The following is a 144,179-nucleotide window of genomic DNA, read 5'->3' as shown; positions in this document are numbered from 1 at the left end:
TTTCTATAAACGAATATTTGTTCCAATTTGTCCTTTTGAATTACAACTCTGTCTTCATATTTTGATCTTTCCTGCTTTTAAAACACCACACAAACATATTCGTCTACTAATGTCATTTCACGCCATCCCTCCACTGACATCTCGGAACAAACCACTTAGTCAACAAGCTCGACTCCTTCCTCCTAAGTCTTCCAAGCTCAAACTTCGCAACATTTTCGTAACGCTACTATTTTGTCGTAAATCACCCAGAAAAAATCAAGCTTCTTTTCTTCGGATTTTCCCACTTCTAGAATCAGGTAATCCTGGTAACGGTCCCATACATTGGAGCTGGCGTCTTACTAGAAATGTACTGTACGAGTATATATTACTTTACACCCTTACTAACTAAACCAACTAACCTCATGGCACTACAGCCATTGAAGGACCTTGGCCTACCAAGCGACCACTGCTCAGCCCGAAGTCCTGCAGATTACGAGGTGTCGTGTGGTCAGCACGACGATTCTTCTTTTCCGTTATTCTTCGCTTTCTAGACCGGGGTCGCTATTTCACCGTCAGATAGGCTCCTCAATTCTAATCACGTAGGCTGAGTGGATCTCGAACCCGCCCTCAGATCCAGGTAAAAATCCCTGACCTGGACGGGAATCGAACCCGACGCCTCCCGGTAAGAGGTAGGCATGCTACTCGTACACCACGGGGCCATCCCTTTACATCCTTACTATAACCCCTAAATACGCCCATAATCATGTGCATAGATCTGTACCCTTTATTTACAACCCCGATTATGTTGTTACGCCAATGAAGATCTTTCCATATACTAACACACTGGTACTTATGATCCCCATAAGGAACTTTCACCCCCATCAACGCAGTAATTAAACCTGAGAGGACTTTGCGTTTTTTTGAAACTCACAACCTGAATTTTAATTCCATTTACCATCGTAACATTGCCTGCTAGCAATTAGTGCATTGAAAGGTTCTATCTCTATTTTTACGAAGCACGCATATGGACCTCAACAAATATTTTTACTTTCTTCCATTCTTTCATTCTTTTTTTTTTCTCTTTCATAGTTTGACCATTCAATTTCTATAAAGAATAGGTTAATTCCTAACGACGACCGGGCGAGTTGGCCGTGCGGTTAGGGGCTCGCGGCTGTGAGCTTACATCCGGGAGATAGTGGGTTCGAACCCCACTGTCGACAGCCCTGAAGATGGTTTTCCGTGGTTTCCCATTTTCACACCAGGCAAATGTTGGGGATGTACCTTAATTAAGGCCATGGCCACTTCCTTCCCAATCCTAGGCCCTTCCTATCCCATCGTCACCATAAGAGCTATCTGTGTCGGTGCGACGTAAAGCAAATAGCAAGAAAAAAATAATTCCTAACGAAAATTTGTATAATACTCTTTGTGTCTATGACAGGCTGCAAATGCTGTGGAAGAATTAAAAAAATACATATGTCATACGATAAATAACATAAATATGTAAAAATCCTGACTTGTATAGTAGCACGTGTCATGGATGCCTTCAACAAAACTGTACTTTGTACGTCTGGATTATCGTTCCAGTAAGAGAACTACATGCAAGCACTCATTAGTGTAGAAGAGGTTTCGTAATTGAGCACACACGTAAATACTCTCTCGTTTATCGATGTTGTTCTTGGTAACGAAGCTCGCTTGCGAATACAGGGAGCAAGTGTACGTTGCGTTTAAATGAACGCTACGTTACGCTTGATTTACTCCCTTCGGTGTAGCTGTAATGTACTCCGAGACCATTCTTGCTAGCAGTACACATTTCGGTTACGGAATATACCTCTCCAATTGTTCACCGTTGGATTGTCAGCATTAGATGAGTTTTCTTTGTTTTTATACTTCCCTATGATCAGTCATTGGTAATAAACAGAATGATAGTTTCTCTATCAAAGTCTCTAGAACCAGTTACTTCGATGTTTGACCACTTGAAACAAGGCGTCATCATCATGATCATATAAAGTCTCTAAATCAAGAGAGTGAATCTGATGAGAAATAGTAGTTCTTGATGCAACTTGCGCGTAAAATGGGCCTTATTTCATGGGTAAAACTATTTAACCCTAAATGCACAGCATTGCACAAGTTATTTGGAAAAGAGAATATGCATGCTTGTTATATCTGCTTTATAATTTTACATGTGTCCATTTACTTCTGCCTTGCAGACGAACTCGCTAGGGGTCGCTAGTATATTAAAAATGACAATATTTTATTTTATGACTTTTCTTTGTTAATAAGCTGGAGTGAAGTGTAAATTTTCAACTGTTAAGATAAAACAAATAAAACGTTATTTTACTTCAGAGAATCCGTGAGAATCCCTAAGATTGAAGTGTGGCAGAAGCTGCAGTAATCGTACCATTTTGCATATCGATGCGTAAAACATTCAAAACTCTTAACAGTTTGACTGATCCAAATAAGCAAAAATATATTAATTTTGACATATAATTTTGTTAATATTTTTCTGGTAACAATCTAATATTTTTGGAATCAAAACCATTATATTTTAAATAAATAATAAATTGCGCATTTGAGAGTTAAGCACGAAGCGTTTGGCGAGTGCTTAAATTAGTCGAGTGCAAAGAAAATCACGCTGCACAAGTTGCATACATAATTTTATTTCTAAAGGAAAAATATAAAATCTTTGAAAAGAATCTTATTTAAAAATATTAAGGTTATGTACAACATACTCGTATTAGAGCTGTGAGACTTCTCCGTCCTGATGTTTATATTGCACCCATAAACGAATGTGCGCAATTAATGCATGAATTAAATGTTTGATAATTCACATATTGGAATACAGCAGTAGGCTGGGGAAAGCTGGCAGTCTCACAAAGCAACATTCTGGCGCCGTTCAGACTGCAAGAAGATCCAAAGAACACGTCTTAAGGCACGGACAGCATATAGCTGGCCTAAGTGCTACATCCAATAATGTTTATGATGCCGACAAGAGGTGGAAACTTTCTACTCGGTTCTCACGGGAAATCAGCGCGTTGGAACTTGACCTACTTAGAAGTGCGAGAGAGAAACCAATAATACCCGTCAACCCTTGGCAGAAAATGGAAGCATCCATGCTGCGAAGAGCGCGAACGTCTCAGCCAATCACAAAATTGCAAATTTAAATGTTTTGTCATAGCGGGAATCTACAGCCAGTATTTCGCAATTTGGAGCCCGGAGTAGTTGTGGAAAATGGTGTCCTGACTTCCTAACAATATTTGAGGATTTATCAGTGCAAATGTGTGATTAATTAGTGGTTAATTAAGAAATTTTTAACTTTACATGGAAGGGTGGTATCGCCCAGGAAGTGAACCATCATGGCGGGAAGACGCCCTCCTCTGGAAGAAAATAAAGCCAGTGACGCGCGCCGTCGTATGAATTACCCTGTGATCGTTTCCCACAGCGCAATATAACACGTAAATCGGACCAAAATTAGGAATGTTTTGAACATATTTCCTAGAGCTTTAACCTACAAACGTATGATAAATCGGTCCCAAGTGCAAGATTACTACGCCACATCCGTTCCACAGAACTATTTTCGAAGTGGGGGGAGGACTGTTTACAAAACCAACGAGCAGTGTGGTGAATCTTCAGTGTCTAATTCAGTCTTGTAAGGAGTCAGTTGAGTTTCTAATCCAGTCCTGTACGGAGTTAGTTTAGTCAGTTGTGTGAATTCTGAGTCTTGTAGGAACGCGATCAGAGACACTTGTGGGCATCCGAATGAGCAATGTATTTACTTGTGAGAGTAATATTTCAGGAGAAATGAACACTGTGACAAACTTTTATTTAATTTGAATTTATGCAGAGATAATCAGGCAATAGCTACATTTTCAACACTTGCCTTACATAAACTTACACAAACAAACCGAGAGGGACAATGGATCACGTCATAACACGTAACTGCATAAAATTTTCCCTAATCCACGTGTAGTATGGATATTTGTTGAAAGGTCATATCTTGGAGGACGATTAGTATAAAAATTCTCCACACATCATTGGGAGCATTACATTTAACTTGTTTTCATCATTTTCAAAGAACTATTGTGGCAAGTGAGATATTACGGGAGCAGAATTAGTTAAAGCAGTTACAGGGAGGAGAATGACTTTGTGCTAAGACCTCGAGTCCAATGTTATGTTCCGAAGAGGTGAATAGCCAGTAAGCCTTTAAACAAACAAACTGAGAGGGGTGTGAGAGGCACAGCAGGAGGCCAGGCAGGTAGCGGAAAGCAGACTTTCGACTTCACGTCAGGTGTTTAATGCAGTGTTATTGTATAATCTTCATTGAAGTGCTAGAAAATGCGAGTGTTTATGTAAATGTGGACGTGTGCTACGCCATCATAAAAATGTATCAAGTATGTGCGTGTGATATTTCGGATTACCACATCAGCTTCAAGATGGAATACTAATTCATCATGACAGAGCCCGGAGGTCCAATTAATTGAAGGAACAAGAATCCACCTGATCGATACTTTCACTTTTATTTAGCCTTAGGCTATTTCAATAGACATTAGATTAAAAGTTCAGAACATGTTTCGAATGCGTTGCAAGCCACACCTCTCCACTCAACAGGAGATAAGAGACGTGAAAACACCGGATGCCTTCTCAAGGAAACTTTTTACTAATAGCTCAACAGAAATACTTCACATAGTGCATACAAGTTCTTCAGTAATCAACGAACTCATGGAAAATTCACAAGACTCATAGTGAACTGCATTTTAGTCCATCAGTGTTTTTAACATTAAGATTTTTAATAATAAGTCTTAGTTTAACTAACAAACGCCTTCAATGCATCCCCCCTCTTCCCCCCCCCCATCCATTCACACACGCACTACTAACACTTGTTTTTAAGGTTTTAAGAAAATTGTGAGACTGTTTTTAGCTAATTTTTACTTTTGCCAAATGCAAGCAGCTGATGATGAATGCAACGCATTCGAAACATGTTCTGAACTTTTAATCTAATGTCTATTGAAATAGCCTAAGGCTAAATAAAAGTGAAAGTATCGATCAGGTGGATTCTTGTTCCTTCAATTAATTGGATCTTATAGTCGATACGGATATGAAGTGGATAGTATGTAACACGAACGCCAACCAGGCAGGAAATATTGCGAACACCTACTTAAAGTTAAAGGTAAAAATAGCGAAAGTCAGCAAAGACATAGTTTTTCTTAAAGAATGCCTTAAAAATGACCTAATACCTAAATTTCTAAAAGGAACTCAAAAGAAAAAATTGCATTCAGAATACCACTCAGCAACCCAAAAAATGGTCAATCGAACCTGGTTAAAGAGGGAAATTAAATTCATGTATAAAAAGAAACAATTTCTTAATCACGAACTATACACCACTCATCTCAAAGCGGCAACCACCCTTTTACCGTTAGAATGGAATTCTTTCCTCATATTTAGCAGAAATAAAATAGAAAAGTTAATGGATAAGAAACAGGTTACTTTAAATAATAAGTTAGATAATCTAAAAGAAGATCGTTCGAAGAAGGGGAACGAGTTAAAGTTTAAATCAGCAACTAGACAAATCACACACCCACCTGCTGTCGAAAATTTATCAAAAACTGTTTTTACAGAACAGGAATTGCAAATTTTGAGTAAAGGCCCGAAATATAATTGGCAGGCTACTAATAGAAGTAAGGAGTTAACCCTTACCTTAGCAGAAACCGAAGCAGCCATTCAGACCCTTCCATTTGAAATACAGAACGATTTGAGATATGAGGCTAAGAGAAAAATTCCGTCCCTCATAAACGGTTTTAAGAATAACATCCATAACACTCGAGCAAATAACGAATTACAACGGAAAATCAAGCAAAGCGACGTAGTCGTAACCAAGGCAGATAAGGGAGAATCAATAGTTATTCTGAACAAATCCGATTACATTGAGAAAACCGAAACCTTTTTTAATAACAACAAGTTTAAAATAGTGAGTAAAGATCCCACCCTAAAGATTCAGAGAAACTTGAAAAGTATACTCAAACAAAATACCTTTCTTCTTAGTGAGCAGGAATCACAAAAGCTGATTAATATGAACCCAGGACTCCCTACTGCAAGAGCTTTGCCCAAATTGCATAAAAAAGACATACCTATTAGACCGATAATCAACTTTCGTAAGAGCCCTACATACAAAACATCGCAATACATTCATAGATTTTTAACACAAAATTACGTCTACTACGCCAACACAGCCGTAAAAAATTCTAGCGATTTCTGCAAGAGAATTAAGGACTTCAAACTCAAATCCTCTCACACAGTATGTTCCTTCGATATAAAAGATATGTACACCAATATCCCCATAGAGAAGGCTATTAAAATCATAAAAACCAACCTATTAGAACACAAAAAGGTAAGCATACCCGAAATAGAAGAATTTATGGTTATCCTTGAATTCGTCCTTAGTCAGAACTATTTTATGTTTAACGGTAAGATTTATCGGCAGGATGGCCTCCCCATGGGCGCTCCAGCCTCGGGCATACTAGCAAACATTTACTTGGATTACTTGGAACATTCCTACATTATAGACCATATCCAAGGACTTGATTTATGGGTACGCTACGTTGATGATACGTACGCCATAATTGACAAGGATCATAATGACAGTTCTAGCATTTTACACATGTTGAACACCTTAGACCCCAATATACAGTTTACGGTCGAAGAAGAAGAAAATGGTTCGATTAATTTTTTAGACGTGACCACAACTAAAAAAGACAACGAATTTCACTTTAGTATTTATAGAAAACCTACATTCACCCCAACAACCATTCATAGTAACTCCCTACACCCCGATTCACACAAAAAATCAGCGTATCACAGTTTTATCAACAGAGCTTTTGAAATCCCGTTAAACAACAAAGAGAGAAATAAAGAATTAGCCTTCATTCGACAGCAGGCCCTTATTAATGGTTTTAACTTAAAAACCATTAACGGATTAATTGCCAAACGCAAGCATAAACTACAAACAAACTTAACAAAACAATCAGAGCAAACAAAAAAGTACGTAAGGTTCACCTTTAACAATCCCAACATTTATGCAATTACCAATTTATTCAAGAAGCATGACATAAAAATAGCGTTCTCGACGACTAATAATACAAGACAAAAATTTTTCAACCACAATATGGTCAATCAAAATAGCGAGGAGCGGTTCCAGGATTCAGGTGTTTATAAACTGACATGCAATCAGTGCAAGGCCACATACATAGGGCAATCTGGACGTAACTTCACAATAAGGTACTTAGAACACGTCAACGCGGAGAAACATAAAAGATTCTCAGCAATGGGAGTACACATGAGTGAAACAGGCCATAGATTCACAGACATTAAAGAAGACCTAGTAATTCTCAATACGCTAAACAAGGGAAGGTTAATGAACAGTCTGGAAAATATTCATATCCTTCTAGACAAGTCATTTAATAAGGACAAGAATTTGAATGAAGTAAACGAACAGAGGAACCCCTTATTTGAATGCATACTGAGATACATTGAGTTATTACGAAGGAAGCAAACACGCCCAGCGCATACTTCAAGCAATCACAAGGCCGATACGTCACAAGCAGTAACCTCCTCCCCGCCCGATATAGCAAATGACGACGCGTCCGCATTTCCCCTCCCTCCTAACCAGGCTAACTCACGAACTACAGCACACAGTTAGAATACAAGGCTGAAGGCAGCCGGATTAAACCCACTCCCGCAGCACGGGAAGTTAAACTAACACGCAAGACAAGGGTAAGTTCATACTTTTATACTTTCCTACATTTAAAGACTTATTATCCGTTACGTCTTTCAAACTCCAACTAACAGCCGCATTTTTCCTGCCAGTTACAGATCGTGATACAGACGATCCAACTGTTTTCATACAAACTACAAATTAGCAAACTTCATATTCGAAACAAGCCACACCTCTCCACTCAACAGGAGATAAGAGACGTGAAAACACCGGATGCCTTCTCAAGGAAACTTTTTACTAATAGCTCAACAGAAATACTTCACATAGTGCATACAAGTTCTTCAGTAATCAACGAACTCATGGAAAATTCACAAGACTCATAGTGAACTGCATTTTAGTCCATCAGTGTTTTTAACATTAAGATTTTTAATAATAAGTCTTAGTTTAACTAACAAACGCCTTCAATGCACCCCCCCCTCTTCCCCCCCCCCCATCCATTCACACACGCACTACTAACACTTGTTTTTAAGGTTTTAAGAAAATTGTGAGACTGTTTTTAGCTAACTTTTACTTTTGCCAAATGCAAGCAGCTGATGATGAATGCAACGCATTCGAAACATGTTCTGAACTTTTAATCTAATGTCTATTGAAATAGCCTAAGGCTAAATAAAAGTGAAAGTATCGATCAGGTGGATTCTTGTTCCTTCAATTAATTGGATCTTATAGTCGATACGGATATGAAGTGGATAGTATGTAACAGAGCCCGGAGGGTGATCCAACCTGCCTCCAGCACTAAGGTAATGAGCAACAAAATGTATAAATAAATATGTAGGACTATGAACCAATCGATGATCAAATGTAGCTTAGACTGTTAGATAGGATTGTAAATAATTCACGTAATAATAATATAATAATATAATAATAATAATAATAATACTAATAATAATAATATACGTGGGAGAAAGTGTTATTTGCGTACTTTCTCTAAGTAAATGTGTTTTGCATATTATTTCTGGATCATTTTGAAGTAAGTCATTTTGACAGATTAGAATCCGATTTTACTAGAGTTTTAAATAAATGTAGTGAGATTTGTAATAATAATAATAATAATTATGTTATTGTAACGGTGGTTATGAGCGATATTTTTGTTGACGTTGATTTTGTAGATGCCGCCTTGTTGATTTTAAATGTTTACCTTTGCTACTAGCGCATTCAGTTTATCTCATGTTATATAATCATTATTCAGATGACCGTTTCCGGTAGCTCTCATACCTTGTATTTTCGCGACGATTTGGTTGACACGCGAGTGTTTATTTCGGTGTGTAAATGCGGTTACACATTTCAATAGCCGTGGTTTTTTTTTGAGAGGCAATCTCGTCATTTTAGTAAAATAGGAAGCCATTGATAAGTCAGCTCTGATATTTTATAATATGTGAAGCGGAGGATGATCAAAAGATCGAGCAAAGTGAATAATAATGTCCCTGATGATCTGCGTTGAAAATGGAAATGTGATATTTGGACCATGTCATGAACAGTGTCGTAAGAAATGGAGATGTGAACGACAGATATTTCGCCCGCCTGATACGAGCGAGGCCGTATTATGAGTTACTACGTCGAGAATAATGATGAATAAATAGAATTGAGAGATGAATAATTTAACCGAGAGTGTTAAATATGTGACGACATGTGTTATGATTGTAGGCGGAAAGCCTGTATTGTTTCAAATAGTTTCCAGGGAAAATAGATGCTCGAAAAATATGCGAGTTAGTGCACGAGGTAACGTGTGAACAGAGCGACGAATCAATGTGTGTTTTGACAGTCATGTAGAATAATGGATGACATGTAATACCAGTAATTATTGTCCGTAAAGATTGAATAGTGTCATGGCCAGATATTTGTCGTCTGAGGTTAGAAGATTGCCATCAAATTCACATATTTTTGTTACTTGAGGCTGGGTAAATTTTATTATACTCTGATATTTGCGCATTTTATTTTAAACTTTCAGCAGACAGCGTTTTTTTTTTGGGATCTAGATTTTTGTTATTATATCCGTTCTTTGTGTATATTTTATCACCGTATTATTTTAGAATCTGATCATACGTGAATTGTTTGTATTCATTGATGTAAATAAGTAGGTGTAGTCAGGTTATTTTTGATTTCAGTATTTTTGGAGCAGTGTTTCTCCATTGACATGTTCATTTATGTAAATAAGATTTCATGTGTTAGGGTAAGAGATCATCGATTAGTTCATAGTCAAAACCATAGTAGTGGTATGCTCATACCAGACAGTCAGTAACCACCAAGCCTTAGAAATCCACTACATTTCAGTTAGGAAAATGAAGCGATCTTTAATAAGCAGTTGTATCATAAGTGCCGCAAATGAATTATAAATGAGATGGGATCTGCCTCCATCTAGTGGTGGTACCACAAGTATGAATTCGTAAATGGGAAATACAGGCAGCGGCAAATTAAGTAAAATTAATAATGTAAAAGGATCGCTTTCATTTAAGATGTAAACATGAGGCACTTGGCCTAATTAATTTTAATATTTTAAAAGGTCCAGGCCATCACAGTCATGCAAGTGAGGTTTAACTAATTAAATGAGTGATTGTAGCACTCAGGTTCATGTTTCAATAATTTTTCTTGTTTTCAGCCACGAGTAGTTTTTTTTAAATGTGGCAATGGTTATGTGGCAGATGAAGTACAATGTTCATGGTTGTTTTTTCTTTCCTTTTCTTTTATTGTTACACATGGTTAGTGCATTCCATGATTATTTTAGAGTTGGGTGTTTCCCAACTGAATTTGAATATGGGTTAAATATTTGATAAACACCTCTGAGTCAGTGTCAATTTGATGACTTAACCAATGAATTAATTAACTACGCAAGTTTATTTTGAAAGACATTTTCCAATGTATTACAAATCAGTTATTCAAATGAGGTGGTATTTCTGACCAGTGTTTTGAATTTGTTCACGTCATCGTCATGGAGACAGTGGTTCGACGTCTGCTAGGATAATTTAAATTTGATCGACCTTCAGTCAAAATTTTATTAGGCAGATAATTGAGTTATTGCAATGCAGATCTTTTAATTGTTTGAATTTTAATTTCATTTCATTTTGTTTTATTTTTCACCAGTTTACTTTCACTTATTTTTACACTTTGCACTTTGTTCAATAAATCAGTTTATTTAAATTTTAATTCAGTCTTTGGGTACCGTCATTTATAGTTTAGTTTACCCCATCTTTCATTTCCTCACCCCCCCCCCGATCGACGTGTGGCCCATCAACCCGTGGGATATTTGGGACGCACCACACCTGAGGAAAAAGAGTCTACATGCAGCGGTAGGTATTTTACATGTCATTATTTACAGGAGCAGCCGGCGCAGATATCAAGAATGACCACCGCACTTGGGTGCCTTTACAAGGGCACAATATTAAGTACTCTGTAGATATTATGAATCATAATTGCGAGTCTCTTGAAACACCTTGAGAAGGCTATGATATATAGTAAGCCATGAATTGTCTAGTCAAACATAAATATTTTGATGTACTACACCAAAATGTTACTTTTTATTCAATACATAGGGCTCTTAAAAGTAACTTATTACCGGGCAAGTTGGCCGTGCGGTTAGAGGCGCGCGGCTGTGAGCTTGCATCCGGGAGATAGTGGATTCGAATCCCACTGTCGGCAGCCCTGAAGATGGTTTTCCGTTGTTTCCCATTTTCACACCAGTCAAATGCTGGGGCTGTACCTTAATTAAGGGCACGGCCGCTTCCTTCCAACTCCTAGGTCTTTCCTATTCCATCGTTGCCGTAAGACCTATCTGTGTCGGTGCGACGTAAAGCATTTAGCAAAAAATAATAACTTATACGTAGTAGAATCATTAAGTTCGTGGACTGGCTGTCTACTGTCGCTGTAGCGCATTACAGCGGAGAGTTTGCACCACCAGAGGATATTGCCGTGGCGGTTCTTCGCTAGTCCCAGCAAGAAGCAGTTGCGTGAATATAGTATAAACAGAACTACGGTGTCTGTTGTGAAGGGTAGTTGAATGTCGGCGCTGGAACTTGAGAATTTAGTACAGTACCGGTCAAAAGTTTAGCACCACATAAATAAATCAGGAAATGTCAACTAGAACCTTTAATTGTGCCACTAGACCTCTGTAATTTTCTTTCTGAGCTATCACATCTAATAGGATACACGTTGCCTGATTTCATTGAATTCGTCCAAATACTGTGGAAGTTATTAATTTTTAACTCTTGGAAGGTCACACCAAAATATAAAAATTTTTGGTAATATAATGTACTGTATACCCTAATTGGTTGCAAGTATCACCACCAAGATTTTTTTTTGTAGACTTAGCAATAGGTCTGGACCATTTGAGTATAAATATAAAAATTTCGAAAATATGCGGCACCGGTTTTTTTGTGTTTTATTTTCTTCGAACCAGGGCCAAAATGGTTGATTTTTCTTTGCCTTTGTCACGTATGGCCCAAGGTCTCAGGACGAGCTATCCGCGTCAAACTTATCTGGCCTGATAGTTTTATTTGCACTCTGCCGATGGCACTCAAGAACACATTCCTGATGACGATAGCTCACACTGAGACCTACGACAAGAACAAGAAAAAAAATTGACCATTTTAACGCTGGTTTGAAAAACAAATAATCGCACAAAAATCGGTGCCGCAATTTTTTCGGAATTTTTATATTTATACTATAATGACCCCAACTATTGCTAAGTCTATTAAAAAAATCTTGGTGATGATACTCGAAACCAATTAGAATATATAGCACATAATATTTCCAAAAATGTTGACTTTCTGATGTGACCTTCCGACAGTTAAAAATGTATAACTTATACAATACCTGGCGCAAATCACTGAAATCAGGCGACGTATATCATATTAGATGCGAGAGCTCAGGAAAAAGATACAGAGGTTTGGTAGTAAAATTTTAGGCTCTAGATAAAACATCATGATTTTTTAAAGTGGTCCTAAACTTTTGACCGGTACTGTAGTTTGAACAACAGGCAAATTTCAAGTGTTGCCAAAAATTAGAGAAATCCGCTAGCGAAACGTTTAAGATGAACAAGCCGAAATCGTCCGGATCACTACGATGCGAAAAAATAAACCAAAGGACAGGTCAAAGGATTATGTGATCCTTGAACTGTTAGCACCAGTCCACGAACGTAATGATTGTAGACGTTCATAGCTCAACACTGTATTGCCTACATTTTAAGCGCCAGTCACAAGAAGTTATTGACTGTAGTACGTCAGTGCACGCCGTGTTGCTTACACTATAGGCGCTAGCCCACGACGGGGACTGGTGTAGTGTGAGGGGACTGCTTTCCTCGGATCGGCGAAAAATATGTCAGTCACTTTGGCAATAACGATGTATGGACACTAAAGATTTCGTCATTTGATCTCACCGGCAAAGGCAAAATATTATTTTGTACAACATAAAGTATGTCCGCCTCTGTGGTGTAGTGGTTAGTGTGATTAGCTGCCACCCCTGGAGGCCCGGGTTCGATTTCCGGCTCTACCACGAAATTTGAAAAGTGGTACGAGGGTTGGAACGGGGTCCACTCAGCCTCGGGAGGTCAACTGAATAGAGGGGGTTTGATTCCCACGTCAGCCATCCTCAAAGTGGTTTTCCGTGGTTTCCCACTTCTCCTCCAGGCAAATGCCGGGATGGTACATAACTTAAGGCCACGGTCGCTTCCTTCCCTCTTCCTTGTCTATCCCTTACAAACACCCCATCCTCCAACAAGCCCCCTGTTCAGCATAGCAGGTGAGACCGCCTGGTCGAGGTACTGGTCATCTTCCCCAGTTGTATCCCCGACCAAGAGTCTGAAGCTTCAGGACACTGCCCTTGAGGCGGTAGAGGTGAGATCCCTCGCTGATTCCTAGGGAAAAACCGACCTGGAGGGTAACCAGATTAAGAAGAAGAAGATAAACGTAATTGTTGTTGTTAAATTTACATTAGTACCGGTACTTCTATATATACAGTATAAAAGCAAGTCGTGCTGGAGCGATGTGTATATAAATGTTTAAAAATGATAAAAGACGTGAATTAATGAGGCACTTCCAGAAATCTCAGAAATTTGAAACTTGGTACGGGAGAAACTGATGACCCCAGGATCCCTAGAAAAATCGGAAATTCTCAAAATTCCCTGAAGGGGGCACGCTGGGGGGCTCAAATTTTGGGCTCAGCATAAGAATACAGTCGTATAGTATATCCAGAACGATAACCTATAGGTTTCGTGGGCATAAAAATTTTCGTGAATTTCCTCATTTTTATCCCCCATCCTGTAACGGTTCAAATCCCGTTACAAGATAATATGTATATTATTATTATTATTATTATTATTATTATTATTATTATTATTATTATTATTATTATTATTATGTCCGTATTATTATTATTTTATCTATGAGATTACTATTATTTTGTTATAATTATTATTTATAATTGAGTGTATGCATATATACGTATATGTAGATTAACATTAAATACCTGTACAGTGAGAGTTTCGATGTATCAGATGTTGGATGTGACGTTGTTATATTGTGCTATACTGGCGATTCTGCCAAGTCATCGCTACGTCATGGCTACGTCATCGTATTTATTTAGCAATGCGCTCAGAGAGTCGGCCGCCCCAGGGGATTTCACCATAACATGCAACAGTTTGAGGCGTTGTGGGAGTACGTCATTGTTATTTCTGGAGATTGCGTAGGTGTGCCATGCACGTCTATATAAGGTAGATGCATATAGTAGCGTCAGTCATTACTTAAACGGAAGCAGTACAGTGAAGAAGTCTACTAGATCAAGAGGCCTTAGTTGGTCAGTCAACGAGTGTGAACGAGAGATGGTGAAGACTCAGTGAGCCATTAATTATTGGTCATTGAGAGAGTGAGACCAAAGGTTGGTCGGTCACTTAGGTGAAGACACGGACGCAAGGCTTACCATGGAGTCAGAGAGGGCAACCCTGGACCTGCCATGAAGTGATACCATATTGACTTACAAAGAAGTCAGATGATATGGAGAAGAAGCAGTCACAAGGATGTATCACCACGTTAGGCGTGACACATCTACAGTAAACACCAGATCAAAGGTATACGTCGTAATTACACTCAAAGTGTTGAAGGTACAGTCAAGTGAATCAGTGAGGGAAATATTTCGTATAAATTGTTAAATGTCCGGTCAAGAAGAATTCAACTTCATGCCTAGTTTCTTTCAGTTCCAATGTCATAATTTCATATTCTCATCTGTTTTATCGCAACAAGGCTCATTATTTTTTGATATATTATTTAAAGAATATATATTGTTCTATCAAACGAATTCATAGTTTTATTTCATTGACAGTAAAATATCTTAACCTCAAAATTAATGGGGAAACCGAACGCCAATCTCCTTTTCCCAGAACTTATATGGTATGTTGTCAAAAGTAAGCTTATTACCCCACACCCTAGAGATAGTCAAGAGTCTCATTCTATTATTGCTGCACTGAGTGGTAGCTGGCGCCCTTCAAATAACGTATGTGTAAGTAAGCAGGTAACAAGTAAGTGTGAGTACAAGGTCCGACGTGTGTGTATTTTATTTAATGAATGTTAATTATCATAATTTCCATATTAAATTCAGATTTATATGTTTCAAAAGATAGTCAGCGAGTCAGGAAAGTCTCACATCCCCCCAAATCAAGATGGCGGCACAAACTGCCAGACGAGGTAGACAATTCAAATCTGGTGAAATTATAGCTTTTGGTTCCTAACCGACGGGAAAATTCCAAGATGTTCAAATTTTTCACTTTTTACCCCCAAAGATATCGAAATATGGAGGCAATTTTAATGACTGTGCAGACATTCCTTTTGAGCTATCTTTTTGCTAAACGGTAAGTCGTATCTCAAAACGGATGGCACAGAGTCTCTTCATTTCGGAGTGATCTACAACTTTGGTCCTGTGACATTTTGTCGTATCTCTCTCCCTTATACGTTAAATTTGGCCGTATTTCTGGATTGTTCGTAAATTTGGTGATTTTTACAAGTATATTTCATTGTTTGACACACTTATAAGAACGATAGGATCATCACGTTGGGTGCGCACATTGGCACGATTAAGGGACATATGTGGACCAAATTTCATGATTCTAGCTTATACATAAGTAGGCAAAACGTAATGTAAATTGTTAAAAATGTACCCAAATTTCACCCTATTCACAATTTGAACTTAATTTACCCCCTTAATATGGGAGATACGAGGATATGTTTTAGAAACAAATATGTTGGGCGATAAATGAGGCGCATGATGGCGCAAACCGTTTCTTAATATCATAAACCATTTAGGAGATATGAATCTCGAAGTGGAAGTCTGCACTTTTCAACGTGCTCATGCTTATCCGTCATCTGTATATATACAAGCAAGTCGGGCTGGAGCGATGTATATATAAATATTTAAAAATGAAAAAAGACGTGAATTAATGAGGCACTTCCAGAAATCTCAGAAATTTGAAACTTGGTACGGGAGAAGCTGATGACCCCAAGATATGGCCAAAAGTGCGTCTTATCGTACAATCCGTTTTTCGATTTGATGTACCGTTTAGCAGCAGTTATTCTGTAAATGATGGTTAGCATCCTTATACTTCCGTATGACGACTATATTCTTTCATTGACGTCGATTTGTAGCAATCTAGAAAGGGTTTGTCTGCCATTGGTATTAAATACATTGCAAATCGATATTGACTGTCAGAAGGAGGGCTTCTGCTATTGTTTTCAGTCCTCCCCACATCGACTTTGACAGGCAATAAGAATGGGGTCGTCCTCCATCTCTTGTGCGCTATTTTAATGCATAATTCCCTTCTCGATTCGACTAGCAGAACTCTAGGGAGCGTGTCTTCCATTATAAACAAATTGACCCATCGAAAATGTGACTGACGATAGGCATAGTGGCCTGCTATTACAATGGAATCTCACCAACTCGGTGTGACTGGCAGGAAGTTGACTGGCATTAGATCATGCGTCTGCAGTTGTAAAGATAAGAACGCAACTCACTTTTGCCTGGCAGTAAGGAAGGTCCTTGCAAATATAATAAAAGTTCCTCAACTGTAGTCTATCTGAAAGTAGGAATTGAGCTCTTCCATTGTAATGAAACCTTCCCAAATCGATTTTGGCCGCGCACTAGGCAATGGGTTCTGCCGTTAAATGAAAATTACTTTCTTCGTTGTGAATTGCAGTAAACAAGTGGACTTGCCGTTATCATCGCAATTCCGCAAATAACACTTTCATTGGAAACAACGTCTGTGGATTTCACAATACTGATTCTCGGATAAAACCAAGACAAACCCTATTTATAAATCGTATTCGCTTAATGTGCACTAATTTACTTCGATATCCGTATACATAGTAGAGTACCGTAGCGAAGCACGGGTACATTTGCTAGTATTTTATATTGCTTTGAATTCGTTCGCTACATATTTCATATTGTCTTCTTCTTCTTCTTCATCTGTTTACCCTCCAGGGTTAGTTTTTCCCTCGGACTCAGGGATCCCACCTCTACCGCCTCAAGGGCAGTGTCCTGGAGCTTCAGACTCTGGGGAGGATGACCAGTACCTCGCCCAGGCGGCCTCACCTACTATGCTGAACAGGGATCTTGAGGGAGGATGGGAAAATTGGAAGGGATAGACAAGGAAGAGGGAAGGAAGCGGCCGTGGCCTTATGGTAGGTACCATCCTGGCATTGTCCTGGAGGAGAAGTGGGAAACCACGGAAAACCACTTCCAAGATGGCTGAGGTGGGAATAGAACCCACCTCTACTCAGTTGACCTCCCGAGGCTGAGTGGATCCCGTTCCAGCCCTCGTACCAATTTTCAAATTTCGTAGCAGAGCCTGGAATCGAACCCGGACCTCCAAGGGTGGCAGCAAATCACACTAACCACTACACCACAGAGGCGGACTATTACGTTTATACTCGATTTATACAGTGAGTATTTTATCAAACACCATATCAAATGTATACTGTGTTGTCACTGTATTTAATTTCACTGACTCTTAATATGAACATATGCTCATTACGACCAATTAAATAAACAAAGAATGAATGTAATAATAGTCACAAATAGTAGTAATAAGAATTGTTATAAAATGAATGTAGGAAAGCAATTCATGGTACAAAAATTTAATTCTCTCTCTCTCTCAGTTCCTGGTAATCCAGAAATAGAGGCAGGGAGTTTCCTGAATTAAACTATTATAGGCATTATATGAAGAGTTTACTGGCACGAAGAAACAGCTGCAGATAAATATCATAGTCCTGCAATATGATTCTGCTCTTTGGACACAACTTGCCAAGGGCCGCAGATGCAAATATCACTGGACAAATTACGCAGCTACGGAACTTTGAAAGTTTGACTTCCATTCCATGTCTCTTAAACTAAACTTTCGTGTACACAGAAGCTTCCTTTGTTGGTCTCCACTTCTGATGAAGTCCAAGGGCTAGCTGACTTTCTGGAGGCTCATGCAGTTACGGAAGCTATTGACAACAAGACATGGTAAGTAATGTTCAGAGAAAAACTTTTAGATCATTCAGTTCTGTCTAACAAGAGAACTATTCCACGTGCTTCTCGACTATTTCAATAAGAATATTAAAAGTTTTGATGAAAATATAATGTGTAGAACGACAATGTAACGTCTTAAACATAAAAATGAAAAATATAAAATTTAATTCTCTTAATTAACTCACTTGTTTTAGAGGAATGTTCAGTTAACACAAGTATAATCTATCAAAATATTAAACTCGAACGTCATTGTTTTATTAATACTGTAGATTGATTGATTGATTGATTGATTGATTGATTGATTGATTGATTGATTGATTGATTGATTGATTGATTGATTGATTGATTGATTGATTGATTGATTGATTGATTGATTGATTGATTGATTGATTGATTGATTGATTGATTGATTGATTGATTGATTGATTGATTGATTGATTGAGGTCGGATGGATTTCTCTTACGCCCTAGTAATTACTAAGTTAATGAACAGGTGAACTGCCCTTCGCAGGAAATGCTGAAAACAGCGATTTCGATGCATCCAACGCTTGCTGTCGCTTATCTGCGCGTGTTCAGCTCCCGCGTCTCCCCACTGTGTCATTACGTGTGAGTGAGTGAGAGGGGCAGACGTGCTTAGTGTCCAGTTGAATACAACACAAAATGGTGTTCACGATAAGACAGCGCGTGTTCATTGTCGAGTGTTATGCGAAACACGATTCGTGGAAAACCTCTAGGGAACTGTTTGCGCAAGAAGTTAAGACTGGAAGTGTTCGGTCAGAACCTCCAGCAAAGTCTGCAATGCGAAACTTAGTGGCAAAATGGTGCGAAATTGGCTCTGTAGGGAATAGAAACCGTAAATATCCGAAAAGAGTTCGAATACTAGAAGTCTATTGCTCGAGTGAAGGAAAGCCTGCAACGAAGTCCAACGAAATCTCAATGCCGTTTATCTGTGATAGAGATCGCCCTGACGAAATATTATAGAAAATCTGTATCCTTACAAATTTACTGTTGCGCATGCGTTAAAGCGTCCAGACGAACCTTCGCCTGTTGAGCCTGCGTAGACATGTCACAGCAGGCGATTGGTGCATCGAAATCACGGTTCCCGGCATTTCCTTTGATTGGCGCTCTCCTGTTCATTAACATGGGACAATTTCGTCCCAGTTTTATTTTTTCTCATCGTATTTTATTTTAATAGACATTAATAATTATTATATTCATAATAATAATATTAATAATAAAATTAATAATATTAATTCGGATGTTAAAAGGCTTACCACTTATGCTAAAAACAAGCACTTAATCCTAAATCCTCATAAAACACAAAGTATAATCATAGGAAACTGTAAATCATTGCATGTAATAAGCAATCTCAATCCTTCTCCAGTTATAATCAATGACATTGCTGTACCGTACCTTAAAAATGTAGCTAATCTTGGAATCAACACCAATGAAAATCTGACCTGGAATGAACATGTAACAAATGTATGTAGAAAGGTTCATGCAGCTCTGTATACCCTGAAACGTCACAAGAATTCTTTTCCTCAAAAACTGAAATTAAAATTAATCCAAGCACTATTATTCTCAATGTTAGACTACTGTGATACGGTACTAGTCAATCTCAATGCTGAACAAGCTTTGAGACTTCAGCGAGCACAAAACCCATGCATACGATATGCCTTCCAACTGCGACATGACGCTCATGTTACACCATATTTCAAAACATTGGGATGGCTACGCATAAATGAACGAAGGAATTTTCACCTAATGACACTTGTTTACCAAGTGCTCTCGACGAACACTCGTACTTCTCTCTCTTCTAATTTTAGTTTCCTTTCCTCATTCCATGAAATTAGTACCCGTTCTGGTTCCCTACTTGAAATTCCACTAAGTCGAACGAATTCCTACAATCATTCCTTTTTAGTTACTGCATCGAGACTCTGGAATACACTCCCAAAGGACATTCGGCACCTTACCTCCTCTCATAAATTCAAATCTGCCTGCCGAAAGTTTTTCCTGGGAACATAAAACTGAGTTGTGTGAGTCATTGTGTGTATGTTGTGTGAATGGGTTTTCTTAATTTATTAGTATTAGTATTAGTATTAGTATTAGTAATGTCACACTAATGACCGTATTGATATGTAGGCCTAACTTAGAATTACCTGTCCGTAGTATTATTTCTTTTTAGAATTTCTATTTCAAATCCCGGTCACTCCATGTGAGATTTGTGCTGGACAAAGCGGAAGCGGGACAGGTTTTTCTCCGGGTACTCCGGTTTTCCCTGTCATCTTTCATTCCAGCAACACTCTCCATTCTCATTTCATAGCATCTATCAGTCATTAATAAATCACTCTGCGAGTGGCGACCCCATATATCCTATATACGATTCAGTTCATTACATCCCTGACCCGGTCAATGACTGGAAAACAGGTTGTAGGTTTTCATTTTCAGAATTTCGATGTCTTACTTTCATGTTTACATTTTTAAACTTTATTGTTTATAGGCTCCATGGCTAAATGGTTAGCGTGCTGGCCTTTGGTCACAGGGGTCCCGGGTTCGATTCCCGGCGGGGTCTGGAATTTTAACCATAATTTATTAATTTCACTGGCACGAGGACTGGGTATATGTGTCGTCTCCATCATCATTTCATCCTCATCACGACGCGAAGGTCGCCTACGGGTGTCAAATCAAAGGAGCTGCACCTGGCGAGCCGAACATGTCCTCGGACACTCTCGGCACTAAAAGCCATACACCATTTCTTTTTTTTTTCTTTTTACTGGTTAAGTGTAAGAGAGGGCCGTGAGCCATAATTTCGCCATAAATGTAAGTCAGATATAAATAAATAAATAAATAAATAAATAAACTTTTATTTGTCCTGATAGTGCTAAAAATGGACAAGTAAATAAACGAAATATATAATATTAGACTTATTCTTAACAGGCGAAAGTTATACTTAACAATGGTTTATGGAAATTAAAACCACAGCACGGTATGTTGCTTGCAGTTAGCGCATGAGTGGCATTTTCACGTCTCAGTTGTATCTCTTCATAGAATATAATTAATGACATAAAGGGTTTTAACGTAGACTTACGTTTCTCGACAACGGCTACATGGAAATAAAAAGTTTAAGACACTATTGGTGTTTGGGCTGAACGCGTATATCGCCGAGAGTATTCAAGTTACGAATATGTTTAATGTCTCAATTGACAGATAAAACACCGAGCTCGATAGCTGCAGTCGCTTAAGTGCGGCCAGTATCCAGTATTCTGGAGATAGTAGGTCGGAACCCCACTGTCGGCACCCCTGAAGATGGTTTTCCGTGTGGTTTCCCATTTTCACGCCAGGCAAATGCTGGGGCTGTACCTTAATTAAGGCCACGGCCGCTTCCTTCCCAGTCCTAGCCCTTTCCTGTCCCATCGTCGCCGTAAGACATATCTGTGTCGGTGCGACGTAAAGCCAATAGCAAAAAATAAAAAAATAAAAAAATAAAAGATAAGGCACAAAAATTTGAAAGTCTAAAACGTAGTTTTCATAGAATAGCGTTTCAAAATAAGGCAAAATTTGTGCTAAATATGTGACGACAAACGCATACTCTGTTATACTCGCGCGCTCGGTTGTAGGTTAGCAGTATAGGGAAAGCCGTTATAATAGTGACAGCCTACCGCCATTTTTCTTCTAATATCAAAAGCCATCTCTTTTCAGATTCGATTCAGGTAATTTATAGCTGTTAGATTATTCAGTCTGCCGAAACTGAGTTTGAGTAATACATTTATAAAGTACCTTAATAAATAAAACATATGATAACAGTATTATCACCGAACATAATTTAAGTTGTTCCTTTTTATTATTTACTAGCTAAACCCGGCCACGCTTGGCTGTGGCTCAATCTACAGTATATACAGTACATAAAATAACTTGTCCTGACTGACTGAGTGATTCATCATTACCGAGCCAAAACTATTCTTACCGCCTACCAACTGAACAAGTTCTGGGTGTCTTAAGATGTGTCCCATCATACTATCTCGTAAAATTTAGCCAAATCGATCTCCTCTCACCAATTCGATTCAGAATCTCTTCATTCATGATTCGATCTGTCCATCTCACCTTCAGCATTCATCTGTAACACCACATTTCAAAGCCTTCTATTCTCTTGCTTTCTGAGCTAGTTATCGTCCATGTCTCACTTCCATACAATGCCACGCTACAGGCGAAAGTCTTCAGAAACATCTTTCTAATTTCTATATCAATGTTCGAAGTGAGGATATTTCTCTCCTTAAGAAAGACCTTCCTTGCCTGTGCTAGTTTGCATTTTATGCCCTCGTTACTTCTGCCATGGTAAGTTATTTTACTACTCAAGTGACAATATTCATCTACTTCCTTTAAGACTTCATTTCCTAATTTAATATTTCCTACATTACCTAATCTAATATTTGAATTTGCTTTCTTCTCTTCCCAGAATCTCTTCATCCTCTCACTGTGTTTTATCTTCCGTTCTTCCGTTCTATATCAATGTTCGAAGTGAGGTAATCCCCATAGAAATAATTAATTGATTGGCTTATTGATTTATTTATTTATTTATTTATTTATTTATTTATTTATTTATTTATTTATTTATTTATTTACTTATTTATTTATTCATTCATTCTTGCGTTCCGGCCTTCTAGGGACCACGTTACAATTTCAATTGTTCCTCCTTAGTTGTTCTTTCCTTTTCTTCCAGTATTCTTTCATTGTTTCACTGTGTTTCGTTTTGCTGTCTTCAGTCCATTTGTAAGACTTTCTTCCTAAAAATCTTTCTTTCCAATAATTCTTCTTCTCGTACGTTGTTCCTTTCCAGGTCTTTCTTGACTTCTTGAATCCAGGTGGTAGTTGATTTCTTTTCCCAAAGGTACTTGAAGATTCGTTTAGTTAGTCTATTGTCATCCATTCTGTAAATGTGTCCAAGAAATAGCAATCTCCTTTTTCTTATTGTTTCGGATATGTTTTCTACGTTCTGGTAAATTTCATGGTTACTTTTCTTAATTTATAAAACTCTGCAATTCTTAGGGAACCTAATATTTTCCTTATAATTCTTTTTTTCTAATATTTCTAATTTATCAAGCTTGTAGTTCAGTGCTAGATATTCGCTAGCATAAAGGCATTCTGGTTTCACTACTGTGTTGTAGTGCTTTATTTATTTATTTATTTATTTATTTATTTATTTATTCATTTATTTATTTATTTATTTATTTATTTATTTATTTATTTATTTATTTATTTATTTATTTATTGTTCTTATCTTGAGTTTGTCATCAAAATGATATTTTTTCACCACCGTTCTGAAGCTAGGCCTGTACCATGTAATTTAAATTTACAACTTGCCTTACGTTGCACGAACACAGATAGCTCTTTCATTTATGAGACGAAATTCATTACTAGATTTCGGATTTATACTTTGTATAAATCATCAGTACCAGGTGTATGCATAAGTATTTTCCGGTTTCACTAAGAGATGGCGCCAGCGAACAATACGCAGCGTATGAATTTGACACATACGTCAGTTTGTTCGTCTTGTAACCTGACAAACCCCGGTCAGATATTATTATTATTATTATTATTATTATTATTATTATTATTATTATTATTATTATTATTATTATTATTATTATTATTATTATTATTATCGTCATTATTATTATTATTATTATTATTATTATTATTATTATTATTATTTATTCATGTGTATATTTCAATTATGTGTGTATTTAGCCGTCGCGGCTTAGTAACTCTTTTTGGAACTCTCGTTATTATGGATACTCTCTATATTTTATTTGGGACTAGTGTGTTTCGATCACTCAGTTTATCTCCCGGTTGTGTACGTGACGAGTCTCCGAGCGGGGGTTTACGTGTTGACGGAGCTGAGGTGGAAAATTCCAGGAACTGGGCTATTTTAAGATGCTGTTGTGTTGGCTTGGGCTAGTGTGGTGCAAGCACGCGTCAGTAGTTGGAAGTTGCAGCTTGCAGTGTGCAGATGTGATACTGGTGGTAATCTGAGAGGTGTTTTGTACGAGTTGTGGGAAGATGTCCCATGCCATGTTGGGAGTTCGAGATCTGCTGTTGAAGAAACCAGGGAGAAAGATGCTGGAGTGTAACAACATTCTATGGTTATGAATGTTAGCCGTATATAATTCTACGGAGAGTCTACGTAAGGTAACGTGTTGGGCCTTTTCAAACTATACCAACGCCATCAGCAAAGTGGAGTCCATTCTTGAAAAATGAGTCATGACTGCGTGTGAATATTTTGCGTTGCGGAATAAACTGAGTACCAGTTATTGAGAGAGAGTTATTTCATAAATTAAGACATTTATTATTTATGTTACGGAGTTTTCCGTGGTAGGTAGAGGTGAAAGAAGGTGCGGGTGTGAATAGGTCTCCAGCTACGAAAGCAAAATTAATTTAAAATTTAACAAGGTTATATTTTCTTTTCAAAAACAAAGAAATAACAAGCATGGCAGGTACAAAGTAGCAAATCAAAAAGGGTAGTTACAATATTTACAGGAATTGGGCTTCGCGCCCTGATTTTACACTGCTTGGGCAATCAGCTCAGTTTTACCCCAAACACGAGTTTTAACAGAGGGGCAGAAAACCCCATTCATTCTAGGAGCCCTTGCTCCAAATTACACAGAAAAGCCTCCACGAGGCATACAACACTCAATTTTCAAAAGAGCCACTCGCTCTCAAAATTTAAGCCTCTCCCAGGCCACACCAAACTCCACCTTCAAGTTGTCCTCACTGGACATAGACACAGGGGTAAAATACGCAACCTACTGAGGTCTATTAAATGAAAAGGGGCAATTACATGACCTCTAAAATAACAATTTGAGAGGAGGCGATCTTGCACTCCTAATACACTTGTTTTTAAAACCTAATCTGGCTCTAGGCCACTAATGCCAGGGCTAATCCCATACTACAGAGGTGACTTTAGAAAGAAACAATTTGTTTTACGTTAACGAAGAATAGGTTGAGAAAAATAAGTTCACCTCAAAACAATGAGAGTGGGAGCTCGAGAGGGTTAGCACTCTCTATCCCAATATGCAGCTTAAAAGAGAATAGAAGAAAAGATCGTTACATTTTAGGAAAAGGTTACATGGTGGAACGCTTCGCACCCGCCCCGAGAGTTAAACTGCTGAGCTAGCAAAGAAAGAATTAATTAATCGGCCATTACCTTATTGATGACCGCTGCCGAGGAAAGAGGCGCTTCCCGCCTCCTGCTATGTACTTTATACACTGAAAGATGGAACAGAAGTGGCCCGGAGACCCTAAAATCAGCAGTTTAAATACTCTCGCGGAAGGTTCTAGGCGTTTTAGGGAAGAGAACACCCGCCCACAATCACTTTATTGGCTAGGGTACAGAAACATATCCAAGTTGGGGGAAGATACATCGGATTGGTCGGAAATTACTCAAAGAAATTCGGGATTGGATAAATCTAAAACAAGGGGAAAAAGAGGGGTATACAGCCAACTTAAACAATAACAGAAAGAAATTTAACAAGAAACAAACATTTGAAATAAGAACTTCTCCAAAAAAAATAGTTCTTTCACTCCGCACTAGGGTGCACTATTGTTGATCTTCAGTAGTGTCCTCTAGAAGAGAAAGTTCACACTTCTTACTACAAGCAAAACAAAAATACGTCGAAAATGACACAGTTCAAAAACTCCAAAATTTACTGGTAGAGACATCTTCTGAGAAATTAGAGAATTAATAGCGTAGATACAGTTCAGACTTCCTCCAGCAGAGGAGTTTCAACTGGCGCAAATTTTAAATTAGCGGAGTGGAGGTGTACCGCCCGGTACAGACCTCCCCCCCCCCAAAAAGTTCCTCCCGGGGTGACACATGAAATTGTTTGAAAACAAGGTCCAAGTTTTGATGTAGATATGGAGACTAATTGCCAAAAAAAAATGTATAAGATTTTCTTAATTTGGTTTGATTCAGTTTCAAAATTTTGTTGTTGCAGGTGAAGTATAGTCTTTAAGTTTGTAGAAGTAGAATTCTGAAGATAAACTTTTAATACTTAAAAGTGATGAAAAATTTTGCAATGTCCACCAAATATTGCTGTTGAATTCCCAAGTGTAGTCATTGCTTATAGTAACTGTTCATGTAGTTGATGTTAATGAAGTTGGATGGCCAGACCGGCCGTTGCAGCTTGCGTCCAAAGGAGGCCGCTCGGACCCCTCAAGTACCCTGAGATACCGCTCGCCCGCACTATGAGGGGAGCAGAGGTGTTGAAGCACGCCGCGCCCGCGGTGAACATATACAGGCTGCGGGCATGTAGCAGGTCGTGCGCCGGACATCAGCCTAGGCCGGGAGGAGAGCTCCGGCTCGCCGTGCACATGTCGTCCTCGCTGGGGCCGAGGGGGCCCGTCCTCGAACCCAGCCGCGGCACAGCGCCGCGCGGCTGCGGGGGCACTGAAACATTTAAGCTAGGCGGCAGAATTGTTGGACAATTATCATTTCTTTGAGGGCACAGGCTTGTAGAGAGATTGAGGGGCCAGCGGCGTGCAGATATCCATGGCATTTCATCTAAGCCAGCCACTGTGTGTAGTGGAGCAGGAGACGGGAGCGTGGTAATGGCCGTGGCAAGGACAGGATGGCAGTTTAACAAATCGGGGGAGGTTTCACAGAAATGCTTACATATAAAATAAAATAGAAGGAGCAGAATGCCTTAAGAGTGGAACTCAAAAAAAATATAACCTTCATATTCCTATCAAATTATATGAAGCAAGTTGACACAAAATTTACACCGGTTTCACCTGGGACAGGTGAAGCCTAAATATCCTCTCGGTGGCTGGGTTGCTTACTAACAATGTAACCGGCGTAAGAAAATCGAGAATGATGCATGGCCCATGAAATCTGGGGGCAAGCTTGCCCGCGGGAACAAAATTCTTGACCATAACTTGGTCACCTACCTTCAAAGGGGTGGGTCTCCGTCCACGATCATGCCTTTCCCTAACCTTTTCATGAGATACCTTAAGATTGGCTTTAGCCTTCTTCCAAAGATCTTTGATATTATCCGGATCTATTGTCTCGGGTAGAATGTCACTCAGAGACCAGAGGTTAGAGAGCGGCGTGTTGGGAACAAACTTGAACATCAAGGAAGCTGGAGTGAACTTATGAGATTCATGAACCGCCGAATTCAAAGCAAAAGCTAACCAATGCAGGGACGTGTCCCACCTAGAATGATCTTCATGATGATAGGCAATAAGTGCGGACCTGAGATTACGATTAACCCGTTCATCCAGAGATGGCTGAGGGTAATAAGCCGAAGTAGTTACATGAGAGATGGATAAGTCAAAACAGAATTTACGAAATAAATTAGATGTAAAAGCCTTAGCATTATCAGATACAATATATTGGCACGGACCAAAAGAAGCAAAAATAGAATTTAAGCAAGTAATGGTAGACTGAGCGGTAGCCAGCTTAGTCGGAAATAACCAAGAAAATCTGGTAAAACCATCTACACACACAAGGATGAACTTGTTGGCATTACCCTTTGACTGGGGGAAGGGTCCTACATAATCAATATACAGGCGTTCCATGGGGCGCGACGCTTGCTGAGAAGACAAGAGGCCTACCTTGGTGGACATGGTCGGTTTACTAAGCAAACAGGATTTACAAGCCTTTACTAGTTCACGGATTTCACCGTCCATACCTGTCCAGATGAACATTTCACGAATCTTCTCACGTGTTTTAAAGATTCCCAGATGCCCTCCTAATGGGGTCTCATGATAATACTTGAAGATCATAGGTACAAGAACAGCTGGAACGACAACTTTCATCATCTTATCATGCCTCGAGGGGCAACATAGAACACCATTCCTCAGAACATAAGGGACAACATGTTCCCCAGAAGAAAGGGTTTCCATTATCGGAGCCAGCGTCGGATCTTCACGTTGGTATTTCTCGATATCCCTAAAGAGCATGGGAGCATCTGTTAGGATGGCATTAACCTTAGATAGTATGGACTCGGAAGGTGATGAACTGTCGACCGGTTCGTGGGTCTCGACGTCGTTAGAAAACATACGGCTGAGTCCATCAGCAACAACATTTTCGGTACCTCTGATATGCCTGACATCGAATTGGAAGGCAGAAATACGGATGGCCCAACGGGCTATACGACCAGTACGACGCGGCCTACCTAAGACCCAGCTTAAGGCTTGATTATCTGTCTCCAGGTCGAATTTGACATGTTCCAGATAGAGACGGAACTTCTCTAAGGCGAATAAGACTGCCAAACCTTCGAGCTCATATATGGAGTACTTGGCTTCTTGAGCCGACAAGGTCCTAGATGCATAGGCGATGGGTCGCCTCCCTAGTTCAGTCTCTTGAAGAAGGACTGAAGCTACCGCCGACGACGACGCGTCGGTTTGTACGATGAATTTCTTCGAGAAATCAGGCATAGCAAGAACAGGGGCATTACAGAGAGCTAATTTAAGGTCTTCAAAAGCGGCTTGTTGAGAAGGTCCCCACTCGAATTTGATGCCTTTCCTACGAAGAAGGTTTAAGGGCGCCGCTCTATTAGCGAAGTTAGGAATAAACTTCCTGAAGAAATTCACCATACCAATGAACCTGGCGATACCTTTAATGTCCTTGGGAGGTTTAAAATCACGGATGGCCTGTGTTCTAGAATGATCGACTGCTACACCATCAGGTGACACAATATGCCCTAGGAAAGACATAGAGGGCTTAGCAAAGGCAACCTTGGACAACTTGACAGTTAACCCAGCCTTACGAAGGCGATCGAGAACTTCTCGCAGATGATCTAGATGTCCTTCAAAAGTCTCTGAAAATACGACGACATCGTCCAAGTAGTGATATAAGTACTCAAATTTGATGTCGGAGAAGACCCTATCTAGTAGCCTAGTGAGTACAGCTGCTCCCGTGGGGAGCCCGAAAGGCACGCGGTTGTATTCGTATAAATTCCAGTCCGTGGCAAACGCTGTAAGATGTTTAGACTCTTCGGCAAGGGGAATTTGATTATAGGCCTGATTCAAGTCCAAGATAGTAAAGAACTTGGCCTTACGAAACCATGAAAAACAAGAATGAAGGTCGGGAAGGGGCACAGATTGTAACACCACCTTCCGATTGAGAGCCCTGTAATCAATGACAGGCCTGAAGCCTCCTTGGGGTTTCGGGACTAAAAAAATAGGCGAAGAATACGCTGACTTAGAGGGCCTAATAATACCGTCCTTCAACATCTGATCGATGATTTCTTTTAGAGCCTTCATTTTAGGTGGAGATAGCCTATACGGTGGAAAACGGACAGGAATCGAATCCGTGACCTCAATTTTGTATTCGATCAGGTCAGTAACACCAAGAGTATCAGAGAACACCTCGGGAAACGACTGACACAATTTGCGAATACTATCAGCTTGCTCCTCAGGTAGATGTCTAAGGTCTAACAACATCTCATCCTGGGTAGGCGAAATAGAAGAACATGATGCAGAATTACACTTTAATAGAGGGATATTACAATTAGAGGCAAATTTGAAAGTGCAAGACCTACTCTGAAGATCGAGCACAAGACCAGTGTGAGAAATAAAGTCCGCTCCCAATATAATGGGGCAAGACAAATGCTTGGCCACAAACAATTTAACTTTCCATGTGAATTGAAAAATACGAATTTTGACATATAAGGAACCGAGAATTTCTAATGGAGAGGAATTAGCCGAAATGTATTGGATCGCCGACAAACAATAGTTAGGAAGCTTACAAACAGATTTCAATTTTGAATACCAATCCGCCGAAATAATAGAACAAACACTACCTGAATCTAAGAGAGCTGTTATAGGCTCGTTATTTAACTCAATTTTGAGAAAGGGGACCGGTGCGGGGGAATCCGCCGCAATCCTAAGACACTCTTTGGGACCTTCAAAAGATGAATTTGAAAATTGCTCGTTCCCTGAATTTACAACCTGTTTACCAGGGGCTGAGTCTCGGGAAGATGGATTAGTCGACTCAGCCGAAGCCACTAGTCACTTTTTATTATTGGCATAGGTGGAATTTGCACCAGAAGTTGAGCAGGAGGGGGTGCTATTCGAATTGGGACAATTCTTGGCAATATGTGAGAAAGCCCCACATTTAAAACAGCCTTGTGATGACCCGGCTCCATTCCTTGTCCCACTTGACTTGATCAGTGGACACTTGTTGCGCAGATGGTCAGGCGACCCGCAAGCATAACATTTACGGGGATTGACTGGTCGGCGAGGTGGAGGCCGAGTATTACTAAAGGAAGGCGGGGGTTCTTTCGCGACACGCAAAGAATCGGCGTATCTAACTCCTTCCGCTGAGACGGCCAATGCTTCAAGTTCAGAGAAAGTTTGCGGGCACGCCGCGAAACACAAATATGACCTATAGGGAGGTGAAATTCCCTCTACAATGGCCTGTACAATCTGATCTTCAGGAAAATGAAGGGCAAACACCCTAGTATAAAACTTAATGTCCTGTATGAAATCAGCCAAGTTTTCATCCAAGCGCTGTACACGATAATAGTACTTCTGAATCAGAGATGACCTCGCGCGGGCGGGAATAAAATTTGCAAGCAGGTGTGCATGAAAATCTTCAATAGATGACTGTTCGGCTATGGCTCTTACTATTTTGTCAGAGAGAATACCAATTGCATAAGGATAGATAATTTGCAAAATTTGACATGGAGAAAGAGAAAACACAAGGACATGATCCTGAAATTCAACTAGAAATCTTAAAAATGAAATTACGTCACTGGTGGTATTAACGGAAAACTTAGAGATACCTCTGAGCAACATTGCCAATGGATGAGGCAAGCTGCTAAACCCTGGTGACATAGTCGGTAAAGGTTTCAATGGCAAGGAAGTCAATTCAGAACGGATGTTACTCAACGATGCACGGCGTTCAGACTCGTTGTCCAATGGGGCAGAGATAGTTTGAGCAGCGATGGTTTTCCTATTGACTTCTCCCTTAGGAGGCTCTTCCTCGCTCCCAGCATTCATCGTGGCGGGTTGATCAGTTTTGGGAGGAACTTCCCCAGTTAACAATTGAGTGACCTTGCTAGATAATTCAGAAATGTTTTCCAGGAGCGTACTGGCTTCCTTCCTCTGAACGTCATTCAGTTTTAGAGACAACAGATCGTTAACCCTATTCGAAAAATGATATAGCCTAGCTTGCACACGCTTAATTTGATTAGGAGAAGGATCATTTTCATCAAAAAAACTAACTACAGAAGCTAGCCCAGTAATATTCTCCGTGATCGTGGAAAGAGAGTCGTCAATTTCTTTCTCTCCCAAATTGGGGATGGAAATGGGCAGATCTAGGGATTCTCTAAGCTTGTTTGTGTCTACTGCAACCGTACCTCCAGATTGTACATTTCTAATAGTTAATTCATAGATTAACTCCTCTTTGCGCAAATAGTTAAGATGGAGAACATCGCGAGGGCCAGGCATGGTGACAGAACAATTTAACAAAAAAACCAAAAAAAAAATTCCAGCAACTGAGAACATTTTTAGAGTTCGGAACAAAACAATGTTTAGCCGTCAAAAGGGGCTAAATTGAGACCCATTCAACCACGCTCTGCTACCACTTGTTACGGAGTTTTCCGTGGTAGGTAGAGGTGAAAGGAGGTGCGGGTGTGAATAGGTCTCCAGCTACGAAAGCAAAATTAATTTAAAATTTAACAAGGTTATATTTTCTTTTCAAAAACAAAGAAATAACAAGCATGGCAGGTACAAAGTAGCAAATCAAAAAGGGTAGTTACAATATTTACAGGAATTGGGCTTCGCGCCCTGATTTTACACTGCTTGGGCAATCAGCTCAGTTTTACCCCAAACACGAGTTTTAACAGAGGGGCAGAAAACCCCATTCATACCTAGGAGCCCTTGCTCCAAATTACACAGAAAAGCCTCCACGAGGCATACAACACTCAATTTTCAAAAGAGCCACTCGCTCTCAAAATTTAAGCCTCTCCCAGGCCACACCAAACTCCACCTTCAAGTTGTCCTCACTGGACATAGACACAGGGGTACAATACCCAACCTACTGAGGTCTATTAAATGAAAAGGGGCAATTACATGACCTCTAAAATAACAATTTGAGAGGAGGCGATCTTGCACTCCTAATACACTTGTTTTTAAAACCTAATCTGGCTCTAGGCCACTAATGCCAGGGCTAATCCCATACTACAGAGGTGACTTTAGAAAGAAACAATTTGTTTTACGTTAACGAAGAATAGGTTGAGAAAAATAAGTTCACCTCAAAACAATGAGAGTGGGAGCTCGAGAGGGTTAGCACTCTCTATCCCAATATGCAGCTTAAAAGAGAATAGAAGAAAAGATCGTTACATTTTAGGAAAAGGTTACATGGTGGAACGCTTCGCACCCGCCCCGAGAGTTAAACTGCTGAGCTAGCAAAGAAAGAATTAATTAATCGGCCATTACCTTATTGATGACCGCTGCCGAGGAAAGAGGCGCTTCCCGCCTCCTGCTATGTACTTTATACACTGAAAGATGGAACAGAAGTGGCCCGGAGACCCTAAAATCAGCAGTTTAAATACTCTCGCGGAAGGTTCTAGGCGTTTTAGGGAAGAGAACACCCGCCCACAATCACTTTATTGGCTAGGGTACAGAAACATATCCAAGTTGGGGGAAGATATATCGGATTGGTCGGAAATTACTCAAAGAAATTCGGGATTGGATAAATCTAAAACAAGGGGAAAAAGAGGGGTATACAGCCAACTTAAACAATAACAGAAAGAAATTTAACAAGAAACAAACTTTTGAAATAAGAACTTCTCCAAAAAAAATAGTTCTTTCACTCCGCACTAGGGTGCACTATTGTTGATCTTCAGTAGTGTCCTCTAGAAGAGAAAGTTCACACTTCTTACTACAAGCAAAACAAAAATACGTCGAAAATGACACAGTTCAAAAACTCCAAAATTTACAGGTAGAGACATCTTCTGAGAAAGTAGAGAATTAATAGCGTAGATAAAGTTCAGACTTCCTCCAGCAGAGGAGTTTCAACTGGCGCAAATTTTAAATTAGCGGAGTGGAGGTGTACCGCCCGGTACAATTTATATCAATATTCTCTTTATTTTGTTATATATGTTCAAGGGCGTATCACGACGAGCTCTGCTCGGATTTCTAGGTAAATACAGGTTTAATTGACTAAGTAAATTGTATGAGATTAATATATATTCTGTTTAATTTCTATGGGTGGGGGAAATTACCAGATGGACTCCTTTTCCAATATTAATTTTTTAGGTATCAAGTGATTCAGATCTCCTTGTCACAAGGCAACGACCCTGAAGATGAGTTTCAACAGCCGGCAAAGTTTAAGAATTATTTATTTGTATATTTATGGCTCCCAAATTCCATTAGTCATTATTATTTATATTTATATTTAACAGAGAGATTTCAATGTCGCTAGCAACGTGGGGCAAGACTGATCTGAGTCACGATAGGGTATGCACACAGAAATGGTATAGTTGCTCTCAGATTTCATGATATGTACAGTTGTTGTGGAGATTTCTTGTTCGCTGTGGAGTGTATAATATGTCTTGTGGAAATTTTGCGTATGTGGGAAACGCAAGGTGATGAGTTGGACGAGAGAAAATATTAATCTGTTAAAATTAAGAAATAGGTGTGTGGAAAGGAAAGTGCATATTAATTGTAGTACAGGGGGAGCAAACTATACCGTTGACATGATTAATTCAGAGAGTGAAGCCACAATGGGCGATAATAATTTAAATGTTGTGTTAGATTCGATGGTAACCGGGGACAATGCTTCATCATCTCTATCAGAGCAGAGTAGCGATAATAGTGACCAGCAGCTAGACCAATTAGTTCATATTTTGAGTGAATTTACTAATAAACTTGAAAGTAAACTTAGAGAGCGGAATGATGAGTTAACACAGAAACTTGAGAGTAAACTTGAGGATAATAATCAGAAAATGGAAATTAATGTTGCTAAAATTGAAAAACAAGTTCAGGAAATTAGTGATAGGATGGATAATCAAGTAAAGAGGTTAAGTGAGAAAGTCGATTCAGGTATTATGGAGATGAGGAAGGAATTAAACTATCAATGTGTAGAAATTAATGGTAAATTGTCTGAGCATGATAGGCAAATTGAAGAAATTAGGGGTATATCTGAATCAAATAAAAGTGAATTTAACCGAGTAATTTGTAACGTTGCTAATAATCTTGAAGCTAAACTTGTTGAAAATAATTCTAAATGTCAGGATAAAATTTTAGATAACTTTAACAGTATTCACAATGTGATAAGTAAACAAGGTGTAATTGAACATCAGGTCAGAGAGAACGCTAGACATATTGATGTATGGAAGGCAGATGTATTACAGAGGGTTGACGAAAAGATTCAATCAGTCAGGTCCTCAGGTGATGTTCAGAGTTCTAGCATACAAAGGCATATTATTAAGGAAATTGAGCTGCCTAAGTTTAATGGTAAGCAGTTTAACCCTCTGGAATTTCTCAAGGTAGTGGAGAAACGTTTTACTAGGAGCTTGGAAGAAGGTGTGTTAGAGTGGGACTTGGTAGATGATATGTTAGCAAGTGCGTTTACGGGTGAAGCTAGGAGTTGGTATGATGTTTATAGAGGTCATATTAAGGGTTTAAGGGGATTCAGGGAGTTGTTTATGGATAAGTTTTGGGATGAGGAGATTCAGGGTAGGGAAAGAGATAGGATTATGGCTGGGAAGTATAAGGGTAATGAGGGTATTTCTCGTACGGAGTATTTTCTTGTGCACGTGGCTATTAGTCAGAACTTAGAAGAGAGTTTGCCAGAGCAGGATATTGTTAGGAGGATGGCTAGACATTTTAATGAAGATATTCAGTTGGCCATGTGCATCCAGCAGGTTAAGACCATTAAGGGAATGGAAGGGCTGTTGCAACGTTTCGATTCTTTGGGTAGGCAGGTAGGACATAGGAGTGTGGGGGAAAATAATCACAGGAGAGGAGTAGCATTTGAAAGTAATCGTAGGAATGGGAATGACTATAGCAGAAGGGATCAGGGTAATGGGAATAGGCAGGAAGAAACCAGGATTAATTTCAGGAATCAAGATAGTAGGAATTTTAATTCTAGTAATCAGTCTAGGGATTTGAATGATAGGGGGAGAAGGGATGAGAGAGGTAATAATAGTGGTAATCAGCAGAATCAGAATTTAAACTCCAACGGGATATCCTAAATAGGTCCGTTAGGAGATCCCCACTTGATGTGCAAATCCATGTTATCAGGGAGGCTTTTGAGATTGATGTTGGTAAGGATTTGTTGTGTGACCAGGATAGTGCTAAGGAAGGTGGTTCGTCTGAATTATTGATCAACCCAGCTATGGAGGCTACCATATGGGGTGTGAAGGAGAAATTGCTTGTAGACTCGGGGAGTCATAAGTCTTGTGTAAATTTTAAATTTTGTGAGGAAGCTCGTCGCAGAGGTGAGATTATTGAGGAGATTCCTGTGAGGAACACATTTATTATCACAGCAGCTGGTGCTAAGAGTAATCGTATTCGTAGTCAGGTTAGTGTTCCTATTGAGGTTGGTGGTCAGACCATGTTGCAATGTTGTCTTGTTGTGCCTAATCTGGTATATTCCGTTATACTGGAGAATGACTGGCTATCTGAAACCAAGTGTGTGATTGACTATGATACTGCTGTTTTGAAATTTCTTGTTGGTGAAGAACGTAAACCGATTAAGCTTAATTATCAGGTGGATAGGAGTAGTTTTGTGCTTCATTGTAGTCATATTCAGGTTATTGAGGAAATTGTTGAAGATGAAGTATTGCTGCGAGTGCCTCACCCATCTAAAGCTGAGGATAAGACCATGTCTAAGTTTTTTCAATTGTTTAAGGGTCCTTTTATTGTTGCGAGAAGGATAGGGAGGTGTGCATATTCCTTAATTGATGCTAATAGGAAATGTATTGGAACTTATAATGTGTTCAGTTTGAGGAGATACCATCGGGATCCCTAATGTTGTATATTGTATATTTGATGGGTAGTTTGAGGAGCTGTCCTTGGGCCATCAGCCACCTGATATGTGTTGTTTTGCCAACATTTGCATCTGTTGGAAAACAAAGGGGGAGTATTGTAACCTGACAAACCCCGGTCAGATATTATTATTATTATTATTATTATTATTATTATTATTATTATTATTATTATTATTATTGTCATTATTATTATTATTATTATTATTTATTCATGTGTATATTTCAATTATGTGTGTATTTAGCCGTCGCGGCTTAGTAACTCTTTTTGGAACTCTCGTTATTATGGATACTCTCTATATTTTATTTGGGACTAGTGTGTTTCGATCACTCAGTTTATCTCCCGGTTGTGTACGTGACGAGTCTCCGAGCGGGGGTTTACGTGTTGACGGAGCTGAGGTGGAAAATTCCAGGAACTGGGCTATTTTAAGATGCTGTTGTGTTGGCTTGGGCTCGTGTGGTGCAAGCACGCGTCAGTAGTTGGAAGTTGCAGCTTGCAGTGTGCAGATGTGATACTGGTGGTAATCTGAGAGGTGTTTTGTACGAGTTGTGGGAAGATGTCCCATGCCATGTTGGGAGTTCGAGATCTGCTGTTGAAGGAACCAGGGAGAAAGATGCTGGAGTGTAACAACATTCTATGGTTATGAATGTTAGCCATATATAATTCTACGGAGAGTCTACGTAAGGTAACGTGTTGGGCCTTTTCAAACTATACCAACGCCATCAGCAAAGTGGAGTCCATTCTTGAAAAATGAGTCATGACTGCGTGTGAATATTTTGCGTTGCGGAATAAACTGAGTACCAGTTATTGAGAGAGAGTTATTTCATAAATTAAGACATTTATTATTTATATCAATATTCTCTTTATTTTGTTATATATGTTCAAGGGTGTATCACGACGAGCTCTGCTCGGATTTCTAGGTAAATACAGGTTTAATTGACTAAGTAAATTGTATGAGATTAATATATATTCTGTTTAATTTCTATGGGTGGGGGAAATTACCAGATGGACTCCTTTTCCAATATTAATTTTTTAGGTATCAAGTGATTCAGATCTCCTTGTCACAAGGCAACGACCCTGAAGATGAGTTTCAACAGCCGGCAAAGTTTAAGAATTATTTATTTGTATATTTATGGCTCCCAAATTCCATTAGTCATTATTATTTATATTTATATTTAATAGAGAGATTTCAGTCTGACATTAATCTACCAACACACACAAGATGAGTCCGCCAAACACTAGTGTCTGTGTTGTATCGTCCAGTGATCATGTCGACGTTTGTACCTGAAAAAAGAACATTTGCGGCATGCATTGTTTTTCTTATTTAATCAAAGGAAGAAAGGCTGTAGAAAGTCATCGTTTGCTGTTAGAAACATATGATGAACACACCCCATCGGTTAGAACATAAGAGACATGGTTTTGACAATTTAAACGTGATGCTTTGTGTCTGGTGGAACCAGAGCGGTATTGTGTATCATCAACTCTTGAAGCCGGGCGAAACGTTAATGCACAACGCTATCACCAACAAATTACTAATTTAAATCACGCATTGATCGAAAGAAGACCAGAATGGGCCAGAAGGCATGGCAAAGTGATTTTGTAACACGACAATGCGCCGTCTCACACAGCAAAACCAGTGAAAGACACCTTGAAATCGCTTGGATGGGACATCCTCCCACACTTGTCGTACTGCCGCGACCTGGCGCCATCTATCACTCTTCTTCGCATCAATGGGACACACGCTCGCAAAGCAGCACTTCAGCAAGTTGGAAAATGGCTTGATGAATTGTTTGCTGCAAAAGACAACCAATTTTTCTGGCATGGTATTCATAACTTACCTGAAAGACGGGCGAAGAGTGTAGAAGCCGACGGCTAATATTTTCAATAAACACAAAATGAATTTCCCTTGAAGATTACATGTTTCCTTTACCACAAAAACCGACACAAACTTATGCATACACATGGTATAAGCATGCAACTACGCTGCAAACAGTGGTGATATATGCATTTAAGTATGCACTTATTTTCGCGCTATTACACACTCGTACGTATGAAATGCAAACGAAGCATTCCTTTACTAGACTCACGCGATTCAGCCACACCAATACATAAAATGATGATCATGAATAAACAATTGAATTCAAAACAATCACACTCTACTTACAACTGCCGCTGTTCCTCTAGTACAAACAATCCGTGCATTGTTTTCGAGACGTATCAATCTATCAGCGTTCACTGATGAAACATATTCAGCCGTCTCGTAGATAAGATGCAGTGTGTTAATCAACACAGATGATAAATCACAATTTGTAAGGCTGTAAGAAAACTGAGTAAAAAACACAAACGTGAAAAAAAACACTTAAATAAACATTCCTCTTTCATTTACACTACACACTGCTTAGCAGTACACTACAACAATCTTCTCCAAATTTGTTGGTATAAATCTGCCCCATTTATCTGTTAAAATTAGCTTCACTGCGGAGAATGATCTCTCTAGATCCACGGATGTGACAAGATAATACTTAAATTCGGGGGTGCACGCTGTGTTCTTGTCTTGAATTTTTTTCCTTGAAATCTTCCCAGACATGTAACATTCATTCAAAGCAAGGCCACTCATTCTGCAAGCGTTCACGGCATTAATTGCATTTTCTTGAAGACTGCTTATAAAACAGGTTAAAATGTGTATAGTAAAAATCGAAACTGCACAATAAATCAGAAATGTGAAATTTATGCACTAATTTCAAATATGTGCGTATATATGCACTATAAAACTTAATAATTCATCCAATTTCACCGTCAAACGAACTTCCTTGTTGGTTATGGAGGTCTACATATCGGAAACAAAACATACATTTTCATATACACTGAGCAAATGTCATGGGATAGCGGAGCACTGATGCGCAGGTGTGTTGTCTGCGCACCACACTCCCCCTGTGCCAGCAGCAGTTGTATAGGAAACCTTCTGAGTAGTGGCTGTGCATGTGACAGGTGTAACATGGAACGTCGTCGTGAGCTGACACCGTTCGAACGGGGTATGGTGGTCGGTGCCCGACGAATGGGAAGTGCGAATTCGGAAGTGGTGCGGGAATTCAGCTTCACACGATCAACCGTGTCCAGGGTGTGTCGTGAATGGTTGAATGCGGGTGTCACCGTCCACAAGAGACGAGCGATTGGCCGTCCACCCACCCTCGATGACCGTGACCGGCGACATCTGAGACGGATTGTCAATAGTGACAGACGGGCAACCGTGCAACAAATCACGGCTCAATTCAACACAGGCCGTGCTAGACACGTCTCCCAGTGGACAATCCGTAGGAACATGGGTTATATGGGGTATGAGAGCCGGCGCCGCACACGGGTGCCACTGTTACCCAACGTCATCGGGCACAACGACGCGTATTTGTCGCCAGTCAACAGGGATGGACACTGGAACAATGGCGTAACGTGATATGGTCGGACGAATCATGATTTTAAAAGCACCATGCCGATGGGAGGCACCTTGTATGGCGCAGACGACATGAAGCGATGGATCCCGCCTGCCTCGAAGGTGTGGTCCGGGGCGCTGGCGTCTCTGTTATGGTCTGGGGTGCATTTTCCTGGTATGGAATGGGCCCCCTAGTTGCTCTGGAAGAGACTTTGAATGGTACGCGGTATGTTGAGCTGCTCGGAGACCATTTCCACCCATTTTTAGCCTTCCAGCTCCCAGACGGTTCTGCGGTGTTTCAAGATGATAACGCGCCGCCACATCGCTCCCACGTCTCCCGGGAATGGTTCCACGAACATGCAGCGGAGGTCCAACGACTGGGATGTCCTGGAACGCAGGCTCCGTGTCATGGATCCTGCACCCACGAACAGACCAGCATTGGCGGCCGCTCTGGAAACGATTTGGTGTCAGCTGCGTCCAGAGGACTACCAGGGACTTGTTGACACATTTCCACGGCGTCTCACTGCAGTTCGCAGGGCCAGAGGAGGCCCCACACGCTATTAGGTGACTATCCCATGACATTTGTTAAGTCAGTGTATATCCGATGTCTGTTCATGACCCTTTTGAATTAAGAAAAATGACTGTCAGAAGATTCAAAACCGTTAGAATTGTTTCCTGGCATGAATACATTTCATTATTTGTTGTAACACTTTAGTAGGTTGTAGAGGTTGAAATAGGCTGTACATTGATGGTAAAATCTCAAAAATGCATAATTAGTTTTTAGTGGTTACCTTTTCGTTCTCAGTCATCGATATACAGAGTGGTAAAGAACAACGTGAACCTGGTAATGAGCGTTATAGAGTGTTGGTCATACTGATAAATCATTTGAAAAAAGAAGTAATTCGATATCTCACGCCGGTCATAAGCTATATGCAGATTTAACAAAACCGCCTTGCAGAGACAATTTAAATTCGTCAGCAAAGTGTTCTGATTAGCTAACTTCAGTAGCTTTCAAAATTACAACGGCGTGATGTATCGGATTTTTTCAAATTATTTAGTGGAAACCGGGGCAAGATGACGAATCGACCATAAGTTTTGTAGTAGTGTGTTCACTTAATTAGCTACCGGGTGACATTGGGTCTGATATCTCACACGTATAACTTACACATAGAAGGAATTTTTTTTTTTTCAGTCTGTGACAGGCAGTGGTAGGGATTTCCTGTCTGGCGTTGTCGCACTAAAATGTGTGAGATATGTGCAGGAAACCGTAGTGTAGGGGTAGCGTGCCTGCCTTTTACCCGGTGGCCCGGGTTCGATTCCCGGCCAGATCAGGGACTTTTACCTGGATCTGAGGGCTGGTTCGAGGTCCATTCAGCCTACGTGATTAGAACTGAGGAGCTATCTGACGGTGAGATAGCGGTCCCGTTCTAGAAAGCCGAGAATAACGGCTGAGAGGATTCGTCGTGCTGACCACACGACACCTCGCAATCTGCAGGCCTTCGGGCTGAGCAGCGGTTGCTTGGTAGGCCAAGGCCCTTCAAGGGCTGTAGTGCCATGGGAAGGGGGATGTGCAGGAAGCTTCTACTACTAGTGTGCTCACAGTATGAATAACCGTCTTATTTTCTCTAAATGTCAGTGTGTTTCCAACTTACTTCAGTGTTAACCGAATCTTGATAGCAAGACGTCTGTCCATTAATAGGAGAAAACCGCTTCCTAAGTAGCGTGGGGCAAGACGACGGGGGCAAGTTGACGAATTCGTCATCTTACCCCAAGCCCGGTATAGGCTACACATAGTCACCCGTACCCTTCCGCTAATTACAGAAATACCTAGAAATTATCAACGGAAGATGGATAGACGGGACTGGGATGAAGTAAGCATGATAGCCGCAATGCATGCTGTCAAATAATCTCAGATGTCTCGTAATGCAACTATGAGCAACGCCATTGAAAGATTTGAAGCATGTGGAATTGACCCATTCAACCCACAAATATTTGATGAGGAAGATAGCTTTACAGCAGTGACAACAGAAAGATATTATGAAGAACAGTGAATCAAAGTAGCCTATGTTCATCCTCTAAATTAAGACTGGATCAGTGTGTGTGATAATTGTAAAGTGTGGTGGCATGAAGACTGCTCAAGTTATGAAGGTAGTGGACGATTTCTCTGTGATATGTGATATGTGCTGAGTATATTCCAGTTTAAAGCTGTTTAATTCAGAGTTCTTGTATTGAATGTAGTGCACAGTAGTTATTAATTTTATCAGGAATTCTAAAAATTATTTTGTAATTTATTTTAAAGTATTTTAACATTTTACAAATTTATGTTATTTAGAAATGTATGTCCTTCTGTAGTACATAATTTAAATTAAGTTACTTCAAGTTTTGATGGTGTGTTTAACAAATGTCAGTGTGAAGTTCCATGTTGAAACCCAAATAGGTTCGTCAACTCACGCCGGGCACGGAGCAAGATGACGAATTTACATAATATTAAACTTTACTACTTTATGAGAAAGCTATTTAAACGAGAACTTTGAATATTGCAGTACTGTTGCACGAAAAGGTAAGCAGTAATAAGCAAGTCATCACAGCCGTAAAACGCGCCATGTTCCGGCAGAATATCGAAAGAAATCTTATCATCGTCAACTTGCCCCGTTCTCCCCTACCAGTATAACCTATCCTCTAACGCTTATATGGTGGTGGTGATTATTGTTTTAAGAGGAAGCACAACTAGGCAACCATCCTCTATTAACACTAATCAAAGAGAAAAAAAATGGAAGGGATTCGACACTTCGAAAAATGAAGATATCGGCCAAAGAAAGATAAGTACCACGAAGGGCGTGAAATTGAAAGACTCCCTAGGCCTCCATACGTAATACCGTCGGGATCGGAGAAGAACAAGAGTTGACCAAGGGAGATCGGATAGAAGAGACTAAGTGAGGAGCCTGCCACAAGTAAGTGGAAGCAATGCCAGGACTCATCTAAGGGCCCCGTGTTCGCCAAACCACGCTCCCAATTTGAGAGCCCCCAGGGCCACTTTAATCGCCTCTTACAACAGGCAGGGGATACCGTGGGTGTTGTTCTACCACCCCTTCCCACAAGAGGTCTAACGCTCATAGATACCGGGTTCTCGTTATTTCCGACAGTAAAATTGCTCATGGCTTTAGTGTATTCAAATCCCAGTGGGATCTGTTTCTATTTCATTGCTTCGACCCTTTTTTGTTACCTCAACAAATTCGAAGCGTCAAAATCGGATTCTAGTTTTTTTTTAAACAGCTTTCTATTCACTTTACAGCGTCTATTAAAACTGCCACTAAAGGCAAAGTTAATCTGTTCAGCCATGCGAATACAAGTCATATTATTTTAGCTGTATAAAGGATATCTCTTCATGTCCTACAGGCAATCTCTGCATCAGTACACTAACAGAAACAATAATGTGTTTATAAATTGTTGAAAGGTTTTTGTATCTCTCTCAATCACTTCAGTAAACTCGTCGTATTGAACTTCATGACTGGGTAAACACACCGTATGTAATCCGTGCGCTTTCATGCATCGAAACAGACCTCCACTTTCCATATCGCTGACATGCACTCGTCTATCCAAGCACTCCCAGTGAATGTGTAAACGGCAGGACGTTCATTGACGTTCTGTAGAATTAAAGCAAGAGGGATGGCAGGCGTCCGAATTTAACTGCAGTGTTGTGAAAGAAGTTAATTCCCATATTGACTAGTTTTAAGAGGTAATGTAACCGTAACAGAGTCAATTTACTTTAAATTGCTCAGTGTTTCATTTTGGTATCTTCAAAAAATACTTGGTATTTTCGGAAGTTAGTTAAAAATGTATTTTTATTTTATTTACAAGTGGCTTTAGGCCTACGTCGCACAGACGAGAGGTCGTATGGCGAAGATGGGATAGAAAAGGCCTAGGAGTGGGATGGAAGTGACCGTGGCCTTAGTTGAGGTGCAGCCCCACTATTTGCCTGGTGTGAAAATGGAAAACCACTGAAAATCACCTTCAGGGCTGCCGACAGAAAGAGTTAGGTTATCGAAGGAGGCTATTCCTAGGGAGAAATTAATAGTTAATCACCACATAGTTGTGTGTATCAACCACTTTCATGAAGACTAAATCCTGAGGGAAATACGAATGTTTCGTCCAGATGGTGAGTTAAAATTTCTTATAATGTCAAAACCATGGGTAACATTAGATATATTTTTATGTAATGAGACTTACGGCTTATTTCAATTCGGTCTGTTTGAAAATTCAAGTCCAATTTATGCATTTTACCATTTTAGGTAGCAATGTATTTTGAAATAACTGCTGACATTTTTCCCATTAAATTTCGTATCGTAGGCAATGGAACGGGGTTATTGCATGAAAATTGAGTACGAAAATAATTGTATAGGCATTATTTTCTGTTTAAAAACCTACATTTTTAAACAATAACTGAATTTCATGACAGTGACAGTAAATGTTTTGTTATTATTGGAGATTAGCTTACTCGTAATCTTTCTTGTAGGTACTGAATTAGTGGTGCAGAAATAATTTACATTTGTAGTATATTGTATTGGTAATTGGTTTCTTGTTTTATATCTGTGTGTATGATGTGAATGTTCCAGTTGACTAGAACATGAATAGAAATCGCAAGAATATGTCTCAAAGTGTTAGCCTGTACTCACGGAAACGACGATATACGCAATAAATAGAACGTTACCGGGAAGAATATGCATTGTATGTCACAACTAACAAATATTTATGAATTTTTGTTTTGTTTTATAAGGTGTTAACAGTAATTTAAACGAGTGTGTCATTCAAGCGGAGCGGATGCGTATCGCCTCCGTTCCCACCCAAAGCGTGACGTCATCAAAGCTACAGTACGGCCTGTATATCGCGAAGGCAGTGGTCTTACCCACTTAACCACTTTAACATTTTATTCTAGCCCAACCTACCTCGTTGCTTTCAACCTCCTTCTTCGGAATGTCTTCCTGTCATTGAACTATAATCCAAATACTTTGTAAATGTCCTGCGCGGGGATCGGACGCGCATGTGGGGTGGGATAATCGAGGGGCCTGCCACCTCTCCCACTCCTCTCGCCGCCCAGTCTCTGTCTACACATCGTGCTAAGCACCGTACGCAGTGGCTGAACACAACGTGTCAACAAGCGAGTTAAGAGATATTGAACCGGAAAGATAGAGAGCGCTAATCAGACCTCCCACTCTACCTACATGACCACGCCCAGCCGATCACTTAGAAAGACGTTTACTTAGAATATGGACTATAGCGCGTTGAACACGTAATTGTCCATGGTGTGTTGTAAGTGAAGTAGTACGAGGGACTGAGAATGTATCAGAGAGAAGTATCGGTTAACTGTTCGTGTCCACACGCTGGCTAAAATGCCGTGCATCTACACTAATGAAGAATAAGAAGATATGGAATGTGTTTACGGCTTCTGTGATAGTAGTGCTCCTCCTGCTGTCGAGGAATACCGTCTGTGCTTTCCGGCACGTCAAATTCCTGATCGTAGAGATTTTACCAGAGTTTTCAGCACATTTCGTGAAACAGGTACTCTTCCAAGTTCCCATTTTTCTTCTAAACGTGAGGTTCTACAACCTGTGCAGGAATAGCAACACCTCATTGAAATGGTGCGGTGCAGTTCTACTACCAGCACGCGGTGACTTTCTACACGTATCAATGCTCCACGAACACGTGTATGGCGAACATTAAGTGCGGAAAACTTGTACTCATTACAATACGTCAAAGAGGGTGAAGGACTTTTGGATCCTCAGATTTTCATTTCTTCAGATGAGGCCATTTCCAGCATTTTCTGTGATGTTCATTAACAAGGGCCAATCCTGCGGCAGTCATATTGTATTTATTTATTTATTTATTTATTTATTTATTTATTTATTTATTTATTTATTTATTTATTTATTTATTTATTTATTATTTCCCTCCAGATCTACAGTATTTCCTACCTTAGTGATCCTTAATGGAGAGAAGTAATATTGCCCAACCTAGGCGAACACCTTCCACTTAACTGTTCTAGATAAAATACTAATGTGATGATAATAATAGATAAGAGTACTAGAATAACCAGAGCAATAAATTAAATATAGTGGGCCCTCCCCGCAGTGATCCCTGCGCAGTGGAGTCTGGAAAATACCATATAATCGGCGATTGCCATGGAATCGCGAGGCTTCTCACGATAATAGAAATGGCAACTCAGCAGCAGGAGATTTAAAGACCTCCACCTTCCTTCTGGCTGAATCTCGCGAACCTCGCACATTCCGTAACTACTGCCTTCCACACTCGCTGACCTACTACTGGTTCGCTGATTCAGTCAATGCTAGTCCTATTGTAAATGTTTAAATATTTTGAGATGTAGGGTTTCTGGAGATACCTCAGATTAGCTGAGCCAAGAAGATTCGGAATGAAGTGGTGCTCCAGAGGTTCGAAAATTTTGGAGAAGTTCTGAAGAATATTTAAATTCGGAAAGAGACACCCAGAAATCTACTGCCTGTTGAATTTCATACTACATGGGGATATAACTGCGAATAGGGGGAACTATGAGGCCATGAACGTCTTAGTTACAGAACTTGAGACAGTGGATAAGGATGCCATGTGAACAACTGTTCCAGGTTGCCGTCAATGAACTTACGATAGCCGGCATGATTGCCAAGGTTCGATGACAAACATGTCACAAGGAAGAGAAGAAGTGTTTGTAGTTTCTGAGCTATAAAAATTTATATTTTGCTAAGGTTGAGCTAGTGAAATACACATATACACTAACACCACAACAAAACGTATTTACAGAGTTCATATTCCCCCATTCCAGGGCATAATTACATGCGTGTCCGCTCCGTGGCTACCCATAAGCCTGCTGGCCTTTGATGCAAGGCGTTCTGGATTAGATTTCCGCATGGGTTCGGGATTTTAAACTCTGACTGTGTGGGCAATCTTCAACATTAGAATTCATCCTAGGTAGGGCCCTAGATTGCAGGTTGCCGAAGAGCGTCGACTCGAAAGGTTTGCAGCCGGCCTCCTCGGTGGTCATACGGTATTATTAGTTACGTGTCGTTTATGTACTCTAGTAAGCAAAGCAAAGCCATCTCCGTACAGGCCATGAAGGCCCTTTGAGAGGTGGAAGGTAAAGGCTTCCACTATTCGTAACCTCGGCACTTTATGGGGTAGAGTGGTTAGGTCTACGTCCGGTACTCATTTTTAGTGTAGGCTGAGTGAACCTCAGGGCCATGTGCACCTTCGGAAGTGAAAATCTCGTTTCTTAAATATTTATGACTTCCTGACGGGGATTCGAACCCACGTCCTTCCGGGTGAACCGAGCACGCCTTTACCGCCTCGGCCAGTTGCTCACATTTACCAGATTCCTCCTGTGTTCTTTCCTTTCTTAATCTCTCTTTATCATCCCTTAATATCTTCCAAAGTAAGAGCAAAGAGGCATCTCCGTACAGGCCATGAAGGCCCTTGGAGGGGTGGAAGGTAAAGGCTTCCACTATCCACAACCCCGGCAGTTGGTGGGGTAGAGTGGTTAGCTCTACGCCTGTCCACCTTTACCCCCAGGAATTAAATCTGTACTCATTTTTGGTGTAGGCTGAATAACCTCAAGGTTATATGCAACTTCAGAAATCGAGATCTCGTTTCTTAAATTTATCGGCTTCCTGACGGGGAATCGAACCCATGTATTTTTCAACCCACACAGTTTTAATTCACCTCGGGTCGCATACCTTCCATGCCGCTTTATCCTGTGCTCTGTGACAAATGTATTGATCAAGGCGGAAGACCGCTCGCTTTTCCACTACAAGCTGATGGATGATCTCGATGTTAATGACCATAAAACCGACATAATTAATTAATTAATCATTCAAAGTTTACCAACAAAACTATCCACTCGCAGTTGACCGCAGTGCTCTTCCTTACCATAAAATGACTAATTCCGATAAAACCCAAACCGCGACTGCATCCGCAGTAACATCCTCGACCACAACCGCTTCCTGGTCTGTTACGCTCATGAAATAATGGAGAAATTAGGAGTGGTCTGATAACGTATATTGTTCGTTAATCGTCTCCTGCCTTTTCCAGCTGACAGCCTTTGAGTTTTAATTTTTAAATACACGGCGAGACTATGAAAATCTCCACCTCAAGGCTCCAGATCCAATAAAAGTTACTATATATTAAGCGGATCGTAAAAACAACTTGTTCCTCTTTTCTGTGTAATGATTAACAAACTGAGAGGAGAGTGGGCGATTACAAACTTTTTTTTTTGCAAGCTGCTTTACTTCGCATCGACACAGATAGGTCTTATGGCGACGACGGGATAGGGAAGGGCTAGGAGTGGAAAGGAAGCGTTTGTGGCATTGATTAAGGTACAGCCCCAGCATTTTCCTTGTGTGAAAATGGGAAACCACGGAAAACCATCTTCAGGGCTGCCGACAGTGGGGTTCGAACCCACTATCTCCCGAATACTGGATACTGGCCGCACTTAAGTGACTGCAGCTATCGAGCTCGGTCGATTACAAACTGGCTGAGGAAAAGATTAATTTTGAGGATAACTGTAAGTATTTAGTACTTTTGGGGGTTGTAAATTTCACTGGGGAAGACATTTAAGGGATGTGGTCAAAAAATATTTTAAGTCACCGCACATATAATACGGATGTTATAACCTGCAAAATGTCTGATAAAAGAACTGGAGTGAACATAGAGGGAAGCAGATAAGTATATGATGGCGAAGTACAGAACAATTAGGAACGTTAGTAACATGCAAAGAGAACTCAGGTGGGAAAGTATGTCAGAAACGAGGTCGATAGCAAGAATGGGGGCATGTACTTGGCATAATTATATTGGGGAAGTGTTTGGGAGGATATTGGGAAGAAGCTGAAGACTGACGGGGTTTGTAGTAGCTTTGATCAGAAATTAAAAATTACTGCGGTAAATATACATTTGTCCGCCTCTGTGGTGTAGTGGTTAGCGTGATTAGCTGCCACCCCCGGAGGTCCGGGTTCGATTCCCGGCTCTGCCACGAAATTTGAAAAGTGGTATGAGGGCTGGAACGGGGTCCACTCAGCCTCGGGAGGTCAACTGAGTAGAGGTGGGTTCGATTCCCACCTCAGCCATTCTGGAAGTGGTTTTCCGTGGTTTCCCACTTCTCCTCCAGGCGAATGCCGGGATGGTACCTAACTTAAGGCCACGGCCGCTTCCTTCCCTCTTCCTTGCCTATCCCTTCCAGTCATCCCATCCCTCCACAAGGCCCCTGTTCAGCATAGCAGGTGAGGCCGCCTGGGCGAGGTACTGGTCATTCTCCCCAGTTGTATCCCCGACCAAGTGTCTGAAACTCCAGGACACTGCCCTTGAGGCGGTAGAGGTGGGATCCCTCGCTGAGTCCGAGGGAGAAACCGAACCTGGAGGGTAAACAGATGATGATGATGATGATGATGAAATATACATTATTGTGGGAGAGAAAGAAGGACAATGCAACAGCTCACCAAATGACATTTTCAACTCCTTCCCAAAGATGTGCCAAGACAGAATGAGGTCATTGCACAAAAAAGTAAGAGATCAGCAGGAGACAATATTATGAGTAGGGCGCGGATGTTTATGCAGTAATAGGTTAGAATGCAAACTTACTGAAGCGATTAACAAGTAGAGTCTATCTGCACGACGGTAATGTTATGAGGTTTAAAAAAATAGTAGGGGTGCGGCCATTAGAACCCCTAATGTTTATGCAGACCTCATAACATTACCGTCGTGCAGATAGACTCTACTTGTTAATCGCTTCAGTAAGTTTGCATTCTAACCTATTACTGCATAAACATCCGGGCCCTAATTATGAGAAGTATGGAATATGTAATACAGTCATCCCTTGTTATACGCGTTTTCACTATAACGCGATTTTTTTAAATTATACTTAATTATCTACAATATTAAAAAAATATACAAGTTAGGTTGCGCATTCACGAGTATTTCCGATGCCGATGAGAACCGTGTTTTGTTTCGCACACCGAACACAACATCACTGATCCAACCCACGGATTAATGTGCTATTGCAACCTTCAAGAGCTACTATCTCCACAGATCACTCATGCAAGTGGTTGAAGAAACACACGGAAACGAAACTAGTGTAGCACCATTTTTGAAGAACTTCTCCATAAAGAAAACAATTGAAAACATTGAATATGCATGGGCATGTTAAAGAATCTTTTATAAAGAGAGTTTGCAAGAAGATTTAGTCTCATAGTGCTAATTCTTTTGATTTTGATCCTGAACCCGAACTTATCAGTTCAACACATGCAGTCGTTGACATGGCTAGATCGATTGAATTTGAGCACGTAGACGAGGAGGCAAACGTGAACGAACTCTTCCAGTTCCACTCAGCAGGACTCACCACTGAAGACCTTCTTGAATTGGAGAAGTAAATGAATGATGAAGTGGAAGAGACTCAAATTTTTGAGCCTATTAAACAGCTTACAACAAGGCAAAACGGCTGACTTTATAAATCACATTCATAATGTTATCAAAACTATTGAAGAGAAGGACCCTAACGAGGATATAAGTGCTAATGTTGCCAGAGAGATGCAGAATACTGTAGCTTGCTGCGAAAAACCTCAAGAGGGAGGAGAAAAATGCTGAGTCTCGACCACTTCATCAAAAAGAGTAACAATCCTCAATTTGCTATCCCAGGACCTTGAAGAGAACCAGAGATGGATAATCCAGACTCACCAGACCCAGTCATTTCATCATCAGACTGAATAATCTCAAAGTTATGTACGTATACAGAGTTTAATGCTGTGCTAATGGCATGAATAAAAGAGCTTTCAGTTGTTTAAAACTCAGAGGATTTTTATTTTTTTTCCTAGAATAGCCCCTATCTCCTATCTAACCCATATTGGAATACGTTCACTTTACGCGTTTTCCTATTACGCGATGATTACTCGGAACGAATTAATCGCCTAAGGCGAGGGATACCTGTATACCTGTTTTACAATTCATTATCACTTTACCACTGGAAAAAATTGCAAAGCAAAACAAAGCAAAGTCATCTCCGTATAGACCAGAAAGGCACTTAGGGGGGTGGAGGGGGTGGAAGGTAAAGGCTTCTACTGTGTAACCTCAGCACTTGATGGGGTAGAGTGGTTAGCTCTACGCCCGACCATCTCTGCCCCCAGGAATTAACCTGGTACTCATTTCTGGTGTAGGCTGAGTGAACAACAGGGCCATGTGCACCTGCGGAAGAAGAAATCACGTTTGTTAAGCTTCCGACTTCCCGACGGGGAATCGAACCCACGTCCTTACCGGGTGAACCGAGCACGCCTTTACCTCCTCAACCAGGCATCCTCTGGAGAAAATAGCACATTTGCAAAATACATCTTATGATTTTGCAGTGTACCGTATTTATTATCAACCTACGATAATTCCTTCGGTAGAAAAATCAGCGTTCCAAATTAAACTATTTGAAATGTGGGGTGTGTTGAAGGTCACTCAGCAGCAGGAGATTGTGTCGGGTAGGTGTCACGACGTATTGATAAGCATGTGGTGTGTTGTGTCCAGCCGCGGAGATTGTAGTAAGATGCGCCACAACATTGTACAGACGTGCACATTAATGGTGTCCCGACATAAACAATCAACCCTGCCCCACTCCAGTACTGAAAAGAAGGGGAGACAGTGAAGGGGTAGTGTTGAAGGCCAATCCAGTACAAAACATGGGGGAAGGGAGTGAAGTGGTAGTGTCGAAGGCACAATGACTCACCTTTTCGCTTAACGCATTGCTGCATGGACTGCATGCAGACAGCCCGCTACAAGACTTCGTTGTGATCGAATGGTGGATGTATTGAAGTACAGCATTAGGTTACCTACTCGTCCGACCCCACGGTGTACGGGGCAACACGTCCGGCCGCCCCGGGTTCGATTCCCGGCAGGGTCAGGGGGTTTTAATTGTAAATGATTATATCCCTGGCCTGGGGACTGCGTGTTTGTGTCGTCCTTAACGTTTCTCACATTCAACAATCAACACTTCCGCAATTCATAATTACATGCAGGTTCATATATTGTGCAAGTAGGGGAAAAGAACTCTATAGGTCGACGCCCCGAACAAATAGCATTTTAACATAAAAAAAATAAAAAGTAACCTACTCTGATAGTTGCAGTATTAAGAGGTAAAGGAGGTTTTTAACCGAAAAGATTTTATACTAGTTAGGAATATTTTGTAGCTGCGTTATATCGGGTCTACCAATCCTTCTTCACCTCGTTCTTGCCATATTTCTATCCATCTCCAAACTGTCTTAAGACTGCATGGTATTGCTTGTGCTAATGCTTGGGGGACCATGTGAGCCATCCACATGCCAATAATACGTCCTCGATTCACCTGTGATAGGATATGAGCCATCTTATTACAATGTTACAGCATAACGCCGGAATACACACACTGTGTATTCAGCACTATCTGCTCACTCCCTTCCCCTCCTTTTCAGTACTGAAGTGGCCTTCAACACTATCCCTTTACTCTCTCCCCTCCTTTTCAGTATTGGAATGGGGCGGTGTTGATTGTTTATGTCGGGACACCATTAATGTGCGTGCGTATACGTATAGCAAAATACATTACGTGATTATAACACGTTCATTGCAATGGTGACCAAGTCTGACTTCTTGATCTTCGATTCAGAGGCTCCCTGGTTCTATCCCCGCACATGTTGGGGATTTCTCTTTTTACAATTTGTTTTACGTCGCACCGACACAGGTAGGTCCTCTACAAAAGGGTTGGAGTGGGGAAAAGCTGTTCATTTCTAGCACAATCAATCCCCTCCTGGGGCAAAGGCCTCCCCCAGATTCTTCTAAATTCCTGCCACGTACAGCTCTCATTCAAATTGGTCCCGCAAACCGTTTCAGGATATCAGACCATCTGATCGCTTCCTCGCTTTCCATCTTTAGGGTAAAATTCATTTACTAACCTTTATCCACCTCATCGACCCATTCCTGCTATATGACCATTGTAGCTCAATTTTAAACCCATATTTCTCTTCCTACGTCCTTTATATAAGGAAAGATCTTCATTGGGGTAATCATAAATATGATTTTAAATAAAGTGTACAGATCTTTGCAGATGGTTATGAGGGTATTTTCGGGTTGTAGTAAGGATGTAAAGGAGAGAGGATATAGGTCTCTGGTAAGACCCCAACTAGAGTATGGTTCCAGTGTTTGGGACCCTCACCAGGATTACTTGATTGAATAACTGGAAAAAGTCCAAAGAAAAGCAGCTCGATTTGTTCTGGGTGATTTCCGACAAAAGAGTAGCGTTACAAAAATGTTGCAGTTTGGGCTGGGAAAACCTGGGAGAAAGGAGACGAGCTGCTCGACTAAGTGGTATGTTCCGAGCCGTCAGCCGAGAGATGCCGTGGAATGACATTAGTAGACGAATAAGTTTGAGCGGTATCTTTAAAAGTAGGAAAGATCACAATATGAAGATAAAGTTGGAATTCAAGAGAAAAAATTGGGGCAAATATTCGTTTATAGAAAGGGGAGTTAGGAATTGAATTAAATTACGAAGTGACATGTTTAATAAATTCCCAATTTCTTTGAAATCGTTTAAGAAAAGGCCAGGAAAACAACAGATAGGGAATCTGTGACCTGGATGACCTCCCTAAATGCAGATCATGATTGATTGGTTGATTGATTGATTGATTGATTGATTGATTGATTGATTGATTGATTGATTGATTGATTGATTGATTGATTGATTGATTGATTGATTGATTGATTGATTGATTGATTGATTGATTGATTGATTGATTGATTGATTGATTGATTGATTGATTGATTGATTGATTGATTGATTGATTGATTGATTGATTGATTGATTGATTGATTGATTGATTGATTGATTGATTGATTGATTTAGGTGTACTCCGGTATTGGACCTAATTTCAGTGTTTCGCAGAAGAACTTCAAGGGAAATTTCGAGCAAAAAGTCGTTTTACTCTAATTCTCTGATTGTTTAACTACCAGTTTGTTACAGGCCAAGTCTGAACACTAAATTATGCAAGAAGGTATAATAGAAACGTTTTGAATATGTTCCTTTTAGCGGCTAAGGGAAAATATTTTTTTTTTACCGAGCGAGTTGACCGTGCAGTTATGGTTACGCAGCTGTGAGATTGCAGTCGGGAGATATCGGGTTTCGAACCCAACTGTCGTCAGTACTGAAGATGGCTTTCCGTCGTTTCCGATTTTCACACTACGCAAATACTCGAGCTGGACCCTATTTAAGGCCACGGCTGCTTCCTTCCCACTCCTGGCATTTTCCTGTCCCATCGTCGTCATAAGACCTATCTGTGTCGGTGCGACGTTAAGCAAATTCTTTAAAAATATTTATTGAGGGTAAAACTTATTGGTCACTACTAACGGCAATCATTTTCTATTCTACTGATCTTTTCGCCTTGCCTGTTCTTCTTCTTAATCTGTTTACCTTCCAGGGTTGGCTTTTCCCTCGGACTGAGCGAGGGATCCCACCTCTACCGCCTCAAGGGCAGTGTCCTGGAGCTTGAGATTTTGGGTCGGGGATACAACTGGGGAGGAGGACCAGTACCTCGCCCAGGCGGCCTCGCCTGCTATGCTGAACAGGGGCCTTGTGAGGGGATAGGAAGACCGGAAGGAATAGACAAGGAAGAGGGAAGGAAGCGGCCGTGGCCTTAATTAAGGTGCAGTACCAGCAATTTCCTGGTGTGAAAGTGGGAAACCACGGAAAACCTTCTTCAGGGCTGCCGACAGTGGGATTCAAACCCACTATCTCCCGGATGCAAGCTCATAGCTGCGCGCCCCTAACCGCACGGCCAACTTGCCCGGTCTCTCTCATTTTTAAACGACGGTTCTTTTGTCCAAATATATAAAGGAACGGTATAATATTTTATGCAAGTAGGGTGCGGGAATGTTAAAATTCCCACGTTTTTCAGATATTTTTGAAAATTTTCCCTTTTTCCCACAATTCCACAACCACGTCCATGTGGGAAATTTCCCTCAATTTGGCAACACTGTCCGCGATCCGTAAGCCGATACCTTACAATTTATCCCCAGAGAGAGCTTGTAAATCTATCTGAGTACAAAAATAAACGACATTGTTACTGAATAATCTCCGCAAACCGTTTGGGTAACCTGTAACACACACATACACACACAAAAACACACACAGACAGAAAACCATGTAGCGAACTGAATAATAAGAGTAGGATTTTAAACTCCATGGCGCTACAGCCCTGAATGGCCTGCCAACCGACCGATGCTCATCAGTAGTATAAGTGGATGGTTCGGCGGCCGCAGCCACCGCATGGGCCTCGGCAGAAGCCTCCACCGCATTGACCTCTGGCAAGATCATGTTTGTAAACAAAGCTACGTGCTCATGTTTGTAAACTAAGCCACCCTTTTTGACAGCCACGTGCTTATTTGACAGCGGCCATCCTTAATCAACAAAGCATGATGCTGCCTTCTTTACGGCACTAAACCTCATCGTGGTAGCGGGCAATTTAAAATCCACGTGCTTTTTGACAGCTGTCATCCGCCATCTTGCATCGCTAACCTCTGTGCTGCCCACTTTACGGCACTAAACCTCATCGTGGTAGCGCGGTAATTTGAAAGCCACGTGCTTTTTGAGAGCTGACAGCTGCCATCTTTTAAACAATAAAGGATCGTGGTGCCATCTTTACGGCATTACGTTTAAAATGTGGCGGCGGCGATTTCCACGTGCTTTTTGACAGCTGCCATCTTTAAACTGCAAAGCATCGTGCTGCCATCTTTACGACACTATCTTTGAAATGTCGTGGCGGCAATTACCACGTGCTTTTTGACAGCCGCCATCTTTAATCAACAGAGCATCGTGCTGCCATCTTTACGACACTAAACCTTATTCTTATGCATGCGGTGGAGGGCAATTTGAAAATTCCACGTGCTCTTTTTTGTAAACACAAATCACGTACTTTTTTTGACAGCTGCCATCCGCTATCTTGCATCTCTAACCTCTGTGCTGCCATCTTTACGGCACTATCTTTGAAATGTGGTGGCGGTAATTTCTACGAGATTTTTGACAGCCGCCATCTTTAATCAACAGAGCATCGTGCTGCCATCTATACGGCACTAAACCTTATCCTTATGCATGCGGTGGAGGGCAAATCGAAATTCCACGTGTTTTCTTGACAGCGGCCATCTTCAATCAACAAAGCATCGTGCTGCCATATTTAGCTACTACCTTTGAAATGTGGAGGCGGCAATTTGAAATTATATGTGCTTTTTGACAGCTGCCATCGTTAACTACATGCACATGGCTAACTACTACTATCTTGACGGAAGTAAAACATTATAGCGCGGGACTTAGCCACGCCGCAAGCAAGCAAGCTGCCCTTCTTACGATCATAGTTATAAAGCAAGCTGCCCTTCTCAACATACTGCTATTTTCGTTTTTTAAACCAAGATGTGTTAGAGAGGCCGGCTATGGGTGAGTGCACAAGATGGCAGTACTGAGGTTAGCGACGCAACATGACTGCTATACACAGACTCTTATGAAGAAAGCTAGCTCAGAGGCTACTGCACAAGATGGCGGCTATAAATAGGCTGTTATGGCCTTCTCTTCTGTCAAGGCATATCTCTATCGAAAATGCATCGCGAAGGCAAGTGTGTGATCGTGCTGCAGCGATGACATCATTGTGCATGTTTAGACTTGCAGATCACAAAACAAGTGATTGAAACATATCAAGAGTAGAATCAAACACTGTACTCGATGTTATTAACTTCAACGTGCGTTCAGAACATTGTTTGATGTGTTCACATCACTAAATAAGTGATTAAAGAATAACAAGACTAGAATCGAACACTGTACTCGATGTTGTTACTTACAACATGTGCTTAGAACATGTCAGGGGATACCTTTGTTCTAAGATCAGATCACAAAAGAAGTGATTGAAACATAACAAGACTAGAATCGAACACTGTACTCAATGTTATTAACTTCAACATGAGATCAGAACATTGATTAATGTGTTCAGAACCCTAAATAAGTGATTAAAACATAACAAGACTAGAATAGAACACGATACACGACACAACATGTGTTCAGAACATGTCAGGGGATATCTTTGTTCTAAGAAGATGGATTCGAATAGAGAAAAAATAAGACTAGAATTCTAAACAGCTTGTTCAGGATAGCGGCTGTTATGACGTCCTCCTCCTCTTCCGCAAGGTTAAGGCATATCTCTATCGAACATACAACGCGATCTTATGCATAAGGCAGTCCACATACTGCGTAGCGAACTCACTCGGTAAACGATAATATGAATATACAAAAGTACAAATTCAACTGTTTTGCCTTGTCTTGTGCGAAAATCAAAAGTACAGCAAAAACCACACTGCGTAGCGAACACGCTCGGTAAACGATAATATGAATACAACAAAAGTAAAACTTCAAATGTTTTGCCTTGTCTTGTGCGAAAATAAATAACTACAGAAAACCTCGTACTGCGTAGCCAACTCGCTCGGTAAACGATAATATGAATACAAAAAAGTAAACTTCAAATGTTTCACCTTGTCTTGTGCGAAAATCAAGAACTACAGGAAAAACCATACTGCGTAGCCAACTGGCTCAGTAAACGTTAAGATGTATATACCAAAATTAAATGACTTGCCTAGAGAGATAATAAAAAAATTACGGAAACACATTGTTTACATATCGCGTAGCTCTCTCGCTCAGTAAACGATAATATGTATACAGAAAAAGCACAAGTTCAATGATTTGCCTAGTACGAAAATCAGAAACTACGAAAACACATTGTGTACATATCGCGTAGCTATCTCACTCTGTAAATGATAATATGATACAGCAAAGGTTCAACTTCAATGATTTCCCTAGTACGAAAATCAGAAACTATGGAAACACATTGTGTACATATCGCGTAGCTGTCTCGCTCAGTAAACGACAATATGTATACAGCAAAAGTACAAATTAAATGTTTTGCATAGTACGAAAATCAGAAACTACGGAAACACATTGTGTTCATATCGCGTAGCTATCTCGCTCAGTAAACTATAATTTACAAAATATATACACAGCAAAAGTACAACTTCAATGATTTGCCTAGTGTGAAAATGCGAAAGTAAGAAAATCACATATCATACCGCACAGCTAACACGCTCAGTGATTGGTAATGCATCACAACACGGGTTATCGACCAGAACACTGATATACGCATACACGTCACTCTTTTTCTCAATAAACGGAACACACCGACAAGGATGTTGCGAGATACCACTTACACACAGATATATGAATTTCCTAAGATACTTACATTTTAAAAAAAAAGAGGAGCACAAAGAAATAATTTTTGTATGCATGTTGTCTCCTCCATGTTATAAGACCAAATGGGAGCAGTACTGTGAGTTTCTGCTACTGCTTGCGAAAACGTGAACGGAAGTGACAAGTCATCTCAGAGGGTAAAACCCGGTGCCTTCACATGGGCTGCTCCGGTTGAATAGCACCAAGGGGCCTGCACAAGCCTTAACGTCCCCATCCGACAGATGAATCACCATCAACAGCGTCATATGTCCTCACTCTTTTGAAATTTAATGCAGGCTTTTGACACACAATCTAGTCATTAGAAATTGTATACCGCCACCTCCCCTACCCTGCCGGTTAACATTCTGATGTTTCGATCAACGGGACTCGAACCGGATAACCTCGGTGTCAGACCGTTAACGTCTCCATCCGATGGATGAATCACCATCAACAGCGTTATACCTGTATGCATTACATTCGGGAGAGAGCGGGTTCGAACCCCACTGTAGGCAGCTCTGAATATAGTTTCCCATTTTCACACCAGGAAAATGCTGGGCGGCTGTACCTTAATTAACACGATGGCCGCTTCCTTCCCGCTTATAGCCCTTTCCTGCGCCATCGTCGGTCTTCCTGACAACGACGCTAAGATGTAATTACATGAAACATAAGGATCTGTTTTATGGCCGGATGCCTTTCCTGACGCCAAAGGTGTAACAAGTAACAGGACGTTAAGTTACCGGGATTTGAATGGCACTATCCATAATTCTACACTGACTGACAGAGCAAATGCAACACCAAGAAGGAGTGGTCAGAACTTTATGCCAATTGCAGGGTAGACTGACGTCACTGAGGTATGCTCATGATGTGAAATGCGCCGCTGTGCTGCGCACGTAGCGAACGATAAATGGGACACGGCGTTGGCGAATGGCCCACTTCGTACCGTGATTTCTCAGCCGACAGTCATTGTAGAACGTGTTGTCGTGTGCCACACGACACGTGTATAGCTAAGAATGCCAGGCCGCCGTCAACGGAGGCATTTCCAGCAGACAGACCACTTTATGAGGGGTATGGTGATCGGGCTGAGAAGGGCAGGTTGGTCGCTTCGTCAAATCGCAGCCGATACCCATAGGGATGTGTCCACGGTGCAGCGCCTGTGGCGAAGATGGTTGGCGCAGGGACATGTGGCACGTGCGAGGGGTCCAGGCGCAGCCCGAGTGACGTCAGCACGCGAGGATCCGCGCATCCGCCGCCAAGCGGTGGCAGCCCCGCACGCCACGTCAACCGCCATACTTCAGCATGTGCAAGACACCCTGGCTGTTCCAATATCGACCAGAACAATTTCCCGTCGATTGGATGAAGGAGGCCTGCACTCCCGGCGTCCGCTCAGAAGACTACCATTGACTCCACAGCATAGACGTGCACGCCTGGCATGGTGCCGGGCTAGAGCGACTTGGATGAGGGAATGGCGGAACGTCGTGTTCTCCGATGAGTCACGCTTCTGTTCTGTCAGTGATAGTCACCGCAGACGAGTGTGGCGTCGGCGTGGAGAAAGGTCAAATCCGGCAGTAACTGTGGAGCGCCCTACCGCTAGACAACGCGGCATCATGGTTTGGGGCGCTATTGCGTATGATTCCACGTCACCTCTAGTGCGTATTCAAGGCACGTTAAATGCCCACCGCTACGTGCAGCATGTGCTGCGGCCGGTGGCACTCCCGTACCTTCAGGGGCTGCCCAATGCTCTGTTTCAGCAGGATAATGCCCGCCCACACACTGCTCGCATCTCCCAACAGGCTCTACGAGGTGTACAGGTGCTTCCGTGGCCAGCGTACTCTCCGGATCTCTCACCAATCGAACACGTGTGGGATCTCATTAAACGCCGTTTGCAAACTCTGCCCCAGCCTCGTACGGACGACCAACTGTGGCAAATGGTTGACAGAGAATGGAGAACCATCCCTCAGGACACCATCCGCACTCTTATTGACTCTGTACCTCGACGTGTTTCTGCGTGCATCGCCGCTCGCGGTGGTCCTACATCCTACTGAGTCGATGCCGTGCGCATTGTGTAACCTGCATATCGGTTTGAAATAAATATCAATTATTCGTCCGTGCCGACTCTGTTTTTTTCCCCAACTTTCATCCCTTTCGAACCACTCCTCCTTGGTGTTGCATTTGCTCTGTCAGTCAGTGTATTTCAATCGAAATGTAAGTGTCTGACTTGTGTATGTAGGAACAAGCTAATGTGTATCTTTGCTCAAATGGCATGTCACTTCCCTTCACGTTCTCGCAAGCAGTAGAAGAAACTCACAGTAGTGCTCCCATTTGGTCTTATAACTTGGAGGACACAACATGCATACAAAAAATATGATTTATTCTTTTTCCTCCTCCCTTTTTTTAAATGTAAGTATCTTAGGAAATTCATATATCTGTGTGTAAGTGGTATCTTGCAACATCCTTGTCGGTGTGTTCCGTTTATTGAGAAAAAGAGTGGCGTGTATGCGTATATCAGTGTTCTGGTCGATAACCCGTGTTGTGATGCATTAGCAATCAATGAGCGTGTTAGCTGTGCGGTATGATACGTGATTTTCGTAGTTTCTCATTTTCACACCAGGCAAATCATTGAAGTTGTACTTTTGCTGTATACATATTTTGTAAATTATCGTTTACTGAGCGAGATAGCTACGCGATATGTACACAATGTTTTCCGTAGTTTCTGATTTTCGGACTATGCAAATCATTGAAGTTGTAGATTTCTGCATACATATTATCGTTTACTGAGCGAGATAGCTACGCGATATGTACACAATGTGTTTCCGTAGTTTTTAATTTTCTCACTGGGCAAGTCATTTGAAGTTGTACTTTTGGTGTATACATATTGAAACAGGAACGCCCATACTTCAGTTTTGTGGAGAGCATGGATAACGCCAAGGCGTGTACGGTTCATGCTTTAGAGAGTACGAGAGAAGGGTAGTGAAATGAGTTCATATTTAAAGTGGAACTTGCAGTTTATTCAGAAAAATGCATGGAAATTATATCACCTTTTACAGACGAATGGTTTGAATGTCCTCGAAGATGTGGAGAAGGCCTCGTTGTGTGGCGTCGGCGTCGTTCCACGTAGTCGGCGTCGTCCCACGGCGGTTTTTAGTCCTTGGTGTTGAAGGAGATTCGAACCTGGGGCGCTCGTCTGACGATAGTGCAGCGTGGAATAGATGTTGAGTTTTGCAATCCACTAAGTCCTATGAAAGGAGCAAAGAAATGTAAAACTTCCGCACAGAATGTCAATGGTATCTGATACGACACTTCTCTACCGCACTGCACTGCAAATTATGGCGAGATACTGTTTACTGGCCGAATAAGTTCCACTATAATGGTGTTGGACGTACATTTGAAAAAAAGAGATGAATTCAAAATCACAGTTCTGTGAGAATGATTAATATTGTTCGTGCAATAGTCACTATCGAACTTGAAGTGATAGGCAATGAAAATAATCTGGAACTTTCTGAGATACTTCACTTAATCTCAGTGCAAAAGAAATTAAATTAAGTCCTTCGGACACAGTCTCTGCACTGTTTGTAATGAGTACATGCAATGTTCAAGCACACACACACGTAGAAATAAATTAAAGTTTCTACGAAGACAGAAGGAAATAGTTTATGACAGTCTTGTGAAAGAGAACCAAGTTCTGTTACGACTCAGTCTTAACAAAAATCACGTAATTTCTCAGAGGTAAACTTTCAACTGAGATACAATATTTCACGCAAATGTAGACACAGTCTTTATGAGGGGATTTAACATGGTCTCTTTAGAAGGGACAAAGGTACCGTATTTCACGAATCAGCACAGCCCTTGAAAGGAAATATCGGCACAGTTTTATGAAAGTAAATGTTAGCACAGTTCTGTGAAATTGATTGACACAGTCTTTTGAAAATGAAGGTTGGCACAGTTTTATGAATTGAAAATGTCGACACTGTTCTCTCACTGAGTAATAGACACAGTCTTTGAAAGAAAAATAGGCACTCTCCTTTATGAAACAAGTTGACACTGTCCATAAAAAGAACTGTACTTTCACTAGGGCACAACTTTACGAAATAGCCTAACACAGTCTCTTGTAGAGGAAACAACTAAAGCACAGTCTTTATGCCCTAAGTCCTGGCGAGACTGGAAATATGAGCTTTAAAAATTAATATCTCGGCCATCATCCCGCCGATTTTAATGAAATTTTGGGTAGTAGCATTTGTTGTCCAGGCCTATAAGGCAACGTTCTCGATATTACGATTTAACCTTCCTCTCGTGATGAAATGCCATAGAATCCAATAGAACCATCGGTGTGACGTCACTTGGCCTTGGCTGGCACTCTGTAGCAGCGCTTGCTTGCATGCTGTCCCCCCATAATGCCTGCGCGCTCGGCGCTCGTTTTGAATCCATACAACCGGGTGTTAGCGTGTTCTTCTCAAGAAATACATGAACGCGAATGCTCGCAGGGCATTCCCGTTTCAATATTATCGTTTACTGAGCGAGTTAGCTACGTGATATGTGCACAGTGTGTTTCCGTAGTGTTTGATTTTCACACTACGCAAATCATTGAAGTTGTGCCTTTGCTATATTCATATTATCGTTTACTCACTGAGATAGCACCGCGATATGCACACAATGTGTTTCCGTAGTTTCTGATTTTCGTACTAGGCAAATCATTGCAGTTGTACTTTTGCTGTGTAAATATTATCGTTTACTGGGTGAGATAGCTATGCGATATACACACACTGTGTTTCGGTAGTTTTTATTTTCTCACTAGACAAGTCATTTGAAGTTGTACCTTTGGTGTATACATATTATCGTTTACTGAGCGAGTTAGCTACGTGATATGTGCACAGTGTGTTTCCGTAGTTTTTTATTTTCACACTAGGTAAATCTTTGAAGTTGTACCTTTGCTATATTCATATTACCGTTTACTGAGCGAGTTGGCTACGCAGTATGGTTTTTCCTGTAGTTCTTGATTTTCGCACAAGACAAAACGAAACATTCGAAGTTGTACTTTTTTGAATTCATATTATCTCCTACCGAGCGAATTGGCTACGCAGTACGGTTTTTTCTGTAGTTATTTATTTTCGCACAAGACAAGGCGAAACATTTGAAGTTGTACTTTTGTTGTATTCATATTATCGTTTACCGAGCGAGTTCGCTACGCAGTATGGTTTTTCAGTAGTTTTTCTTTTCGCGCAAGACAACACAAACCATTTGAAGTTGTATGTTTGATATATTCATATTATCGTTTACCGAGCGAGTTGGCTACGCAGTATGTGCACTGCCTTATGCATAAGATCGCGTTGTCTGTTCGATAGAGCCATACCTTAACCGAGCGGGAAGAGGAGGAGGACGTTATAACAGCCGCTATCTTGAACAAGCTGTTCAGAATTCTAGTCTTATTTTTTCTCTGTTCGAATCCATCTTCTTAGAACACACGTTGTATCGTGTATCGTGTTCTATTCTAGTCTTGTTATGTTTTAATCACTTATTTAGGGTTCTGAACACATTAATCAATGTTCTGATCTCATGTTGAAGTTAATAACATTGAGTACAGTGTTCGATTCTAGTCATGTTATGTTTCAATCACTTCTTTTGTGATCTGATCTTCTTAGAAGAAAGGTATCCTCTGACATGTTCTAAACACATGTTGTAAGTAACAACATCGAGTACAGTGTTCGGTTCTAGTCTTGTTATGTTTTAATCACATATCTAGTGATCTGAACACATCAGACAATGTTCTGAACGCATGTTGAAGTTAACGACATCGAGTACAGTGTTTGATTCTAGTCTTGATATGTTTCAATCACTTGTTTTGTGATCTGCAAGTCTAAACTTGCACAATGATGTCATCGCTGCAGCACGAGCACACTCTTGCCTTCTCGATGCATTTTCTATAGACATATGCCTTGACAGAGGAGAAGGCCAGAGGAGATGCTCTGTTGATTAAAGATGGCCGCTGTCAAGAAAGCACGTGAAATTTCGAATTGCCCTCCACCGCATGCGTACGGATAAGGTTTAGTGCCGTATAGATGGCAGCACGATCCTCTGTTGATTAAAGATGGGGGCTGTCAAAAAGCACGTGGAATTTGCCACCACCACATTTCAAAGGTAGTGCCGTAAAAATGGCAGCGCAGAGGTTAGTGATACAAGATGGCGGACGACAGCTGTCAAAAAGCACGTGGTTTTTAAATTACTTGCTACTACGATGAGGTTTAGTGGCGTAAAGAGGATAGCACGATGCTTTGTTGATGAAAGATGGCGCTGTCAAAGAAGCACGTGGCTGTCAGCTTGACAGCTGTCAAAAAAGCACGTGGCTTTGTTTACAAACATGACCTTGCCAGAGGTCAATGCGGTTGAGGCCTTTGCCGAGGGCCATGCGGTGGCGGTGGCCGCCGAACTATCCGCTTATACTACTCTCATCCCTAAGGCCTGCAGATTACGAGGTGTCATGTGGTCAGCAAGACGAATCCTTTCGGCCGTTATTCCTGGCTATCTAGATCGGGGTCGCCATCTCACCGTCAGATATTTCCTCAATTATAATCACGTAGGCTGACAGGACCTCGAACCAGCCCTCAGATCCAGGTAGAAAGTTTCTAACCTGCCCGGGAATCGAACACGGATCTTCCGGATGAAAAACAGGCGCGCTAGTCGCAGACATGGGACCGGCAAATCTACCTGAATACATGTGACATATTTCATTATCCATAAATTGACAACGTTCAGTCAGTTCACAACACGGAGGCAAATCGGTTGTTTTATCTTATTGAATAAGTTCCCCCAACTGATTAGAAGTAGAATATCCAGCTCATGATCCCAAGATATTTGTTCGGTCTAAGCCGGTGATGGTGGTGATGATTATTGTTTCAAGGGGAAATAAAAATTGATCTTCCCCTCTCAATTCTGATCGTAGCAGGATTTAGCTCCAACCTTCAAAGATATCAGCAAAAGAAATTGACCTTTAAGGGTGTACAAGTGAGACTAGGGCCTAGGAAGTGTTTTCATTCTCCTCCCCGAAGGGGAGTGGCGGGCCAACTAGATGGTAACGCCTTCTCTCTGGCCAGAAGATTCGCCGGGTTTGGAGGTTTGAACGAGTTAGGAGATGGCTGGGGTGGTTTGATTCGTGAAGGAGCTGGGTGGGGGTTTCTGTCTCTTGGCTAAGTGCTTTATTGATATTCCAAATTTTTCAATTTACGCTAATTTGCAGTTACAATTTCCTATTTTACAATGTACACTGTTTCCATTTGTATTACAGTTACAGTTTCCTATTTTACAATTTACTGTGTTTCCATTTGTATTGCAGTTTACATTTACAATTTTCCAGTTTACAATTTACACTGTTTCCTGCAAGTGAGAGATCCTCCTAAGCCTCGCAAACCCTTCCTCGCCTTTCAAATCCATCGAATCTCCTGGCAAGAGAGAAGGCGTTACATTCTAGTTGGCCCGCCCCTCCCCTTCGGCGAGGCGCATGAAAACCCTTCATAGGTCCTAGCCTCACTTTCACACTCTTAAAGGTCAATTTATTTTGCTGATACGAAGGTTCGAGCTAATTCCTGCTACGATCAGAATTAAGAGGGGAAAGTTGCCTGAGTTCCTACTACTAACAAATTACGAAATCCTCTCATGACAACATCTTGAGCTCTAGAATTATTGTCATTACTTTTTAATTAACTAAAAAGGAAATTATCATTTGACTGAGGTAAGCTTCATGCAGAAGTTAAACATAGCTAAAGCTTCGAAACTCTACTTAAACATTATAGAATGAACACGCCGAGCTACTATGTTTACCTACACTTAAATTTAAGTAACTTACAAATTTATTTAAACGTTACCTTCTTTTAAGGTTAGCGTTTCTGTTTGCTAAAGAGTTGAAGAAGTATTTGAAAGGAATCGAACTCAATACGCCAACTTCGACGGTGGACCCATTAACTGATTGCACTCTTCCAACTTTTCTGCGCCCTGATGGATAAAATAGAAAAGTTCTATGATTCAATTTGGTGATACGAAAGCTCTCCGACTGTGTGAATCAGATAAGAAATTGCAAATCTCGAATGTGCGTTACTCTCGATCTCTGTCTGTTCATTATCATCTTCAAAGTTACCGGTGACTTAGATCCACTCTCAATGTTGTCCAAGTAAAATGTTAAATTCTTCCTCTTCTTCAGCACTATTTCTATTGATCTTCCCACACAGGGTATTCAGAAATTCCCGTTGCAAACTCCTAGTGCTTGGTCAGTAAAATGAAATGGCGTATGGCTTTTAGTGCCGGGAGTGTCCGAGGACATGTCCGCCTCGCCAGGTGCAAGTCCTTCGATTTGACTCCCTTAGGCGACCTGCGCGTCATGATAAGAATGAAATTATGATGAAGACGACGCATACACCCAGTCCCCGTGCCAGAAAAATTAACCAATGGTGGTTAAAATTCCCGACCCTACCGGGAATCGAACCCGGGACCCCTGGGATCAGAGGCCAGCACGCCAAAAATTTAGCCATGGAGTCGGACGCTTGGTCAGTGAACTGAATAGATAACAATTTGAAAAGGAACCCACCTTTAAAAACGTACCATATTTCCTTGTTGTAGGCACAATGAATTCAAATCAAGTGTTTAGATCCTCCGCTTCTATTGAGTGTAGGAGCGATAGTACAGCAATTTAATTAGTAGTGACACAGATAATTACGTCTATAACAACTAACATTCACTATTTGGGTAACAATGTTAAGGGAAAAATAATGAAACTTCATTTTGTCATATTAACTATTTTTTCTACGTAAATTTAACCATTATTATCTGCCGCTCCCGAAGATCCAGGTTCGATTCCCGGCCCTGCCACGAAATTTGAAAAGTGGTATGAAAACTGGAACAGGGTCGATTCAGGCTCGGGAGGTCAGCTGAGTATAGGAGGTTCGATTCCCACCACAGTCATCCTCGAAGTGGTCCTCCGTAGTTTCTAACTTATCCTCCAGGTGGTACCTAAATTAAAGCCACGACCGCTTCCTTCCCTCTTCCATCCCTATTCCTTTCAATCTTCCCAGCCCCAACAAGGGCCATTTTCAGCATTACAGATGAGTCTGCCTGGGCGAGGTACTAGTCCTCCTCCCCAAGTTTATCCCCGACCAAATATCTCACGCTCCAGAACACAGCAGTGGAGACTGGAGAAAAACCGACCCGGGAAGGAAAACGGGGTAATCGGATTATTCAAAGAAAACCATCTGTTTTTTTTTCTCCTGGTTAGCAAACTGGTCGACTAACAAACACAAAGCTTCGAAGTGACAGTCACCAACTTGGCGCAAAATTGTACCTACAAAACGTGTTCTGGTACACAGGCTGAGTCATCTACGAATAGCCTTACCCGCGCTTCCAGTTCATTACTCATGTCTGTTGAATCAATGATCTGAATTTGAGGTTGTCACCCAGATGGCAGATTCCCTATCACTTGTTTACCTAGCATTTTTAAACGTTTTCAATGAACTTCGAATTTTATCAAAAGCCTCTCTTGATAATTTATTCCAATCCCTTGCTACTCGTCCTATAAATGAATATTTGCTCCATTTTTTTTCTCTTGAATTCCAACTTTATCTTCATGTTATGATCTTTCCTCCTTTTAAAAGCTCCACTCTAGTTTACTATTCTAGTAATGCCATTCCACTCCATCCCACCACTGACAGCTCGAAACATACCACAGAGTCGAGTATCTCGTCTCCTTACTCCCAAGTCTTCGCAGCCCGAAGTTTAAAGCATGTTCGTAACACTAATCATTTGTCTGAAATCACCAGGAACAAATCGAGCTTTCCTTTGTATTTGTCCCATACACTAGAACCATACTCTAGTTGTGGTTTTAACAGAGACTTATACGCCCTCTCCTTTACATCCTTACATCAAACCCTAAATACTTTTACAACCATGTGAAGAGATCTGTAAACTTAACAACCCCGTTTATACAGCCTGTGACAATAAAGTCCTGTACTATCAACATGGATGAACAATGCACGACAGTGACCTTACTGTCCTTCGAAATAGTCTCTTCCCATAACTATGCACTGCTGAGATCGGCGATACATGTCCTATAAACTTTGCAGGAAGGCTTCCTTTGGGATGGTGCTAAAAAGCCTCGCCACGTTTCGTTGGATGTCAAGAATATCGTCAAATCTCTTTCCTTTCAAAGCGAGTTTGAGTCGTGGGAATGGGAAGAAGTCTGGAGGATTGAGATCTGGCGAGTATGGGGGATGTTCAAGTTGCACCACTCCCTTTTTTGCCATGAACTGTTTGACGATATTGGCTGTGTCGGATAATGAAACGGGCGAACCACTCATACACACACTTCAAGGACAGTGTTTGATCTTCATAAACACGTACCAGCATCGCATGCGTTTCTTTCTGTGTATTGCCAAGTTTAAAACAAAACTGTACATTAATCTTTTGGTCACCGGGCGAGTTGGCCGCGCGCGTAGAGGCGCGCGGCTGTGAGCTTGCATCCGGGAGATAGTAGGTTCGAATCCCACTATCGGCAGCCCTGAAGATGGTTTTCCGTGGTTTCCCATTTTCACACCAGGCAAATGCTGGGGCTGTACCTTAATTAAGGCCACGGCCGCTTCCTTCCAACTCCTAGGCCTTTCCTATCCCATCGTCGCCATAAGACCTATCTGTGTCGGTGCGACGTAAAGCCCCTAGCAAAAAAAAAATATCTTTTGGTCGTTCATGTTCCTGTTCGCACTAAACACGCACTGTGTCAAACAGGTCTTGCATGGCACACACACGATGCTCGACTGAAAAATATTGGGAGCAGGTGGTCAAAACCTGCTGCTACGCAGGTGCAGCGTTGTGTGTCGCCAGTGTTGCCGGATCGAAAGTTCTGACTTCATTCACCGAACTTTATTACCACAGGTTGTATGATCACGTCAAAGAATATTCATTCCTTATATCAACACCTAGGTTCTTACAGTGTTCCCTATGAGGTACTATCGGCTCCCCTCTTAAAATAGTAATTAAAACCGAAATGACGATTCCTCTTGATGAATCTTACAACTTGACTTTTCATCCTACTTACCATCATACCATCGTCCGATGTCCATCTCAAAACATTGTCTAGATCCCCCTGCAGTCGCTCACAATCCTGCAACACATTCACTACTCTATACAGTATAACATCATCCACAAATATCCATACCCGTGCATCCAGTTCTTTACTCATATCATTTATACACTGACTGACAGAGCAAATGCAACACCAAGAAGGAGTGGTTCGAAAGGGATGAAAGTTGGGGAAAAAACAGAGACGGCACGGACGAATAATTGATGTTTATTTCAAACCGATATGCAGGTTACACAATGCGCACGGCATCGACTCAGTAGGATGTAGGACCACCGCGAGCGGCGATGCACGCAGAAACACGTCGAGGTACAGAGTCAATAAGAGTGCGGATGGTATCCTGAGGGATGGTTCTCCATTCTCTGTCAACCATTTGCCACAGTTGGTCGTCCGTACGAGGCTGGGGCAGAGTTTGCAAACGGCGTCCAATGAGATCCCACACGTGTTCGACTGGTGAGAGATCCGGAGAGTACGCTGGCCACGGAAGCATCTGTACACCTCGTAGAGCCTGTTGGGAGATGCGAGCAGTGTGTAGGCGGGCATTATCCTGCTGAAACAGAGCATTGGGCAGCCCCTGAAGGTACGGGAGTGCCACCGGCCGCAGCACATGCTGCACGTAGCGGTGGGCATTTAACGTGCCTTGAATACGCACTAGAGGTGACGTGGAATCATACGCAATAGCGCCCCAAACCATGATGCCGCGTTGTCTAGTGGTAGGGCGCTCCACAGTTACTGCCGGATTTGACCTTTCTTCACGCCGACGCCACACTCGTCTGCGGTGACTATCACTGACAGAACAGAAGCGTGACTCATCGGAGAACACGACATTCCGCCATTCCCTCATCCAAGTCGCTCTAGCCCGGCACCATGCCAGGCGTGCACGTCTATGCTGTGGAGTCAATGGTAGTCTTCTGAGCGGACGCCGGGAGTGCAGGCCTCCTTCAACCAATCGACGGGAAATTGTTCTGGTCGATATTGGAACAGCCAGGGTGTCTTGCACATGCTGAAGAATGGCGGTTGACGTGGCGTGCGGGGCTGCCACCGCTTGGCGGCGGATGCGCCGATCCTCGCGTGCTGACGTCACTCGGGCTGCGCCTGGACCCCTCGCACGTGCCACATGTCCCTGTGCCAACCATCTTCGCCACAGGCGCTGCACCGTGGACACATCCCTATGGGTATCGGCTGCGATTTGACGAAGCGACCAACCTGCCCTTCTCAGCCCGATCACCATACCATAACCCTCGTAAAGTCGTCTGTCTGCTGGAAATGCCTCCGTTGACGGCGGCCTGGCATTCTTAGCTATACACGTGTCCTGTGGCACACGACAACACGTTCTACAATGACTGTCGGCTGAGAAATCACGGTACGAAGTGGGCCATTCGCCAAAGCCGTGTCCCATTTATCGTTCGCTACGTGCGCAGCACAGCGGCGCATTTCACATCATGAGCATACCTCAGTGACGTCAGTCTACCCTGCAATTGGCATAAAGTTCTGACCACTCCTTCTTGGTGTTGCATTTGCTCTGTCAGTCAGTGTATATAAGAAATCATGTTGTTGTTTGAGTCATCAGTCCATAGACTGGTTTAATGCAGCTGTCCATGCCACCCTATCCTTGCTAACTTTTTCATTTCTACGTAACTATTGCATCCTACATCTGCTCTAATCTGCTTGTCATATTCATACCTTGGTCTACCCCTACCGTTCTTACCACCTATACTTCCTTCAAAAACCAACTGAACAAGTCCTGGGTGTTTTAAGATGTGTCCTATCATTCTATCTCTTCTTCTCGTCAAATTTAGCCAAATCGATCTCCAATCACCAATTCGACTCAGTATCTCTTCATTCGTGATTCGATCTATCCATCTCACCTTCAGCATTCTTCTGTAACACCACATTTAAAGCTTCTATTAGCTTTCTTTCTGAGCTAGCTATCGTCCATGATTCACTTCCATACAATGCCACGCTCCACACGCAAGTCTTCAAAAACATCTTTTTAATTCCTATATCAATGTTTGAATCATAAGGATCTAATAATAATGACCTGCAGTACCCCTCTCTTAATCAGATAAGACTTCACCTACTCATTCTCTCAGTTCTATTTTCTAGAAATTTAGTCACCCATTCAACCACTATTTTTTCTAGTCCAATGGCCCTCAATTTTGTCAATAATTTCCCATGAACTACCCTATCAAATGTCTTGGAAAGATCAATAGTGATTCAGTCCATTTGGCCTCCTGAATCTAAAATATATGTTAATACCTTGCTGGAATCCTACAAGTTGAGCTTCATTGGAATAACTTTTCCTAAACTCGAACTGCCTTCTATCAAACCAGTTAGTAATTTCGCAAAAATGTCTAATATAATCAGAAATAATGCTTTCCTAAAGCTTACAAACAATGCATGTCGAAGTGACTGGCCTGTCATTAACCACTTTTATGTTTATCACCCTTTTTTCTGTAGCAATTCTTTTCCAATCATTTGGTATCGCTCGTTCATGCAAATACAAACAGCAATCAAATAAATATTTCAGATATGGCATTTATATTCCAACCCATAGTCTTTAATATATCCCCATTCGCTTCCTAAACCAGCAGAAGTGTGAGATTTTGAAGTTGATTTGAAGTTGTGCATGTAGTGCGAAAACTGTACCTTTCCGGGCATGCGTTTCTATTCAGTGAGTTATTTCCTAACATCCTGTATAGAATTAACGGTAGCATATATAAAACTCTTGCTGCCGCATCAAAGGCTGGCAGTATCTACAGCAATTCTCTTCTGGTCCCGATTTCCGAATGTCGGTGTTTCACAAGCTTCATCATCTTCAAAGCTGTGTTGTTTCTTACATTTATTGTAAACTAAATTCTGTTCATTTTTCTGTAACTTGTCAAGATGAAAGCCAGGGTTAGAATCTCCATCAAGGTAAGAGTGTATTCTCCCCGAAGGCAGGTCCGAACATCCGCTGAGGTGTGCTTGAACTGCAGTTTACCTGCGGTAGGGTGGCCAGTTCCTTTTCGCTCCTCCATTCCCATATCCCCCACCAACAGCGCGTGGCCACCCATCCAAATCTTGACCACGCCCAATGTTGCTTAACTTCGGAGATCTCACGGGATCCGGTGTTTCAACACGGCTACGACCGTTGGCAATCTCCATCAGGAAGTCGAAAAAATAAAGAAACAAGTTTTCACTCCAGAAGTGGCGCGTCTTATGATGATTATGATGATGATGTAGGGAGAGGGTGAAAATCGGTGTTTACACATATACGGCTCCTATCGAATAACACCAAGGGGTACACTCCCCAAGGCTTAACGTCTCAATCCGATGGGAGAATCACCATCAACAGTGCCATATGCCCTCACTCCATATGAGAAATTCGGAGAGGTTTTGAAATGAATCCAGGTTTTTGGCACGCAATCTAGTGGTTAGAAATTGTATACCACCACCTCTTTGCTCCTGCCGGCCAACAATTTTTTGGTGAATTTTTATTCCACCAACAGGACTCAAGCCGCTTAACTACGCTGTCAGTCGCCTTAACGACTATGGCCACTAGGCAAATAATTAAGCAATTAATCAATATTTTAAGGGCATTATTGCCTACCTTTTCCTGCTTTCTTTAATTGGCTGAACATTCGTTCCCTAGTTATTACGATCAAGAAAAGGTTTTTCCTGCCCCAACCCATGTATTCTTGCCTTAACAGTTTAATATTCACTTCCAAAAATATAAGACGTCATCGCAAACTTGCGGTGCAATCCTAAGCACATTTTACTGAGAGGCTAAGACATTGAAAACAGTTATCAGTTCAAGAACTGCACATAACGGCAAGGTCAAGTAGCCAATTCTCTAATCTCTTTTATCGATAAACATCATCAAGTGAGTTCGATATGCCGTACAAAGAGACTTGCTTTTGTTACCGTATTGAACTGCATTAACCTTTAATTCTTGGAAAATCCATTAATGTTCCCATATTTTTCAGGGCTACCTTTTTCAACTTTTTAACTATTTTTCTACTGTTTCACAATGCTAGTAAGACCAATCTCTATCGATGGTAATATCTCTAGTAGCCTTCTTATCACCAGCACTCAAGTGTTTAATCTGATTATTCTGTATATATCGCACAGACTATGAGATTCTCCAACAGACAAGATGAATTTCTTTGTACTGTTACTGGTAGGAGTAGCTGGAATTTCAGGTAACTATAATCCCAATAATCCTTCTGTTACGTAAAGCCGTGTGAAAGTAATGTTATGATATTCAAGGATAAGCAAAGTGTTCACCTGCTGCGAGAGGCAACAGTGATTAAGGTCAGTTACGAATAGCAGTTCATTCAAGATGGCACATGCAATTTGAGGAATATTTAAGAGTCCTTTAATCCAATATAGGCTGTAATTTGAGGAAAATTTCTTCAAAGGGTCACTGTAATTTGAGGAACGGGCAAAAATATTTGAGGGAAAATCCTTCAAAGGTTCATTGTAATTCGACAAATTGACACGACATATATCAGGCAATATCCTTCAAAGTTTCTTTATAATTTGAGGAACAGACACGAAATATTTTAAAACAAACTTGCAAAATTTCACACGCGCAATTAATTTGTTCCCACTTTTACGACAGTTAGAATTGCGATATTTCTGTGGTTAGAGATGTTGTGTATGTTCTTGTAGTGCATTCTTAACTCGCCATTATCACTTTAAAAATTAAAATGTTTCGCTTATTTAGTCAAGGATAATACACCTTATTAGGCGTATTTGATCAGCTGAAATCTATGTATTGTTTCACAATCTTAATACAAGTATCTGATCAAAATAAAACTACAAGTGCAGCAAAGATGTCAACAAAGATCTAAAAGTCACGTATACAAAATAAAAGCAAATGCGTAGGCATTAAGACGATATCGAAATTAAAATAATAATAATAATAATAATAATAATAATAATAATAATAATAATAATATGAAAAGGAGCACTACGATTTAAAAAGACCGGGTGAGTTGGCCGTGCGGTTAGGGACGCGCAGCGGGAGATGGTGGTTTCGAACCCCACTATCGGCAGCCCTGCAGATAGTTTTCCGTCGTTTCCCATTTTCACACCAGGAAAATGCTGGGGCCGTACCTTAATTAAGGCCACGGCCACTTCCTTCCCGTTCCTAGGCCTATCTCATTGTCGCCGTAAGATCTATCTGTGTTAGTGCAACGTAAAGCCAATTCTAAAAATAAAAAAGTAAAAAAGACATCTAAAAGTACGGTTCAATGCGTCACTGACCTAGCCAGGGCGGGCGGTGTGGCGTGGCGAAAGGTTAATGGACTGACTAGCCAGCTGGACTCGCGCCAACTTGCATTCTATGCTAGAGTGGATAGAAGTGAGGACTTAATTAAGGTAAGTTCTACATTTCAAGTTTTTAATGATTTAAAAAGAATTTAAACAAATGTTTATACATTTCTAAATATTTATGAGAGTGATTTGATAGAATCTGATTATGTGCTTTCAAGATCGCAACATTTAATTCTATTTTAATTAAGTTGTTCATTTTTCTGGTATAATACTGTTACCGTATATTTTCTTTCTCGAGTAGTTTATAAACTTATTTATTCAAACTTAGTTTCGGCAGAAGTAGTATAATTGGATGGTTCTGCCGCCTCCTCCTCCTCGCGCGGCGCGGGAAATTTGAATTCTGGCGGGAAATTTGAATTTTGGCGGGAGATTTGAATTTGTAAACAAAGCCACGTGCTTTTTGACAGCTGTCATCGACAACAACGCATCGCTAACCTCACTGCTGCCATCTTGACGGGCCTAAACCTCACTAGTACCAACTTAACCTAACTAGCGTGAGGTAAACAAAGCCACGTGTTTTTTGACAGCCACGTGCTTTTTGACAGACAACAACGCATCGCTAACCTCAGTACTGCCATCTTGACGGGCCTAAACCTCAGTAGTGCCAATTTAACCTAACTAGCGCGAGATAAACAAAGCCACGTGCTTTTTGACAGCCACGTGCTTTTTGACAGATTTGTAAACAAAGCCACGTGCTTTTTGACAGACAACAACGCATCGCTAACCTCAGTACTGCCATCTTGATGGACCTAAACCTTAGTGGTACCAACTTAACCTAACTAGCGCGAGGTAAACAAAGCCACGTGCTTTTTGACAGCTGTCATCCGCCATCTTTAAACCACAAAGCACTGTGCTGCCCTCTCTAGATGCAAAATTCGTCACCTGTCATCCGCAGTGCTGCCATCTTGACGGGTCTAAACCTTAGTGCTACCAACTTAACCTAACTAGCGCGAGGTAAACAAAGCCACGTGTTTTTTGACAGCTGTCATCCGCCATCTTTAATCTATAGAGCACAGTGCTGCCCTCTTTAGCTACTTACCTTTGAAATGTGGTGGCGGATAATTTGAAAAATGCTTTTTGACAGCAGCCATCTTTGTGCACCATGCTGCCCTCTTTAGCTAGATACCTGTGGTGGCAGGCAATTCCACATGACAGCAGCCATCTTTAATCAAGAGAGCACTGTGCTGCCATCTTTAGCTAGATACCTTTGAAATGTGGTGGCGGCAAATTGAAAAATTTCACGTGCTCTTGTTTGGAAACAAAATCGCGTGCTTTTTTGACAGCTACCATCAGCCATCTTTAATCAACAGAGCATAGTGCTGCCCTCTTTAGTTTGAAATGTGGTGGCGGCAAATTCCACGTGCTCTTGTTTGGAAACAAAGCCATGTGCTTTTTGACAGCTGTCATCCGCCATCTTTAATCAACAGAGCACCGTGCTGCGGGCAATTTCGTCAGCTGTCATCCGCCATCTTTAATCCACAGAACACCGTGCTGCCCTCTTTATGGCTACTACCTTAAGCACGTAGTAGCGGGCAATTTGAAAAGTTCTGTTAGCTATCATCCGCCATCTTTAATCAAGAGAGCACCGTGCTGCCATCTTTAGCTAGATACCTTTGAAATGTGGTGGCGGCAAATTGAAAAATTTCACGTGCTCTTGTTTGGAAACAAACTCGCGTGCTTTTTTGACAGCTACCATCCGCCATCTTTAATCAACAGAGCATAGTGCTGCCCTCTTTAGTTTGAAATGTGGTGGCGGCAAATTCCACGTGCTCTTGTTTGGAAACAAAGCCATGTGCTTTTTTGACAGCTGTCATCCGCCATCTTTAATCCAGAGAGCACCGTGCTGCCCTCTTTATCGTAGTAGATGTAAATTCGTCACCTGTCATCCGCAGTGCTGCCTTCTTTAGCTAGATACCTTTGAAATGTGGTGGTGGATAATTTAAAAAGAGAAATTCTACAGCAGCCCTCTCTCGACGCTAATTGCATAAGATGGCGGCTATACATGACTCCTTAAGGGTGCTTACGCAAGATGGCTGCTATACACAGGTTCTTATGAGACGCCCTTGGGATGCTTGCGCAAGATGGCAGTTATACATGGCTCCTTATGAGATGCCCTAGGGATGCTTGCTCAAGATAGCGACTGCTCTTATGGGACGGCTTAAGTGTCCTTGCACAAGATGGCTTGAGACGCCCTAAGGATGCTTGCGCAAGATGGCGGACACAAGATGGCGGCTATACACAACTCCTTATGAGACGCTTTAAGGGTGCTTGCGCAAGATGGTTGCTACTCTTATGAAGAAAGCTAGCTTAGAGGCTAACGTGTCGTGCTAGTTCGATTCATTAAATTTAGGGCTTAAATGCAAAATGTTAAATATATCGAAAACGGTGCACCGTAGAGCAAAACGGACAAAATTTTTCCGCCTAATACGTAGGTTCGTAGTATCAGGAACAAGAAAAAACATAGTCTAATGATGAGATCAACGGTTCGATTCGTACTTAAGCCCTTTGGCATTGGCAGCTATCTATTTCTACAAGATGGTGGCTGCTCTTATGAGACACAAGATGGCTTGAGACGTCCTAGGGATGCTTACGCAAGATGGCGGACACAAAATGGTGACTATACATAGCTCCTTATGAGACAGCCTAGGGGTGCTCGCACAAGATGGCAGCTACTCTTATGAAGAAAGCTAGCTTAGAGGCTACTGCGCAAGATAACAGCTGCTGTTATGCATGTGGTGGAGGGCAATTTGAAATTCTATGTGCTTAATCAACAGAGCACCCTGCTACCCTCTTTAGCTGAAATGTGGTGGTGGATAATTTGAAAAATTCTTTTGACAGCTATCATCTTTAAACAATGGCGACTATACATAGGCTGTTAAGGCCTTATCATTCTCCTCCTCCTCCTCCTCCTCCTCCTCCTCCTCCTCCGCCTCTTATGTCAAGGCATAGCTTTATATCGAACAAGTTTAAACCTGCATCGCGAAGGCAAGCGTGTACAGCGATAACATTATTATGCATGTTTAGACTTTCGAAACATAAGAAGAGTAGAATCAAACGCTGTACTCGATACGACATGTGATCAGAACATTGATTGATGCGTTCAGAAAACAAAATAAGTGATCAAGACTAGAATCGAACACTGTACTCAATACATCATGTGTTTAGAATATGTCAGGGGATACCCTTGTTCTAAGAAGATAAGATTGAAACATAACAAGACTAGAATAGAACACTGTAATCGATGTTGCTAACTTCAACATGTGATCAGAACATTGATTGATGTGTTCAGAACACAAAATAAGTGATCATGACTAGAATCGAACACTGTACTCGATACAACATGTGATCAGAACATTGATCGATGTGTTCAGAACACAAAATAAGTGATCAAGACTAGAATCGAACACTGTACTCAATACAACATGTATTTAGAACATGTTAGGGGGTACCCTTGTTCTAAGAAGATCAGAATGAAACATAACAAGACTAGAATCGAACACTGTAATCGATGTTGTTAACCTCAACATATGATCAGAACATTGTTTGATGTGTTCAGAGCAAAAGTACAATTTTGCTGATTTGCTTAGTGTAAAATCAAAAACTATGGAAACACACTGTGCACATATCGCATAGCTAACTCGCTCAGTAAGCAATATGGCAAAACTACAACTTCAATGATTTGCCTAGTGTAAAAATCAAAAAACACACTGTACCCATACTGCGCAGCTAACTCGCTCGGTAAACGATATAGCCAAAGTATAACTTCAAATTATTTACCTTCCATCATTCGTCTTGTGTGAAAATCAGTCGAACAAGTTATCACATAAACATGTAACATGAAATATCAGTCAATCTGTTGGCATGGGTTACAAGCATGTAGCTTATGCGGGAAGTAAAATTAAACAGAACGCTAGTGCTATAAGAAATACTCTGCTTACATTTAAGTCCCTAGCTGTTGAACAAGTTATTACATAAATATGTAACATGAAATATCGGTTCGGAAACATATTGTTTCAAGGATGAAAGGACTCTTCCTCCTCCTTACCGCACATTCCTTGTAGGGCTAAGGGGCTAATGGGCTAAAGGGCTAATGGGCAAAAGGGCTAAAGGGCTAATGGGCTAACGGGCTAAAGGGCTAAAGGGCTGAAGGAGCGACAACCTCATCGATCGCTATCAGCAAGAACGCTTGTACTTTGTTAAGTGTAGAAAATTAATCTTTATTTGTAAATGGTTTCATGTTCAGAACAAGGAATGGAACCTAGGGGTTACGTCTTACCTAATAAAATCCCCGAGGTGCGATGAGTTACGTTTTTCGAACTAGTGTTTGGAACACTGAACTTTTCAAGATGATAGCAGAGAGTTTAGCAATGTTCTGTTGTTGGATTATAAATTCCGCGCTACAACATGCATAAGGTGGCAGCCTTGAGGTTTACTGCCGTAAAGATGACAAGAGTGAGGTTAACAATGTTCCGTTGTTGGATTTTAAATTCCGCGCTATAACATGCATAAGGTGGCAGCCTTGATGTTTACCGAGGTAAAGATGGCAGCAGTGAGGTTAGCGACGCTCTATTGTCCTTCAAAGTGAGGTTAGGGTTCGTCAAGAAGACAGCTGTCAAAAAAGCACGTGGCTATGTTTACCAAACAAGAGCACGTGGTCGTGACGTCACGGTCACGTAATCAATCCTTAGCTCGACGTCGTTAAGAGCAGCATTAGGATTAGCTATGCTCAAAAGTCTTGGGGACAGAGCAGCAGTATGAATTGCCATGTTTCAAAGTGTGTACACATCACCTATCGATTTTACATGCATCGACCATCGAACTAAACTTCATCTGCTAGATCGTGCTGCTATCTTAGCATAACCTATACACATAAAATTAAAGTACAATGAATAGCCATGTTTCAAAGCGTGTACACATTACCTATCGATTTTGCACGCATCGACTCTCGTACTAAACTTCTTCCGCTAGATTGTGCTGCTAAATTAGCATAACCTATACGCGTGACCTTAAAGTACAATGAATAGCCATGTTTCAAAGCGTGTACACATTACCTATCGACTTTGCATGCAACAAATATCGTACTAAACTTCTTCCGCTGGGTTGTGCTGCTATCTTAGCATAACTTATACACATGAACTTAAAGTACAAAGAATAGCCATGTTTCAAAGTGTGTACACATTACTTATTGATTTTGCATGCATCGAATCTCGTACTGAACTTCTTCCGCTAGATTGTGCTGCTATCTTAGCATAACCTATACCCATGAACTTAAAGTACAATGAATAGTCATGTTTCAAAGCGTGTACACATCAACTATCGAATTTGCATGTATCAACTCTCGTACTAAACTTCTGCAGGTAGATTGTGCTGCTATCTTAGCATAACTAAGACGCATGAACTTAAAGTACAAGGAATAGCTATGTCTCAAAGCGTGTACACGTTACCTATCGATTTTGCAAGCATCGACTCTCGTACTAAACTTCTTCCGCTAGATTGTGCTGCTATCTTAGCATGTCCTTAAGGTACAAAGAATAGCCATGTTTCAAAGCGTGTACACATTACCTATCGATTTTGCATGCATCAAATATCGTACTAAATTTCTTCCGCTAGATTGTGCTGCTATCTTAGCATAACCTATACCCATGAACTTAAAGTACGATGAATAGTCATGTTTCAAAGCATGTACGCATCAACTATCGATTTTGCATGTATCGACTCTCGTACAAAACTTCTTCAGGTAGATTGTGCTGCTATCTTAGCATAACTAAGACGCATGAACTTAAAGTACAAAGAATAGCTATGTTTCAAAGCGTGTACACATCACCTATCGATTTTGCATTCATCGACTCTCGTACTAAACTTCTTACGCTAGACTGTGCTGCTATCTTAGCCTAACCTATACGCATGAACTTAAAGTACGAAGAATAACCATGTTTTAAAGCGTGTACACATTACTTATTGATTTTGCATGCATCAAATATCGTACTAAACTTCTTCCGCTAGGTTGTGCTGCTATCTTAGCATAACCTGTACGCATGAACTTAAAGTACAAAGAATAGCCTTGTTTCAAAGCGTGTGCACATTACCTAATGATTTTGCACGAAACGACTATCATACTAAAATTTTTCCACTAGATTGTGCTTAAATCGTGTAAGTGTGCTGCTACCTTAGCAAAACCTATCGATTTTACATGCATCGACTATCGTACTAGACTTCTTCCGCTAGAGCATGTAGCAATCGCTTTTGTGTATCCCTAACCCATGTGCACGAACTTAAAGCACAAAGAAGAGCTATGTTCTAAAGCGTGTACACATCACCCACCGATAATGTATCGAATATCGTACTAAACTTCTCCTGCCAGAGTGTACGACTATCGCTTGTGTGTGCACGAACTTAAAGCATAAAGAATAGCAATGTATAAAAATCTTGTAAACAAAGCAGCAGCATTAATTATAGCCATGTTTAAATGCGTGTACACATCATGTATCTATGATGCACGCAGTACTAAACATATTCCATTAGAATGTACAAAGTTCGCATGTGTTTATGCTGCTATCTTAGCACAGCCTATGTGCATGAATTTAAAGCATAAAGAATAGTTATGTGTAAAAAATCTTGTGAACACAGCAGAATGTTTACTACGTAGGTGTAGACATTGAACTTTGCATGCTGAGGCAGCATACTACGTGACCGTGACGTCATGACCACGTGCTTTTGTTTGGTAAACATAGCCACGTGCTTTTTTGACAGCTGTCTTCTTGACGAACCCTAACCTCACTTTGAAGGACAATAGAGCGTCGCTAACCTCACTGCTGCCATCTTTACCTCGGTAAACCTCAAGGCTGCCACCTTATGCATGTTATAGCGCGGAATTTAAAATCCAACAACGGAACATTGTTAACCTCACTCTTGTCATCTTTACGGCAGTAAACTTCAAGGCTGCCACCTTATGCATGTTGTAGCGCGGAATTTATAATCCAACAACAGAACATTGCTAAACTCTCTGCTATCATCTTGAAAAGTTCAATGTTCCAAACACTAGTTCGAAAAACGTAACTCATCGCACCTCGGGGATTTTATTAGGTAAGACGTAACCCCTAGGTTCCATTCCTTGTTCTGAACATGAAACCATTTACAAATAAAGATTAATTTTCTACACTTAACAAAGTACAGGCGTTCTTGCTGATAGCGATCGATGAGGTTGTTGCTCCTTCAGCCCTTTAGCCCATTAGCCCCTTAGCCCTACAAGGAATGTGCGGTAAGGAGGAGGAAGAGTCCTTTCATACTTGAAACAATATGTTTCCGAACCGATATTTCATGTTACATATTTATGTAATAACTTGTTCAACAGCTAGGGACTTAAATGTAAGCAGAGTATTTCTTATAGCACTAGCGTTCTGTTTAATTTTACTTCCCGCATAAGCTACATGCTTGTAACCCATGCCAACAGATTGACTGATATTTCATGTTACATGTTTATGCGATAACTTGTTCGACTGATTTTCACACAAGACGAATGATGGAAGGTAAATAATTTGAAGTTATACTTTGGCTATATCGTTTACCGAGCGAGTTAGCTGCGCAGTATGGGTACAGTGTGTTTTTTGATTTTTACACTAGGCAAATCATTGAAGTTGTAGTTTTGCAATATTGCTTACTGAGCGAGTTAGCTATGCGATATGTGCACAGTGTGTTTCCATAGTTTTTGATTTTACACTAAGCAAATCAGCAAAATTGTACTTTTGCTCTGAACACATCAAACAATGTTCTGATCATATGTTGAGGTTAACAACATCGATTACAGTGTTCGATTCTAGTCTTGTTATGTTTCATTCTGATCTTCTTAGAACAAGGGTACCCCCTAACATGTTCTAAATACATGTTGTATTGAGTACAGTGTTCGATTCTAGTCTTGATCACTTATTTTGTGTTCTGAACACATCGATCAATGTTCTGATCACATGTTGTATCGAGTACAGTGTTCGATTCTAGTCATGATCACTTATTTTGTGTTCTGAACACATCAATCAATGTTCTGATCACATGTTGAAGTTAGCAACATCGATTACAGTGTTCTATTCTAGTCTTGTTATGTTTCAATCTTATCTTCTTAGAACAAGGGTATCCCCTGACATATTCTAAACACATGATGTATTGAGTACAGTGTTCGATTCTAGTCTTGATCACTTATTTTGTTTTCTGAACGCATCAATCAATGTTCTGATCACATGTCGTATCGAGTACAGCGTTTGATTCTACTCTTCTTATGTTTCGAAAGTCTAAACATGCATAATAATGTTATCGCTGTACACGCTTGCCTTCGCGATGCAGGTTTAAACTTGTTCGATATAAAGCTATGCCTTGACATAAGAGGCGGAGGAGGAGGAGGAGGAGGAGGAGGAGGAGGAGGAGGAGGAGAATGATAAGGCCTTAACAGCCTATGTATAGTCGCCATTGTTTAAAGATGATAGCTGTCAAAAGAATTTTTCAAATTATCCACCACCACATTTCAGCTAAAGAGGGTAGCAGGGTGCTCTGTTGATTAAGCACATAGAATTTCAAATTGCCCTCCACCACATGCATAACAGCAGCTGTTATCTTGCGCAGTAGCCTCTAAGCTAGCTTTCTTCATAAGAGTAGCTGCCATCTTGTGCGAGCACCCCTAGGCTGTCTCATAAGGAGCTATGTATAGTCACCATTTTGTGTCCGCCATCTTGCGTAAGCATCCCTAGGACGTCTCAAGCCATCTTGTGTCTCATAAGAGCAGCCACCATCTTGTAGAAATAGATAGCTGCCAATGCCAAAGGGCTTAAGTACGAATCGAACCGTTGATCTCATCATTAGACTATGTTTTTTCTTGTTCCTGATACTACGAACCTACGTATTAGGCGGAAAAATTTTGTCCGTTTTGCTCTACGGTGCACCGTTTTCGATATATTTAACATTTTGCATTTAAGCCCTAAATTTAATGAATCGAACTAGCACGACACGTTAGCCTCTAAGCTAGCTTTCTTCATAAGAGTAGCAACCATCTTGCGCAAGCACCCTTAAAGCGTCTCATAAGGAGTTGTGTATAGCCGCCATCTTGTGTCCGCCATCTTGCGCAAGCATCCTTAGGGCGTCTCAAGCCATCTTGTGCAAGGACACTTAAGCCGTCCCATAAGAGCAGTCGCTATCTTGAGCAAGCATCCCTAGGGCATCTCATAAGGAGCCATGTATAACTGCCATCTTGCGCAAGCATCCCAAGGGCGTCTCATAAGAACCTGTGTATAGCAGCCATCTTGCGTAAGCACCCTTAAGGAGTCATGTATAGCCGCCATCTTATGCAATTAGCGTCGAGAGAGGGCTGCTGTAGAATTTCTCTTTTTAAATTATCCACCACCACATTTCAAAGGTATCTAGCTAAAGAAGGCAGCACTGCGGATGACAGGTGACGAATTTACATCTACTACGATAAAGAGGGCAGCACGGTGCTCTCTGGATTAAAGATGGCGGATGACAGCTGTCAAAAAAGCACATGGCTTTGTTTCCAAACAAGAGCACGTGGAATTTGCCGCCACCACATTTCAAACTAAAGAGGGCAGCACTATGCTCTGTTGATTAAAGATGGCGGATGGTAGCTGTCAAAAAAGCACGCGAGTTTGTTTCCAAACAAGAGCACGTGAAATTTTTCAATTTGCCGCCACCACATTTCAAAGGTATCTAGCTAAAGATGGCAGCACGGTGCTCTCTTGATTAAAGATGGCGGATGATAGCTAACAGAACTTTTCAAATTGCCCGCTACTACGTGCTTAAGGTAGTAGCCATAAAGAGGGCAGCACGGTGTTCTGTGGATTAAAGATGGCGGATGACAGCTGACGAAATTGCCCGCAGCACGGTGCTCTGTTGATTAAAGATGGCGGATGACAGCTGTCAAAAAAGCACATGGCTTTGTTTCCAAACAAGAGCACATGGAATTTTCCGCCGCCACATTTCAAACTAAAGAGGGCAGTACTATGCTCTGTTGATTAAAGATGGCGGATGGTAGCTGTCAAAAAAGCACGTGAGTTTGTTTCCAAACAAGAGCACGTGAAATTTTTCAATTTGCCGCCACCACATTTCAAAGGTATCTAGCTAAAGATGGCAGCACAGTGCTCTCTTGATTAAAGATGGCTGCTGTCATGTGGAATTGCCTGCCACCACAGGTATCTAGCTAAAGAGGGCAGCATGGTGCACAAAGATGGCTGCTGTCAAAAAGCATTTTTCAAATTATCCGCCACCACATTTCAAAGGTAAGTAGCTAAAGAGGGCAGCACTGTGCTCTATAGATTAAAGATGGCGGATGACAGCTGTCAAAAAACACGTGGCTTTGTTTACCTCGCGCTAGTTAGGTTAAGTTGGTAGCACTAAGGTTTAGACCCGTCAAGATGGCAGCACTGCGGATGACAGGTGACGAATTTTGCATCTAGAGAGGGCAGCACAGTGCTTTGTGGTTTAAAGATGGCGGATGACAGCTGTCAAAAAGCACGTGGCTTTGTTTACCTCGCGCTAGTTAGGTTAAGTTGGTACCACTAAGGTTTAGGTCCATCAAGATGGCAGTACTGAGGTTAGCGATGCGTTGTTGTCTGTCAAAAAGCACGTGGCTTTGTTTACAAATCTGTCAAAAAGCACGTGGCTGTCAAAAAGCACGTGGCTTTGTTTATCTCGCGCTAGTTAGGTTAAGTTGGCACTACTGAGGTTTAGGCCCGTCAAGATGGCAGTACTGAGGTTAGCGATGCGTTATTGTCTGTCAAAAAGCACGTGGCTGTCAAAAAACACGTGGCTTTGTTTACCTCATGCTAGTTAGGTTAAGTTGGTACCACTGAGGTTTAGGCCCGTCAAGATGGCAGCAATGAGGTTAGCGATGCGTTGTTGTCGATGACAGCTGTCAAAAAGCACGTGGCTTTGTTTACAAATTCAAATCTCCCGCCAAAATTCAAATCTCCCGCCAAAATTCAAATTTCCCGCCAGAATTCAAATTTCCCGCGCCGCGCGAGGAGGAGGAGGCGGCAGAACTCTCCCATTATACTACTGGCAGAGTAAAAGGCCTAATAGATACAAAGTGACTTCTTTCATACAAAATACCATTGATCACAGCTGCGAATTCACAGCATTAGCTTTGCTATACCTTTACTTAATTCCGTTTACTGTACCATCCCATTATAGTAAGTGTTTAAAATTCACTCTCTCAACTTGTAGACAAACTCTGTAACGTGTGATGATATACCGTTCCACTCTCTGCAATTCAGCCTCATGAATTTTCAATGTTGGTGTGCGAATTACAGTTCAAAATTTACATCATACAAAAATACGCTTTTCAGAACTTAATTCAGAAGTCATGACACACGTAAAAATCTGGTCAATTGGTGCTGTATAAGAAACAATCACGCTATACGCTGTACAGATTCTTATCGCAGACTGAGACCATGGCATAACTGGGCGAGCTAGGCTATTGCATCATTCATTCGCTTAGACGCGGCACAGAGCACGGGGAATAACCAGCAGTTCGGCTGAGGCACGCACTGTGCCATCCTGGGATAATACATTGTATTTTAAATGATCCACCTGTTCCAGTTCTCTATTTTCCTTCTTTCTTCCTTTCTTAATCCGCTTACCGTCCAGGCTGGTTTTTCCCTCGGATTCAGCGAGAGATCACACCTCTAGCGCCTCAAAGGCAGTGCCCTAGAGCGTGAGACTTTGGGTCGGAGGGGGATACAGCTGGGAAGGATGACCAGCACCTCGCCCAGGCAGCCTCACTTGCTGAGTAGTGACCTTGTGGCGGGGGGGGGGGGAGATTGGAAGGAATAGACAAGGAAGAGGGAAGGAAGTGACCGTGGCCTTAAGTTAGGTACCATCCCGGCATTTGCCTGGAGGAAAAGTGGGAAACCACGGAAAACCACTTCGAGGATGGCCTAGGTGGGAATCGAACCCTCCTCTACACAATTGACCTCCCGAGGTTGAGTGGACCCCGTTCCATCCCTCGTACTACTTTTCAAATTTCGTGGCAGAGCCTGGAATCGAACCCCGGCCTCCAAGGGTGCCAGTTAATCATATCAACCACTCCACCACAGTGGCGGACCCATTTCTCTATTTCCCGCCTGAAATGTAATCCTCTTCCATATTGCATGAGCCAAATTATGAGCAGGAATTTTTCTTTATATTTCTTTGTAAAGAATAGTGTTTTATATTGTCCGAAAATCCGTTTTGGGCGGGGGTCCAAAAACGTGTTACAGACATAAGGAGATAAAATGCTATTTGGCACTAAAGAGCTCTCTGAATACTCCAACAATAGGAAATTATAATCCTGTGGCGCGTACAACACAAAGGGTGCCTTGACCTGGCATGACGTCAATTGTCCCATTTATATGAGCTGCAGATATTCGAATGTCACAGGGTCAGCGTGACGACTCTCTCAAGATGTATTGCTTGAAATTCTTGACATTATTCACTACCTCTCATATGGCAGCTCCACAGCTGACCTCACAGCGCTGAGTGAGTTCATTCACGTCTACAGTCTTGGATTAAAATCCTTGCATGACCCGTTGACTGAGATCGAGGTCTTCGAGTCAGACGGGGGACGCGGTGCTCATACATTATGTATAAATAACAATCTCTTCTTCCTGACATTTTCCCCCAAATTATTGAGGTCGCCACTTGAAGAGGATTCAGCCCAGTTTTACGCCCAGGTACACTTTCGGATGCCAACCTTATTTGGAGGGATGTATTCACTTCAGCGTGTTTTTGTAGTGACTGGTGGTATAATGAATTCAGATGAAGAGAAGGTATTAAGTCTAACAAAAAAACACCCAGTCTCCGTGCCAGAAGAGTTAACAACACGCGGATAAAATTCTCATTTGAAAATGTTAAGATCCAGATATTTATTTATTTATTTATTTATTTATTTATTTATTTATTTATTTATTTATTTATTTATTTATTTATACACCCATAACAGAGTATATCCCCAATTACAATGGATGGTACAAAATACACTCAATATATAAATGGTGGAGCCTCCGTGGCCCAGAGAGTTCTGAACGAAGAACAGTACACTAACCATCTAGCGAAGGAGCCGGCCATACAACAAACTACAGCAAATAAGACGCATCGTTCTTTAAAAAAAAAAAAAACAGAAACAAATCCCTGTCTCATATAATATATATATATATATATATATATTCAGAAAGTTTATTAAAACAGCTTTGGCAAATCTGTCCGTTCGTTCTACTGGATGGATTTGGTCCATTCTTGTTTTATTCTTTCCGAAATTACCTGCCGGTGAACAATGAGACATTGATAGGTCTCTGAGTTCAGCCAACGTTGGGTATCATAAAATCAAATCATGAAATTCTCACTCCAGTAATTACAGGCGAAGGTTTACCCTAACCCGCAATACATTCTGTACTTAGCAGGTTGCTAAGCGATTAATATTTTCATTAATATTCTCACATATTATGTGATTTTCATCCTTAGTAATGTCATTGCATGCAGCCGTATTTGATTACGACCTGTGAAGACAGAGAGTATACACTTCCTCTGATCACGGAAGAATACTATTCTCTACTAGATACTCTTTGATTTTCTGATCTTCTCCAGCATCTGAATATACTCAGCAGATGGCAGAACGTTCCTAATAACTTACATCCTGCTAAGAGAAAACGGTGGACGTACGTACAGACGGGAATGTGTCATGTCGGCTAGCCTTTTGTATGACCATTAGCGAAGTTCAGGGACAAACTCTCGAAAAAGTGGGTAGTCTACTTACACGAACCAGTAATCAACCACGGCCAGTTGTATATTGTACTATCTCGGGCAGGATCATTTGAAAATGTTAAGATCCAGATATTATTTATTTATTTATTTATTTATTTATTTATTTATTTATTTATTTATTTATTTATTTATTTATTTATTTATTTATTTATTTATACATCCATAACGGAGTATATCCCCAATTACAATGGATGGTACAAAATACATTCAATATATAAATGGTACCTATATATACGGCCGAATGGTCGAAGCATAGAGAATACTGTATGGAAAGAATGTTATAAACTACATTATCGGTATTAAATGTTCATAAAACTACTGAAATGAGCAGAGAAAGCAATATGATTGCGACAGGCATATCAAGGCGAGTTATCTGACCTATTTATAAGGAATGCTGAGGAGAAGCGCGGGTCCACTTGTATTCCATTAAAACCCTTGGCCTGTAAAGACGCCTGCTTCCCAGGCAGATGGCCTTCAGGTATTGGAACTCATTTTTATTGATGCTATATTAATATGGTGCTAATTTTCTTACCCATTCTACAGCACTACCAGATATCAGCTTGGAGCACAATCATGAAACACGAATCATCGGGGGAACTCAAGTCACTCCAGGAGAATTTCCATCTCAGGTATGAATATTACGAGAAATATTTAGGAATAAATTATAATTTGTTTTATACATTCATGACTTGGAACACTGGGCATGATAAGCCGTTGAATTTATTTGTCATTGTTACAACAATCATGATTTACTTCCGAAAAGTGCAGTAAAAATCTTTGCCAAGTAACAAGCTAGTTGGAAGAAAAATATGTCTAATGTAATTAATTTACGAGTTTTGCGTACCACTCACTATTTTTATGGTTTCCGGAGATGCCAAGATGCCGGAATTTTTCCCTGCAGGAGATCACTCACGTGGCTGTAAATATTTTGCCTGGAGTTCGCGTACTTAAGCACCTTCAAATTCCTCGGAACTGTATCGGTATTGAACCCGCCCACTTTAAGTGAGAAAGCCAGCGCTGTACTCTGAGCCACTCAGCCCGGCCTATGTCTTATTTATAATCTCATTCAAGTGTCATCCAACTCCAATATCATCAAGTAACCAATAAAGATAAGGCAATGCAAGTGGCTTGTCCAAGGCTGAAAGTTCCGGGACTTGTCTGTGTCACATAGTTACAGGTAGCGGCCCATGTTTAGGTACACTTCGACGTTACGAAACTCAAAGAAGTAAATTATATTTACAGAAAGGTCCAAAAGATCCAATACAAAAATTCCAGTAGGAAAATAGATTAACATTTTAAAATGTCCAAAGAATAAGGTCCAAGTAAAAGAAAATTGTTTTCTATGTATTGCTACCTGGGAGCCTCCGTGACCCAGGCGGCGGTACGCCGACCTCTCACCACCGTATTCCGTGGTTCAAATCCCGGTCGCTCCATGTGAGATTTGTGCTGAACAAAGCGGAGGTTGGACAGATTTTCGTACGGAAACTCCAGTTTTCCCTGTCATCTTTCATTCCAGCAACACTCTCCGATATCATTTCATTTCATCCGTCAGTCATTAATCATTGCGCCAGAGGAGTGCGACAGGCTTCGGCAGCCGGCACAATTCCTATCCTCATTCCATTCCTGACCCGGTCGAATGACTGGAAACTGCTTGTCAATTTTCATTTTTGTATTGCTACTTTCCTTCCTCTAGTTTCTGTTCTGATTCCTATTTCATTTCCCATTTTCTTTCTCATTCTCGTTTCTCTATTCTCATAACTGTTCCTTTAATCCTTAATATCCCTGTTCCCATGGATGATACATTTACAGTAGTAAAATTCATCATTGGATTCTGAGAAGGCCATTCCCATTCATTTTCCCGTTCTCTTCCCGTTCCTACTTCCCATTCACCTTTCCACTAATTTTCTCGTTCCTTTTACTGTTTCAATACCCGTGTACACAATTTTCTCCTCTCTCTTCCAATTCTCATTCCCCTTTCCGTTCATTTTAACGTTTTTCTCCCCAGTTCTGTTCCCGTTCCCCTTTATATTAATTTTACTTTTTGTTCTAGTGTAGTAAGTGCCGGTTCCGTTGTGTAGGGGTAGCGTGCTTACCTCTTACCCGGAGGCATCGGGTTTGGTTCCAGCCGGCTCAGGAATATTTACCTCAATTTGAGGGCTGGGTCTTGGTCCAGTCAGCCAACGTGATTACAATGAATGAGGAGCTGTCTGACGGTGCGATGGTGGCCTCGGTCTAGAAAGCCAAGAATAACGGCCGACCGAGCTCGATAGCTGCAGTCGCTTAAGTGCGGCCAGTATCCAGTAATCGGGGGATAGTGGGTTCGAGCCCCACTGTCGGCAGCCCTGAAAATGGTTTTCCGTGGTTTCCCATTTTCACACCAGGCAAATGCCGAGGCTGTACCTTAATTAAGGCCAGCGCCGCTTCCTTCCACTTCCTAGGCCTTTCTATCCCATCGTCGCAATAAGACATATCTGTGTCGGTGCGACGTAAAGCAAATAGCAAAAAAAGATAATAATAATAATGGCCGAGAGGATTCGTCGCGCTGACCACGCGACACCTCGAAATTTGTAGCCTTTGGGCTGTGCAGCGGTCGCTTCATAGGCCATGGCCCTTCGGGGCTGTTTATTTAGTATAGTAAGTGAGATTGGATCAGGTACAGCAAAGCTAATACAGTGAGCTTGCGGTTGACTATCAACATTATCCTGTAAGAAAGAAAGAAGTCAGATCCCGGGCGAAATTATCTTTACACCGGTCTATTTCTTATTCTTACTCCTTTTGTTTACAATTTGTTTTACGTCGCACCGACACAGATAGGTCTTATGGCGACGATGGGATAGGAAAGGGTTAGGAGTGGGAAGGAAGCGGCCGTGGCCTTAATTAAGGTACAGCCCAGCATTTGCCTGGTGTGAAAATTGGAAACCACGGAAAACCATCTTCTGGGTTGCCGACAGTGGGGCTCGAACCCACTATCTCCCGGATGCAAGCTCATAGCTGCGCAGCCCTAACCGCACGGCCAACTCGCCCGGTGTATTTTCTTATTCATAATCTAGAAGTAACAGGTATGAAAGTAGCCAGAATGATCGTTAATACAAACAGGTGTGAACAATGGCAAAAGAATACCCGAACTGAAGAGATAAAGGCTAAGTTCGGAATGAATTCGATGCATGAAACGGTAGCTATAAATAACCTTCGGTGATGGGGTCATGCGAGGTGAATTGAGGAGGATAGGTTACTGAGAAGAATAATGGGCTCGGTCATGGAGGGTAAGAGTAGTAGAGGAAGACCAAGAAGATGGTGGTTAGACTCAGTTTTTAATGATTTAAAAATTAGACGTGTAGATCTAATCGTTGTCTCGAATCTAGTTTTATTAGGGGATTGTGGAGACGTTTAGTAATTTTCCAGAGGCTTGCAGACTTCCCCTAGGGAGATAGGTGTGTCTTACTCACCATATTTCTCTCCAGATAGTATTAAGTCATATTTGCAGAACGCTTGGTTGAGATTGCAGGTTTGCCTATAGTCGGCGTCATTTTTAATTTTTAGCTTTGCCGAAATCTTTGCGTCAAGTTATTACTCCTTAACTTTATGCAACCCGCTAAGTACAGAATGTATTACGGGCTGGGGTAAGCCTTCGCCTTATTAAAGTAGTATGTATTTTTTTATAACCAAGTGAGTGGCTGTGTGGTTGGGTCACGTAGCTGTCAACTTGCATTCGGGAGATAGTGGGTTCTAACGCCACTGTCAGCAGCCTTGAAGATAGTTTTTCCGTGGTTTCCCATTTTTACACCAGGCAAATGTTGGGGAAGTACCTTTACTGAAGGCAACAGTCTCTTCCTTCCCGCTCCTAGCCCTTTCCTATACCATCGTCACCAAAATACCTACCTGTGTCGGTGCAACATAAAGCAAATTATAAATATATATAAATATATACATTGTATATATTGTAAATATATATTTCCCTCTCTCATTCCCATTCTTGTTCTCTTTCTCATTGTGACTTATATTCTCATACTCGTTTCATGTTCGTGTTCCTGTTCCCCAGGTTGAAGAATTGTGAACCTTGCCTTATATTTGCAGAAGTAAAATATGTCCTCGAAAAATGTGAACGCCGTGAGAATACGGCATACATCACGCTCCTAGAGAACGACACGTTAACGGAGCCTGCCTCTAGCAGTGGAATAACCTCCTTAGTGTCCATTACAGTGAACAGTGCGTTGCACCACCCACTTTGTAAACCTACAGTCTGTTGACAGCCATGGTGTGGATATTTAATCAATCTGTTTACATATGTTCAAGCGGACGTGAACTATTACCGCATGCAGGACGTTCGGTATTACCATATGACAGATTTACGGGCAAAGCACATTAAGTCAGAAATATTATTATTATTATTATTATTATTATTATTATTATTATTATTATTATTATTATTATTTTAATTATTATTATTATTATTATTATTATTATTATTATTATTATTATTATTATTATTATTATTATTATTATTATTATTATTATTATTATTATTACTCTAAGAGTTTTCCTACACCGTCATGGGATTTTGGGTGCAAACTACGTCTCACATTTGTATTTGACCCTGATTTACGGTCGGATGCCCTTCCCGGCTATGTAAGTCAAAAATCATACATTCGAGGTAAAGAGATTTGAAAGTTCTCACTGTTCCGCCTCTGTGTAGTAGAGGTTAGCGGTTAATGTGAGTATCTGCCACGCTTGGAGGTCCGGGTTCGATTCCCGGTTCTGCCAAGAAATTTGAAAATATGTTACGAGGACTGGAACGAGGTGCACTCAGCCTCGGGAGGTCAACTGAGTACAGCCGCGTGGGGGAGGGGGTGTTCGGTTCCCACCTCAGCCATCTTCGGAGTGGTTTCCCGTGGTTTGTGTGCTTGTGTACAATAAGTAATATTGAAATAATTTATTCAGCAAGTAGGTATAATGTGTAACATTTTAATGATGAAAATTATTATTATTATTATTATTATTATTATTATTATTATTATTATTATTATTATTATTATTATTATTATTATTATCGTATGGCATTTACAAGCATAATGTGTAAAAATATACAATGAACATGAAAACTAAAATATAGAAGTAATTAAACTAGAATGTCCAGCTTCGACAACCAGTCCTTTGCACTTGGTGTCAATTCATGCAAAGCCCGTAAACCGTCCTTAAATGCTGACAGTGGACAGCTCTCAACAACATGAAGCAATGTCTGCTTCTCAGCACCGCATTCACACGCATCACTTTCACAATATTCCCACTTTTTCATCATATATCTGCACCTGCCGTGGACTGTTCTGAAACGGTTGAGTTTCGACCACTCATGTCGAGGAAGATCGAAACCTAGCACTTTCTTCGTTGGGTCTTTAATCAGAAAGGCGTTGGTGGGTGGACATTGTTCCCATCGCTGTCTCCATTCTGCTGTCACACTGATTTTTTTATAGGAGTGTAGATCAGTCCATACTGGATTCCGGGATTTTAACTTCATCAAAGGTGGATCTCGTAAGGCATTGAACAAGAGTGAGTTCCTGTGTGGTAAGGTCTTCTTGAGCAACTGTACTTTCGCTGCCTTTCTCGTCAGATCTGGAGGAGCAATGTTTACTAAAACTGGCAACCACTGCGTAGGAGTGGACCTCACTTTACCAGTAACAACTCTCATGGTTTCATTGAACTGTACGTCAATCTTGCTCGGATATACGCTGTTTTCCCACACAGGAGCACAGTACTCCACCAGTCGAGAATGGTAAAATGAAGCAGTGCGAAAAGTGTTTGCATCTGCACCCCAGTTCCTGCCCGCTTGTTTATACAGCAGATTTAACTCTTGTACTCAGCTTCTTTGACAGATTCAGGTGATGCTGTTTGAACGCCAAAGATCGATCCAGTGTGACACCCAGATATTTTGGGAAGAGGTTGTGGCAGACTTCTGTTCCGTTAAAAACCACATGTAGCTTCCGATTAGCGCTTCCATATCACGCAAGTGGAATGCTGTTACTTCTGTTTTACTAGGATTCGGCTGGAGTCTCCATTTGTGGAAATAGTCACACATGGTAGCAAGGTCCTCTGTAAGTACATCCTCACAGTGTGCCGAATCCGTACTCTGAGTAACTAAAGCTAGATCGTCTGCAAACTGAACCTTCTTTGAAGTTGTTCTTGGCAGGTCATGGATGTAAAGATTGGATAGAATGGGAGATGATACTGACCCTTGAGGTAAACCATTACTTAGAGATATCCACCTGCTTCTTTCACCGTTCAGAAACACAGCAAGCCGACGGTTGGATAACATGTTGTTTAGTAAGTATGCTAGCTTCTGACAAAGGATGACTTGAACAAACTTAAGCTGCAGTCCCTCTCTCCAGACCGTGTCATAGGCTGGTGTAAGGTCGACAAAAGCTGCAGCAGTCTTCAATCTTTTCTGGAATCCTGCTTCAATCTCTGTTGACAGTGTTAACACCTGATCACAACAACTGCTGTTCTTTCTGAAACCCACTTGTTCAACTGGGATGTCTCTTTCTATTGCTTCCTGGATACGGATAAGTATCATTCCTTCAAACATGTTGTAGATTACGCTAAGGAGTGAAATTGGTCGATAATGTGAATCATCAGTTTCTCCCTTTCCTTTCCACACCCATTAGTAACACAATTATTATTTTTTAACTGTACAAACTCATATTTTAAGGGGAAAAATTATTTTAATGCTACAGTCTGGATCAACACATAAAAGTTAAACATGTACTTTCAAAAATTGCCTAAATTATGTTTATTAGTGGGTTTTTAAGAGTGTCATTTGTTTCTTGAAAGTAACAGGGTGTGGTTCTTGGGTTAAAGAAAATTACTTAGTGTAGACTTACTGCACATTATCTGTTTTTCACTAGATACAGTACTTGGATGAAAGTTAAATATGGCTTAACACAATCTTGTCGTATTTTAGTTGAATGAAATTTATCTGTTGAGACAGCCAGAAAACAAAAAATAAGAAATCCATTGTCCTTTTTACCTAAGTAATAATTTAAAACAATACTGTATGTTAATTTATTGGAAGAATTTTAATTATTATATCCCTACGTGTTATGTAATGTAATGTTTATATTTCAGTTGTCATTGAGAGTAGAAGGCAGGCACGTGTGTGGAGCTTCCATAATTAGTACCAACTGGGCACTGACAGCTGCACACTGTGTTCGATTGTAAGTACAAGGTTTCTTAAACAATAGCACTGGTACACATGGCACTGGGAAAACGGAAAACATGGAGGTGTCCCAAATGACTGAAAAAAATCTGTATAACCATCGTAAACAAATTTCCGAATAATACTATTATAATTGTATTAAGTTCATAGATTTAGATGATTTCGGTCACGTAACTGATACCTTACCTTCCGCAGATACTGGGTTCAAACCCCACTGTCGGCAACCCTGAATATGGTTTTCCGTCGTTTCCCTTTATCACATCAGGAAAAAGCTGGGCATGTACCTTAATTAAGGCCACGGTGGCTTCCTCCCAACTCCTAGCCCGTTCCAATACATCGTCGCCGTAAAACTTATCTGTGTCGGTGCGACGTAAAGCAAATGTTAAAACAGATAGCATGTCACAACTTTAAACTTACTCATTACAATAACGATTTAATCAACCGTCCTTTTCTCTGAGATAATACAAGAATTTATCAGTCGTCTCTTTGCATGTTTTTAATTCATCACCGATACTGTGTTCTGAAAACTTCTGAACGTTAGGTTACGAAACGCCTGGCGTGAAAATGGTAAACCACGGAAAACTATCTTCAAGGCCCCCGACGATGGGATTCGAACCCACTATCTCCCGAATGCAAGCTCACTACTGCGTGAGCCTAAGACAAGTGATTATTCTCAGAAGCACATTCCATGACGAATGTAAACAAGTAATAGGTTCAACTGGCAAATAATGTAAGGAGGAAACACTGAATTACTTGATGAAATCTGATGGAAATACACCACTCTTCTGTGTATAATAAATCTTTTATTGTAACCGGTTCCAGGCTTTGGAATTCCCTGCCAGTAGGTGTCAGGGGCATTGACTTTTTCCCCAAATTTAAAATATCTTGCCGAGACTTCCTGTTGAGAATTACCGATTGAAGTGTGTATTGGTGTGTATTGTGTGCGTGTGATTGGTAATTGTAAAATGAAAAATTGTTTCTGTTAGTTTTACATAATGTAAACGTAAGGGTAGTTGATAAGTGTGTATATTGTAAGTTTGTGTGCAAGTGTCTGTGTGAGATAGAAAAGAGTACTGAAGTAACGAGATAATAAGCTGCATATTGTGTGGGTGTGTAACTTAAGCTTAATTTAGGAAATAGTATAAGTAGTATAATTAGTATAATTAGTAATAGGCAACCCTAATATTATGTGTTGTATTATGTTTAAGTGTAAGAGAGGGCCGTGTGCCCTAACTTCGCCACATGAAAGAAGCCATAATAAATAAATTAAATAAATAAATAAATAAATAAATAAATTATGCATACTTGTATTGAAAAGATATAACTTAAAAAACAAACAATATTTTATGAATTGTTAGGTGTTTTAGAAGTGTTTTCTACTTTTAAAAGTCGGTATCAATAACTCAGATGGTAGATGCGTAGACTTCTGAGCCGAATATGGAGAGTTCAATATCGGCTCATTCCGGTGGTAATCGAAAATGGCCTAATATGCCAGTCTGGTCCCGGTAGATTTACTAGCAATTAAAAGAAGTTCTATGGGACAAAAGTCAAATCACCTCGACGTCTCTGAAAAATAGTTGATGGGACATAAAACAAATAACATTATTATTATTATTATTATTATTATTATTATTATTATTATTATTATTATTATTATTATTATTATTATTATTATTATTATTATTATTATTATTACATCGTTGTGCACAACTGAGGAGCGCGATCAAACTTATTTAGTAGATGAAGTTGCTTTCTTCTCTTCCCGGATTCTCTTCATGCTCTCGCTGTGTTTTTTCTTCCGTTCCTCCGTCCATGCAATGGTCGTTCTCGCCTTGGGTTTTTCGACAAAATGATGTTCGTTCACCAACATTATAAAGCTAGTCCTGTCCAATAAAACTTCATCTGTTATGTTGATTTCTTCAAAGTCTTTTCCACGTTCGATTATACAATTATACTTGACCTTCTGTGAGGAGTAAGGGCTGCCTGACGGGGCCGGTAAAGGCGTGCTCGGTTCACCCGGAAGGACGTGGGTTCGAATCCCCGCCAGGAAGTTGTAAAATTTAAGAAAAAATATTTCCACTTCCGGAGGTGCACATGGCCCTGAGGTTCACTCAGCCTACACCAAAAATGAGTACCAGGTTAATTCCTGGGGGCAAAGTGGCCGGGCATAGAGCTAACCACTCTACCCCATCACGTGCCGAGGTTACGGATATTTGAAGCCTTTACCTTCCACCACTCCAAGGGCCTTCATTGCCTGCACGGAGATGACCTTGCTTTGCTTCTGTGAGGAGGCATAATTAAATTTCATTGTCCATTCTTTGAATATGACCATAAAATTCCAGTCGCCTTTTCCTAATAGTATCTGATATTTTCACAGAGTGCTGATATTATTATTATTATTATTATTATTATTATTATTATTATTATTATTATTATTATTATTATTATTATTATTATTATTATTATTATTATTATTATTCCTTGTTAGAGCCACTAAGGACCGCGAAATCTGAACTGTTTGTCTTCTTGCGGGTCCACAAGGTTTTCAACCTTTCGGAATGTGCTTTCTTCCTTGCATCAGAATGGCCATGATTCAGTCGAGTTGGGACTTCTTCTTGGTGAACCTGTCTGTGTTTGAGTGGTGCTCGGATCTGAATGTTTGTTTCTGAGATTCCATACTTGAAAAGATATTTATAATCGGGCGAGTTGGCCGTGCGGTTAGGAGCGCGCAGCTGTGACCTCGCATCCGGGAGATAGTGGGTTCGAATCCTACTGTCGGCAGCCCTGAAAATGGTTTTCCGTGGTTCCTTCCCATTCCTAGGCCTTTCCTGTCCCATCGTCGCCATAAGACCTATCAGTGTCGGTGCGACGTAAAGCAAAATACAAAAAAAAAAAAAAAAAAAAAAAAGAGAGATAGTTATCCAACTTTTTCAACAAAGGAGGAATCGTTTTGAGACTTCTGAAGCAGGATAACAAACGATTACAGATTCTTTCAGCTGGCAGTCTGAAGAGGTGAGCGTAAAATGTCATCCTTCTTTTCCGGATTACGTTGAATATCTTTTCGGTGTGGGTGTATATTTCTTAGTTACTCCGAATTCTGTAAGGACCATCTTTGAAGCTGGGATCAAGAATTTTTCGGAAAATCCTCCTTTCCTTGATTGCCAATTTTTCAAGCAGTCTATGTGTTCGAAGTGTGAAACAATCTGCTGCATATAATGCTTTCGATTTAATTACAGTTTGATAATGTCGAATTCTTGCATTTCGAGAGATGGACTTTTTCTTATATATATGTTTTGAGTGATTCGGAAGGATGTTGCAAACCTGCTGATACGTGTTAAGACAGTGAAATTCTCAGAATTGTTGGATTCAACCCATTCACCAAGATACTTGAATGTTTCCATTTACAAGATTCTACCGAGGATAGCCAGAAGATGTGGTGCAGCATGTATGATGTAAGAAATAAAGTGGGTTTTGGTGTAGAAGATTTTTAGGTCAATCTTAACTGCGTATTCGTGCAGGTAATTGATTTGTTGTGTAGCTAATTAAGGAGAGGAAGTATGGAGAGTGAGGTCATCTGTAAAAGAAAGGCAATCAATATTCATACCCTTACGAGTTCGGCCTATTTGAACTCCATTAGGCATTCATTTAGGTCGGAGAACATGTCTCCATTCCCGGATGATCCTCTCGAGAGCACTCCTATTTGGATTCGAAAGGCTTCAGAAATCTCAGATCTGAATTTCACTTTGAAAGACGTACCAGTGAGTGTAGTTTGGATAATTTGCCGGGTCTTGATGTCTGGGCCAAATTCTTGGAGAACTTGTAAAAAGATTGTGTCATACACCTTCTGGATATCTACAAAGGTGTTCACAAATGGTCTGGCTCTGAGTTTCAGGAAGACGATAGTCATTTTTAGATTCTGGATTTCTCTTCTGGATTATTATTATTGTTATTAGTTGTATTAGCGAATTCTCCTAATATTGGAATACGTTAAGCAAATAACTCAATCAATTCTTCGGATTGTTGCAATTGGTTTTCATTCTTTCCAAAGAAGGCTTGTTTACGTTCTTCCAATCACTTTGGTCTGTACTGTTTTTGTTGTGGTTGCTACGACGTAGCTTCCCAATTGTTTACGTTGTGTCTAAAGATGTCTCTTTCTAGAATATCTCTTGAACTTATGTTTGCTTTCTTGAGGTCCTTTCGATGTTCGTTAAACCAGGGTGTTGAGTTCTTAAGTGAAGTGGATTATAATTATTATTGTTACGAATAAAACTCCATCAGTTTGATTACTCTAATTTATTTCAGAATGACCTAATAAATGCACACACACACATAATTAAACACAAACAATTCTAACTAGTTATGAATGGCCACACACTAATTACCAGTCTATTTACAAATCTCTCTTCTGTACACATAGTAAAGAGGTCCAGTCCGCTCGTCTACCTGGTAATGTCTATAATCCTCACTTTCACTTCCCCAAGTCCAGTCAATTAACTCGTACAGCCACTGTTCGTAGACAGCTCGATTTGAACACAGTGCCACTGGCTATACAACACACGACGACTGTTCGTCGGTTCGATTCCAATGATAGTCCGGTGCTTCACACAATCACATGAAGTGAACAACAATCAACAACAGCTCAACAGTATCCAACAGCAGGACGATACTCACAACAGCGAATTTTAAACCCCTTCCTATTATCCTAGCACTCGCGAAAACTGCTTCAATCGCTGATTCACGGCGGTCCTCAATCCACAGAAGTACACACACACACACAGTACTCTAAGGCAGTTCACAGTCTCTTGTCCCGTACGCCGTCTCCCATCCAGCTACTCACTGGACACTCCGACATCACAACCACAGCTCTTGGTGGTTCAGACCTCGATGGGACACTAGTGACAGCCAATACCTCTGTCGCCCTCAGCCAAGCCACCGAACCCCAGCTCAATGAGTGTCACACTGGCTCCACCTCGGAGCCCAACTGTCGTTCACTCTAACACTGCCTCCCACACGGAATCCAACTCTGACTCCGAGTCCAACACTGACTGACTGCCCGCGGCTGCTCTCCCTTTTTATAGCTCGCGTAATTTGATCCAGAAATTTCACGATGTCACTGGAGGCAGAATATTCCCGTTGAATCTTAAAAAAAACTCACAGGCAAGCCGGCCGCCGAGAACAATACACGGCAAGACCAGCCCCACCTCACAAGCCGGCTGGGAGATTCCAGGTCGTCCTTAGTCACCAGCCCCTTCCTGAAGTACTGAAAGTAGCTACCATGGGGCTGACACGTAACATTATTTTTATTATTATCATTATTATTATTATTATTATTATTATTATTATTATTATTATTATTATTATTACAGTATTAGTCACGAAAAAATATTATATTAAACTACCTGATTTTGAAATAGTCGGAAGGTTCACATTATAACCAATGTGATATTGATTTATTTTATTGTATTATTAATACCTTTACAGGCCGAATCGTGAAGATGTAAAACCATCTCAGTTAACCTTTCTGGCAGGCACTGTGAATTTAGATGGAACAAATGGTGGCACTGTCCATCAGGCGACGGATATTATCGTCCATGAGAAGTATGATCCTCTAAACTGGTGGATAAACGACATCGCTGTTATCAAGGTATGTATTTCTCACTCTGTATTCAATAGTGAAGGATTTAAAGTATCTTATAATCTATACAGAGTGATTCAAATGATTACGCAGAAACTGAAGTATCTCATGGACAAGCCTGAGAATGTCACGAACAACATTGTAAAAAACATTCAGGGTCTAACACCATTGTGTGCACAAACCAGAGTACCATTCATTGATTGTAAGTTCTACATTATTTAGGGAATCAGAACAATTCTGGAAAAATTCCGATTTCTGAGAAAAATGTTGCCATGTTTGGGTTGTGAAGACTTGGAAGAAAGGAGATGAGCTTTTCGACTAAGCGGTATGTTCCGAGCTATCATTGTGGAAATGGTGTCGAACGGCATTAGTAGAGGAATTAGTATGAGTGGTGTTCTTAAAAGTAGGAAAGATCACAATATGAAGATAAAGTTGACTTTCAAAAGAATAAATTGGGGGAAATATTTGTTTATAGGAAGAGGAGTTAGGAATGGGCATAATTTAACAAGGGAGATTCCAAATTCGTTGGAGTTATTTTAAAAAAAGACTAGGTAAACAATTTATAGGGAACCTGTCACCTGGACGACTGTCCTGAATGCAGATCAGTGCTGATTGATTGATTGATTGATTGATTGATTGATTGATTGATTGATTGATTGATTGATTGATTGATTGATTGATTGATTGATTGATTGATTGATTGATTGATTGATTGATTGATTGATTGATTGATTGATTGATTGATTGATTGATTGATTGATTGATTGATTGATTGATTGATTGATTGATTGATTGATTGATTGATTGATTGATTGATTGATTGATTGATTGATTGATTGATTGATTGATTGATTGATTGATTGATTGATTGATTGATTGATTGATTGATTGATTGATTGATTGATTGACCATCATCTCGTTCATTATTCCTAGGCTGTCGACCTCCTGAGTGTGACGGCCAGCGCTTTTAGCTGCCATCGTCGATGGCCCAGGTTCGACTTCCGGTAATGTCAGCAATTTAAGATTGGCAACAGGGCTGGTATGTGGTTAACAGGTATGCGGCTCACCTCCATTGGAGGTGTGTGTCTGAAAAGAGCTGCGATACCTCTAGAAGAGGACACACATTTACATTCCCAAGCTGTCCTGGTGCATAGTTCCGTTGTTGTCTATATGATTAACCGCTGTTCCGTTTCACATTCATCAGAGGAGTTAATGACGTGATATACTGTATGGCAGTATGAAGGGACAGGATGAAACCCGGTGCCAGCACGTAGCCTATTCCTGTTGAATAACACCAAGGGGTCTGCTCAAGGCTTAACGTATCCATCTGACGGACGAATCACCATCAAGAGCATCATATTCCCTCACTCCATATGAGCATTTAGGAGAGATCTGGAACTGAATCCAGTCTTTTGCCACACAATGCAATGATTAGAAATTATTTATCACCACCTGCCCTACCCTGCAGGCCAACATTTTAATAGTGAAATTTTTCGACCAACGGGACTCGAACCGGTTAATCTTTTCTTTTTTTTTCTTTTCTTTTTTTTTTGCTAGTTGCTTTACGTCGCACAGATAGGTCTTATGGCGACGAAAGGGCTAGGAGTGGGAAGGAAGCAGCCGTGGCCTTAATTAAGGTACAGCCCCAGCATTTGCCTGGTGTGAAAATGGGAAAGCACGGAAAACCATTTTCAGGGCTGCCGACAGTGGGGTTCGAACCTACTATCTCCCGAATACTGGACACTCGCCGCACTTAAGCGACTGCAGCTATCGAGTTCGGTAACCGGTTAATCACGCCGTCAGATAGTTTAAACTCGACGCCTTAATGAGCATGACAATTAGGATGTCTTCTTGGGTTACTTCAGATACTGCACAACCTTCTTAATTAGCCAGTATATACAAAAGATTAACCTGGCACGCTGTAAAAATGATAAATTAATAACACTCTATTCCAGGTTTCGGATGCGTTTCCCATAAATGATAAAACTGTAGCAGTGGGAAAACTACCAGCCTTTGGTCAGACAGCTCCAGACGGAAGTGAAGCTACTGTTATCGGCTGGGGTTCAACTGTGGTGAGTTTGATGTGTAACTAAAGAGTTCGTAAGAATAAAATGGAATATATAAATGTAAAATAACCTCAAAACAACGAATGTTTACCGATCTCGATAGCTGCAGTCGCTTAAGTGCGGCCAGTATCCAGTATTCGGGAGATAGTAGGTTCGAACCCCACTGTCGGCAGCCCTGAAAATGGTTTTCCGTGGTTTCCCATTTTCACACCATGCAAATGCTGGGGCTGTACCTTAATTAAGGCCACGACCGCTTCCTTCCCACTCCCAGCCCTTCCCTGTCCCATCGTCGCCATAAGACCTATCTGTGTCGGCGCGACGTAAAGCAACTAGCAAAAAAAAAAAAGTTATGTTTAATTGAATCGTAAAGGGTTAAAAGGGCTTAAGTCCATTAAACCTAGTTCTGAGAAAACTGAGAAAAGTGTTTATACCCTGCGTTACTGCATTACGGAAGCAAAAGCTTCTTGTAATAATTTTGATTTCTTCTGACCAACCTATATAACTCCAAAAATTGAATATACAGTTCATTTTATATACATTTTGGTATTTTAAGTCCTTTTAACAATGCATTCAGTTTTGCTTATTGCATTTGCATTTTAAAAGTGCCACTCTTTAAAAATTAGCCTTTATTTAGGATATTAAACAACGTATTTATTGGTAATTTTAGTATATAATGCATTTACATTAATAGAAACACAGTCAGTCTCTGAAAATTAGAAAGACAAATTATTTTTCGAAGTATGAAGTTTATCTAAGCCAACAAGTGTTTATATGATCACATACTAATACTGAAATATCACCAGAAGAGATAGAAAGAAATCAAGAAACATTTATATTAGCCAATCCTCCTCAATATCAATGTAGAATGATTTTTAGTGTTACCCTCTTTATTCTTTTAAAACTGACCATTAAAACCCTGGATAGTACAATCAGTCTTCATCACCATCATCCTACAAACCATCCTCATTGTTCCATTTTAGTATATCTTTATAAAAATCGTCTTCTTCCTTATCCTGCGAAATGTATTGTAGGAGCTGCTCAATATCCTTCAACTTTTTAGTGTTAATGGGAACAGAACCCTCAGGGTAGACCAAGTTATGTAGAAGCGTAACGTCTCCTACACCTGGCTGAAACTCCCGATTTAGGGAGAAACAACAACACCTTCAGGACTTACTACCTTTCTACCCCCCCCCCCCCGACGGCATACAACGCCCTTGAAAAGGGCCTTGGCCTGCCCAGCGACCGCTGCTCAGCCAGAAGGCCTGCAGATTACGAGGGGTCGTGTGGTCAGCACGACGCATCCTCTCGGCCGTTATTCTGGGCTTTCGAAACCGGGGCCGCCATGTCACCGTCAGATAGCTCCTCAATTCTAACCACGTAGGCTGAGTGGACCTCGAACCAGCCTTCAGGTCGAGGGAAAAATCCCTGACCTGGCTGGGAATCGAACGAGGAGCCTCCAGGCACGCTACCCCTACACCACGGGGCCGGCACTACCTTTCAACAATCCATGAAATAACTGACTACCCCGAATAAGCTCGTGATTGGCCAGTATTTTATGCCTTTTAACACTATAGGATGGGTACAACCCAGAGAAACAGATTCATGTATACAAGTGAAAACCGCCAAAATGTGGACTTACGCCCTTTTAGCAATTCACGATTCAATTTACATTGCACTCGAAATAAACTTTTAACGTGGGCTATACTGTATTTACTGAGCATGGCCTATTTGGTTGAAAGTTTATTTGGACTACAGCAATATGCGTGGAAAAAATGACGTGTTAAACTCGCTTCCGGCTGATGTCAACAAGCACGTCACCCACTAAAAACCTATTCATCAATTCATACAGGTAAAACATATAACACAAATTTGATTTTAACAACAGGTTTATAAAAGCAAAGGAACATCAATTGCTTGTAATATTGCATCCGCTCACTTTCTGAGTCCCAGACTAACCTTAATCTCAGGGGTGATCAGTTCGTAATAGATGTCAAAAATTTAATCAATTAAAAAATTAAAAAATATAGGCGCACAAAATAACACACGAATGAACGGGGCATGCAAATTAAGGTAGGGGCATACTGGACTAACTACAATAGAAGGATATGAAAACTGTTTTCCTATTGAATTTGCAACAAGGAGCAACTTAATTCGCAAACTGCAAGTGATGACAATTATTACACTTAGGAATTTCCAACCTGAAAGAGAATACATAAATTTGGGTTCACCTCTCTACGCTGGTAGTGTGAATAATATTTGGTGAATTCGCCCCATTGGTCACTGGGGATCGAATTCACGTCCGTATGAGTGGACATTTCACCGCTGGAAATGTTCTTTCGGATACGTGGGCATAATAGTAAACAATTTACCGTTATCTCCACGTTCCGTTGGATATGAGTCGCTACCGGGTATACACATTCTAGTAGGCCGGATTCCCACTGTGGAAATGTTATCGTATCTAAAACGGAAACTAATAGTACGGACAAACTCTAGCCTGTATAACCAGATTTACAAATATGCCAGAGGTAGCTCGTCAACTCAAAGCTTATCTCAATATTTACAGTTGTCAATATGACAACAACGTACGGAAAGGTTACTTATTATGCTCGCACAATTAAGACATGTGCCGTCCGTGGGTTACTTCGCACATACTGCCAACAATCTCCCGTATGGAAAACCAACGATGGTTCCACCTAATCCGACACATGACGACTGTCCCTATCATATTTCCTATGATTATTATATAATTATCATCATTTATCTGATTATTGTCACATATAGTGACTACCAGTAATTATGTTATTATTAACACTTATTTCAATTATCATCCTATATTTGATTATTATCATTTATCATCCGGGATGATTATATTTTAACCTTCGCCGACGTTTCAAACGAAGGGTCGTGTTTCCTCGTAATTAAATTAATGATCTGTTTTATAATAAATTATTCTTATTCTTATTATTATTATTATTATTATTATTATTATTATTAACATATTCGTAACACGGAATCATCAACCATTAAATATTTTAATTTCCTTTCATCATTATTATTGTTCTCAAAAATAATATTGCAAATTCTTCTTCTTCAACTTTTGATTATTATTATTATTATTATTATTATTATTATTATTATTATTATTATTATTATTTATTTTCATCAGTGGAGATTATCATTATCGTATCACTTATTCATCATTGATTTAATAATTTAATTTTATTTCATCACTATTATTATTCTCATAAATACTCTAATAAATTCTTCCTATTATTACTCTTCAAATTATTATTACTATGATGACTTAATTTCACATGTTACACTGCCGTTAACTATATTTATGGTTAATGCATAACCTTTTACAATTTCGATCTAGTTAGGCACTAAGCAATCAATTAAGACAAGATTTACTTGAATTATTATTAAATTGAAAGTTTTATATTTTAATTTCCAGTCTTTAGAAGTTAGTCACATATGTTAAATCCCACTATGAACCACCAAGATCCGACTTACATCGGTCGGGACACCACGGTATTCGGAACCGCAACCTTCATTTTCGTACTGCCGTTAATTTTATGGGAACACCGTTTCCTCCCAAGACAAATCTCAAATCCCATGGCAACTCGCATCTGAGAAAATTACACCCAATACCTGCGATTGCTAAATTATTCCTTCCTTTTCATTTGAAGTCCCTTTATTCCACTGGAACTCTTCAAACATTTAATTCACTAATTAATCCTCGGTGCGTGGATTCTGCCACTCATAACACCGGAATCGGCATATTATATCGTCTTAGGCCTCGATATTTATCTATTTCTTCATCAAAATCAGTACGGCTCAATTTTCACTCATGCCAGATTTTTATCCCGCACGAATTCCAACATCAAAAATGGGCTCAAGCCACTCTGCTTTCAACATATCTTGACCATCCTATACACGTTCCTCTATCGCTTCTACACAAATATTTATGATTATTATAGAGTCCAAAAACGCTAAATCAATAATTTATGTTAAAATCAAATTTACTTCTCTAATTAAATTATTTTACGCCACATGTTATGTCGACATTGATTATTACATTAACTAGTGAGCTCACAAAGCATTATTATTATTATTATTATTATTATTATTATTATTATTATTATTATTATTATACTTAAACTTACGAACTCACAGAGCATTATTATTATTATTTCACTTTAACTTGAAAACTCACAAAGCATTATTATTATTATTATTTCTCGTGACCTTCCGTACGCAAACACATAATTACACACCCTGGCTCTTTTATATATCTGGATGTCTGGTAACAAATACACCTAACTAAGGTACAAATAATCACCGCAGTGATTGAGAAATCAAAATAAACTGAGTTAGCATAAAAGAGAAACCTGACACTTGAAATGAACTTCAATCAAAGTATTCACAAACAGCATGCATTAATTGAAAGATATAACCCATATTTACATTATATACAACAAACAAATAATCAATTAATTAGTCTAACAAATAATTACATTAATGTAAATTAGTTCATCCGTCTATCTTAGATAAAATCATGGATTCGGGAAGCGATCCATGCGTTGCGTTAAGTAACAATGATTAATTTACACTTATTCCCGTCTTATCGCGATATATCAATTTTGTGTACTCATTCCTGTGTAGAATTCCATTGTCTCGTGGCGGTTGAAAAGCCTCATGGCCCTATATTGGTTCATCGTGCATCTTGTCGCACTTTATAATATTAACATAAAAACACTCCTGGGCGATTACCCATTATTAACACTTTAATTATGAATTTACAATGATTTATACAACAAAACACTTATAGGTGCCTAAAGACCCATTACACTTTCACAATTCTTTTCTTGACTTGCGCCCGAACCACATGCCGTGACACTTTACGACGATGTGTCATTTTATTCGACCCGGCGCGTATCGCGGTAGTCAACCGGCACTTCCTGACATATTCCTAGGCCGCCTAGTCCTCGCCACGCTCCTACAGTTCCCTGATACGGATAATTGTTTCACAGTCTATCTTGAATACTTATTAATTACAGGCTTCGTACACTGCCTTTATAAAATACTATCGGCTTTCGGTTGATCATTTATTTTCAATCACATGAAACCTTTATAAATGTATTAACTTCAACATACAGTTATACTGATTATTAACACTCGATACTATGAATAATCTCCCTGTTCGTCTTCACTTTCATAACGACTCACGTACTTTCAGCTCTAACTGACTTAGAATACGTCTCGAGGTACTGACTTGCAGTGTCAACGTATCACATTATCAAACTATTTCAAACAACTGATCTTGTGAGGTTCCACTTCCTAGTATTTATGGACGATATGGTTTCCCGAGTGGGTCATCCGCGGTCACTCAAGAGGGAGGGGGTTGGTTATCCTAAATCGGCATTTGCTCGTCGATATGGCTCTCTTAATTTATTCCACTTAATAAACTGGCAGTAAACTTTCACGTGTCGTATTCTGATCTCATATCGTTCGGAGATCACAAAGATATTACTCGATTTCTGTCTTCCATTTTTCGCGCGCTTAGTCGGCGTCCCTCCTAGGGTGATCTTTCTGACCATTAGCGGTACAGCGTGGATCTATTCCTAGAATTATTTATTTTAATTCATCAAACTTACAATTTATTAACACGGGGATGATATCAAAAAAATCCCATCTGTTGAATTCGGTGGTTGGAATATTTTAATTATTATTATCTGCGAAGATAACTGGAGTTCATATTGCATTCTGTCATGTTGGTGCATCTGTGAGCCCTTTAGAAATTTTATCATTGGCTGAAACTGCAGCGCTTAGTTTAAATATCTCCCCTTGACAACTTGACAACAATATGTCTGGAGGCGGGGGATATTTTATTGCGACATTTTCTCCGTATTAGTGACGCATGGGTTGCACCCTTGTTCAGAAATAAACGCTCCCTCACTTCCTTGTAGCAATCAGCACTGTTGTTCTGAGTGCTCGATTTAATCCTCTTAACTTTCGACATGGAAATACATCACCCATTATTACAGGCTTAAATCTTGGTGCCAGATTGTCGGGAGCACGCCTAACAATGTTGTAATCTCTATTTGGACTATAGCAATATGCGTGGAAAAAATGACGTGTTAAACTCGGTTCCGGCTGATATCAACAAATACGTCACCCACTAAAAACTTATTCATCAATTCATACAGCTAAAACATATAAGACAAATTTGATTTTAACAACAGGTATATGAAAGCAAAGGAACATCAACTGGTTATAATATAGAAACCCAATTCTAAGCTCCATGTACTTGAAAACAGCGTATAATAATAACCAACACGATTATGAACCGCGTGGTCGATTATGTCACATGTAGCATAACTACACTCTAAAAGGCCAGCTTAGTTATCCAATTTTCAAGGCGGAGTTGTACAGTGCGGATCGACTGTGAACCAGGCGGCTTAGTAAAAGAGCAATATACTAAACGAAGGAACCTGTGTTTAAAAATACTGCAACAAACTCTACGGATTTGTGATTGACTTAAACTGCGAGGTACCTAGAAAGCGACACAGCATTTTCAATATAATTCACTGATAATGCAATAACTTTCGGACTCAGTCAAGTGAGACGGATGAAGTAACACTTAGTAAATAATGAAAATGTGTCACCGTGCTAAGCGCGGTATGACTGTCGTTTGTTTAATTCCCGTAGCCTTCTCACGGAGAACGTGGTCGGGTGGTCCACAAGGCTGCCAAACATCTGCTTAGGAGCTAAGATAACCACTAATTCGAAAGGTGAATTAAATGTTGTTTCTTGCCGTGTGGACAGTATGCGCCGCGGCCCGCCATAGATAAAAGACTCTCGAATGGAGTGTGGGACCAATGTTCTTGAAATAAAATAACTAGCGTCATCTTCATCATCATCTCATGACAGAGATTGACTTAGGGTGATAGCAGCGCATTCTATGTGGGCTAGTGTTGGAAATGTGAATTACACAGGCAGAAATTGGTCGCGATCGTGGACACAGGAGGAACTGCTGAGGATGGAAAAATGTGAGGAGGAAATGAGTTGCAGAAATCGAGAGCAGGGCGACATCAGTACGGAGAAGGAAGAGAGAAGAGGGGACTGCGGTGTCAGCGGGCAGGTAGCGAAGACAGCAGAGTCCTTGGTGAGTCAGAACAGCCCAGGAAGGAGTGAATCAACAAGTAGGACACTAGACCGAAGTGAAGTGGACACAGGTAGTGAAGAGGTGACGGGAAGGGAGAGGAGTCAGGGTAGTGACTTAACCTCCCCAAATAGGAATAATGCAGAAATAAACCTGGAGAGAAAGCAGGCGTTAAATAAGGCGAGATCCTTAAGTTTAAAAGATCTATGGGGTGGGAAAAAAGGCTCTGGCACGGAAAAGGGGAAGGATGGGGGTGAGAAGAAAGAGAGGGTTGGGGTGGAGCCAAAAGGAAGAATCACGAGAAGTAAGGGGGGAAGTGGTGAAATGCAGAAGTATAGGGAGGGAGGGGGAGGAAATAAATAACTAGATATGGTGATAGGGATGCTGAATATTGAGGGGTTGATGGGGAAGTTAGGGAATAAGGAAATTGTGGATTTAGTGAAAGATTTTGAGATTATTGCTCTAGTAGAGACGTGGTTAGGGAAGGGGGTTGAAATTACATGGGACGGTTATAGAGTAGTTAACGTGTTAAGGGAAAAAATAGGGAAGAGGGGCCGAAACCCAGGGGGCATAGTAGTTTTAATAAGGAATGAGATAGATGAATGGGTGGAGACGTTACAGACTAGGGTAGAAGGGGTAGTGTGGTTGAGAGTAAAAATGGGGAAGGGGGCAGCGGAAGCAATTTGTCTGGCACTGCTTTATAACCATCCGAGCGATTCAGTGTATGCAAATAAACATTTTTTTGACGAACTGATTGAAGAAATAAACACAATTAAAGGAATGTATGTAGAAGATGGGATGATTTTATTGGGGGACTGGAATGCGAGAGTGAGCAATAGAGTACCGGTATACGGTAAAGAAGTAAAAGTAGACGGGATACTGCAAAGGGAGAGCAAGGATAATGTTGTAAATAGTTATGGAGAAAGGTTATTAGAGTTATGTGCTCTAGAACATTTATTTATTTTAAATGGGTGGATGAAGGGGGATAGTGTGGGTGATTTGACGTATATTACAACAAATGGAGGGAGTGTGGTGGACATAGGAATAAGCTCAGAGATAGCGTTAAGGAGAATAATAAGTTTTGAGGTGTTAGAATATGGGTTGACAGAACATATGCCTATCAAAATAAAATTGAGAACTTTGGTTGCTGATGAGAAGGGAAAGATGGAGGAAAGTAAGGAGAGGTATAGGAATGGAGGATGGAAGTATGTATGGGATGATAATACCAAAGAGAAATTAAGACGGCATTTGAAAGAGGAGGGAGATATATTAAGGGTAGGAATTGAAAGGGCGGTAGAAGGGAATGATATGGATAACGTGTTAAAATTAATTGAACTCCCTGTATGGAGGGTGGGGAAGAAAGTGAGGAGAAGTGTAGAGGGAAAAAAGAATAAAATGAATGGATGGTTTGATGAAGACTGTAGGAGAAAACGTGAGGTTGTAATGAGAGCCCTAGCGGAGTTTAGGAAGGAGGGTACGCAAGAAAAAAGGAAGGAATATTGTAAATTGAGAAGGGAATATAAAGAGGTATTGAATGAGAAGAAGAGAGGATGGAAGGAGGCGGAAGCTGAAAAAATAAATATATATTGCAGAGAGAAGAAATTTGAGAGGATTTGGGAGTCAATAAACAAGATCAGAAGAACGAAACCGGAGGGGAAGGGAGATAAAATAGGAGAAAACGAATGGGTTAGGCATTTTAAAAGGCTTTTAGAAGGGGAGAGGAAATTGGGTAGAGAAATAGACAAGTCACAAATTGGAAGGGAACTGGAAGTAGGCATTACAATATTGGATGGGGAGATAACAAGGCAGGAGGTAATTACAGTATTAAAAAATGCTAGACCCAAGGCTGCAGGAGGTGTGAATGGTATTTCCAATAGTGTATGGAAAGAGGTAGGGGCAAATGAACCGATGTTGAGAGGGATTGTGAAATTCTTTAATAGGTTGCTGGAAACGGGGAAATTTCCTAGAGAATGGAGGATGGGGGTATTATGCCCTATTTATAAAAATAAAGGAGCTAGTAGTGATCCAAACAACTATAGAGGAATTACACTCCTAGACTCGCTGTCAAAGGTGTACACAGGGGTTTTGGCGAATAGGATAACAAATTGGGCGGAACAGTACGGTAGGATATCTCAGTTCCAAAATGGATTTAGGAAAGGATGTAATACAGTTGATAATGTTTGGATTCTGGACACTTTGATTACAAAGTATGTGAGGATAGCAGGGCGTAAATTATTTATAGCAGCGATTGACTTAGAAAAAGCCTTTGATACGGTCAGTAGGGAGGCGCTATTTTTGAGATTAGGGGAGGTTGGAATGTCGAAAAAAATGAGGGTGGCAATTGAAACTATTTATGAGGAAGTGTTTGTGATGATTAAATTGCAGGATGGAAGGATGAGTAAGTGTTTTGAATCGAAAAGCGGGGTGAGACAGGGATGTAAGCTATCCCCGATATTATTTATATTATTTATAAATAATATTTTAGAGGGTCATGGTGGAGATGCATGGCATTGCCCTTGGGTAGGGAAAATGGAGGTTCCGGGGTTGCTATTCGCGGATGACCTATTGATTTTGGCTTTGACGGCAAATGGTTTGCAAAAAGGGTTGGACAAGGTAGTTGAATATACTAGGAAATGGTCTCTCAGAGTAAATGTAAGAAAGACTCAGATATTGGTGTGTAGGAAAAGGGGTGGGAGAAAGAATAAGGAAGTCTGGAGGCTGGAGCAGGAAGAAATTAAACCAGGGGGAAAAATTGAGTACCTAGGTGTAATAATTAGTAAGAATGCTTCTTGGAAAAATCAGTGTAAGAAGGCAAAACTTAAAGGAAGAGGAGCGCTTGCGGTAGTAGGGGCATTAGAAAAGAAATTTCCAGACGTTAAATACAAAATTCAGAAAACGGTGTTTAAATCACTGGTAATGGGCAAAATGCTATTTGGGGTTGAAGTATGGGGAATGGAGGAAGATAGGAGTGAACTAAACCAGGTGGTGGCGAAATTTAGCAAGATCATGATGGACCTACCGAATTGTACAGCCAATGCCGGGGCCAGATTAGTCTGTAAAGAATCGATAGAGGTTGAAATAGCTAAGAGGGTGTTCAAGTACTGGATTAGATTGGAGGAAGGGAAGGGTGGGGCGTTAGTACAAGAAACGTTTAATTTTCAGAAAAGTATGACGAATGAAGGTTACTGGGTGAATAAGTGCAAAAAATGGTTACAAAAGATTGGATTGGGGGTATATGGAGAGGTCTGGGGGGATGGTAGGAATAAATGGGTATGGGAAAGGATAAAGGGAAGACTACTAGATATGGAAAGACAGAGCTTAATAGGGGAATGTAGAGAGAGAGTCTCTTTATCAGTTTTAAATAAATTGGTGGAAGTAATAAACCCGAAAACGGAGTTTGAGGGTAGAAGGGATAAGAGAGGTTTGTATTGGTGGTTATTGGGTGTTCCGAGGAATAGGGGTTGGGTAGGTAGTGAGAATAGGGATAGATGTGTGTTATGTGGAGAGAAGTGGGAGGACCTGCATATTTTTAATCAATGCCGACCTTTGGCGGAGATAAAGATCAAACTACTAAGTAAGAAGGAGCTGCATATGGTAGGGGAAAGCTATAAGATAACATCTTGGTTATGTAGAGAGTGGGAGAAAGGAACGAATATAACGAAATTCTTAAATGTGGCCAGAGCTATATTTATAAAGAAATTGAGGGAGTAACAGGGGTTGTGCAGATAATGTGGTTTGTGCTGAGGGAGAAAGGGGGAAGGCATTCTGCTCAGAGGAATGGATATCCGCCCTGAGCAAATGCGGGAAGGGTATCATGGTAATCATGATATCAGAAGAGGGGGCTTTAGTGTTAGGGGAAAGGGGGAGAGCACCTTGCCCTGTGGAAAGGTGATCCGCCCGGGGCAAAGGGAAAGCCTGAGAAAATTAGGTAAGCGTTGAGAAAAGGGGAGGTTGAGTAGGTTTGAGGGTAGTGTAAAGCTTAGTAAAAAAAAAAAAAAAAAAAAAAAAAAAAAAAAAAAAAAAAAAAAAAAAGCGAGTTGACTGAGTGAACTAATGGACTTGGAATGGAGTACTGTCTGTTGGTGTGTAAATGAGGAGTAAAAAAAAAAAAAAAAGGGGATTGTTTGTGAGGAAGAAGTATAAAGAAGGTATATGTGATAGAATTGAGATAGATTAAGTGGGAATGTAGTTAAGGAGAAAATGTTGGCAGTATGGAAATTATGAAAGTAGGTAAAAAAATAAATAAAAATTAAATGGTGTAGATGCCTTGATGAAGGGTGTAAAATTGAGGGATTCTTGATGTTTATGTATTAAGTTTAATGTGTAATAGTAATTTAGATAGATTAAGGGGGACTGTAGTTAAGGAGAAAATGTTGGAAGTATAAAAATTAAGTCCAACGGTTTGAGGCAAGTGTGGTGTTGTAGATTGTGAAGACTGAGTGAACTGATGGACTTGGAATGGAAACTGTCTGTTTGTGTGTAAGTGAAAAAAAAAAATTGTTGATGTTTAAGTCTGAAGTTCAAGAAGGTGAGATGTAGTGGGCGGGAATAGTGCGAGAGAGGAGAAGGTGGCGTATCAAGGGAAGAGGGACGGGTTGGGGCTTGACCCAACCCAAAGAAGCTAGGCTTTAGCATGTCTGCACGGCAAGAAAAGAAAAAGAAGAGGGAAGGTAGTGAGCTGACAATGAACAGAGAAGGTGTGACGTATATAGCGGAAGTGTGTGACAAGCCATGTGATGGGTCCGGTTTCCGCCAAGCTGGCTTGGCACACATGATAGGTAAGGAATACATTGTCAGCAGGTGTAGGTGAGAAATAAGATCAGTTCTCACGTGGCGAGGCTGGTCCCTGCGATCAACGGGTTGGTGGGCATGTATTCCATACCAGGGCTGACGCAGAGACCGGTCTACTATATATATATTTTTTTCTAGGTGGTTGGTAGGAATAGGGGAATAGGGAAATAGGGTAATTTGTAGTGCGGTGCTTCCTGCACGTTTGCCGGCTATCCGCGTGCGTGTGGGAGGACACTGAGTAGATTTAGAGGTAAATAATTTTGCTAAGTAGTTTTAGGAGAGATGTAGTGCCTAGTGTTTGTTTGTTTGTTCTTTTTGTTTCTGGGTTTCGCTCTGTCTGTCTTTATTACCTGTAAAGCCGATGGTGTATTCTAGGGTGGGTAATAAAGATATGTATGTATGAAATGTGAATTACAACTTTTTCTTGCCCTTTTGCGGTACGGAGAGTATGCGCTGCGGCCATAGATAAATGCCTCTCGAAGGAAGTGTACGTCACTGTTCTCATGTGAGACTTTCCTAACTCTCTTGCTAACTTTTGAAACATATATATCTGCATTTAACTTGAAAAATATGAAAATTAACATTCATTAAATAAAATACACAATCGTCGAACCCTGGACTCAATCTTACTTCTTACCTGCTTACTTACACATACGTTATTTGAAGGGCGCCAGCTAACACTCAGTGCAGCAATAATAGAATGAGAATCTTGACTATATCTAGGGTGTGGGGTAATAAGCTTACTTTTGACAACATACCATGTAAGTTCTGGGAAAAGGAGATTGGTGTTCGCGGTTTCCCCATTAATTTTGAGGTTAAGATATTTTACTGTCATTGAAATAAAACTATGAATTCGTTTGATAGAACAAAATATATTCTTTAAATAATATATAAAAAATAGTGAGTCTTGTTACGATAAAACAGATGAGAATATGAAATTATGACATTGCAACTGAAAGAAACTAGGCATGAATTTGAATTCTTCTTGACCGGACATTTAACAATTTATACGAAATATTCCCCTCACTGATTCACTTGACTGTACCTTCAACACCTTGAGTGTAATTACGACGTCATCCTTTGATCTGGTGTTTACTGTAGATGTGTCACGCCTAACTTGGTGATACATCCATGTGACTGCTTCTTCTCCATATCATCTGACTTCTTTGTAAGTCAATATGGTATTACCTCATGGCAGGTGGTATCTCTCTCTGACTCCATGGTAAGCCCTTGCGTCCGTGTTTTCAACTAAGTGACCAACCAACTTTGGCCTCACTCTCTCAATGACCAATGATCAATGGCTCACTGAGTCTTCTCCATCTCTCGTTCACACTCGTTGACTGACCGACTGAGGCCTCTTCATCTCGTAGACTTCTTCACTGTTCAGCTTCCGTTTAACTAATGACTGACGCTACAAGATGTAGCCACCTTTTATAGACGTTAGTTGACACAGCTACGTAATCTCCAGAAATAACAATGACATACTCCCACAACGCCTCAAACTGTTGCACGTACTGGTGAAATCCCCTAGAGCGGCTGAGTCTCTGAGCGCATTGCTAAAAGCTCACGATGACGTAGCCATGACGTGGCGATGACTTGGCAGAAATGTCAGCAGTATAGCACAATATAACAACGTCACATCCACATCAGATACATCGAATCTCTCACTGTACAGGTATTTAATGTTAATCTACATATACGTATATATGCATACTCTCAATTACAAATACGCAAGCGACAAGCATTGCATAATGGAATTGAATAATAATTATAACAAAATAATAGTAATCTCTCAGATACAATAATAATAATACGGACATAATAATAATAATAATAATAATAATAATAATAATAATAATAATAATAATAATAATAATAATAATAATAATAATAATAATATCACAGATGCAATAATGATAATAAAATACAGATATTACCTTGTAACGGGATTTGAACCGTTACACATGACAGAGAGTGACTTAGGGCGATAGCAGCGTATCCATTAATTTGTGCTTTTATTCTACTGGGGTTGGTAACGGCTTCGATCATGTAACGAATAGCTGGCTAATGACGTCACATTCTTGAAGCAATGATCTCAATCAGCTGACTGGTGGGTAGCGCGAGAGTTTTGAACATTATACTATAGGAAGGAATAGTGATCAGTGTATTTAAAAGCGACTTTTAGCTACTGCTAATAAAGCGATGGTAAACTATTGTGTAGCGTTTGGATGCAAGGAGACTTTCAAGAAAGGATCTGACATTTCTCTTTCTTTTCACGGGTGAGTTAATATTTACCTACATTAATCTGTGATTTCTTAGAGAATCACAAACTATGATGATGTAAGTGGTTCTATGTTTCATAAAGTCGTTGTCAGGTGCCTGTACAATACGTACAATTACGTGTAATTCATTTTATTGGTTACAGTTCCAATTTCCCGGGTACTGCATTTTTTAATGTTGTGCTTCAATTGATTTCAGTTTTCTTGATGATGAGGCAAGGAAAACGCAGTGGGTACCTAGTAGCATTAACAAGGGAGAATTTCTTGCCTGAAAAAAATTCCAGCATTTTTCAACGGGATTTTTTTATAATGAAGCATTTGGTGTGGGTATTAGACTGAAGCGAAATTCGGTAGCAACAATTTTCCACTCCACCTTTCACCAGCAGGATGTTTTCTTTTCTTCAGATGTTATCTCCTATTTGTAGGCCTACTTCAAAGGTGCAACTAAGACTAATTTAGTAGGTGGCAGTGGAGTGAAATTTTATCTGTGTTGCTTTTTATGGATCCCTTCATTATTATGATTTTTTTGTTGAAGCAGAATATTATAAAAGACCCATGATTTATTACAGGTAGGTACTACAACTAGTGTCAATTGATCTACAATTGACACTACCGTAATTGTGAATTTTTCCGACTCATGATAAGTGAAAATTTCTTGTCACCTGTTTAACTTTTTCCCTTGAGATTTCATTTTTGTTGCCATCTGTTGGTTTTGTATGGTTCACTGAAGTATGATACTCGTTTTCTTTTCTTTCCATAACTGTCCTGTAGGCTATGTATCACTCTTTGTGTCTTGTGCTTGGGCAATGCTTTTGTGTAGGCCTGGTTCAGTGAAAAGTACACCAACCTCGGTAAATAAAATATGTTACAGCTGTTTGTGAAAGTTATGGAGTGTTTGTTGTAGAATTCAGTTACATTAATATTTAAAATTAGGCTACACTCCCTTATGTACAACATTCAAACTGCAGCTATTAATTGCAATATGATGCGGTAATTGGTAAAGATGATATGTCCCTTACATTATAATAAATAAGTAACATTAAACAATTCTAGTGTTACTCGTGGGGATTTAATACTTTCAAAAATACGATCATAAAGAGGTTTTAAGCTATCGTAGGTCCCTTTCGGTTTGAAGGATTTCCGTCATAATCACCCATTTGTGTCCAGGGTTTTACTGCAATTTACGCTTAACCACAGCAAACAAGCAGGGAACCTCCCATGTTCCTATTTCGTGGCCTTTTCGAATGTCACTGATTGAGAATTCTCCTTATATCCTCTCAGAATCTACTTCGAACTAACCCCCCAGATCAACTATTCGTGATGTTGGCTTCACGCTGCAACATAGACGACGTAGCGCTATGCGCACTTTATGCATTAATGCTCTAAGGGTAACGGAATCTACGTAATTATTAGCACTGATGGGAATGACGTCACACCCCATTTTACGTTGACCAATAAGAATGCAAGTAGCTACTTCAGAATTGGAGAATGGCGAGCTTTGCTCTTTACTGGGTTATAAATGTAAATGTACTTCAGGGGGCGGGCTGATAGGAATTCCAAGTAATATTTGCATAATTTCTGCTTTCTTAAGATATTATAAATCGTGGGTAGCACGGTATCAACTTTTGCCAGTAAATAATCTGTGACATTACTTCTACGAAACTTTAACCTGCTATTTTACTTTTGGACTCAATCAAAAGATTTTTTTTTTTTTTGCTATTTGTTTTACGTCGCACCGACACAGATATGTCTTATGGCGACCATGGGATAGGAAAGGTCTAGGAAGTGGAAGGAAGCAGCCGTGGCCTTAATTAAGGTACAGCCCCGGAATTTGCCTGGTGTGAAAATTGGAAACCACGGAAAACCATCTTCAGGGCTACCGACAGTGGGGCTCGAACCCACTATCTCCCGATTACTGGATACTGGCAGCACTTAAACGACTTCAGCTATCGAGCTCGGTACAATCAATCAAAAGAGACGTGCAAACTAAATCTTTAACATTGCGTAAATAATTATTATTGAAGTTTTAGAGGATTACACGAATATTTTGGACCTACAAGAACAAATCTTCCGTCGGCAACTTCAACCTTGATCACTACTGTGACGTTTCCAGTGATGGTAATTGGAGCGCTTGGAACTTCAAGATCAGCCTAATGGCGAACTGTTGGAGAATCCCGTATCCAGTAAGAAGTAGATGTCCAAACAAAGATAAATTAGATGATGTTAATGTCACACTCTAATTTGCCACGCTCTTGGCGTCGCTTGATAAAAACTTTAAAAACTGTCTTATTCTGATGGTCTGAAGAATAGCATCACTCTGTAGCTGGTTCTTATTACTGTACAGCCTACGCCCTGAGATTCTAACCTATCTCTTACCCCGAGTTAGCTCTTACATCATATTTATTCTGGTACAATACACTTCACTTGAAATTATGGAAAACAATTTTATATTTCAGATTGGAGGAGGTGCTTCACCGAAGCTTCTGAAAGCCTCGCTCTCCATCGTAAACAGAAAAGCATGCGAAGACGACTATTCCAGTTTCCTCGTCACCATTTACAGTTCGCAGATATGTGCTGGAGTACCTGAGGGAGGCAAGGGTTCCTGCAATGTGAGTACTTCTTCACCCATCCCTTCTGCCTCTCGAACCGGATCTGTCATCCACTTTCTGTACTTATTCCTATCCCAGACGAGTTACCTTGTTTACTGTTGAATCTTTCACTTACTGATTGCCAACGTACCAGATTTATTCCTTCCTTCGGACGATCTCTTCTTACAGTACCTTTAGGCTTGACCTCGAACACCTTCTTCGGCTTCCTTTCTTTCTTTCATCCTTGAGAAATTCCCATATCATCTTAGGGATCGTTCTGGATTTTGTGCACTACCGATTCCACCGTAAGTTTTCTTTGATTGCTTCGTTTTACTCTCCGTCTCGTGTTAGTTTCTCTTTCAGTTGAGCATAGAGCTAGCAACATTCCTAGTAACTGACAAGACAGCCATGAAATGGCAGCACTGCATTGATTGGTTTGTATTAACGGCTCAGAACGTGTTCAGCCTAAGACAGGTATCTCCTAAGTAGAAGAAGAAGAAGTTTAAGCATGATTGGCGTTGGATGGTCACCAAATGATTACAAATGGTATGGTGTAATTCTTGCGCAAAGGTGTTTTGGCCGGAAAATCTTCCACTAAGTGTACTTTTGCTTCACGGTAATGCATGCCAACACACTCCCAACGCAACAGTGGATATTCGGGGCGCTTTACGCTGGACCCTTACGAATCACCCGCCTTAGAGTGAAGAGCTCTCTCCTTATGACGATTATGTCTTGGGTCTTTGGAAGAAAGACCTGAAGAGTTAACGTTTAACCGCAGATCGAGTGGCTCCTGATACTGTGGAAGAGTGGTTCAACCAGCAACTAGCGTCCCTCATCGTGGAGGATACTGAGCAGAGAAACTTCTCAGCGTTGAGACAGGTACCTGCACGGTGGGAGTGATTATCTGTAGACTCTCTCGAACTATCATCGGTATACTGTCGTTTTTATATACCATCCGTTGTCCAATACGTATAGCGTACATTTCTAGACAACAGTCCATGTTCCAATCAAACAACCTTTATATTCCGGATCATTCAAAGGTATTTTAACTCTGAGGGGGTGACTTTACTTGTTATACTTCTCAAACACGTTCCATATTTCAGCACTATATGTGAGAGTAAGTGGGAAAAACGTAGATTTGGGTCTTGGTTTCCTTCGAAACTTCCTCTTCCTTTCCACTCCTAGCCATTTCCTATCCCATCCTGGCCATAAGGCCTTTCTGTGTCGATGTGACTTAAAATACATAGAAAAATCGAGACTATGCCTTAATTGTAATTCATAATTAAACTGTAGCTATCGAGAAATGTCTTGAGAGAGCCTACATAAAAATCGAATATGTCACGAAGAACCAGATATCAATCATATTATGTCAACATTACGGGAAGCTATCTCTTTCTCTGATTAATTAAGGTATGGGTCGAGATAATTTCTCTGAAGCTAGCAACGCACACAATAGTGTATCTTATAACATTTTATTAAATAACTGAAATATTTCCGATTAAGATTACACACAAAGTACCTGAGTAAATAGCCACGTTGTTTGGACCACGTAGCTATCAGCTTGCATTCGGGAGATAGTAGGTTCGAACTCCACTGTCGACAACGCTAAAGATGGTCTTCCGTGGTTTCCCATTTTCACACCAGCCAGCTGTATCTTAATTAAGGCCACGGACGCTTCCTTCCCACTCCCAGCCCTTTCCTATTCCAACACCGCTATAAGATCTATCTGTGTCGATGCGACGTAAAGCAAATATAAAGAGAAACACATAAAGTGGTTTGGACATCATTAATTATTTCTATATAAGTTAATAAGAATACATATACTAGCTTTCATTGGGCGCTGCCTGGCTGAGGTGGTAAAGGCGTGCTCGGTTCGCCCGCAAGGACGTGGGTTCGAATCCCAGTCAGGAAGTCGTAAAATTTAAGAAACGAGATTTCCACTTGCGGAGGTGCATATGACCCTGAGGTTCACCCAGCCTACACCAAAAATGAGTACCAGATTATTTTCTGGGGGCAAAGGCGGCCGGCGTAGAGCTAACCACTCTACCCCATCACGTGCCGCGGTTAACGATGGTGGAAGCCTTTACCTTCCACTCCTCCAAGGGCCTTCATGTACGGAGGTGCCTTTGTCTGTTTTATACTAGATTTCATTAGAGAGAAAAACAAGCTCACGATTGTTGTTATTCTAGGCGCAGTGTCTGGCTCATAGCCGAGTGTCCAATATCTTGGCATTCAAGCCCTGAGAACTCGGGATCGATTCTCGAATGGTTCGTGAGATTTTAACTATAAATGGCAAATTTCCTTCGATCCGGGAGTGGATGTTGTGCCGTCTCCAATATTTCTGTAATTCGACACCATACAAGACTCTCCTCTACCACAGTAACACGCCCATTTCCATACACAGCAGATGCGACGACTCTCTTCGAAGGCTTGGTTTTACATGGGCTACATCCGGTTGTTTTAGCCACAACTGGACTGGACAAAGAAGCACTTTGGGAACGATTACGCAAACATGAAATAGCCTACCAAACATCACGCACGATCTACAACACAAAAAAAATGCCTTTCCAAACACACGTCACTATGAAACGACTCTGAAGCCAGTAGTTGTGCATGGAACCGAAACCCTATCCCTAAATGCCAGTAAAGGATGTTCGAAGAAATGGAGAAAAAGAAGCGCAGAATACTTAGGGGAATCATAAGATCTAACTACAAGAATGGCATCCACCAAAGAGGATCTAATAAGGAAGTCTATAACAAAATAGAGAAAATTACAGATACGGTCCTCAAAAGAGAGGTCCAATTTTACGGAAACAGGTTGACCAAACATATGTCTCACCTATTTGATTTAAAACCTAAAACCACGATGCCTTAATTTAGAAACACCGAAGAAGACCTTCAAGTGCTACGGATCAAATCGGAAGACTCCTTTGACAGAAACGAAAGAAGATAGTGACGAACGGGCAAAACTGAGACGTACAATCGAAAAGAAGACACGGTGTCCCTTGGACAGAGAAACGCAAGCTGGCCCACTCAGAAAGAATGAGGGAATTCTGGGCTCAAAAGAAAGCAAAGTCCACTGCCAAATGTAACAAGACTTAACATGGTCCTCGATGGCCCCAGAGAATAAAGCATGTAATAATAATAATAATAATAATAATAATAATAATAATAATAATAATAATAATAACCTGCTCAGTGCAGGTGTTGTGCTGATCCACGGCAATGCTCGCCCACATACGGCTCAGCGCTCAGCAACTGTTCTGCAGGAGTTAGGCTGGGAGCTGTTTGATCATCCACCGTACAGTCTTGATCTTGCTCCCAATGATTTTAATTTTCTTCTTGAACCTCAAGACATTCCTATCATCCTGCCAGCATTTTCACATGGACGAAAAGCTGAAGACGAATGTCACACGCTGGTTTCATTCCCAGACGGCGGCCAAAATTTGATCCCACGAAAAGACAAGTGTCTCAATTCTGGTGGTGATTATGTCGAACAAAGCTCTAACATTACTGTTTCGGGTGCCAATAATTTCTTTCATGTAACTATGTTGTCGTTTCTTTTTAATAGAGAAACTTAATTTCTGGATGGGCCCCATATTTAGCCATGGAACTGGACACGATCACCATGAACATCACTACTGCAGTATGTCATTCAAAATTGTCATTCCATGATTATGCTTGAAGGGTTATAATAAGATCGATATATAAAATTCCATACTTTAGTTGATGGTTGTTCTAACTGTAATGTTGAATGTTGCAGATGGATTCTGGTGGCCCACTGTTCGTGTCCGGCGAGGTGGTCGGTTTGGTATCCTGGGCTTACGGCTGTGCTGTTAAGAATTATCCTACAGTGTACACCAGCGTGGCCCAACACCGAGACTGGATCACCAATCAGACTGGCATTTGAAACCGAGGATTTTACCCATCAGTGAAACGTTTTCGCTATCAACATAAAAATCATGTCCCAAAATAAAGATTGTATAAGGCGCTTAGATATATCACTGACGATGGTGTCAATGGTTTTATTTCCAATATTGTTCAGAAAATTCTAACATTATCTGCCGTATAATAAAAATCTTAATATGTGAGAATTGTACCAAGTGAAAATGAAAACCTACAACCTGTTCCCCAGTCAGTGATCGGGTCAGGGATGGAATGAATGAAGCCCCGAAGTACTCCCGTCTCCGCTTTGTCCAGCACAAATCTCACATGGAGTGACCGCGATTTGAACCACGGTATCCATGGATGAGAGGCCGGCGCGCTGCTGCCTGAGCCACAGAGGCTCTAATTGTGCCACGTAAACTTGTGAAATCCTTTATCAAACACACTATCTTTACAAGACAAATTATTTGTCTTTATTTTAAGACACCGAGCTCGATAGCTGCAGCCGCTTAAGTACGGCCAGTATCCAGTAATCGGGAGATAGTGGGTTCGAGCCCCACTGTCGGCAGCCCTGAAGATGGTTTTCCGTGGTTTCCCATTATCACACCAGGTAAATGCCGGGGCTGTACCTTAATTAAGGCCACGGCCGCTTCCTTCCAATTCCTAGGCCTTCCCTACCCCATCGTCGCCATAAGACATATCTGTGTCGGTGCGACGTAAAGCAAATAGCAAAAAAAAAAAAAATATTTTAAGACAATATTATTAAAATTCGAGACATATTTCGTCCTCTTTTAGGACATCCTCAGTCGAAAATATACAAGGCACATTAAAACATAGCAAGGACATTGAACACTTTCAATGTTGACTAAAAGTTTAAAATCACATGCGTCCAATTAAAATGCGGCGTCGTTGACGTCGTGACGTAACAATTAAAAAATATGAGCATCTTTAAAACAAAACAAATTGTGATCTTTGGTGTGACTGTCAATGTGATGAAAAAGTTAAGCACATGTTGTTAACTGCTGTAAAATTATCGATAGAATGCACAGGTTTGATGTAAATCGTAGTTACTTCATGAGTGAAGTGACGAGTACGTGGAATCTCTGATTCGAACTGCACAAGTTGGTTGACGGGTTGTGTCACAATAAATGTCGAGGGCCTAAAAATAGTAAATCAGTCATGAGAGGAAATAGAAAGGCCTATTGACATTTTGGCAAACTTGTGCCATGCTCATAGGCTCCAGCTGAGTTTGCCTTTGCTGCTACCTAATCCCAGTCTCTTAATAAAACAAATTGTGATCTTTGGTGTGACTGTCAATGTGATGAAAAAGTTAAGCACATGTTGTTAACTGCTGTAAAATTATCGATAGAATGCACAGGTTTGATGTAAATCGTAGTTACATCATGAGTGAAGTGACGAGTACGTGGAATCTCTGATTCGAACTGCACAAGTTGGTTGACGGGTTGTGTCACAATAAATGTCGAGGGCCTAAAAATAGTAAATCAGTCATGAGAGGAAATAGAAAGGCCTATTGACATTTTGGCAAACTTGTGCCATGCTCATAGGCTCCAGCTGAGTTTGCCTTTGCTGCTACCTAATCCCAGTCTCTTAATGGCATCTTATACGTCCATTCTTCCCTGGTCCACTATGTAAACATGTACGATATAACAGTAATCAAGGGGTAGGGTATCATTTATGATCATCCTTTTACTATCCTATAATCACATTTTTCGAAGTGGCATACGTTAACTGTCCTCCTTATGCCTCATTCGGCCCTAAAATTAAATTGGATATGATAATTATTTCGAAGACATGTCAAACAGGACAAGCTGCTGCAGCAATCCATAAAGTTTTCTCTAGACTTCCACACCAATCCTACCGATCTATTCTGGGCCGTAAAAGTTTTAATCATGACATCAAATAATTTTCCTTTTTAACTGAACAAGAGAAGACTGTAACGCATCTACTAGCACGAAGCTGGCGTATTTGATCGCCTCCACATACCATCGGGCTGATGCGGTATTGAACCCGTGAAACTGAGCTCAGGAGGAGAGGGTTTTACCATCTAAGCTACTCAGTCTGGTAGGACGGAAGGGGAAAGAGAGCGTCAAAATCAAGTGTCAAATGATTGTCGAGTTCGGAAATCGCAGTAGTCTTATAGAAGGAAAATACAAGAGTGAAATGTGAACAATCATATGTAGGAACGAACTGATATTGATACTGATATAAAGACCCGCATTGATGCCTCTACAGCTATAACTCCACGCCGAGATTGAATCATTATCGTGCCCCTCATCTATTTATTTATTTATTTATTTATTTATTTATTTATTTATTTATTTATTTATTTATTTATTTATTTATTTATTTATAATAATTGGCTTTACGTCGCATCGACACAGATAGGTCTTATGGCGATGATGGGATAGAACAGGCCTAGGAGTGGGAAGGAAGCGGCCGTGGCCTTAATGAAGGTACAGCCCAGTATTTGCCTGGTGTAAAAATGGAGAACCGTGGAAAACGATATTCAAGCCTGCCGACAGTGCAGTTCGAACCCACTATCTCTTGAATTAAAGCTCAAAACTCCGTGCCCCTAACCGCATGGCCAACTCGCTCGGTTAGTTGTGTTCTTTCTTTCATTCTTAATCCGTTTACTCTCCAGGGTTGGTTTCTCCCTCGGACTCAGGGAGAGATCTCACCTTTACCGCCTGGAGCGTGAGGCTTTGGGTCATGGAATACAACTGGGAAGGATGACCAGTACCTCGCCCAGGCAACCTCACCTGCTATGCTGAACAGGGGCCTTGTGAGGAATTGGAAGATCGGAAGGGTTAGACAAGGAAGAGGGAAGGAAGTGGCCGTGACCTTAAGTTAGGTACCATCCCAGCATTTGCCTAGGGAACAAGTGGTGAAGCACGGAAAACCACTTTGAGGATGGCTGAGGTGGGAATCGAACCCTCCTCTACTCAGTTGACCTCCCAAGGCTGAGGCAGACCCCGTTCCAGCCCTCGTACCACTTTTCAAATTTCGTCGCAGAGCCGGGAATCGACCTCGGACCTCCGGGGATGGCAGCAAATTACACCAACCAGTACACCACAGAGGCGGACACTCAATTATTTAATTTTTATTATTTATTTATTTATTTATCGACATTGGTTGTTGGGAAATTTGGGAAATTATGATATGAAATATTGTGTAGTTAGAATTTCTGTCGTTCCACACGGTGGTCTTAAACCTCTGACCGATTTTGTATACAGAGTGTACCAAACCGCAGCGTCAAAATGTCAAGAATGGATTCCAAATACCGGCCAGCCCCGTGGTGTAGGGGTAGCGTGCCTGCCTCTATCCCAGAGGCCCCGGATTTGATTCCAGATCAGGTCAGGGATGTTTACCTGGACCTGAAAGTTGCATCGAGGTCCACACGCACACGCGATTGCAGTTAAGGAGCTATCTGACAGTTATTTATCGTATGGTTTTTAGTGCCGGGAGTGTCCGAGGACATGTTCGGCTCGCCTTGTAAGGCTGACTCTCCAACGAGGGTGGGCAGCATCTGCCATATATGAGAAATGCGTGTTTTTGTTGTAAGTTATAGATTTGTGTGTGGTGTGTGAGATGCTCTAATTTTGGGGACAGTACAAAACCCAGTCCCAGAGACAAGATAAATAACCATTTAAGGCTAAAAACTCCGATGCGGCCGGGAATCGAACCCAGGGCGCTCTGAACCGAAGGTGACTGCGCTGTGCATTCAGCCAAAGGACCGGACTATCTGACGGTAAGATGGTGACTCCGGTCTAGAAAACCAAGAATAACGGGCGAGAGGATTCGTTGCACTGACCAAGCGTCACCTCGTAATCTGCAGGCCTTCGGGTTCAACAGTGGTCGTTTGGTAGGCCAAGGCCTAGTGCCATGGGGTTTGGTTTGTTTGATTCCTCATATAGAGAGACGAAAACGAGGGTATGGTATGGTTGGTCCGGAAACGCATATTTGTTGAATTCTCTGACCTTTTAGTTGATTCATAATCAACAGAGGTTGAATACACGACAGACTTCACGTGCTCTCAGAGGTAAAAGTCCAGGGTGTTTAAGTCAGGAAAGCAAGGCGGCCAAGTGCCCAGGATAACACGCTTCAAAATGCTTGCAGGCAAAAAGACTGAAAAATGCGGGAGCGCCATCTTGTAAGAAGTGCAGTTGTCGACTGGGTTCTAGTGGTATGTCTTCCAAGTAATCACGCAGTGTAATACTCAAGAATCTGCGTAGTTCTGTCCAGTAAGCCTGTCCGGAAGAACGCACGGTCCCAGCAGGCAAAAACACAGAGTAGCCGGGCTGAGTGGCTCAGACGGTTGAGGCGCTGGCCTTCTGACCCCAACGTGGCAGGTTCGATCCTAGCTCAGTCCGGTGGTATTTGAAGGTACTCAAATACGTCAGCCTCGTGTCGGTAGATTTACTGACACGTAAAAGAACTCCTGCGGGACTAAATTCCGACACCTCGGTGTCTCCGAAAACCGTCAAAGGAGTTAGTGGGACGTAAAACAAATAACATTATTATTATTAAAACCCAGAGTTCGAGACGACAGGATCTAATTTATTCGTAACATGATTATTTGTGTAACAATTGTAACCAGTGTCTCGCATTTTATTCTGGCAATCAGTCAGGACTCTGTAAATACACGCTCATACAACTCTTTAATTATGCATTTACAGTCCAAAGTTGTCAAACTTTTTTTAATGTTGAAAATATTTCTTAGCAGTCAAAGTACGGGTCCCCAAACTACGAAAGATGTAAAAATTAAACAACAATACATTAAGCAATTTCCTCAACTGTGCCGATAGTTGAAGGGCTAAAATGCCGGGAAAGGTTTCAAATTGTGAGTCTTAGATAGGTCTATGAAACTAAAAGAACAAATTTAGAAAAATCACCTCCGGCCTAAATGCAGTCCCGGAAAAAAACAGCCGAAAATCACCTGTTTCTTTATTCATTTAGCCGAATTATTTTATTAACATAATTCTTTCTGTAATGTGTTCCTTGGTTCAATAACCTCAAGCGCTTTTTTCTTAATTTCTCGAAAATGTCCACGCCGAATGTACTTATAAGGGCTTAAGTGAAACTCTGAATAGACTCTCATTAGCACTCGTAGTGGTAGAAAAAGGCAAATGCTAACCGAATCGACCGGATAACTATGATTAAGAAAAGGATTGTAATTTTGAGGAATAAATAAAAAATAATGCTTATACTTTATTATATTTTACTTACTGTACCCAAAATTCGTAGCTCATGTCTCTAAGATATCATCAACATTGAGTTGCTTGCCTAGAGGATTTTTTTTTCATGGAGAAGTCACTTGTGATATTTTGCCCTTGAGTTTCGATTATTATGAAATCTCTATAGGCCTAATGTATATTTTACTTACATCCATCAATTAAATCTATTCCATCCATGCAATGTGAACTTCAATTATCATCATCATCATCATCTGTTTACCCTCCAGGTTCGGTTTTTCCCTCGGACTCAGCGAGGGATCCCACCTCTACCGCCTCAAGGGCAGTGTCCTGGAGCTTCAGACTCTTGGTCGGGGATACAACTGGGGAGTATGACCAGTACCTCGCCCAGGCGGCCTCACCTGCTATGCTGAACAGGGGCCTTGTGGAGGGATGGGGAGATTGGAAGGGATAGGCAAGGAAGAGGGAAGGAAGCGGCCGTGGCCTTAAGTTAGGTACCATCCCGGCATTCGCCTGGAGGAGAAGTGGGAAACCACGGAAAACCACTTCCAGGATGGCTGAGGTGGGAATCGAACCCACCTCTACTCAGTTGACCTCCCGAGGCTGAGTAGACCCCGTTCCAGCCCTCGTACCACTTTTCAAATTTCGTGGCAGAGCCGGGAATCGAACCCGGGCCTCCGGGGGTGGCAGCTAATCACGCTAACCACTACACCACAGAGGCGGACAACTTCAGTTGTAATGAGATTATTTACCCTAGTTTTCGTTCTAACCACAAGTCTGTCTCCGAGCTCTAGAAACAGGAACGGAACTAGGAACTAAGATGAAGTAGTTCTATAGACACAGCACTTTGAAAGGAGCACAGCGTCTACTCTCTAATTCTATTAGTGATTACTTCTCACTTTGACGAAGAGGCTAGGGTATGGCTTGCAGGCAATCAGCATCATAACCGGCTGAGAAACGAGCAACCTCTCTGCTAATATCTCATAATATGCCGTAATTCTTTCGAGAAGAATATCAGTTATCTTTGGTTCTAGTAATCATTGCAGTTGCAAAGCAAGTCTGTTCTACTGACACTCCATATTCTTAACAAGATTTCCAGAATACCAGGTAGCTCTGGTTCCATTAATGTTTCCAGTTCCAGATTAACTTCTTTCAATTGACACTTCAACATTTCTAACTAGATTTTCCGAATACTAGCTACTTCTAGGTTCAATAATCATTGCAGTTCAAAACTAAGTTTGTTCAATTCACTCTCCGAATTCTTAACAAGATTTAGATAATGCCATCAAACTTTGGCTCCAGTATTCATTGCGATTTCAGAGCAAGTTCGATCTATTTACACTGCGTATTCTGGAACACACCAGAACATTATAATAGTTAATGAACATTGAATTTTTACGACCGCATTGTAATCGAAATGTATTTTTAAGCTAATTAGATCGTGTTACGTACAATTAGTACGTGCTGTAGAGATGTGTACAGAACAAAAATGGCCAGCCGGACACAAGTGGGATCCGAACCCACAACCGCCCGTTTTCGCGTCGGTTTCTCTACCAGTTGAGCTATGGTGGCCTGGTGGTGTCAAACCTGTAGCTTAGATCCTTTCCAACAGAACAAATATGACCTAGGGTTCAGTACGCAAGCCTCCACACTAAACTCCTCCACAATCCTGTAGAGAATTTGCACCTATCTCTTTCTTCGTATCTGTACACTTCTCTTCCATTTAAATAGACTTTCAGAGGTCGTGTCGAGTACCATATAGTGCATGCCAAAGATACGTTAGGTACAGAAATAAAATAACCAATTGGGCACCGTTGACAACAGAAAAAGAAGCCTAGATGTTGTGTGCTGTGCTCTACCATTGAGCTAAGGTGGCATTTCCATTTGTGTTCTGTTGCCTTGGACTACACATCTGGTCATCATCATCATCATCTGTTTACCCTCCAGGGTCGGTTTTTCCCTCGGACTTAGCGAGGGATCCCACCTCTACCGCCTCAAGGGCAGTGTCCTGGAGCTTCAGACTCTTGGTCAGGGATACAACTGGAGAGTATGACCAGTACACATCTGGTACTGATTATTATTATTATTATTATTATTATTATTATTATTATTATTATTATTATTATTATTATTATTACCGTGTTTTCATGGAACAGAGAAGTGAAAAAGGTGCTGGTTTGAATGGGTCTATCTACGACAGTCAAAAGATTCATTTAACACTTTAAAAATTAAGGTAGTCCGCCTCTGTGGTGTAGTGGTTAGCGTGATTAGCTGCCACCCCCGGAGGCCCGGGTTCGATTCCCGGCTCTGCCACGAAATTTGAAAAGTGGTACGAGGGCAGGAACGGGGTCCACTCAGCCTCGGGAGGTCAACTGAGTAGAGGTGGGTTCGATTCCCACCTCAGCCATCCTGGAAGTGGTTTTCCGTGGTTTCTCACTTCTCCTCCAGGCGAATGCCGGGATGGTACCTAACTTAAGGCCACGGCCGCTTCCTTCCCTCTTCCTTGCCTATCCCTTCCAATCTTCCCATCCCTCCACAAGGCCCCTGTTCAGCATAGCAGGTGAGGCCGCCTGGGCGAGGTACTGGTCATACTCCCCAGTTGTATCCCCGACCAAGAGTCTGAAGCTCCAGGACACTGCCCTTGAGGCGGTAGAGGTGGGATCCCTCGCTGAGCCCAAGGGAAAAGCCGAACCTGGAGCGTAAACAGATGATGATGATGATGAAAAATTAAGGTTATATTTCTTTTCAGATATTAAATTTTAACAAACAACAAGATTTCAGGTACAGGGCTAGATTTGTACAAAATAAAGAAACAGAAAAACCTAGAAAAGGTTAGTTACAAGTTGAGTTCCCTATTTACAGAAGTCCCTACATCACTAATGTTGCTTTTAGGCAGATTGTCAAGGAGACGAATCTTCCAATTTATTTTACAGGATATTTAAAACACAATTTTCAAGAGCACTTTGCTCTAACGGTTACAGGTTACGGCCTTCCAAAGGTACCACTCAAAATTTACACAAATATCTTTTACGTTACAAGAAAAGGGGCTCTATGCTCGATAATTATACCAAGGTGACTACGCTCCCAAACCCTTACAGCCTACACAAGGGCAATCTTTATGGTAAGAGATTAGAACGTCGTTGCTCAATAAAATTTACACTTTCAGGCCTCTCTAGGCACAACCTACATCTAACAATACCGTATGAGTTTTCTTTTACATGGAAGAAATAATACAGGGGTATCGAGTACCCATTCTACTGGGCCTTTATGGAAAGCAACAGGTTCAATTACTGGCCCCAAAATCAAAATGTATAGAGGCGGACACTTGCCCTCCTTGAAATCAAAGATTGAAACCCTACTTGGGCTTGTGGCCCGACGATGCAGAGGCTAAGCCCTCACTACTGACATGACTAGATGGACAGGTTAAGTTACAATTTACAATAGTGAAAACAGTTACTAAATCGTAGTCACCTCAAGATTAATTGAAGGGGAATTCGAGAGGGTAACGCACTCTCTATCCTCGGTTTTCAGTTTGAGTACTTTTGACTTCCTTGAACTTTTGCATGAGAAGGAAGAAAATTTACATTTAAGTAAATTGACTGTTACATAGTTAAAGATAGGAAACTTTCCCCTCGAGTCAGCTTGCGGAGATAACTATAGAGATAGAGAAATGGTGGCCATTACTTTAGCTGATGTTCTGCCTACCGATGGATGAGGCCCCCGCCTCCTCTCTTAATACGCACACTCAATAACACGACGATCAATAAGACAAGTTAATTTGAAAAGGCGTCAGCTTTTATACCCGAGAGGAAGGTTCGAGAAGGCTCTCGACTAAAACCAGACACACCCTCTCACTTTATTGGTAGATAAAATAGGTACAAGAAGCCTGTGATTGGCTGAGAAATAAATAACAAAATTTCCCATTGGCCAGAATCGAACATTGGCAGGATGAGTAAAAAGTGTTGAAAACCTAGAAGTATCGAAAACAAAGAAAGTCAATTCAGTTCATAAAACTTATAAACACAATTTTTTTCTAAATTTCTAGTTGTTCCACTTTGCAGCAGAGTGCATGACATCAGTTTTTAATAGAGACATCTATGGAGAAAAGTCCCTACTTCTTGAAATAGCTGTTGCAACTTTGTCAGATAGCGTTCTTCAAGGCGCTTCATTTAAATGCACGGGGTTGAGGCGTACCTCCCGGTACAATTATTATTATTATTATTATTATTATTATTATTATTATTATTATTATTATTATTATTATTATTATTATTATTATTATTATTATTATTATTATTATTATTTTGCTACCATCATCATCTATAAAGTAAGATCGAAATATAAAATTCTCTTCCATAATATATTTGGTGGTTACACTAACAAAAATGTTGAATGTTGCACGTGGATTCTGGTGGCTCACTGATCATTTCCGGCGGGTTATCGGTTTGATATCCTGGGCGTACGGCTATGCTACTAAGAATTATCCTACAGTGTACACCAGCGTGGCCTAACACAGAGAATGGATCACCAATCAGACTGGCATTTGAAACTGAGGCTTTCACCCACGTAATATAATCGGTGGAAAGTTCTTGCTATCTACTTCCCCAAAATAAAGTATTGTATGAGACGCTTAGATATTTCAGCGACTTTGGTGTCAATCATTTCATTTCCAATATTGTTCAGAAAATTATATCATTAAATTGCCCCATATTAAATATCTAACTTACGAGACTTGTGCCATGCTGATAGGCTCCTGCTAAGTCTGTCATTGCTTCTGTCTAATTCCAGTCTCTTAATGGCATCTTACCCGTCCAGCCTTCTCTAAACCAAAACCCATGGCACTACAGCCCTTCAAGAGCCTTGGCCTACCAAGCGACCGCTGCTCAGCCCGAAGGCCTGCAGATTACGAGGTGTCGTGTGGTCAGCACGACGAATCCTCTCGGCCGTTATTCTTGGCTTTCTAGACCGGGTCCAGCCTTCTCTGGTCCACTATTTAGTGGCTGAGTCTGAGAATTCTTCAGTAACTGTAGAAGCCATTATTCGAAACATAAATTCTTCCACATTTGCGGCAAAAATTTTCGCCGCCAAACTCCTGAGTGTTGTTGTTCATACTGAGGAAACCCCGCCCTTTCCGAGCATTTCGCTTCTCGGTTTCAAGTCCCCGTCGCTGCTGTTCAAGGTTTTCAGGAACTTCGTGGGCAAGACGACGCCAAGTCAAATGAGCAGCTGCGTTAGTTTCCCAGTTAGTGGCGCTGATGTTGCAAATCACGTTTGACTTCAGTACGTCCCTGAATTTTCTTTGCTGCCTTCCCTATGTAGTTGGTATCACTCCAGTTCAGCATACATGATTTCCTTTGGGAGACGAAAATCGGGCATACGAAAGGCATGACTTGTCCAAAGAAGTCAGTGTTTTAATGATCATAGCCACAATGCTCGTCGACCTTTCCATTTAACATTAAGTATTCTCCTAAATCAGCGCTGTTGGCATTTCTACAGAAAGTTCATATAGCCTACCTCTTTTAGGTGGTCCAATATTCACACCGATAGCTTAATCTGAGTACTGATGTTTTGATTTTATCATCAAAAACTCTTTGTCGTAGTCGTCTGAATGCTGTACTAGTTTTAGTTAGGGGTACCATTGGATCTGGGAGAAGGCTATGTAGAATCTGGGTTTTTTTGATGCAGAGACTTTGACCACTGGTCTCATATGTTTTGGTTAATGCATTTATAGTAGTCTGTAGATCTTCTGAATTGGCCAGAACAACATTGTCAACCAACCAATCAATCAATCAATCAATCAATCAATCAATCAATCAATCAATCAAAATCCACTGATCTGAACATAGGGCTAGGGGCTGCCTGGCCGAGGTGGTACAGGCGTGCTCGGCTTACCCGGAAGAATGTAGGTTCATTTCCCCATCAGAAAGGCGAAAAATTTAAGAAACGAGATTTCCACTTCCGGAGGGGCACATGGTCCTGAGTTTCACTCAGCCTATTCCAAAAGTGAGTAACATGTTAATACATGGTGGTACCGAGCTCGATAGCTGCAGTCGCTTAAGTGCGGCCAGTATCCAGTATTCGGGAGATAGTAGGTTCGAATCCCACTGTCGGCAGCCCTGAAGATGGTTTTCCGTGGTTTCCCCATTTTCACACCAGGCAAATGCTGGGTCTGTGCCTTAATTAAGGCCACGGTCGCTTCCTTCCCAGTCCTAGCCCTTCCCTGTCCCATCGTCGCCGTAAGATCTATCTGTGTCGGTGCGACGTAAAGCCAATTGAAAAAATAAATACATGGTGGCGAAGGTGTCCGGGCATAGAGCTAACCACTCTACCCCAACAAGTGCCGAGGTTACGGAGAGTGGAAACCCTTAACTTCCAACCTTCGAAGGGTTTTCATGGCATGCACGGAGATCTTTATATTTCTAACGTTCTATTAACTGCCTTAAGATTTAATAAAATCTACAGTGCCAGAATTCTGCCTTTAAAAGGGGTTATTGAACTCATTACTAAATCTATATACACAGATCTTCCATACATATATATAAGCTTTTTTTAATACTAATTGACGTTAAGACCACGCTCCCTTCCTTTCCACACCTAGGCCTTTCCTGTCCCATCGTAGCCGTAAGACCTATCTGTGTCGGTGCGACTTAAAGCAAATTGTAATAAAACATACATACATCTTTATAGACCGTTATGTCATTCAGCGTTCAGTCTGCAAGCCCCTGCAAATTTACAAAACGTCGCCACAATCCTCTATTTGCAACTAGTGCTGTGGTCTCATTTACTTCTACAGGCCTACCTCTTATCTTTTAATCGTTAGAAACTGAGTCTAACCATCGCCGTCTTGGTCTCCTCTACTTCTCTTACCCTCCATAATAGAGTCCATTATTCTCCTAGGTAACCTATCCTCCTCCACACGCCTCACATGACCCCACCTCCGAATCCGGTTTATGCGTACAATTCATCCATCGAGTTCATTCCTAGCTTAGCCTTTATCTCCTCATTCCGAATACCCTCCCGCCATTGTTCGCACCTGTTTGTACCAGCAATCATTCTCATTACTGTCACTCCAGAGTCCACCAAACTTTCACTCCCGATAAGCAAAGTTGGTCTGAAAACAGACCGATGTAAAGATAGTTTCATCAGGAAGATGTCTTCCTTCTGACAGAATTCTATTGATCGCAACTGCGAGCTCACTGCCTTAGCTTTACTGCACCTTGATTCAATCTCACTTACTATACTACCATCCTGCAATAATACACATTCTAAATACTTGAAATTATCTACCAGTCCCAGCTTTGTATCGCCAATCTGACATTCAGTTCTCTTGAATTTATTACTTACTGACATAAATTTAGTCTTCGAAAGGCTAATGTTTATACCATATTTATCTCATGGCACCTATTTTCAAGTTCCAAGATATTAGACTGCAGGCTTTCTGCACAATTTGTCATTAAGACCAAGTCGTCAGCATAGGCCAAGCAGCTTACTACATTTCCACCTACCTGAATCCCTCCCTGTCATGTTATACCTTCCAGGAGACGATCCATGTAAACTACGAACAACCAAGGTGAAAGATTACAGCCTTGTCATACCCATGTAGGTACTCGGAACCAAGAACTCACTCCACCCTCAATTCTCACTGAAGCCCTATTGTCAACATGAATGCCTTTCATTTATTTTAATAATCTATCCTTAATCCCATAGTCCCCCTACATGGCAAACATATTTTCCCTCGGTACCCTGTCACATGCTTTCTCTAGATCTACGAAATATAAACATAACTGTCTATTCCTCTCGTAGCATTTTTCAATTACCTGGCGCATACTGAAAATCTAATCCTGACAGCCCCTCTGTGGTCTGAAACCACACTGATTTTCATCCAACTTCCTCTCAACCACTGATCGCACCTTCCCTTCCAAGATGCCGGTGAATACTTTGCCTGGTATACTAATCAATGAGCCGGGCTGAGTGGCTCAGACGGTTAAGGCGCTGGCCTTCTAACCCCAACTTGGCAGGTTCGATCCTGGCTTAGTCCGGTGGTATTTGAAGGTGCTCAAATACGACAGCCTCGTGTCGGTAGATTTACCGGCACGTAAAAGAACTCCCGAGGGACTAAATTCCGGCACCTCGGCGTCTCCGAAGACCGTAAAAGTAGTTAGTGGGACGTAAAGCAAATAACATTATTATTATTATTATTACTAATCAATGAGATACCTTGACAGTTGTTGTAATCTTTCCTGTAAATTGTAAAAAATTGTGAAAAATCTAATTGACTTTGCTAGGTCTCGATATCACTCCTGCGTCTGTGGTTACAGACCACAGAGGGGTTTTCTGGATCACATTTTCAGTATACGCCAGGCTATTGAAAAATGCTACAAGAGGAGTAGACAGTTATGTTTATCCAACTACACTCCGCAGCTTTTCACACGTAGTGAACATAATTCAATGTAAGAAAGTCACTTTTTTCTTTATCTTTCATTGGACTTCGACCCTTACTAACTGAGAAAGAATCGTATCTGTATGTGTCGTTCTGAAAGGCTTACGTTGTTGTATTTCTACGAGTTTGACCTGAACTTTGAGATACACAGGTATGACTAGAACCTTTGCGTCACTTATCCCGCACATAATCTTTGTCCAGCAGTAACGCGCGCTGGAGTAAGCTAGAATTAAGACGTGGATATGGGTAGAGTCGCCGTTCAAGTTACAACAATCAGCTGGTAACTTAGTTGAAAGCTTGAATAGTACAAACAGCCAATAAAGAACTTGATTGAATACTTGAAGTAGTAGTCAGGCTAGTTAAATAATATCAAAGGCACAAAATTGCCATAAACCATTGGTTCTCCTTACGCCATGGTAGACCTTATTAGAATACTGATAGGACGCTACTCCTTCGTAATACAAACGTGTCAGGCGAGTGCTGTTAGAAATTTGTTTAGGTGTCCATCGTAGATGTGTTAGAATCCTTTTTTATTTCCGTCCATCAATCTGTTTATAAAATGACTGACCTTTTATCAGTTCCTGGAGGCACGTCTAAATAGCGTCACATACTTCAGGTACAAAATTTAAAATTGAAGCCTTTGATGCATGCTGGAGACTTCTGCAGCTATTCCCTATGGCAAAAAATATATAAAGTCACATGTAATTTTACACTTGCTAGTGTAGCAGACCTCGCAAAAGTTTATTATCGCTGTATATGAATCGTAATCGTTTCCAATAAATTGTCAAAATTTGCAGGTGTCGATTTTAAGCAAGCTTTGTATTCCTTCGAATTCTCCAACAGGAACTCAGAAAGAAGTAAATCTGAAACCCCATAAGTATTCGTTCGTCGTAATCATTCTCTAATCCAAGGTCATCATTTTCTTCTCAACTCCTCTTCAATCATATTATACTGGATATCTCGCTGCATATTATCTTAGATAATTTTGCACTGTACGTCATCTACGTTTCATTTTGATGTCACGCACATAAAATCACTGGAACGATAATATGAATGCCGTAAAATGTATGGTCCTACGAGAGACAATAGAATGTGGATTACCGAGCTCGATAGCTGCAGTCGCTTAAGTGCGGCCAGTATCCAGTATTCGCGAGATAGTAGGTTCGAACCCCACTGTCGGCAGCCCTGAAAATGGTTTTCCGTGGTTTCCCATTTTCACGCCAGGCAAATGCTGGGGCTGTACCTTCATTAAGGCCACAGCCGCTTCCTTCCCACTCCTAGCCCTTCCCTGTCCCATCGTCGCCATAAGACCTATCTGTGTCGGTGCGACGTAAAGCAACTAGCAAAAAAAAAAAAATGTGGATTGAGAAGAGAACAGCGGGCCTCTATTCATTATCTGACAGGTTCACTGGTGCCGTACGCAAGAGACGCCTGAAACTCTATGGCCATATCTATAGAAGGGACAGCGACAGATTCACCAAAAGATTATTTAAAGTAATCAACTCAAAGAAGGTCAAAATAAATTGCCTAGAAGAAACTACGGCCGACGTCCAAGAAATCAACATCACGGGCGACATCACAGAAGATCGTGGATCTTTTAGCACAATAGTAGCCAAGCACAAATTCGTGGAGTAATCTAAGAGGAAAACTGGTAGGATGCGGTCCACTGAACGCAAGATGCAACAGATTGCATCCAAGAAGAGATTTTGGGAGGATAAGAAGGCGAAAACCATCAGGCAAACGAATTAGTTCAAACGCACTCTTTGAATGTCTGCTTGATTAACTTTCTCTACTTGAACACTTGATTCCCTTTACATGTTTACTTGAGCAGCTACTCGGTCCATGTAAAGCGGCCTTTAGATCTTGCTGAGATTAGACACAGTTGAGGAACAACTTATATAGTCATTGTCACCCATTGTTGATGCCTAAAGGAGAAACCTTAAAATTTCCCCCATTAGAACTGAAGTACCCAGCAAGTGTCTGTGCGGTCTGGGTCAAGTAGTAATCAGTTTGCATTCGAGAGATAGTCGGTTCAAACCCCACTATTGGCATCCCTGAAGATTGTTTTCCGTGGCTTCCCATTTTCACTCGAGGTCACTTCCTTCTCATTCCTTGCCCTTCTCTATCCCATCGCCGCCATAAGACCTATCTGTGTCGGTGCGACGTAAAACAAATTTTAAAGAAAAACAAGAACACTACTTAAATTATGGATTTATGGTTGTTTCCTGACTGTCGGGTTTCCATTCTACGTTGCCATCCGTACAGCGAAGAGACCCTGCTTGCCAACACATCATCTTGCAGATAATTCGCCCTTCTCGAGATTTGTGACGAGTTTACCTGCCGCCTACGTTCATACCGACGTATAGTGGAAGCCAATACTGGTATATTTAGGAGTGAAACGGTTCATTGTTGTATATTCCTTTAAGATTGTAAGGATAGTAGGATATTATCAGGCGAGTATGGGGGTTGATAAAATATCAGTGAGTCTTTGAATATTTAGTGTTAATGACCACATTGTACTCGAAATCAATGATCTTCAAAAAAAATAGAGTGTGTCAAGTCGCGTTTCTTAAAATGTACCCTGAGAGTTGGAAAAGTGGCCCCTACAAGATTTGTTTACGAGTTAGCGAAAGAATCCTTCTACAGAGAGGACCTTAAGATTAAATTATCATTACCAGCTACACGACCATCTATACACAGATAAGAGTGTAACAAGCAAAGAGAAGAGAGATCGATCAAGAATTTAATATGAGGTCATTCCATGATGGACAGAACGTGGATCAACGAAAATCAAGATCAAAGGTATATAACAACGAGACTGACCATTCATGGTTTCCACCATAAGATTTGTTCAATCAGGAGATTCCACAGTCCGAGTGACAAATGTGTATGTGTACCTTGTTATCAAAAAGGTACCAACTTTCATCTAACGACGTGCCACAGAAGAACAAAATCTTTTTGTGAAGAGAGTAAAAAGAATGCCCATTCGGGCGATCCTTTTTCCTTTGTGTTTCAATAAAGGATGTGCATTATTATCATTATTATTATTATTATTGCTATTGGCTTTACGTCGCACCGACACAGATAGGTCTTTTGGCGACGATGGGACAGGAAAGGGCTGGAACTGGGAAGGAAGCAGCCGTGGCCTTAGTTAAGGTACATCCCCAGCATTTGCCTGGTGTGAAAATGGGAAACCACGGAAAACCATTTTCAGGGCTGCCGACAGTGGGGTTCGAACCTACTATCTCGCGAATACTGGATACTGGCCGCACTTAAGCGACTGCAGCTATCGAGCTCGGTAATCCACATTCTATTGTCTCTCGTAGGACCATACATTTTACGGCATTCATATTATCGTTCCAGTGATTTTATGTGCGTGACATCAAAATGAAACGTAGATGACGTACAGTGCAAAATTATCTAAGATAATATGCAGCGAGGTATCCAGTATACTGGATCCAGAATACTGGATACTGGCCGCACTTACGCGACTGCAGCTATCGAGCTCAGTATTATTATTATTATTATTATTATTATTATTATTATTATTATTATTATGTGCGAATGGACCCAATGGATCACGCAAAGCTCCAATGATTCTGTTTTCTGAGTTGCCAAACAGCTTTCATCCTTTCTCCGTGGATCCTTTTTCGTTCTTCTGTCCACTTTGCTCCAGTCTTCTTTTTCATTTCGTTCTCTGGTAGCACTTTCCATCCATTAATTTCTTTCCTATAGAGGTTTCTGTCCACGGTGTCAGTTGATTTCATCTGGGCTTTTTCCAGATCTTTCTTCACTTCCAGTACCCTTGGAATATCTTTTAGATGTTCTATGTAGATGAGAATCTTGTGTGTCACTCTACTTGCCGCCAGTCTGCGGACGTGCCCATAAAATTACAGACGTCTTTTGCGGATGTCAGCTGCAATGTTGGAAAGCTCTTCTGTCACTTTGCGTCACCTCAATCTATAACCATCTTCTGTTTTTCGGGGCCCGAGATTTTTCCTCAGGATTCTTCTTTCTTCTTTTAAATGTTTTCTAGGTCACCTTTCCCATTTAGTGTAAGGGTCTCGCTGGCATATAAGACTTCGGGCTTGATTACTGTATTATAATGTCTGATCTTTATTATTATTATTATTATTAAATGTTTTTGCTAGTGGCTTTACGTCGCACCGACACAGTTAGGTCTTATGGCGACGATGAGATAGGTAAGTTCTAGGAGTTGGAAGGAAGCGGCCGTGGCCTTAATTAAGGTACAGCCCCAGCATTTGCCTGGTGTGAAAATGGGAAACCAAGGAAAACCATCTTCAGGGCTGCCGACAGTACGATTCGAACCCACTATCTCCCGGATGCAAGATCACAGCATCGTGCCACTAACCGCACGGCGAGCTCGCCCGGTATTATTATTATTATTATTATTATTATTATTATTATTATTATTATTATTATCAGCCTCTGTGGTGCAGTGGTTAGTGTGATTAGCTGCCACCCCTGGAGGTCCGAGTTCGATTCCCGGCTCTGCCACGAAAATTGAAAAGAGGTACGAGGGGCTGGAACGGGATCCACTCACCCCCGGGAGGTGAACCGAGCAGAGCGGGCGGGGCGGGGGGGCGGGGTCGATTCCTACGTCAGTCATCCTCGAAATGGTTTTCCGTGGTTTCCCACATCTTCTCCAGGCAAATGCCGGGATGGTACCTAAGTTAAGGCCACGGCCGCTTCCTTCCCTTTCCCTTGTCTATCCCTTCCAATATTCCCATCCCCTTCACCCCATCAAGGCCTTTGTTCAGCATAGAATGTGAGGCCACCTGAGAGAGGTACTGGTCCTCCTCTCCAGTTAGATCCCGACCCAAAATCACACGCTCCAGGACATTGCCCTTGAGGCGGTAGAGGTGAGATCCTTCGCTGAGTCCGAGGAAGAAACCAACCCTGGAGGGTAAACGGATTAAGAAAAATATTATTATTATTATTATTATTATTATTATTATTATTATTATTATTATTATTATTATTATTATTATTATTTCGAATGGGCCACCAGAGGACCACGTGCCAATTTCAATTCCTTCTTCTTTGTTCTTTCCTTTTCCAGTACGCTTTCATCTGTTCACAATGTTTCTTCTTTCTGTCTTCAGATCACTTTGAACCAGTCTTTTTTACTTTCCTACCTTGGAATCCTTCTATTTTCAATACTTTTTCCCGAAAGCCTTCTCTATTATTTATTTCTTCTGTTGTTATATTGGTTTTTCTAAATCCTTTCTTACTTCATTGACCCAGCTTGTCGTTGATTTCTTACCCCACAAATATCTGAAAATCTTACTGGTTAATCTACTATCTTGCATTCGATATAAATGTCCAAAAAACATGTCTCCTTTTCCTCATTACATCTGATATATTTTCTACTTTTTTATACATATTTCAGCATTACTTCGTAATTTCAAACCTTTGCTGTGTTTTGTGGGCCTAATATTTTGCTCATGATTCGCCTTTCTAGTATTTCTAGTTTATCTAAATTATAGTTTAATGTCAGACATTCGCTTGCATATAGGCATTCTGGCTTCACTACTGTGTTGTAATGCCTTATTATTATTATTATTATTATTATTATTATTATTATTATTATTATTATTATTATTATTATTGTACTCGAAATAAACATTCAATTTATTAGGTTGTGTTCATTTTCGTTATAGACTGGTATGCCTTCCAGCGTTCAGTCTGCAAGCCTCTGTCAATTAACTAACCACCGACACAATCCTCGATTTGTAACTTGTTCTGTGGCATCGTTTAGTTCTGTACGTCTTATCTTTGAATCATTAGAAACTGAGCCTAACCATCATCGTCTTGGTAAAAATAAAAAGAGAAAAAGGAATTGGACGTCAACGCAGTGAGGACAGAAACTCCATGTGGCAGTAGAACTAAGTGAGCTTCACTACTACTTCTTCTGTGTCCGACTCGTTGGCTCTGGCCTTCGGTTCAGAGGGTCCTGGGTTCGATTCCCGGCCGGGTCGGGAATTTTAGCCTTCATTGGTTCATTCCAGTGGCTCGGGGGCTGGGTGTTTGTGCTGTCTCCAACATCCCTGCAACTCACATACCACACATAACACTATTCTCCACCACAATAACACGCAGTTATCTACACATGTCAGGTGCCGCCCACCCTCATCGGAGGGTCTGCCTCACAAGGGCTGCACTCGGCTAGAAGTAGCTACACGAAATTATTATTACTTCTTCTATGTGTGTAAGATCCTTCTTCAAAGGTTCAGCTCAAATGTCAAATGTTTCGTTGACAATGGAGTATCAGAAATTACTTATGCAGTCACTGAAGTCATCAACTTGAAAACTGGTTAATAAAGAACCGCAAGCTGAATATGGCATTACTTGCCTCCTTACTTTTACGGATTCCTTACATTTATCTCTCCTGTCCTACCTCCCACGGCCAACTCTCATTCTTTTCCGAACTTAATGGTGTCATGTTCGTGATACCTTACGAGTATGTTGAATTAAGTGACTCGAACTGTAGAAACCTGGCTTTCTCAGCCCAAATTAACTGTTTACATCCCGATCCATTGCGGTGGTATTAATGTTGAAGACATATCTTAGTAGATACAGTAGGGGCCCCATACTACCAAAAACGTAAAATTAAGCAATTTCCTCAATTGTGCCGAAAGCCTAAGGGCTAAACGGCCCGGATAGGTTCCAAATTGTGAGCCTTGGATAGCTCTATCAAACTTTAAAAAGGCAAA

At 40.9% G+C, this 144,179-nt stretch overlaps 1 protein-coding gene across 1 annotated transcript; it reads left to right on the top strand.

Moving 5' to 3' along the window:
- Window positions 1-73,166: 73,166 nt before the first annotated feature.
- On the top strand, window positions 73,167-124,000 carry LOC136880934 (trypsin-1). The gene is made up of 7 exons (XM_067153465.2): window positions 73,167-73,244; window positions 88,717-88,802; window positions 95,290-95,378; window positions 100,862-101,024; window positions 102,971-103,087; window positions 119,773-119,925; window positions 123,668-124,000. The coding sequence occupies exons 1-7, from the start codon at window positions 73,199-73,201 to the stop codon at window positions 123,812-123,814; spliced, it is 801 nt and encodes a 266-aa protein (XP_067009566.2). The 5' UTR covers window positions 73,167-73,198; the 3' UTR covers window positions 123,815-124,000.
- Window positions 124,001-144,179: the final 20,179 nt, after the last annotated feature.

Source organism: Anabrus simplex, chromosome 9 (genome assembly GCF_040414725.1).
Source record: "Anabrus simplex isolate iqAnaSimp1 chromosome 9, ASM4041472v1, whole genome shotgun sequence".
NCBI lineage: Eukaryota > Metazoa > Arthropoda > Insecta > Orthoptera > Tettigoniidae > Anabrus > Anabrus simplex.
The sequence above is the reverse complement of the archived record's forward strand: the minus strand, read 5'-3'. Positions and strand labels throughout refer to the sequence as shown.

Coding starts and splice junctions, on each gene's coding strand:
- LOC136880934 (XM_067153465.2), top strand. CDS start 73,199: ATGAATTTCTTTGTACTGTTACTGGTAGGAGTAGCTGGAATTTCAG. Junction 95,379..100,861: donor GCTGCACACTGTGTTCGATT/GTAAGTACAAGG, acceptor ATACCTTTACAG/GCCGAATCGTGAAGATGTAA. Junction 119,926..123,667: donor GAGGCAAGGGTTCCTGCAAT/GTGAGTACTTCT, acceptor TGAATGTTGCAG/ATGGATTCTGGTGGCCCACT.